We start from the raw sequence: 126,307 nt of genomic DNA, 5'->3' as shown, positions 1-126,307 counted from the left end.
CTCAGGACCAAATAAAGCCATTGTGCAATATACGGCTTGGTCAGTAGTAAAGACGCCACGGTGCTTACTTGAATGCTGACAACATTTGCATTATATTTATGTTGTTGTTTTTTTTTATATTGTCACAATGTATTTTCCATAACACAATCCCGATCCTTAAGAAATTGAATAAGTTGTACTAGTCGTTTCCGCCGGTCAGGATATTGTAGACAATAATAATAATAACATTATATCTAATGATACGCTACTATTGGCTTCTTATCCAGATGGTCGGAACAGGACAGTGAAGTAGTATCCCATGTAAAATAAAGCGGGCCGCCATTATTGGTATCAGCTAGGGTCACATATTTCTGGTGGCTTGTGCTGCTAAACCTGTTTGTTGTTATATTGCCCCAATGATGGGATCTGTTCTCTCCTTATCTGGGCCCTGAATGGTTATCTGAGAGAGTACACAGAAGCCTCTAAATGAGCAGATAATGTGAATTATTCTCTTATCGCCTTCCAGCTTGACCTGATCATTTACATATGTTTTGTACAGAAATGAAACGCAGACTGGAGACAGATGAATACTGGCCTGTGATACATTCCTTTTATCCTAAGAAGCTATTACAAGGGGCACAATGGCTCTTATTTATCTGCCTACTTGCAAAACATGGAAATGAACTGATATGCCCTATCCCTCTGTACAAAATGGATGAAGAGCGTTTACAGGCTCCATTGTTTTATAAAGCTGATGGACCTATACAATGAATGTCCCAGGGGTGTCAGCGGGGTAACACAATTGGTGCTGCCCCCTGGGCAAAGGTATCAGCGACTCGCGACACAGACGTGTAAAATAAAATTATTTCTGCCTGCAGTTATCACCACACGGGAACATTATACAGATTTATACAGTTGCTTTTAGGCTAAGGCTCCACATAGCGGGCCGGAGCAAAAAAGCGACGGCGATTCCATAGGTATAATTGACATGCTGCGACTTCCAAAACCACAACGGTTTTGGATATCGCAGCATGTCCACTGCACGTATTTTCCTGTAGTATGGAGATAAGATTTGCTAGAATCCCATCCACTATACAATGACTGTTAAATGCGTTTTTGTTCTTCATGTCGTTTCTGCCGCAGCCAAAACACAATTGCTGGGTTTTCATTTTTGGACAAAAAAAACAAACAAACCTGGGTCCAGATGCTACTTTATGGAAATCCCTACATCCCATTGATTTCTATGGGTGCCGGCATACGTGTGTATCACATTGAAAGCAATAGGTAAAAAAGCCTCCCATTGATTTCAATGGGGAGCGCACATATGCCGGCCCTTATAGAAATCAATGGGATCTGTTTTAACGCCGCTCACTCTGAACGAGTTTTACGTTCAGAATGAGTGGAGCAATTACTCCGTGTGAAGGCTCCCTTATAGTGTTATAGCAAAAGGTCCCACGTTGCAGAAACGCAGCTCCTTTTATTGCAGATTTTGCTGTGTTTTTTTATGCCAAAGCCGAGAATAGATACAAAAGGAATGGGAGATACACATGAAGTTCTCATACATCTCCCTTCTGCTCAGTCCACTCTTGACTTTGGCTCAAAAAACCGCAATAAAAAACGGCTGTGTTTCTGATACATGGGGCGTCAGCCATACAATGGAAATCCAGCTGCATTGCCCATGATCAGTGATCACAGAAAGCTTGCAATAAAGCCCTTGCAGTTTTACAAATCAGTGATCAAACCCCTGGGTTGATAACTGTTAAAAATATTTAAAAAAAAATAAAAAATTTAAATTCCCCCAGTTCCTTATTACACATAAAAAGAGAGAATATAAACCTAATTGAAAAACATACACATTAGATAAGATAAGACAATCCTTTAATAGTCCCACAGTGGGGAAATTTCAGTATGTTACAGCAGCATAGTAATACAGATACAGGATAATACACAGTAATATATTACAGATGTAGACACACATAAGCTGAGAAGAGAAGATATACTAGGAGTCCATAGCAGCTAAGGAACAGAAGAAGGAAGACTTCAGGGTCATAATCATTAGTTCTCTGTTCGGAGTGTCTTCGCTTGGTCTGATGTAGATTATACAGCCTGGTCACGGTTGGAAGGAAGGACTTGCGATAGCTCCTTCTCACACTTGGGGTGAAGCAGACGGTCACTTACAGTGCTGCCAAGTCCCATCAAGTCTCATACATATCCCTGTGTCTAAAAATATGCGGACTACAAACTTCTCAACACCAAGATGAAGAGCCAAACCGTTATTTTTTCGCTGTTGTACCCCCCCCCCCCCCCCAAAAAAAAAATATATAAAGTGATCAAAACAAATATGCATCATACATCCACAATATGGCAACTCTAAGAGTTTTTTTTCAAAGTTTTGGATTTATTTTAAGGGATAAAAATGTAAAAAAAATTATATAAATCGACCTAATGATACTGTCCCCCAAAATATAGGGTTTGGCTGCATAGTATATGCCGTAAAAACAAAGCCTGTAAGAAAGCCGCACAAACGCAGTTTTTCTCTAATTCCACCTCATATTGAATTTTTCTCCAGCTTTTCAGTACAACCTATGGGATAATAAATGGTACCATTACCAAGTACAACCCCCCCCCCCCCCGAACGGACTACTGAACGAATTTGCAAGCGCTGTGCAGTGAGAGCACATGAACCCCATAGACTTATAATGGGGTCCGTGTGATTGCCACCAGATCTCTGCATGAGTCATGCGGACAGAAAAGTAGATTGTGAAGTAATTTCCTGACCGCATGTTTTGTGTGGACACAGTGCGGAAAGCACATGGACCCCATTATAGTCTATGGGGTCCATGTGCTTTCATGCACACAGCTTGCAAATGCATTCGGTAGTCTGTTCAGGGGGTCCCCATGCAAACTCCCCTGAAGGGATTACCAACGCAGATGTGAACAAGGCCTGAAGAGTAAAGAAAGAAAAAAGCAAAAATGTCTGCAGTGGGAAGGGGTTAAATATGTGAGCTGTATAGGTCTGTGCTTAGTGCTCGTACACATTATATACTGTATGTACTAGTGACATTGTTCCATAGCTGCTCCGTTTACTGTGACAGACACACAATGGTGGATAATACAGGGCATGCTACACAGAGGTGGGTGGACGTCTTGTTATCTTGTTACAATGGCCTCGGGATACGACATTTCCAGCCTGCAATAGTTTTTCCAGGGACAACGACACTCAAAACCATTTTCAGTCTCCATTTCTATGGACACTGCTGATCTACTGCATATGAAGATCCCACCAATCAGCTCTGGCTGGTAGCGCCTCTCTGCAGTATAGTGCGGTATTACATATCCTGTACAGGTTTTTTTAGGCCCAGTGCACATCTGCATTCAAGTTTCCGTTCAAGAAGTCCGCTTTGGGAATCCCCGAACGGAAACCCGAACGAAGATGTGAACCGGGCCTTACCTGTTTCAGCTTGGGGGCCTTAGGAACAATAATAATACCGCCATATAGGATATGATGTAATAGAAGCCTATACTGTTCACGTTTGTACTGTCTGCCAAGAATGCAGAAGCCATTCTTACCAACATTTTGACGAACCAAATTTTGATGGAGGCCATGCCCCATTCCCAATGCCGTGTCCCCCTTCAGGACACCGGACGCCATCTTTGGGATGTGTCACACTCCTTTTGTGATGTACTTTTTGTGACATTGACAGCACATAATCTATGTTATCTACAATATAACAGACAGCCCAATGGATTTGGGGCTGGGAGTAGAGATGAGCGAACACTGTTCGGGACAGCCGTTCCGAACAGCACGCTCACAGCACGCTCCCATAGAAATGAATGGAAGCGGCCGGCACGCGGGGGGTAAAGCAGCCGGCCGCCGGCAAAGTCTGCGTGCCAGGTGCTTCCATTCATTTCTATGGGAGCGTGCTGTTTGGATCGGCTGATCCGAACAGTGTTCGCTCATCTCTAGCTGGGAGGTGTGCCCACTCTTCCAGGACTCTGGGATGTCATCACTTTGTTGGAAGCCACTTGTACATTCCAGGACAATAGAAATGTATGGTAAAAAAAACGTAGCATAAAAGGAGTTATACACAATAAAAGGATTTTTTTTTTAGCAGAAGTAGCGCCACACATGTCTACAGGCTGAATCAGGTATTGCAGTTCTGCACCATTAGTGAGCCTATGGACAGACATGGCTGTTTCGGGGGAAAAGAATTTATTTTTTTCATTTTTTTAAAAATCATAATTTTCATGGAGATGGAAGTTGCAGAATATGAAAGGCATCTTTGGAAAGTGTAAAGCCACCCTAGAAGGTACTGTCCACAGAGTCCCTTCAGGGTTAGTTCACACGTAAATAATGTGTGTCTTATTTTGGCACCGGAAAAAAAAAAACAACTTCAAGAGAAAGCCAGGCTGTTTTCCCCTCCTGTAAAGTGAATGGGCTGAAAAAAATCGAGTCGCTTACTTTTGCAAAAAAAAACCGTGCGGAAAAAAATGCGCGGTTTTCACCTCCCATTCACTTCTATTGCTTTCTTCAGGTGGAAAACGCCCGAAGAAAGGTCATGTTGCTTCTTTTTCTCTGCTAGCAGAAAAATCTGCTATCAGAAAAAAAAAAAAACCTAGCAGTCTACATAGACTATCATTGTATGGAGGAGGATTATGATGTAGATTCCGCTGTCAAAATCCTCCTCCATGTCCCCGTGTGAACTAGCCCATATAAAGTATCACAATGAAGGTGAAGCTAGCCGTGTCCTTAGTAGAACAGAGCTGTCCTTATAAAACCCTCTGCAATAGGTATAGGACAATAAAACCCTCTGCAATAGGAATATATTACAATGTTTTTATCGTGTGTGTCTATAGCGCTATGTAAAGGAAGGCTACTCCATGGTAAGGGGAAAGCCTTGTGGAGTCGGAGTCAGTAATTGGATCCTATGGTCAAATGTTAAGGCCCCAACCACACGATTGAGTGTTCTGCAAGCAGCACTTTTCTCTCCACGTGTTTTGTGTGGAAACTGAACGGAAACAACACGGACCCCATTATAGACTATGGTCTAGGTAACCGCTTTTCTATGCGTATAGGTTTCCGCAGGCGGACTCCCCAAACGCATACCTCCCAACCGTCCCGATTTCCGCGGGACATTCACGATTTCGGTGACGTGTCCCGCGGTCCCGGTTGGAGGGAGGTATGTCCCGATTTCTGGAGGACGCAGATCTGAGTTGAATACATACGCAACTAAAGCAAGGAGCTGTCACAGCTCAGCTCCTTGCTTTGCCGCTGCACTCCGGCTAGTGGCTGTGTAGACGCGATGTGATGGTATGCCAAACAGAATACTGAATGCAAATGTGAACCAGGCCTTACCAAAAACAAGGCTGTACACTATATAGTGGCCGGACTTGGTATTGCAACTGAGCCCCATTGGCTTGAATGGAACTGAGCTGCTAACAGGTCATGTGACCAATAAACATGACGACACTGACCTGTGAAGCGTAAGCATCTGCTGGTCGGCAGGGGTGCCAGGTGTCGGACCTCCCGCCAAACTGATCTTGGGTTTTAGGATAACCTATCCTAAAACCCCCCATTTAATTCCTCTATGTAAATGTAGTTTACTCTCCCGCAGTTTCAGTTACACTTTGCCCTGTATGGTTATCAGGTTATGTGGTGCCATCTAGTGGCTAAATGATGATACTGTATATGAAATGCGAATGAGACAATAGTAGGTGAAGATGCTGAAACTTTGTAACATAATAGGAGACAATTGTCATTGTGGGATTAGAAATGTCATGGGGCCAGCCTGAGACTTACCTGCATCTTCTTAGTAAGGTGCAGGATCTTGTTTTGCCATCATGGGTACGATTTAGAAAATAAGGCTACCCCTGCTTTATTCTATGTAATACCCATCCCTGCTGCTGGAGGGGGCAGTCAGAGCCAGGGCAGAGCTTAAAGGGGTTGTCCAAGAATTAGACAAATTGTGGAGGGGCCCAGGGCAGGAAAAAAAACTATTACTCACTTATCACTGGGGCTCCATTGTGCCCGCAGCAGTCACAGCAGAGGGAGCCATGATGTATGTCAGTGATGTCACTGGTCCATCTAAAGGGACTGCCGAGACTGCTGATTGGTCTCAGTAATCAGGAGGGGCGCAGGGTTTCCAGCACTGAGGCATGGTGCATTACCAAATGGACTGCTGCAGCAGACAACAGAGCACCTCTTCTAGTATTAAAGGGTTTTTCGTTTTTTTTTTTAATTGTAGATTAGAGTCCGGTATGGGGGTCACAATGTACATTTTTTTTCCTATCAGTATGTCTTTGTAGAATGGGAGGAAATCCACGCAAACACGGGGAGAACATACAAACTCCTAGCAGATGTTGTTCCTAGTATTAAAGGGGTTATCTACATTTCTAATATTGATGGCCCATTCTTATACTAGAGGTGAACAATATTACATCTGTGGGAGACCGACAGCTAGGACCCCTGCAGATCAGCTATTCCAGGACAGCCGACCAATAACGTTAATATGCCAGGAGGAGCTGCACAGTGGGTAATTGTCAATTTAGGTGCTGCCGCAGTGCACATTGTATGATGGCTGAACAGCATGGCTTCTATCATGTTAACATTACTGTTAGCCACACTGTCTTGGAGCAGCTGATCTACAAGGGTCCTGGCTGTCAGACCCTAAGGTTAGACATCAATATTATAAAGTTGGAGAACCCATTTAATTTATGGAGCCATCATTTATTTTAGGGGTACAGTGAAAACTCTGGGTCACAGGGGACACTATAGGGAGCAGAACCCACAACAAAAAAATGTAATCCCTCCCCCGTCACTAACTCATTTGTCTCTGTAGCCCCATACATATGTCTGTATATTATCACATGGAGGCAGCCATGAGCGTCCTGGAACTCAGGAAAGGATCCATAGCTCTGTGTTTGGGGTTCTCCAAATGTACCCACAATATAATGGCCCTCTCAATCTGCCCCCACAGTTTAATGTCCTGATGATGATGTAATATAGTATAACATAGGATATAATATGGTATAGTACAATACAGTATGGTATAGTGTAATATATGATAGAAAATATGATATACTATAATACATATGATATTCTATATTGAATAATATAAAATCTATGTAGTATAATAAATACATCGGCTATAACACTACATTGTAACAATCAGATGACAGATCAGCTTCACCTTTCACCTGTAGTGTCAGTGCAGGGAGCGCCCTCTGGCGGCAGCCAGCAGAATACAGCAGTAAGGAGGAGGAGCCTGTGTGCTCTCCTGTAGGCTCCGCCCACCCTTGTATAACATTGCGGCGGTGACTGGTTCCGGGACACAGGGCAGACATGGCAGCAGTCACCAGGTTATTAGCCGGCTCTCGGTGCCTCCTGGCCAGGTGTAGGAGCGGGATACCTGCGGTCCAGAGGCCGCTGCGGGCGGCGGGAGGAGGAGGCGGCCTGAGCCCCGGAGCAGTGCGGCTCTACAGGTAATGTCAGGGTGACCCGGCACTGACAGCGGGCGGCCATGAGAACTACAACTCCCGGCATGCTTGTCACACACTTACACTACATAACAGCGAGCGTGTGCGGGGAAGGCATGCTGGGACTTGTAGTTCTGGAGCGGTTACAGGGTTTTTATGCTTTTATGTACTGGCAGAGCTCTTGTAACCTCCTGGTGCCTCAAGGTCCGGGGGGGGGGGAAGGGGGGGGGTCTGTGCTGTCCCGTCCCGTCCCTTTAATTTTTTGCTCTTCTATGGTCCTTGATAATAAGTATTATGGTGATAGGCAACACCTGGGCAGATACAGCAGGGCTCTGGGCATGGATATACTTGGTTCATGCTTGTCTCATACCTGCTGTATGCCTGTAGTGCAGGTATAGGGGGTGACTAGGAGGGAATTGCATTTTTGCAATTGTCTGATCTACAGTCAGTCCTATACCAACAAGCTATAGGTGAGAGGAAATGTGGGGGATCTTCTCTCCTTGCATGGCAGAGCTGCCTGGATTATTAAAGGGGTTGTCCATTACAGATCAAGATAACGAGGACCCTGAAGTCTGTTTGTGAGTCAAGTGCTAATACCCTATTTACTGCAAGGTATACTGGTACTGCATTCACAAGGGGGGCTTTTGGGGACATTGAGGTCCTGATTCTGTTAATGGCTGGGGGTCCCAGGGGTACGATGCCCTGCAAGCTGACACTTATTTGCTATCCCATGGATAAGGATACTTTTGTTTTTGTCTGAAGGTAACTTATAATGATAGGTCATCATTATCAGATTCCAATGGCCACATCAGCTGATCAGACTATCTTCAGGTTCTGCACAAGCTCTCTAAGGATCTATCTAAAAGCTTATTCAAACAACAAGGTTTCATGCCAGTGTCCTATGTTCTAATTTTCCACTATTGGGTTGTATACAGGAAGATATGGGACCCATTGTGTGATACTAAGTTTTTATTGCATTATTGGAGGTTATATATAGATTTATTACACTTGTAAACTGGGATAACTTGGTCATAAGTGAGTATAAATTTATGCACCCCCTCCCCTTCCAAAGCCATCGCTCTAGTCAAATGGGGGAGCTAAGGATCCCCATCTGATCAGTGGGGGTCTCAGACTCTTGTCCCTCATTTTGTGCAGGGCTGTGGATCCAAGTCAGGGCTAGATTGGTTGAAGTGGAAATGACCCTGGAATATAATAAGCGGGGGGGGGGGGGGGGGGGGGGGTGAGCAAACATATATAAAACCTCATCGTTACTCACCTCCACTGAACATCGGCATGACACCCTAACCTATCCCAGCCTCTCAAATGACATCAGGGGTTGCAATTGTCACAATGCAATGTGACCACTGAGGCCCTGATATCGTTTGGGTGGTCCGAAGAGTCACATGGAGCAGAGGCAAGGTGAGGAATACTGATTTATTTTTTTGAGTTCAGACTACTGTTGGTGTCCACTCAAAAGGTGTCAATAAAAAAAACAAAAAAAAAAACCCTGATCATAGTGGACACAAACGGACAGTAAGTGATGGCTATCGCCATAATCTGCCCCACCCCCCCCCTGTGCCCATGTGAACGAGCCCTTACTGTGTCTGTCTGTCTGATAATGGCTGATGGCTGTCAGCCATTTATAAAGGACTATAATAGGAGTCTGAGTTGGTTTGGCCTACTGACTCCACAGCCTTGACTCTGTGGTTTAAAGGATTATTCTAGTAATGTTATCACTTGCTATAGGATCATTTGCTGATTGGTGGGGGGGGGGGGGGTGTCCAACGTGGCCACTCCATTCTCTTTGAGATTGCCCAAACATATATTTCGACTGCCCTATTGAATATTAGTCGGACATCTCTTTAAAATAACCTGCAGTCCCTTAGTTACAGCTGAGGCTTCAGTGCACTTGTATCACCTAGGCCAAGGATCAGCGACCTTTGGCACTTGAGTTGCTGTGAACCTTCACTTTCCAGTATTCACACTTGCTCAGCAGTTCTGAGAACTCCCACAGAAGTGACTGAAGCATGCTGGGAGTTGTAGTGTCATCAGCTGGAATGCCGCAGGTTGTTCATCCCTTATAAAGGCCATTATCTATCTCAGGAGTAGGGAACCTTCCGCTCCTTATGCGGTGACACCAACTCCCAACATGCTCCATTCACTTGCATGGGAGTTCCAAGAACAGTAGAGGAAGTATGCATGCTGGGAGTTGTAGTTTTACAACAGATGGCGAGCTGAAGGTTCCCTACCCCAGATCTATCTGTTTATATACTGTGGGCTCTCACTATCTGCAATTGTTGCATACACTCAGCTGTGAGCAGCAAGAACCTACGTAAAGCTAATATCTGCTGCATCATAAGTGTCATTCCATTAACAGAAGTTATGGGGTTGCTGTATGTGCTTTTCCATGGTGTGCAAATATTCTCTAAAGAACCATGCACATGACTGAATGTGTATCTGATGTGAGGCTGAGTTTGCAGTTGGATGACATTTGGGGTGACATCTGATTGCATTCAGTGGTGCGTGCACATCTATGAGGGCTTCTGTTCCAATGACACAGTGCAGAATAGGACCCGCTGTGTAATAATCTGTATCATTGGAGGGGATCAGAAGCCCCCATAGACATGAATGCATCAAAGATTGCACTCAAATGACACTTCGAGCTCATTCCAGGTGCATTCCGCTGCAAACTCTGCCCCAGTTGTCGTGCATGGGATCTAAGGTCAGCCTCCCATGTACATGAGGTTTATGGGCTCCTTGCAGCAGGCCCTGTCCTCTACGTCACTCCCGGGGCTGGGCAGATAAGATAACTGTACAGAGCCTCTCGTAGGCGCACATTGTCACGGTCTTCTCCAGCTGTTCTGAACTACCACTTCATGAGCCTGGCAGGCTGGCATTGTAGCCTTTATAACAGGTCGAGATGACTGTGGTTGAACATCGCCTGTTCCTTTAAATTAGCATTTGCATGGTACAGTACAATAACTGAAGATCGACATGGACGGATATTCCAGCTATCACCACTTGTCCTTACATTTCCCCGTACATGTAACCTTCCCTACTTTATTGAAAACAATCTGTAAATAAAGGGGTTGATATCCCTGTTGCTAGGGCATAAGTATCAGCACTGGGGGTCCGACCGCTGGGTCCCTCAGCGAGGAGGAGATCGGGGCCTGAAAGTCTCCCTATGGATGAAGCACCAGTGAACTTGCATGACTGGAGCTCCTTTCACCTCTATGGGACTTCAGGGGCAGTGTCAATCTTATAGAAGTCAATGGAGTAATGGCTGAGCATGCCCACTACTGTTTTATTCACATGGGGCCAATAGACAATCTGTCCTACAAAAAAAGACATGATTTGTCAATGATAGAATAAAAGTTAGATCTCTTTGGAACACTAAGATGAATAAATCAATTGAACCTAAAGGTCAAAACCAAAATAGGCTGGTCCTTAAGGGGTTAAAAAAAGATCCTAACCTGGAATATCCTTTATTTAGCGCATGTTGTTTACTCTGTGAGGGCCAAAGTCTCTGTACAACATGTTGGTGTCAATATCTGTATGATACGGAGAATCTACGTTGTAAAGAGTTTATTTGTACCTGCAGTTTTTTGGCAAGCGGAGAACCTCACTCCTGGGTTACGTTTATGGGCCTTACTATTGTCCCTGTGTTTATGACGGTGCTCACAGGCTGGGTATTACAGAAAGGGCTACATATGACACCCACAAGTTCGGGTAATGTTTGCAGCGTCTCCAACATCAGGGCTCCCTAAGGCCAAAAAATAAAATAAAGCAAGCATGTGGCTTCAGCCCGAAGCTACATTCACATGATTGAGTTGATCGCGTGTGTGGTGTTTGGGATCCGTGTAAAAGTTCTTCACGCAATTCTACTGTAGTCACAGGTCAGACTGTCTGGTCCAATTTTATATACCCAATTCACTCACGGAAGGCTGCGGGCCTGTGGGGGGGAAAAAAATATACCGATCCCACATGAAATGCAAACGTGGCCGAGATGAGGTGCTGGTTTTGTGAATCTTTCTCTGTTTCCAATGTGGTCCAGACACTGGGACTCCCTGTATCGCTGTGATCGGAGTCCCTGCTACCATGTGGTGCCCTGTCCTGGGACATTAAAGCTACAGAGATCTCCCCTGGTGTCCTAGATCGCCGAGATGCCACAGGTTCCAGTCTCTGGCCCACATTCTTGGCAGTAGACAGCCTGGACTTTTTTGTGGGGTCTAAATGGTGTATTTTGTGCAGTTGCTTCATGTTTTATATCAACTTTTGTTTTTTATTCTTCCTACAGCTCAGAAGACAAAGTTAAAGTAACGTTTATAACCCGGGATGGTGATGCCATTGTAGCGGAAGGAAAAGTTGGAGAATCCCTTCTGGACCTTGTTGTAGAAAAAAATTTAGACATAGATGGTTTTGGTAAGTAAATGGAAACGACTCTAAAAACCAAACAATATCCTTCTTACGGTATAGCTCTTTATAAGAGTCAGGAGTGCCCAGGGAGATGGGGCCATTTATGGAGCAATTTGGAAAGTCTTCCTCCTCAGATTCCCCTCCAAATTCTGACTATGGAACCTGTGGTGGAAAGCAAAACTTCCATTATACTTTGGGGTCTGATCAGGCAGAAAATCGACTGTTGCTCCCCTCTCCTGGGCTTTGGTGCATCTTTGGTTCTTCTCCCTGAGCTCAGGGATCATTGAGCCTAATCAGAAACTGACAAGGACTTGGGCGGGAGCCCAGGACAGGTGAGTAACATGACTTTTTTTGCTTGGTTTTAATGTCTGATCACTTCCCATGGGCCTCTGCTTATTATACTCAGGAAGGAAGGGGGGGGGGGGGGAGATTACGGAGTCTGTTGGGTCCAGCTGCTAAGGTGCCACCAAATACATGTGGAACAGTCCAGGGTGACCGAATATGAGAAGTGTTGCTACTATCTGTATAATGAGCGGTGGGGCCTTCAATCTCCTCTGGAATGCTGCAGGACAAGTCCATGACAATGTGTAAAGCTATACGGGGCTGTTCTCTATTCACTGTAATCACAATGTAGATTTGATATCATTATGTTCCTGATTTGCAGGTTCTTTGAAGTTTGTTTTCCATGCTGGTTCCTGATCTGCAGGTTCTTTGAAGCTTTTGTCCATGCTGGTTGATCATCTCCAGCTCTTCTAGTCTAATTTATTGGCTTATACTTCTGAATTATGTCATGTCAATAATCCTTGGAAGCGATTGCCAATATGAGATCAATAAAAGACCCTAAAGTGTGTATGACACTAGGATCACAATGGAATCCCCCAACAGAAACCAAGTGCTCGTGTGAATCCAGCCAGAGCTACAAAGTATCTAGTGTGGGGGGGGGGGGGGGGGGTTAGGGAGGGAAAGTGAAGGAGGTTTATTGCCTCATCCTAGCCTACTAATATTATAAATGTGAAAGTTTGGATGTTTGTTACTCAATCATGCAAAAAATGGCCGAACCGATTTGGATGAAATTTGGCACATAGATAGTTTGTAACCTCAATTAACACACAGGCTACTTTTTATCCTTGTAATAGACATGACATATACTATATTACACTACTGTTGCCTGCAGCAGTATCTCAGCTAACTGGAGACTGCTGATAAACCTGCTCTGTTATCTCTGTATGTAAACACACAGACAACACTGAGTCCATTGTGAACAAGTATTTGCATTTTATCTGATCTGCTCCAGGCAGCCCTTTTAATCCAAATTGGCATGTTACCAATTTTAAACATGCGGGGGGGGGGGGGGGGGGAGAAAATCTAATTTGTTGCAAAATTCTAAAACCACAAGAGCTATGAAGGTAGCCAGAAGTCAGACTTCTCCTCAAGTGGAGCTCAGGAGGTTTGAGCAATCTAGGCGGGTTTTCAACGCCAACAACATGCTCATTATATGGCGTCTGCTGAGATGCCGGAACAATCACAGGCACGGCGTGAAGAACAAGTTCAGCAGCGGGACAGCTTGAGAACTGCTGAAACACCAGAGCAGGCAAACCATCAACAGTAGCAATTTGCTGAATATAGGCAGATCATCAATGCCAACAACACGCAGACAGAGGCTAGTGCTGCAATGAACCTCCCTTACTTTTTTCACCTTATGCTGTTTGGTGTGCCGCCCGTTTTTTTTGCAGTAATACTAGAACATAGGGATAAGTCCTTGAATACCAAGGCAGGTTTACCTTTCAGGAGTCTGGGAAAGTCTTGTGACGACCTCTGTAGGACAGGTAACAGCTGTTGTGTTGGTTGTCAATTGTCTTATAAAAATTACGTAAATCATATAAATATGTTAAAATATAGCTAATAATTTGTCAGCCTGTCATCACAGAGGCTTCTATTTACTGGTGGTACTGAACTTAGTGCGGTTGTTCCTTGTATGGTCACTAGCTGGCGCGTTACATTTTACGTGTGTGGGTTCTCTATAGGCGCAGGTATATCCCTACAACTGAGGCTCTCTTCACATCTGCGTTCGGGGATTCCATCTCCCTTCCCGCATGAAAAATGTGGAAAGAAAAGTGCTGCTTGCAGTGCTTTTCTCTCCACATTTTCCGCACGGACCCACTATAGGGGGTCTGTGGGTTTCCTAAGGTAACCACTTTTTTTTTTTTTTTTTTTTTTTTTGTGGATTAGGTTTCCACTTGGGAGGGGGGAGTCCCCAAGTGGCCCCCCATCCTGTACAGAAACCCAAATGCAGATATGAACCTAGCCTAACTCTCATACTGAAATGAATTAAGTACTTTGGCTCCATAGACTTCTATAGATATGTCTATTGTAAATCATGTGACCTGCAGGCCATTTTGAAATGGGTCTAGCAGGGATTTTCAGCCTGCTTAGCAGAGGGGAGGGAAACCAAGAGAAAGAAGCACTTTTCTCTGATAAGATATATTGCAACGTTTCTTATTGTCTGTGCTATTATAGTTTATGTAAGCTTTATTGAAAAGTTACTGACCAATGGTGCCAAGTACATAGTATTGGACGCTGTCACTGCCTATATACTGTATAGATCCTTCCCTGTAGACGTGATCAGACACTTGTGCAGAGCACGGTACGTATAGCATGGCTGTCATACCCCAGGGGAGGTAGATGCTGCTGTTGTAGGGGTGGCTTCAGCTGTGGACCACCAATGTGATCAGATGGGTTGTTCTATTTCTTCCATGCAACCCTGAAAGGGAATAAAGCGGGGGATGGTGAATTTCCTCTTTCTGAATGGATTTATCTTGGAACTAGAGTTTACAGTAATAATATTTGCGTTACCTGAACTTTGGACTTCACTTGGCTTCACAAGTCTATCTACTCCCTTTTTTTTTTTTTTTTTTTTTTTTTGGGGTTACATGAATATTTCGCCATGGATTTCACACTTGGTATGTTGCAATATCTGCACAGGTTTTGTTTTTTTTTTCTATAATTCTGTCAGCTTTCCCGATCTGTGCCCGGTGTAAAGAGCTTACGGTGCTGGTACCGTAGTGCTCTATGGTCAGAAGGGCGTTTCTGACCATTAGCCAGAGACGTCCTTCTGCCTCGCGGCGCCTATCGCGCTGTACTGTGGAGCGGGGAGGAACACCCCCTCCCTCTCCTGATAATACTCGTCTATGGACGAGCTGTGTGAGCAGAGGGAGGGGGCGTTCCTCCCCGCTCCACAGCACAGCGCGATTGGCGCCGCGAGGCAGAAGGACGTCTCTGGCTAATGGTCAGAAACGCCCTTCTGACCATAGAAGAGCTACGGTACCGGGCCGTAAGCTCTTCACACCGGGCACAGATCGGGAAAGCCGACAGTGCGCTGAATTCAGCGCACTGTCAGCTTTCTGGCAGTATATAACACTGCTTGTGCCCAGATATGGTGAAAGGTCCTCTTTAATTGTCCCACAATGGGAATATTTCAGCATGTTACAGCAGCATAGTAATACAGATACAGGATAATACACAGTAATATATTACAGACGTAGACACACATAAGCTGAGAAGATATACTAGGAGTCCATAGCAGCTAAGGAACAGAGATAGAAAGAAGGAAGACTTCATAGTCATAATCATTAGTTCTCTGTGCGGAGTGTCTTCGCTTGGTCTGATGTAGATTATACAGCCTGGTCGCGGTTGGAAGGAAGGACCTGCGATAGCTCCTTCTCACACTTGGGGTGAAGCAGACGGTCACTTACAGTGCTGCCAAGTCCCATCAAGGTCCCATACATGGGGTGGGATTTGTTCTCCCGCATGGAGGTCACCACGGACAGTATCCTTCTGTCACCCACCACCTGTACTGGGTCCATATGTTGGCAATTATTGGATGTGATAGGCTTTGGTCACGTCTGCACTAATACTAACAGTGTGTTCATGTCTCCATCCAGGTGCTTGTGAAGGGACCTTGGCCTGTTCTACTTGTCATCTCATATTCGAGGATCATATATTTCAGAAGCTGGAGCCGGTGACTGATGAGGAGATGGATATGCTGGATCTCGCCTATGGTCTCACAGAAACGTAATGTCCTTTCATCTTCACAATCCCATGCGTTCATTACAGTATATACATATAGCCTAGTATACAGCTTTGGTTTAGCTCTGACCTCCATCCACCCCCAGTCACTAGATGTGCGAGGGCTTTGGGTTAATTGAATGTTATCTGTTCAGGCTCCACAACAGCCTAACTGGGAGATGCCCATTGTCTCCAACCAAATGGAGACTGCTCAAGTCAGCTGGGGGAGGACAACTATCTCCAAAGACAATAGATTACAAGATGCCAGGAGGGACGTATCATTTTAGTCTCAACCTGGGACAAAAAGGCATTGTGGTTACAGTCCCATTTCGGGCTCACAATCTATATTCCCTATCAGTACGGTGGGTCAGGAAGGGTAATATCTTTCATTAGGGAGAGACTAGTGCAGACTTACATTAGGGAGAGACTGGGACTTACTAGGCCATGAATGGGTAAGACGGTACCTCTTTATAACCCGGCAGATCCCCTTGATTTCTTATAGGGTTTCTCTTACTTGTGGCGGCGTAGGCTCTGAACGGAGCGTTATCTATGTGACCATAGCCTTGTGTGTTGCGTATTTAATACTTCATGTCTTATTTCCCTGTAGGTCACGACTGGGCTGTCAGATCTGCCTGCGACCCTTTATGGATGGAATGACTGTGAAGGTTCCCGAGAATGTGGCCGATGTCCGGCAGGCAATGGATATGGGCAAGAGCTCTTAAAATACGCCAAATAGGAAGCAACTTTACCTTCTGACTTTTTTATATTCTAGTTCTTAATCCTATGTAATGAGATCTTTTATGCTATAGGACACCATTTAACAAAATGTATTTTTGAAATTTTACCTTTTAAAGTATATTTTTGTTACCTGCATGTTTAAGGGATTTTTTTTTTTTGTTTTTGTCTGGCCAAGGGTGCCAATTCCATGTACATAAACTACTCTCTCTATATGAGTTGCTATGCACACTTGTAGAAACCCTTTATGTACCACCTGGAGGCCGGTGACCATGCTGCCGAAAAATTTTGTGCATAGTATGCCGGACTGTGCTGTTACCTATATGGATCTATAGGGACAGCCTTCATCTATGTCCAGTATCGAAAAACCTGACCCCCCTAAAAGGGGTTATGCAATATTACAATAATTGGCAAAAGCACAGAAATCCTTCACTTTGCTGGGGCTGAGCTGCAATACTAGATGTGGCCAGTGAACTCGAGGTGGCACTGTTTCTAGGAAAATATGTGGAATCTAATGATGAAAGATTTTAATTTAAATGGTGTGCTGGATCCTGAACAACCCCTTTAAGAGGATTACTGAATAGCTACTTAGACCTATACTAGTTCTATTATTCACACTGGATGTCAGTCATATATTTTTTTTTTTTTTTTTTTTAAAGAGATTACAGATTCTTGGTTGCAGATGAGGTATTTGGAGAAGGGCAATTTTGATACTTCTCCTTATTTTAAACTGTTATGTCCCTTTTTTAATTTTAGCGTGACTTATATGTTTTTGTTGCACTACATTTTTGTACTTTTACATAACTTAGTCTGGTGGCATGTCTAAGATACAGTTAGTTGCACCTTAATTCACTTCCAAGAGAAAGAAAAATAACCTGATCACAGGGTGTTCTGCTGTTTGAATTCCCTGCAGCGCCCCTAGAGGAGTATTGAAGCATTACAATGAATCAATGGGAACTTCATTTTAATACACAGATGCTGTAGGTCCTTGAGTGTTTTCTGAGCAAGATATCCCCTACACCTCTTTAGGCATCCCCTGCCTTATGCCCCCTACAGCTTAGCCCACTTATACCCACAAGGTAAAAATGAACTTGGGCCTTTGAGTGAGACCAGTGTTCATGAAAGTAAAAATACATGTTTGGTGAGCATGAAGTAATTCAGACCTAATACTAAATTTGGCTTTAGAATTGTAAATCTGTTATGAAATTTTGAATAAAAGGTTTTTGTTTTCAGATATTGGCTATTGTGTTTTGTTTGTTTTTTAGCACCAACATAATTCACAATAGGTACTTTGGTTTCTGCATTTGGGCTGAGGCTCCACATTGTGCAATTACAGCTATTTTTGTTGCAGATTTTGCTGAGTTTTTTTTTTTTTTTTTTTTTTTTTTTTTTTTTGAGCCAAAGTCAAGAATGGCTACAAAAGGCATAGGAGGTTCTTATACGTCCCCCCTTCTGCTCAATCCACTCCTGACTTTGGCTCAAAAAACTGCAGCAAAATCTGCAACAAAAAACCTGCTGCGTTTCTGCAACGTGAGGCCTCAGCCTTAAGGAGATAGAGGTGAGATTTAGCAATCGGGTCACAATTCTCATTCAAACATTCTACGTTCTTCTTTGACAAGATTTTGTACCCGTGAATACCCACATTTGATGGTTGAGGGAACTCTTCATTCGACTTCTTATTTTCAGTGGTGGCTTAGAGGGCAAGGCAGAGATCCCTACTCTTACCCCCTCCCCTTGCACTCGCCTATCTAGTCCGATGGGTCCTCTTCCTCCCCTATTATCATATTGTTCATGTTATGAAAAGCTAATTTGCAAGAAAACCAAGACCTTATAAATCAGCTGGAATCTGGTTGCTATAAGTAATGGCTCCACTTTTCTTAGGCATCTATTAGCATATAACTAGAACCTCCAAAATCCAGGGTCTGCAAATAATGGAGAAATCAGAAGCCGCAGAAACTGACCTTATTCTTACATGGGCGCAGACAAATATGACACGGTATGACACAAGTCGAGTAAGAAGGGAGGATTATTTGGGTAGATGTTGTATGAGCAGTCTGGCATGTTAATGTGCTTTCCTGGGACCCTGAAAAGCATATCTTTTTATTGAACGATTGGAATTAGAGGATTTACTGTATTTTTTTGAACTATAACACACTGTAAGGCCCCGGGGAGGTGAGGGACAATAAAAAAAAAAAAAAAAAAAACCCACACATACTCGACAACAACCCCCTGACATGTGATGTCACTTTCATTGGAAAGTCTTGCACCTCACATGTAGTGTCACTTGCCTGTAGGTTGTCATATGGCCTCGCCCTCCATTGCTCTTCATGTCCTTGCATTGTGAATGACTTGATCTCTATTAGTGTTGAGCGAATAGTATTCGAATACCTCCGCTCCCATAGGCATGAATGGGAGCGGCTGATCGTGAAGGAGTTAAGCGCCGGCCGCTCCCATTCAATCCTATGGAGCGAGGTATTCAAAACTAGAGTTTCGAATGCTATTCGCTTTATTTATTCACTTTATTTCAGCCTTTTTATTAGCACATGGACAGAGCGGCCGCCTCCACAGGCATTAGAGGTAAGTAGCGGAGCGTTATACCCAACACTTATCATTCCTATTTTCATTTATAAATGATTTTTGTGGTCGTTTTTTATTTTATACCTTATTTTAGATTGTCTTAATAACTAGACATGGCAGTTTGGCAGATTATCTACAATGTCATTCCATACGATCTATAAGGGGATGTGAGAACCCAGAAGAATAGGGGTGGGGGTGCTACATTATCAGGGTCCTATTATATCAGTAAGTCCAGATGTAATTCTCTAGTATTCCTGCAGAGGCACTGCAGGGAAAAATAACAGCCTTTATTTCAGTGAACCTCAGTAAAGTAAAATTATAGATCCAGGGGAGGGCTAGGACAGATGAGAGAAAATTGATTGCAAAAGTTCTTTACACAGTCTTCTCAAGAAGGAAATCATCTCCACAACAAGTCAGCCATGAAGTCAATCTCCAGTCAGTAGACATCTGGAGACTGACTTTATTGGCAGGAATCCTCTACTTAGGTTAGGTCTAATGATGAACAGGATGGCCCCTATCGCTCATGTCGGGGCTCCATGTTGGCTTTGGCTGCGGCATACGTCACGTGGTTGGAGATTGTAGGGTAGCTGCACTACGTGGCAGTCTTTGGCTGTGTGTTGTGGGTGACGTTGCTGTGAAGACCCCACCCTAGAGATAAGCGGCCATCATGGTTTTCATTTATTATGTATAATCATGGAGAGGATTCCTTATTATAGTCTGTAAGCTCTCCGGAGCAGGATATAACCCCTCATCCTTAGAGGCGATGAGATACACGCTGTATCTACATCTATTCACATTCTAAGCCTTCGAACGTTCCTATTAGTCTGTAAGTTCTCTGGAGCAGGTTACCCCCTATTATTATAGGGGATGATATTATGTTATCCTATTAATATTATAAATGTGAAAGTTTGTGAGTTTGGATGTTTGTGGGTTTGTGTGTTTGGATGTTTGTTCCTCAATCACGCAAAACCCGCTCGACCGATTTGGCTGAAAGTTTCCACAAACATAGTTAATACACCCGATTGCGCAATAGGCTACTTTTTGTCACAACAGCGCACATACGTTTGTGCCAGGACCCCCACAAAACCCAAACTCACACCACCATCTCTGCAATCTCACACACTTTGGACCATAGCAAGCCACAAAATTCATATTGCCCTCTACAGCCTCACCCCTAACCCCACACAATCTCATATACATATACGTTACCACTTTGCCCCTCCCCTTACCGATACTCCAGGAGGCTCTCTTTAACGCTCCGGAGCAGCCATGTTTGCCGACCCCCACCGCTCTGACAATCCGCGACACCGCCCACCCATGTCAATACCCCTAGGAAGTCTAATAAATGCAAAAAAAAAAGTAAAAAACATAGAAAAACAAATAAAAAGGATTAAAAATTCAAATCACCCCCCTTTCCCTAGAACACATATAAAAGTAGTTAAAAACTGTGAAACCCATACATGTTAGGTATCCCCGCGTCCGAAATCGCCCGCTCTACAAAGCTATACAAATATTTTTCCTGTTCGGTAAACGCCGTAGCGGGAAAAATGGTCAAAAGTGCCAAACCACTGTTTTTTCACTCTTGATTCTGATAAAAATTTGAATAAAAAGTGATCAAAGCAATAACATTTCCTGAAAATGGTAGAACTAAAAAGTACACCCAACCCCGCAAAAAAGACACCCTATACATCCCCGTACACGCATGTATAAAAAAGTTACGGCTGTCGGAATATGACGACTTTTCAAAAAAAAAATGTTTTAACACAGTTTTGGATTTTTTTTAAGAGGTCAAAATGTAAATAAAACCATATAAATTTGGTATCCCCGGAATCGTAACGAAACACAGAATACAGGGGACTTGTCATTTTGGTTGCACAGTGAACGCCGTAAAACCAAAGCCCCTAAGAAAGTCGCAGAAATGCATTTTTTTGACAAATCCACCCCATTCAGAATTTTTTCCCTACTTCCCAGTACATTATATAGAATAAATAATGGTGGCATCAGGAAGAAAAATTTGTCCCAAGAAAAATTAAGACCTCATATGGCTCTGGGAGCGGAGAAATAAAAAAGTTATGGGGTTTAGAAAGAGTCAAAAATGAAAAACCAAAATCAAAAAATGCCATCTCCGGGAAAGGGTTAACTTCAAATACTTCTGTCCCAAAGTCACTATGTAAAGTTTCTCACAACACCGTATAGCAGCTCAAACACAAATTACATCCAACACAAAAGTCTCACGTATTCTCTGAATTAGAGATACAAGAGAGAACAAGATACAAAGTTACATTTCATATCCCATACCTTATACACAGTACGAAAACCTTACCCACGCCTGTATATACCCACTGCTACAATCACCGCAGACAAAGTCGCGGGTACCAGCTAGTAGTATATAACTGTACACACATCTATGTACATCGGGAGCCTTCTGGCAGTATTTTCTAGGCTGTCAGCTCTTCAGGCCAGGTTTCTGGTATGGGGCAGTAGTAGGCAGATGGATAAACCTAATCCCAGGGTTATATTGGCAAATTTGGGGTTAGGGAGGAATTATTTTGGGGGGCTCTTACTTCAGTCTTATTTATGGATGGTCAGATGGGCCAGGAGATCAGACTTCATGTACCTGATATAAGAGCCACAACCCCCATCATTTAGTAGGATATAATACAAGCCCTTAATATTAATGGCTCCTCTGCTTCTTGCTAGTAAAAGGTATTATAATATAAAATCAGCCATTCCCTGTGTATTTTTTTTTTTCTCTCCGATTAGTTTATTACTCAGTTACCATAATTTACAGAGACACAAACTGTTACATAGTCGTCCATGTACAGATTGAGCAGGCGGTCATTGAACCGCCAAATAGTCGTTCATGTAGAGACGGAGCAGGCGGTCTGTGAACTGCCACATAGTCGTCCATGTACAGATTGAAAGCCTAATGGGCTTGGGTCGGCACTGTGGTGGGTAGTAGGAGGGGAACATTAACCTATGAGTCAGGTATTTCTAAGTGGTGGTTATGAAGGGGGTCACATATGAAACTTTGCACAGGGCCCACCAATGTGTTAATACAGCCCTCGTTTGGGTCCAAGCTCGGACCTCACACTGTTCATCGGTTTCCGACTGACAGAAAACGTATACAAGGTATACAGCTGGAACCTCTGCTCCTACTAAGGTGACTGTGAGCTAAGCTGTAGCTCTCCCGCGCCTCTGCTACTGTGTACTGAGTTGGATATGGTATACAGTGTACAGAGCTGTAAACTGTAGTGGTTACACCAAGAAACTGCAGGTCTGCTGCCATTCACTTAAACAGAAGTAGAGCTGCTTCCCTCTATATATCTTGTATACAGCTTCCTGCACCCAAATCAGCTGACCTACAGCTTGACTGATCTGATACTGATGATTCATCCTGTGGATTGGTCATCTGTATCCATTTTACCTAGGTCTTGGACAATCCCCTGAAATATTTGGGGCAGGAGGACTACTAGATCTCCTAAGGGAGTTATTGATTTGCAGGCCACCGTGTGTCTGTCCGTGAGTCTTACCCCTCGTTCACATCTGCGTTGGTATTCTATCTGGGGGTGTCCGAATGGGGAACCCCTCTAAATGGAATACCAAACGCAATTGTAAGCGGTGTGAAGTAAAACTACCGCACAGCCACTGCAACATGTTAGCTGCCAGCAATTCTGCCAGGGGCTGACCTGCTGTCATATGTGGTCCCGACCCAAAATCTATACACATAGGGATCATGTTGCAGTGGTAGTTGTAGCAAAACATGGCAACATAACGGCTATGTCCTAAACGTCTTTTGGGTGACTTGGCTCAAGTGCATGATTTAGGCACCCCAGAAGCAGCTCCTAGGACACTAAGGCTCTACATATTCGTATGCATTTGTTTACTATCCCCACTAGAGAGCGCTATTGGTTTAATGTTTCTTTTACACTGTAGACTGTAGGCTTCTAGCTGAGGGTAGTCAGTGTATTATACTAATAGAATAACGTGCATGGTTCTGTTCATGGTGTGCTATCTTCCATGTAGACATATGCCTAGATATTGGATCATCTACATTTGGCCATATATCTTAAATGCATGCAGAAAATAGAAAAAAAAATTCTGCTGCGTTTTTTTTTTTTTTTTTTTTTTTTATATATTCGTTTGTTCTACTTACTATGATGCAATTCAGATGACCACACAATTGTTATTGATCACAGACCACAGACCTACATGTAAGACATATGTGCTCTGCAATATTCTGCAATACTGGCGCAGGGATGGGTGTCCAGTACATGGTGTGTACTGTGACATATTATTTTTACATGACCCTTTTGTTCACAACCACTATTAACCCCTTCCTATGCTTGTTTCACTGTCTGCCTTACTGTTTTCAGACAGCTATAACATTTTGTCATGATTTTTCAGAAGCTTATTCACTTCTAGCTTTTCCTTTTTTGGTGGAGGCGCGGTGCAGATGATATAAAGTGTTAAAAGGGTTTTCCTGCATAAAACTAACATTTACCTATTTTAAAGGGGTTGTCTGGCTGTACTTCATAGTCCAATATGGGTGGGCGGAGCTACACACTAAATTGGGGGTGGAGCTAAGCGGCAGGTTGCATGTGAAACCCCACCCACCAAATGATGCAAGACACCAGGAAGAAAGAAAATTTTACAGCAGTGAAGCCTGGTGAGTATGTGACGTGGGAATACCCCTTTAATCATCATTAATATCAGACCAGTGGCTGAAATGAGTAACTGCAGCTTAGTTCCAATCCATGTGAATGGGAGCTGATCTGCAGTACCTGGTCTGACCACTATACAGAGAACAGCGCTGTCTGCTTCCTTCTCTATTCTCTGTGTATGTGTTACCGAGAACAGCTGATCAGTGGGGGGACCAGGTGTCGGACGCCCACCAATCTGATATAGATCACTTATTTGAAGGATATCATCAATATATTTAGCCTGGAAAATCCCTTTAACTTTAGTATATGAGTTGTTAGTTTTGCAGCAATGCAAAACTCTAGTTGCCATGGCAACTAGAGATTTGTGATTCTACTGAAATTTGTTTCCGTTCACTTTTGCTCGAATCAGTTAGCAGATTATATTTGGACCAAATTTATTCAATGTGAATCAAAAGTTCCCCAATTGCAGTGGAAAGATGTTTATTGGTCTTTTTGGACATATGACATAACTACTGGATGTCCCGGATTCAGTGGGACAGTCACAGATTTCGGGTGCTGTCCTGGACTGCGTGAGGCTTTAGTTTGTACATTTGGGAGTTTTTTTTGTTTTTTTTGTGGGGCCTACAGGGGCCTACATTATATTGTTTGGGGACCACAAGGGGGTATGATACTGTGTCAGGGTGACTAATGGGGCATTAAACTGTACAGGGATCCAAAGAGACAAGACTTCGTCTGCGGGTTGTTTGCGTCAAAGATCTGCTTATATTCCGCAAATTGTTGCCGTCGATGGTTTGCCTGCTCCAGTGTTTCTGCAGCTTTCAAGCTGTCCTGCTGCTGAATTCGTTCCTCACGCTGTGCCTGTGATTGTTCCGGTATCTCAGCAGCTCGCGGGGATGCCATATAATGAGCATGTTGTTGGTGTTGATGATCTGCATGCTCCGGTGTTTTGGCAGGTCTTAAGCTGGCCTGCTGCTGAATTGATTCCTCGAGCTGTGCCTGTGATTGTTCCGGCATCTCAGCACCATGCTGGAACATCGTATAATGAGCGTGTTGTTGGCGTTGATGATCCACCTGCTCCAGCCTTTCGGCAGCTGTGAAGCAGGCCTGCCGCTGAATTCATTCCTCAAGCTGTGCCCGTGATTGTTCCGGTATCTCAGCAGCTCGCTGGGACACCATATAATGAGCGTAGTGTTGGCGTTGATGATCCCCCTCAGCTGCACTTGAGGAGAACTCTGACTTCTGGCTACCTTCATAGCTCTCATTGCTTGCAAGAATTTAGATGTTCTTTTTCCAGGCATGTTGAAAATTGGCAAACTACCAATTTGGATTAAAAGGGCTCTATCAGCAAAATTATGCTGTAAGAGCCCCACATATGCATGAATAGCCTTTAAAAAGGCTATTCAGGCACAGCAAATGTTATTTTAAATCTCCCCCCATTTTAAAATAAAACCATAAAAACATATTTGTAAATCATTCCTATCGTGCACAGTGGGCAGTCCTACACGGTCCGACGTTATCTTGCTGTCATGCCTTCCTCTTCTTTCTTCTTCCAGCGATGTCCTCCTGTCCTGGCTCTTCCCCGCCTTCATCTTCTGTTCTTCCGGCAGGTTGTGTTCAAATCCCACGTGTGCGCGCAGTATCGCTCCCTCCGGAGCGATTTTTGTTTGTAGTTCTAAGTACCCCTTAGAACTACGCTCGCGAACTTCTTCATTCCGGAAGAAAAGAAGATGAAAACAGGGAAGAGCGAGGACAGGAGGGCGTCGCTGGAAGAAGAAAGAAGAGGAAGGCGTGACAGCAAGATGATGTCGGACTGTGGAGGACCGCCCAGCGTGCACGATAGGTATGATTTACAAATATGTTTTTATGGTTTTATATAACAACGGGGTGAGGTTTAAAATAACATTTGCGGTGGTGCCTGAATAGGCTTTTTAAAGGCTATTCACGCATATGTGGGGCTCATACAGCATAATTTTGCTCATAGAGCCCCTTTAAAGGTATTTGCCCATGTCAGTGTGTCAGCACTACCTGGAGCAGATCAGATAATATGCAAATGCATGAACACAAACCAGGGTTAGCTTGTGTTTACACAGAGAGATAGCAGACCTGACTGAGATAAGCTGCTGCAGGAGCAGTGTAATATAGTATATGAACATAAATTCATAACAGTTGTGAAGCCATGTCATTTACCGGGATAAAAAGTAGCCTATATATTAATTGAGGTTACAAACTATCTATGTGCCAAATTTCATTGAAATCTGTTCAGCCGTTTTTGCATGATAGACGAACAAACACACAAACTTTCACATTTATAATATTAGCAGGATTCACTGTGGAGCGCTTCAGACCCCTGAAAGTTGGGAGACATGCATGTGGTATTATGTGGCTTTTAACCACATTTCCAAAAAAGTCCAACTAGTAACTCTTGGCCATTGACCTTCTGCAATGGTTTCAGTGACTGAATGACTTCCCAGCCCATGTAATGAAAACCAACCACTGATAGTCTAGATTCTCAAAATGTCTGCATTACTATCGTTTGCTGAACACCGGTCAATCCTCTGCTTTCAAAGGCCAAGAGTAATGCCACCATTTTGAGCATTTCATCCAAAACAAATTCAAAAAGTTTGAAATTACCCTAAATCCTAAAGCTTGGGGGGAAATTCCAAACAAATTTGATTTATGGTGAATCGATATGTTGCACTTGGTAGGCAACACGTTGGCACCTCCACCCCATAGCTATTGGCTGTGCTATACAAGAGGATACATGGCAAGGTTCTGATTTATCTCAGCGATGTCAACTATACATGATCCTGACATGGACTATTACTACGTCAGCGTTTACAGACTTGGTCAAAGGATGGTCAACACAAGATCAACGGAAGAGACGTGGCCACCATCCTCCAATGGGGCTTCTATTATATTCACGACCCCTAATGTACTTTGCTGCATGATGTGAATTATTATATAATTTTTGTGTTATATCATGTCTTCCGTCCTCCACATCCTCTAAGCCATAGTCACATAACCCTGCACTGACAGCCCGGCCTCTACTCCCATTATACCAATGACTGGCTCCTAAATGGTGGAACTAACCAGCATTCACATGGTGCTAGTCACAAGGACGCCTTGACTTATTCAGAAGATCACAGACAATTTCTGTCACATGAGAAAACATTTTGTGCCCGTTTTATCAGTATTTATATCACATTATCTCCATTGTATGTGAGGCATGGACCGAATAGACCTCAAACATGAAAAAGTTATTTCGGGCTACATCAAAGGACTGCGACTATGGCCTGAGGTCAGAATTACTGCTGCTAAAAACCAAAAAGGATTCACATGTAATAGAATTTCCTACTCGATATGTAGATTGGACGTTATGTAACATTAGACCTGATCTATATTTGGGGGCGTTCACACTTGCGCCCAGTGTCCGCCCTGGACTATTCCTCCGGGTTTTCGTCCTCAGCCCTGAGAAACTGGACAGGGGATGGGCTACCCATCCGTCAGCTTTAAATCCTATTCATTTGAATGGGTTTGTAATGGTGACCGCCGGTAGCCTCTCCGCGGGGAAACCATTTTTTTTGGCTGGACACAAAGTCCTGCATGTCCAACCAAAAAAAACGGATTACCTGTGTATAAGCCGCAGGTGGACACCGGTTGTCACCTTTAAAAACCCATTCAAATTAATGGGATTTAAAGCTGGCCAATGGGTAGCCATCCCTTGTCCAGTTTCTCGGGGCTGAGGGCAGAAACCCAGAAGAATGGACCAGGGTAGACACCAGACGCAAGGAGTTGTCGAACATTGATTCACGGCAGCCACCGCTACCAGAACCTCCCATTTTGGGGATCATGGATGTCCCAGTGGTCAGACCCGTAAAGAATAGATATCCAATGGCAGGAGGATAAATACTTTTCATGGCATAACCCCTTTAAGAGGACTTGTCCGTAGATCATGACCAGCTCCTTCATTGTAATCCCCTCCGTTTTACTGTGAAACATTGTGGCACCTTACAGAAGACGTAGGGGGGAGATTTATTAGGTTCAGCGAGATTTCTGGCATTAAAAAGTCACAAACCACTTAAAAACTTCTTTATTGTGACTTCAGTGATGCAACGTCTCATCATTTATGTAAGTGATGCCTGAAGTCGGTGCCAGCCATGAACTGGTGTGGATTTCGGTTTAGGTGCATGGCCTGCCAGGGTTGCGCCTGATTTATGAGGAGGGATTATCAAGACCAAGCTAGAAAAAGCAATTGTCATAGAATTTATTACAAACAGCGAAAAGTTCTAAAGTAGGTCAAATTGTAGCATGTAGATTATCACAATGGTCTTTACAACAATAGAATTATTGTGGCCTACATCAGATCTATAAAGAAGGCTCCATTGGTGCCAAAAGAGTCCGATCATCAAACATTGGGCCAACAGCGAGGAATAGCATAGTAGACTGGTCCACTCATGTACCTGAAAAGACCTTATACTGGGACATAGGCCGTGTCTACGCAGTAGCGTGTCATGGAAGAGGTATACGTAGGGAAATACTGTGTACCTCTAATAGAAGGTACAGAGAACCTTATGGATATGTAATTCATAGGTGAACATTCATCTGATGGTCTGATGATTGAGTCTTTGTTACATCAGTCCCATCAAAAGTAAAGCACGCTTAGGGTATGATCACACAGCAGAATGCATTGGCCTAATTGGGAGGGAGCCTCGCGTCACAGATGCCGCGGCTGATTCAGCCATGGAATCCGTGGCAAGAAAAGTCAACGGGAGCTGGTTTTGGCAACGGATTTTTGATGCGGATTCCATGTCAAAATCAGCTGCCAAAACCGACTCCCATTGACTTCAAAGAAACAAGAAGCAAGGTGACCTATCTTGCTGCGGATTCCACGGCTAACTCAGCCACGGCGTCCGCGGTGCGAGACTCGCTGCAAACTAGGCCCATTCATTTGAGCCTAATCCTGTTGCGGCTAGCTACGCATAATGTTCACACATGGAATGCATATTCCGCCGTGTGAACCTACCCTTAGGTGTGATGAGGACTTCTGCCAGAACAAGCCCCGGGGCATTGCAGGTAGGGTTGAGTGATCGGGATCAGGAAAGATCGGATCCCGATCGGCGATTGAGAAAAATTTCACGATCACGATCGCCTGGAAAATGATCGGAAATCGGATTTTGAAATCTCAAGATCAGCTCAACCCCACTGTATATGCAATATATGATTAGGGTTGAGCGATCGGGAAAGATCGGATGCTGATCGGTAATTGAGCAAATTTCACAATCGCGATCAGGTTCGGCTGGAAAATGATTGGAAATCGGAATTTAAAATTGATCCTGAAATCTCAAGACCGGGTATTGAAGATAAACAGGGACTGTAGAGTATGTTGTTTTTTTTTGTTTTTTTTTATCTTCCACTTTCCCCAGCCTCCTTGCATATAAACCTGTAATTCCACGCCAAGTGCTTTAAGTAGATCTGTGGCTACTGTAAGTTTTCTGTTAAGGTTTACATTATAACCGCACGATTCTCCAGCGGCGAGAACATGTCCGGTAGACCCTCCATGGTCTTTGATCTCATGCACATTGACAAGTTGGATTTTTCTCTATGACAGGCGCTTCAGCCATTCTGGAATTCCATGTTGTTGTCTTTTGCAAACAGGTGGTGCACACATGGCCGCACTGGACTAGATAAAGGGCTTATGGGAGGCAGAATAGACCGTCCCTCAGATGAGGCAGATAATATACCGCAGAGGAGACACAATGAAACAGAATCCAGCAGTCCATGGACTTGTTACGCAGGTCTGATAGGTAGCACAGAATATAATGAGGGCTTGGTGCTGTACAGGGATGGATCCAATCATTGTCATCTCTATAGGAGGCCGCAGTATTTACTGGAAGTCAAAGCAGACGGGGTCGTGTTATGGGAAGCAGGTGATGTTTGTGACTGAACAAAAATATTTATCCATAGTAAGAAATAATCATTGACATAAGAAGAAGCCACAACACAAGAAACCTCCATGTTATCTGTAATGGCATCTCAGGGGGAGTTGAGTGAAGACAGACAAGTTGGATTTTTTTGGGAGAATTATGTCTTAGGTGAGGAGTATCAAAAGTATCAGAAGACTTTTGCACACCACACTTTTCAGATTTTTATTTTATTTTTTTTTATGTAGATTGAGCCCCATATAGGGATCACAATGTACTTTTTTTTTCTCCTATCAGTATGTCTTTGTAGAATGGGAGGAAATCCATGCAAACATGGGGAGAACGTACAAACTCCTTGCAGATGTTGTTCCTGGTGGGATTCAAGCCCAGGACTCCAGCGCTGCAGGTTGCAGTGCTAACCACTGAGCCAATGTGTTGCCCCAGAAAGTACATTTAAAAGTTTGTGATTGTAAGGTGACAAAATGTGAAGAAGTCCTAGGGGTGTGAATACTTTTGCAAGGAACTGTATGTCATAACATTACAAGATTAAATATTTTAGCTATAATAAGGTAAAGCAGTTTTATCTGTCTCCCTCCCCCCCTGGCAGCCTCATAATTCAGCTAATTGACAATCTGCTGAGGTAAATGACTTCATTATAACATCCATTTTATTTCAATTCAATTAGAATTCATTATATAGCGTGTGATAGAACATCGCAGTCACTTGTCAAAACATTGCTGCAAGGATTTCATCTAAAGCGTCAATCACACTCTTCCTATTTCATGTACATAAAGCTGCGTACTTAAAAACAAACATGGCATTTCATTATGTAGATGGCAGCGTGCGGCGCGCTCACATGCTAAGATCTTTTCCAAAAAACCCAATTAGTTTTGCTCTGCTTATCACAGCGCTGCAATGACAAAGCCGCCCGTCCCCGCTCCCCAGAGACCTCATTATAGTAGAAGCCGCTCAATAATAAAGATTGGTTTTCTGGACTCTGCCAAGAAGAAATGTACCAACAGCAGCCCAACAAGGGCACGCAGGGCAGAGGAGTAACACAGACTCCACTTACAGGACTCCATTGCCTGGTCGCTCTATGAGTCAAGGGGCCTTACTGGATGCACCTACTGATCAGATCACCTATCCTATCGTGAATATGTAAATGGTGGGGCCACTGCCGACCAGCTGGTTCAAAAAGCTGCATCATTTGGATACCAAGTACAGCGCCATACATTGCATAGGGTTTGTGCTTGGTATTGCACCTCAGCCTTATTCTCTTAAATGGTCACTAACTTTTCAGACAACTTAGTCTCCTCTCATAGAACGTGAAAAAAATGTAATTCCCTTTAATTAAAAATGTGGCTGCTTTCTGCTTGAAAATCCTGTCTAAACTTCCTGCCACTAGGTGTCTCCCTTCTAGCTAATTTGTAGTTCACTTTTTGTTACTAAGGAAGTCTGTCCATCAAGACCAGCTGGAAAGTGTAGGGGTCGTCCTTTTCTATGTACTTGTATGTACTTATGGCTGCTTGTGATGTTACAGATGGGATATTATTCACAGACAGCAAGCAGCTTTACTGACTCTGCTTATAGATGTTTTGTTTTTTTTTATGTAGATTGTGAGCCCCATATAGGGATCACAATGTACATTTTTCCCTATCAGTATGTCTTTGTAGAATGGGAGGAAATCCACGCAAACATGGGGAGAACATACAAACTCCTTGCAGATATTGTTCCTGGCAGGATTCAAGCCCAGGACTCCAGCACTGCAAGGCTGCAGTGCTAACCACTGAGCCACCGTATTTCCCCTTTATAGATGTTTTTTCTTGTGTTTTAGCTGCATGTATTTGCTTTGTATTTACAGTCCACTTTCCCTGCATCTCCTATACACTGTATACCAATAAGTATTCGGACACCTGTGGTCTTAGCGGCACAAGCGGAATTTACAGCCTCAACCCTCCGGGGCTTTCCACAAGTCCTTGTATGACGGCTCGTGGTATTTTATTCCATTCGGCAGGTAAGTTCGTTCACCGATTTTGGTCGGCTGCTGCACCCTTTAGTTCGGCGATCCAACTCGTCCCAGAGATGCTTGATAGGGTTCAAGTCTGGGCTCTGGGCAGGCCACTCCAGTCTGTTAACCTGATAGTCACTGTACCAAGCCATGGTAGACCTCGCTAAATGACAGCTGGTGATGTCATCCTGAAAGTAACTTTGGTCCGTCCTATAGAACCGCCATAATGTAGGAAGCACATTGTTATCTAAAATAGTGCAATAGGCGTCGACATTGAGTCTACCATGCACTGGGACCAAGGGTCCAAGTCCATATCAGTAGAGAAACACCCCCAGACCATAACTCCACCTCTGCAGAACTTTATTGGGTGTCCAAATACTTACTGGTAGACAGTGTGTTATGGGCACTTGGAGGCAGAGCAGTGAGAGGGGCAGACTGCTTCTTATTGTACACACATGGCCTGAGAGACCAGCAATACCCTTCCCTTTTCAACTTTATGAAAGCTTGGGTACCCTTTAAATTTGTCTGAGCTGTTTCTGGACCATGTGACCAATGAACATGACGTCATCAGCACAGAACATAAAATAGCCCATAATAAGGTACATGATATACATTGCAGTAAAGGTGATAATATTACTGGATTCTGTATTTGTGAGCTATCATTACCCTTCTAGTCCTCAGCTTTGCCACGTGACTGATCTTCTGCTTCTTCCACTGACACGCCGTCTTATGTAAGGGCATGAGGTCAGTTTCTCTATTCATTCCTAAGACTCACATCAAAGCTCTCATAGGAATAAATGTAGAAACCCACTTTGTGTCCACACATCAAATGAGACGGAGAGTCTGAGTTCTGGTCACATGATACAGCGGAGGACTAGAAAAGAGTGGACCACTCACAAATACATTCAGCCATATGGGAGTTTTATGAACTTCTTTAGCACAGGGAATCCCAGACCAGCTAGGGCTGCAAATAAGCACCAAATTCAGGTAACAAGTCACTTAGCCAAGAGGCATTAGATAGTGTTGGGACAATTTAGGAGACATTATACCATGGGCGGACAATTAGGGTACATTATACTGTGTAATGCCAATTAGGAGACATTATACTGTGTGAGTCCAATTAAGGTACATTATATTGCTGGGGCCAATTAGGGTACATTATACTGTGTGAGTCCAATTAGAAGACATTATAATGCTGGGGCCACTTAGGAGACATTCAGTGGCGTAACTAGGAATGGCGGGGCCCCGTGGCGAACTTTTGACATGGCCCCCCCCCCCCCCAACCGATGACCTTGACTGACCCCCCTCCTCTGCACTCTATTATGTCCCTTAGTAAGCCCCGCACACAGTATTATGTCCATTAGTAGCCCCTGCACACAGAATTATGTCCATTAGTGGCCCCTGCACACAGAATTATTCCCCATAGTGGCCCCTGCACACAGTATTATCCCCCATAGTGGCCCCTGCACACAGTATTATCCCCCATAGTGGCCCCTGCACACAGAATTATGACCATTAGTGGCCCCTGCACACAGTATTATCCCCCATAGTGGCCCCTGCACACAGTATTATCCCCCATAGTGGCTCCTGCACACAGTATTATCCCCCATAGTGGCCCCTGCACACAGTATTATGTCCATTAGTGGCCCATGCACACAGTATTATGTCCCAGTGTGGACACCCATAAACAATTATTATACTCTGGGGTCAGCATACTCTGGGGGGTTATACTCTTTTCAGACCCCAGAGTATAATAATCGGAGACCCGGGGAAATAAAAACATTAAAATAAAAAAAAAACAGTTACTTACCTGTCCCCCGGCTCCTATGCTGTCAGCCGCCACTCTCGTCCTTCTTTGATGATGTCGGACGTCACATGACCCGGGAAGCAGGCCGGGTTCATGTGACGTCAGACAAGTATGACGGAGGGCTGGCAGGATCATGGAGAGGTAAGTAACAGTATTTTTTACGTTCTCTTACCTCTCCCGGTCCGCCGATCATTATACTCGGGGGTCTGCAAAGACCCCTGAGTATAATGATAGTATTTGTGGGGCCCGCTGTGTCACTTGCCAATCCCGGCCCTGCCAGGATCGGAAAGTAAATAGGGCCCGATTTAAAAAAAAAAAAAAAATTTTTTTTGAAATCTTTGCACTGGGCCCACTAATGTGTTAAAATGACCCTGGTCACATGTTTCTCCTCCACCAATCAGGTCTGCAATGCTGAAAAGTTGCAATGACCAGCAGATAATAAGTATTACAAGGGAAGAATTTGGGTTTCCTTTGGTATTGTACATGGTACTTCTTGTGCATCTGCAAACCATATTACATGATGGGATGCTATCCCTGATATTTATGCATCCCTATTTCTATTGTCCCTGGTATTTCGGAGCAAGTTAATGGAGGATGACATCACCACATAAGGATGTGACCCACTTCTGCAATATTTCAGTTTACTGTATTGACACTCAGGTTTGTATTGTAGTTTGGGGGAAATGAATATGTTAGTCATTTGGGAAACATTATAAGTAACCTAAGGTCAGCAACCTGAAATTGGAAATCTGGAAGTCTCCTTTACTCTGAGTGAGTGTTAAAGAAGTTATCCAGGATTAGAACACAAGTGTCTGCTTGTGCTCCTTAGGAATAATGCACTCATGTCCTTGGCCTGTTAGTATTGCTGGACTGCAATACCAGACTCAGTCTATGCACAGATATGACACTATTTAGGGAGCCTTCACACGGAGTTTACGCTCCACTCATTATGAACGTAAACTTGATCAGAGTGAGCAGCGTAAAAAAACCCAGATCCCATTGACTTCAATGTGTGCCGGCATACGCGCTCTACCCATTGAAATCAATGGGAGGCTTTTTTTACCTATTGCTTTCAATGTGATACACGCATATGCCAGCACCCATTCAAGTCAATGGGATCTGTTTTTTACTCCGCTCACTCTGATTGAGTTTACGTTCAGAATGAGCGAGCGTAAACTCCGTGTGAAGGCTCCCTTAGGGTTTAGTATCTGCATTATATTGTGTGAGGCCATGCAATGGCATGATAGCTGTTAAGGCCCAATGCACACGGGGCAATCCAGACTGGAGAATTTGCTGGGTATACTTCCCAGTCTGAACCTTGTCAGAAGATGGAACTCCTTGCATCTTAGTAAGATATGGTGTTGGCAGCCCCTGACTACTTCCGGCTCTACTGCCTGCACCCTATATGTGGTATCTCCTGACTGGATTCAGTCCAGTACATCGGACAGACGGATGTTCTGGTCCAGATCGTCCTGTGCACAGGAGTTCTCCAGTTTTCCAATATACTTTCTGTATCAATTCCTTATGGTTTTCTAGATCTCCACTTACCGTCATCCATTGTCCATGGCCTGAGTGTCCATCTCATGACCATGGACTGTATATCTCATGACCATGGATGACAGCAAGCAGAGATCTAAAAAACTGTGGGGAATTCTAGAAGGTATATAGGAAAGTTGTAGAATTTTCATTATACAAACAATAACATTAATTTACAGAGACTGGACAACTCCTTTAAGGTGTATGGCCAGCATTGCTCATGGTTGAGTTACAGATTGGAAGAGGTAAGGCTTCCCAAAGGCTAAAGGTAATGATAAGAGGTACTGAAGACAGTCTGTATAACACCGTACATCTGTTTTATGTTTCCAGTAAATGCCACATGCCTTCATTTCCTTCAGGCCTCCTCGTTCCTCTGGGCAGACCTCATGACTCATTGGAGATAATGTATTTTGCACAGTTGAATAGGAGGAATGAATGGGACACTTAGAATCAGGAGATATTACTTAGATTAATTCTTGTGTGTGTCTTCAGTAGAAACATGTGCAGTCTATTATTCTCCTGCTCGCTACAGAAGAGGCCCTTTCACCATCTACATGCCAAACAGACGCTATTTCATCCTATTACTACATTATATAATTTCACTACAAGTAGCAGGCATTATTCACCTGACCTTTAGCAATTACCTACAAGCCGTCCGTAACAAGTACTGCATGGCTCATTGAGTGGCACCGCTTCATGTGCCCGGGCAGAGAAGGCCACTTGGCAGGGGTCTCCAGGGAGAGAGCTATTACCTAGTACTACCATACAAACATTGCCATAGGCTAAAGTAGTGATATGGCAGGTGCATGAAATAAAGTTATTACGTGGCTTCATAAATTAGATCCACTTTTTTCTTCCTTGTGCCAACTACACACTTGCCAAAACACGTAGCCCTATCATGTCTCTACACACATAGTCATACACTTCGTTTTGGTGCAAACCCAGGAAAAGAAGTGACCCCTTGAATACCAGAATCGGTCACATCTGGATGACAAGGTCTTCCACCTTTGCTGTTAATGTACCCTGGGTAGGATTGGTCAGTGGGCACATGAAGCCCATGCCTAGGGGCAATACTTCCCAGGGTGACTACCATATTGTACATAATGCAGTAGTAGCTGCAAATTCATTTACACTCTTATAAATGAGGAGACATCCCAGTTACGTCCCTCCGTCTGTCCGTCTCTCTGTTCTATCACCCTATAGACATAATTTATTGATAGCTCGGTGTCTATCTGTACCCACATTTATCCGCCTGTCTATAATCTATGTATCCATTTACTTCATATCTTTCTATTTATCTGTTCATCACCATCCTAGCATTCTATCCATCTATTTATACATTCATCTTCCATCACAAATCATATCTATCATCTTTCTTTCTATCCATCTTCCATCACGATCATATTTTTTTCTATCTTTACATTTATCCATCAGCTTCCATCACTATCATATCTATCATCTTTCATTCTGTCTTTCCATGTATCCATCCATCTTCCATCATCATTACATCTTTCTAGCCATCTTTCTATTAATCCATCTTCCATCACCATTATAGCCATCATCATTCTGGCATGAGCCTCATGGGGGGTTTTTTGCCTTCCCCTGGATCAACACTGTAGGGATTGTAGGGTTATAGGTTGGACTTGATGGACTAATGTCTTTATCCAACCTCATCTACTATGTAACTTTCTATCTTCCATTAATATCATATTTATCCATCACTATCATATTCTCGCTCTTTTCTTTCTTCCCTTCTTTCCATCTACTCAATTATCTTCCATCGCCAGCATATCTTTCTATCCATCCATCGCCATATCTTTCTATTCCTCCTTTTATTTATCCATCTTCCATCACCATTATATCATCTTTCATTCTTATTTCTTTTTATTTAATCGATCCACCTTTCATCACCATCATATCTTTCTATCCATCTTTTTTTATCCATCCGTCTTCCATCACCTTTCTTTATCCTATCTATCTATCTAATCTTTTTTATTAACAGTAGTCCCAGTCTGCTATAGTGATACAATACATGTATATTGTCTATTAATACACCACTTTCTTTTCCTCTCCCATGTACAGATTGACTGTTCACCCACAAGAAGATCTTCCCAGTCCTTTCCTAGAGTCTAATGTTATGTAACAATGGTTTTATTACTCCATACAATAGAATACATACTGTAGTTTTATATTATTATCAGTGCCATAACAAACCGATGAACAAAACCATATAAAGTTAGCAGCATCTTCCGCAAGTACAAAAATACACATCTTTTAATAATAGCATAATAATGGAAATGACATCAGGACGATCTGTACAAACTCATGAAGCAGATGAGATTCTTACCTTAAATATAAGAGGACATGGAACATAAATTACTTAGGACACAAGCTTCAATATTGCACGGCTGAAATATAACACTAAGGTGTACTAGCACAAACAGGTTAAATTCTATGTCATATATACTGTAAGTTACATCTAGGCTTTCATTAAAAATCAGGTACACCCATCAGAGGGTCACTACGTATTATTTGGTTTGTATACATAGATAAATAAGGGGTACACGGGGAGAGAGCAGTTTGTTGGTCATATTGGGGTCTTGCAGTCATGGCACTGCCTCTGCTAACAAGTAGTTGTGCCCCATAAATCTTATAATAGGGTTCTGCTATACTGATTCCGGCCCAGTTAACATTTTCCCTCTAGCTCCCACTGTTCATAGTTATCAGAGTAATTAGTTCCGCCACCCAATATGCTTATTATACTCTCTACTGTCAGGTGGGTGATCCCAGATCATCTCCAGCCCAGGACCGCCCACTTGACAGTAGATAGCCTAATTAGCATATTGGGTGTTGAAAATAACAGCACTGATTACTTAGAACCAGAAAAAAAATTCAACTTCGCTGAAGTCAGTGGAGCAGCAGCTATTGAAGGATGCAAAGAGTTGGTGGAGATGGAAAAATAGTGGTGGGTAGGACAGGAGAGGATACCGGTGGCATCTCCAATGACTTCTATAATGGGTTTGTGCTGGATGAGACCAGATGTTCACCTGTTCTTTGCTGGACAGCAGTGAAATCCAAAATAGGGACGTGCGGGACAGGACTGGAAGTTGTAAGCTGTCCTCTGCTGGCTTTGTTGCGCATGCGCAGAGCAAGGAGTTAGCAGTGGCGACGACGGAGACTTGGACAGAGGACAGTGGAATGAATAGTCTAGGGTTGGGGAACTGCAAGCCTGATCAGAGACCATGAAAAAGGGGATGTACAAATGAGGATAACGTGGTCAAGAAATAAAAAGAAGGGATATTGTGATGGCACAGATATCCAAATAGCCCACCTCAAAAAAGAAGTTTATTTGGGGCCTAGAAAACCCCTTTAATACTAGGGTGATATCGCACTGCAACCACAACTAATAGTGACTCGAAGCCCTGGCCTTAAAGCAGTTAGTCCAAGTCTTCCAGGCCTCAGCTGCTCTTATTTGTATGTTCAGCCCTTGGCCCCTGTTTCCCAAAATATCTCTGCAAAATGGGGTAATCCATGCACACCATCTACTGGTCTACTTTACCGACTCCCTTGAGGGACCATGGGAATCATTGTGTTTTTTGGCAATGGAAGTAAAAAGTCTTAAGAGCACCCCGGTATGGCAGCAGAAATGGTAACCTGCAAGAGCAATAGACATGAATGTCCATCCCATAAATCCAGTTTGGTTAATGTTACCCAAGAATGTGATGAATAACTTAGTAATATCCCATTATAGTGGGCACAACTCATTGTTCGTCTTATACAGAGCTCCAACATTGATTTAAAGCGATTTTCCAGGCTGCCTCTTACTAAGACTCATTGTCTGTATGGACAGAAATTTCCGGATTTTCTTTCTAAGCTCACTTTATTCCATTGACTTCCTGGTGATTCTCTGACAGACTTGTGTTTATACAGAGCAGCCAATCAGTGAAGGCAGAGCTTCAGGGAGAGGGAGAGAGCAGCCGCCTGAACCAATGATGAGACAGGAGGCGTGTCTCAGACTACCTCAGACTCCCTGTAGGCCCACAATATATTTTCCCATCCTCCATACATGCAGTAAGGATGTCTGCAAGTGGTTAAACTATATAGAGTCACCATAGCTATGTCTAGGACCTCTGCATTGGAAAAACAAAGTTCTGACCACTATCGAGATACAGTAAAAAGTTATTCAACATAGAATTTCGGACCTCGAAATCACATGATGATAAATGGTAGCAATTCACCTTAAGACACAGAACCCTCTCGTTGCAAAATGGGATCCCCTTAGTTTTTCTTTTGTATATTAGAGAATTCACATGCAACAGATTTATTGCAAAAATTTCTGTGGCCGTCACGTTTATGGAATGGAGCTTGGAAAAGTTCACGCGGCCTGCCGTCAAAAATCCCCATTCTAATTTATGGAATTGTGGAAATTTTTGAAACAAATTTGCCCTATGGGAATCACCTCGTGAGGCTGTATACAAACCTAATAATATACTGTAAAATGTAAAACCTGTTAACAAGAAAACTTAAATTTCATCTCCATTCAGACAACACAAAACATACCGATCCCATATGTACATTGGAATGAGTAGCAATGGTTTTTTTGTTAAATGAAATAAAAAGGAAACCCTTGTATTAACACAATGTTTTCTAAGAAAGTCAAATACTGTAAATTTCTGGTAAAAAAAACCCCACACTACACTCGTTCACATAAATTACACGTAGATGAGACTCTTCCATAACCAAAATGGATTCATAATATATGAATAGAACCATTAGTCTGTATACCCAATGGGTGGTAGGACCATTGTAGAAGCCTGGTTGGATTCTTCTAACCCAACACAACCCTATACATAGGATTCTTCTGCAAAAAATCTTTGGTCAAGGTCTTCAAATTTCGGGTCACTACAACATTTTGTGTGCCAATCTCGTCCACCCTTAAGGATGGGATTGTCACATTCTTGTGGCTTTTTGATTTGTTTATGTATGTCGGACTGGAAGAATAAATCTTCAGTATTGGTGGTAATTTTGGGAGAGACGCAAAAGTTTTTCTCCAAGTCACAATTTGCAATCCTAATTCCAGTGTCCACGTTGGAAGGTAGAATTTTATTCTTCTTAAAACTGGCCACACGTACGCTGAGTGAGGATTTGGAGGAGTCATCCTTTGTGCGAGACAGGTCCTCCTCTGGCCGGTGGATTGAATGTTCACTAGAAGACTTCAGGCTTGAGTTGAGAAGCACAGGCTCTTCTATGGTGCAGGAATTGGTAGACTTTCTACGGTTTCTCTGACTAAACAATGAAATATTATGACCGAGAAAAAGGGTTTGTGGCAACTCTGAGCTGTCTTGGCTGTGAGAAGATATTTCAATGTTAATAGAGACAGGAGATGGGAATATAAATGAGCTACAAGCCACCCCATTGTCACCATTCCCATTTCTGTCAAGAACAACTTTGTCTCCGGCATATGGTAAGGACATCCGAGTTGTAGCTTCTTCACCATATTTCCAGTTGGACCTTCGTGGATCTTCTTCCCTATACTCTTTAGGTCTAAGTCCAGTAGGGTTGTGTTTGGCGTCACACGTTGAGTTTGGCACAGTTACATGTTCCCTAAACAGGGAACCTTCTGAAATTTCCTGTATACTTGGTGATGTAACTTTTGTGGCATGATCAGTATGAATTTTGCTCCTGTCCTCATGCTTGTCCGTCTTTTTGGAGGACCAGAGTTTTGCAGCAGATCGGCTATTTTTTAACCATGTAATGGGTGGAGCACTAACCGAAATTTTATTATTATTTGGAGACTCAGCTCCAGCTTTTCCAGTAATACATGTGGTGGTGTTATAAGGCTGCTTGCCCTCTTCATCCACCACAAATCCTGAAAAGGAATTTTCTCCAAGAAAATCTGGACTGAGTTCTACTTGTTTTTTGTGTTGCCGCAACGTGCAGTCCAAGGGTGAAGGCACTTCATTTGAGTTTAACACTGAATAGTCTGAAAATTGAGAAAAAGCGCTGTCCAAGGAACTCAATGAAGATCCTGAAGGAGATGTCCCAGGAGAAGACAAGCTAGAACAACTAGTTCCTGAGCATATATTAAGCCTCAAAGCATTGGGTGGCATGAGTCTATTGGGAGTGCTTTTCTTTTCACCTGTCTGCTTTTTATTGCCATTTTTACTAACGTCAATACCCAAAGTCAAACTGCGATTTATAAGTTTTTGGCCTTCAACTTGAAGATAGCGATGCTGCTTAAGATAGTCGTCAGCTGACTGGGAGAGAAGAGCATCACAGCTTGAGTTATTCTCATGTGGCGACTCATTAAGTTGACTAAACCTCGAGGCCAAGATTCCAATAGCTGGTTCCGAACAACGTCTGTGTCGTCTCACGTCAGTAGTAGAGGAGTAACCAGAAGTATTGGAACATAAAGAGTCCTCCTCAGACTGCTCATGTAATACTGATCGATGATTAGAAATTGCTGAGGACTTCACAGGTCGCGTATGAGAAGAGTTATAGGTGGCGTTCTCTTCGTTGTAAACGTGATCCAGATCACAATCACTTAACGTCAAAACGGAATCTCTGCTTCGGTTTTCATGACTCCTCTTTGTGGGCAGACCACTGTATGGGGAGTCTCCATCATCATTAAGTTCATTCTCCAGGCTATCGTACGAAGAGTCAATATGCTTAAAGGAACAAATATCTAAGGAAAACAACAAAAAAATGGTGTTAGACCCGACTATAGTCACCTATATTTTTAGTAATATTACAATATGGTGTTTTTAGTGGATAGTACGGCCTTGTATTTTCTAATAACCTCTTTCTGAGGGTATCAGTGGATAGGTGTGGGGATCGGTGAGTGAATATCTGCCGTTACTTGTTGGGATAATCCAGTAGGTAGCGGCGTGATGCCTCTCAGTCTGAAGACTAATAAAAAGGGCAACGTACTGTATGAGAACCATTAAAAGGGCAATATTCTGTGTTGGGGACCAATACAGGAAAAGTGTTGTGTGTGGGTGCCGATAATAGGCGCAGCATGTTTTGTCGGGGCCAATAAAAGCAGTATAGTATAACTGGGACCAGTAGAGGGGTAGTGTACTGTTTGGGGGCCAATAAAGGGAGCACTATACTGTATTGGGGCCACTAAAGGGAGCATTATACTGTATTGGGGCCACTAAAGGGGCATTATACTGTATTGGGGCCACTAAAGGGGCATTATACTGTGTTGGGCACAGTAAAGGGGGCATTATACTGTGTGTAGGAGTAAAGGTGGCATTAAACTGTGTGGGGCCAGCAAAGGGGGTGTTATACTGTGTTGGGGCCAGTAAAGGGGATATACTGCATGAGGGTCTATAAATGGGGCGAATGTCTTATAGTATCTGCAATTTCTGATTTTGTGAGGGTTCTGGGGAGAGTAAATGGTGGTGTGTAGGTTTTGATTGTCGAGGGGCTCTTGCCGAGGGGCTATGTGGCCCAATATTATGTAGTTATGCCCCTAATCATTTGCCAGTATTTACAGGCATGTTCCTTACCTGAGCTATCTTCTCTGTTATCGTCCTTAGCGGATAAGTTGGTATATAACAATGAAATGTCATCTCCAAAAACCAAGCAGTAATTTTCTATTAGGAACTGCACAAGCACCGAAACCTGAAAAGAAAGATGAAATATGCTCAGAGCGGATTGGATCCAACCATCAAATCTACTTGTAGGCCGTAACTACGAGAGGTGCACAGTGTTCAATTGCACCCAGGCCTAGGAGCCTGATGGTACCCAAAAGATCTCTGACAAATAAAGATGTATCTTTCCTGACCTAACCTTTTGGCTGTGTACATTGAGATATTTGTGTTACAAGAAGACCAGCTTTTCAAAACAACACAAATTTGTGATATTGTGTCACAAGATGCTCCCATGAGGGTGGGCACACGTATGAGAAAGTCAGTTTTAAATGCAGCATTATAATCTCAGCCTCAATCATAGATTTTGCATCAGGGGTGTTTGAGTTAGGTTTTAAAAAGTTTTTTCATCTATATCTGGGAAAGCTGGGTACCACTCAGCTTTTGTAGACTCTCAAATGACAAATCTTCTTTATGCAAATACATGCCAATAGTTGTGACTATATGTCAGGACAATCCAGGGACCTGGACCATAAAAGGGGTAAGATTTTTGCAACTCACACTCAAGAGTGGGCATTCCTAGATTCTTTGTGGGCCCAATTTTTCCTACTCAAATGACTAATATGACCTAGCAAAATGGCAGCATGAGTTGGTTGAGAAATAAAGGTATAACTTCAGGGGGTGCAGGTCGTGTGTTGCACCCAGGCCCAGAAGCCATAGGGGGCCCATAAATAGTTTCTTTCCAATAGGAGAAGACCAGTACTATAAACAATACAATATAGTTGGGGGTCCTGATAAAAATTTTGCATTGGGGCCCAAGAGCTTCATGTTACATAGCTGGTGATAAACCCTGTCAGAAGTTATGGCAGCCATAGTTGATACTACAACTTTCTCAGACATAAATGGAACTAAAAAAAAGCTGAACATGAATTTTAGCTTCATAGTAGAAGGAACCCAAGGACTTACCTTTCTTGTGAATTCGCCCTCGGCCTCTGGGCTGGAAGGGTTGGGCAGCCACAGAAGACTAGGGGAGATGCACACAGCCAGATTGAAGGCCGTCATTTGGTTGTTTTCGGAACGTTGCTCAATGCAATGTAAGACCCCAAACAAGTAGCGCAGCAGGGTGGTGTTGACCGGTGGAACCTTCTCCAATAGTCTGATTTCAAAAAGGAAGAACAATACCAAATTGTTATAGGCCTTCAAAGTGTATGTGGACAGATTTGCCTTCATGAGACAACCCCTTTTACAGGGTCAAAAGGTAAAAACAGGGGTGGCCAAACATGCACATCCATGGGAGTTATGGAAATTTACGAGCGTCATAACTTTCCATAAATATCAATCATTTTAAAGGAAAATATCTGTGATCCCTTTAGGGATTGCTGGAGATCCTTCCCGGCAGCCAGACTTCACCAATCTCACTGTTTTGACTTGCCGGACTGACAAATTTGTTCTGGGAAAAGCCGTTTTGTCATTGGCCTGACTAAGTATGACGGATATCTCCATATCAACATTTAGGATGGCTAAATCTATGCTGAAGAATCTGATGTGAGCGGGAAGAGGAATCTGACATCTCGCTGAAGGAGCTCTTTATAGCCTGTGAAATATGCAAAAGCAGTGAAATAGGTAAATACTCACTTCTTTACAGATTTTATTTTCTCCGCTTGACTTCCTTGATCCAGCACAGAAACCCATTTGTCACAGAGTCTAGATGAAAAGACACTGCCGGGAATATTACGAAGGAAATCCTAAGAGGAGGGAGAGGAGAATTTATAATAAAACAGCGGATGCCAAAAAGTGTCAACACGTAGACTGTGAACATGTCTTATGGACTCGAAGGAATCTACCTAGCTGTCTAAACATATCTAGTTTATATCTAGAAATATATTATATATATATATATATATATATATATATATATATATATATATATATATATATATATATATATACCTGAATCTATCCATCTAGACATTCATCTGCGTGATATGTAGTCTGAATATCTATCTATTTGTTATCCATTTATCTTTCTATCTAGATAACTATTTTTATATCCTATCTACTTATCTAATATACCTATTTAGAGATTTGTCTATTGTCTCCAATATCTGCATGTCTATCTTACTCATACTTATTACTTCCATCCATCCAATTATATTTGTCTATTTAGCAATCTAATATCTTTCTATTTTTTATATCTAAGTATCTGCCTTTCCATAAAAGTATCTATCCATCCACATATCTTTCCATCCATCCACATATCTTTCCATCCATCCACATATTTTTCTATCCATCCACATATCTTTCCATCCATCCACATATCTTTCCATCCATCCACATATCTTTCCATCCATCCACATATCTTTCCATCCATCCACCCATCCACATATCTATCTATCCATACATCCACCCACATATCTATTTATCCATCCACCCATCCACATATCTATCTATCCATCCACATATCTATCTATCCATCCATCCACCCATCCTCCATCCACATATCCATCCATCCACATATCTATCCATCCATCCACATATCCATCCATCCACATATCCATCCATCCATCCATCCATCCACCCACATATCTACCCATCCATCCACCCATCCATCCATCCACAGAATTGTAACCCCTTGTGAACTTCTTAAAGTCACACATACCTTAAACACAGATGCCGTCACGAAAATAGATTCACATGCAAAATCAACATCAAATCCCAAGTTGAGCCTTTCTTTCATCTCTTTGCAGGATTTTACATTAGCCGAACGTCTAAAGATGCCCCTTGTGAATGGTCCATCTTGGCAGAGGACAGATAACATATCCTAAAATGGCAAAAAAACTGATTGACATACAGAATGTAAATGTAACAATGGTCATACAGATAAGAGTTGGCCAAGTCTGCAGATTTCACCAATATTGGAAAACTATCTAATGAATATTGGGATGTGTTCACTCTACCCAGGTGATAATGTTGGGGAAAAGTTGGATCGGGCATGGTAAATTCCAAAAACGATGCTCAGCATGTCTAAGTCACCTCTGGGGCCCATGTTGTTACCATGCGAGTAGACCCAAGAGACAAGAGGTCATCTCCCCTGGGCCTCAACTGGTATACTTGGGGTCTGAAGTTTTAATCTGTCTGAGATTAATAAAAACTGACAAAGCAATTCCCCCATCTCTAGCTGTTCCCATGCGTTTTCCTAAATAGTCAAGCTTGAAGCTGCTGTACCTAAAATATAACATCTTAGAAGAAGAGAATTGAAGAGTATTGTGGATTTTAGGGGCAAGTTCTCCTTTAATAGGGTCTTCACATGTACTGGATCTGTGGTTGTATCTTGAATTACAGTGATGTTTGGACCTGCATTAGGCTCTACGTGCTCGGCACTCGCATATATAGTGCTATACGCTGGCGTGGTTATAGTTATATTTTGAGTTATGCTTACATTGTCACGTACAGCTATACATCATATGACATTACCGTTCACAACACGCAATGTATAACCAAAGAATTTTCTGTCTGCGCTGTGCCAGTGCCTTAAAGCCACGTAACACTTAGCAGCTACGTTTTTCCAGACACGTACATTGCTGCAGAAAGTGACTGTAAATGAAGATAAATTTCTTATTTTAAAGACGCTTTGTCTATCTTACATACTGTGTGTTACCGCCAGATCTGTTCTCAGTGTATAAGATTATCATTTGTCTTCAGTGGTTAGGGCTGATGTTGAGAAGTTAGCAAGGAATAAACATGTTTCATGTAGACCATAATCTATTATAGACCATAGGCATTTGTTAAGTCTTTGTTACCTACTTGTGCCTAGTAATCTGTGTATTAAGACTATACTGTAGGGTAGAAAAAAAAATTTGAAATATCATGTGTAAAACCAAAGACTTGAAGTACTCGAGAATTTTTAAATTTTTATTTATGGCCGCAGCAGGGTTAAGTCTATGCAAAAAAAATTTCATCTACAAACAAATAAATGGATAACAAATGGGGGTAAAACATAAATGCACTTGGATGTACATCCATTTTTAGACATGTATTCTCCAGATAATTTGATCCTTGTGAAGGCTGCATTGCCTGGTCTAAGCTGAGCCAAATTCACGCCATCATGCTGAGAGTTCTAGCCCAACCAGGAATCTACGGTCCGATACTCAAAAAATACCATGAGTAGAGATGAGCGAACACTAAAATGTTCGAGGTTCGAAATTCGATTCGAACAGCCGCTCACTGTTCGAGTGTTCGAATGGGTTTCGAACCCCATTATAGTCTATGGGGAACATAAACTCGTTAAGGGGGAAACCCAAATTCGTGTCTGGAGGGTCACCAAGTCCACTATGACACCCCAGAAAATGATACCAACACCCTGGAATGACACTGGGACAGCAGGGGAAGCATGTCTGGGGGCATAAAAGTCACTTTATTTCATGGAAATCCCTGTCAGTTTGCGATTTTCGCAAGCTAACTTTTCCCCATAGAAATGCATTGGCCAGTGCCGATTGGTCGAGTTCCGTACTCTGGCCAATCAGCGCTGGCTCTGCTGGAGGAGGCGGAGTCTAAGATCGCTCCACACCAATCTCCATTCAGATCCGACCTTAGACTCCGCCTCCTCCAGCAGAGCCAGCGCTGATTGGCCGAAGGCTGGCCAATGCATTCCTATGCGAATGCAGAGACTTAGCAGTGCTGAGTCAGTTTTGCTCAACTACACATCTGATGCACACTCGGCACTGCTACATCAGATGTAGCAATCTGATGTAGCAGAGCCGAGGGTGCACTAGAACCCCTGTGCAAACTCAGTTCACGCTAATAGAATGCATTGGCCAGCGCTGATTGGCCAATGCATTCTATTAGCCCGATGAAGTAGAGCTGAATGTGTGTGCTAAGCACACACATTCAGCACTGCTTCATCACGCCAATACAATGCATTAGCCAGTGCTGATTGGCCAGAGTACGGAATTCGGCCAATCAGCGCTGGCTCTGCTGGAGGAGGCGGAGTCTAAGGTCGGACCTGAATGGAGACTGGTGTGGAGCGATCTTAGACTCCGCCTCCTCCAGCAGAGCCAGCGCCGATTGGCCGAATTCCGTACTCTGGCCAATGCATTCTATTAGCCCGATAAAGTAGAGCTGAATGTGTGTGCTAAGCACACACATTCAGCTCTACTTCATCGGGCTAATAGAATGCATTGGCCAATCAGCGCTGGCCAATGCATTCTATTAGCTTGATGAAGCAGAGTGTGCACAAGGGTTCAAGCGCACCCTCGGCTCTGATGTAGCAGAGCCGAGGGTGCACAAGGTGTAGTTGAGCTAAACACACACATTCAGCACCGCTTCATCATGCCAACAGAATGCATTGGCCAGCACTGATTGGCCAGAGTACGGAATTCGGCCAATCAGCGCTGGCCAATGCATCCCTATGGGAAAAAGTTTATCTCACAAAAATCACAATTACACACCGATAGAGCCCCAAAAAGTTATTTTTAATAACATTCCCCCCTAAATAAAGGTTATCCCTAGCTATCCCCGCCTGTACAGCTATCCCTGTCTCATAGTCACAAAGTTCACATTCTCATATGACCCGGATTTGAAATCCACTATTCGTCTAAAATGGAGGTCACCTGATTTCGGCAGCCAATGACTTTTTCCAATTTTTTTCAATGCCCCCGGTGTCGTAGTTCCTGTCCCACCTCCCCTGCGCTGTTATTGGTGCAAAAAAGGCGCCAGGGAAGGTGGGAGGGGAATCGAATTTTGGCGCACTTTACCACGCGGTGTTCGATTCGAACATGGCGAACACCCTGATATCCGATCGAACATGTGTTCGATAGAACACTGTTCGCTCATCTCTAACCATGAGTCTTTGTATATGGAATCTGCTTTGTGTTTTCATGAGATGTAGCTTAACACTATTCTTCCCTGCCTCCTGCTTGCAAGAGCTGACAGGGAGAAACTCATCACAAGCAGGAGGCAGGAGTGACAAGCAGAAGCTGTATCTCATAAGATTCGCTGAGACTCTATTGGGTGACTTAAGAGACAAAAGTTCTATGAAGATCTTTTTGTAGAGCCAATACAGTGTGATGAAACGTCAGAGGAGAGTGTAGGCTGTGATAGGGGAACCATGTCAGAAAGGTGGAAGGAACCACAATGGCTGATAACCCATAACACATCAATTTATACCATACGTGTCAACCCTACTGGAACATCTGTGAATATTCAGAGGTCTGACCTCCTGGGGTCCTGGAAGAGTGGGCAAATCTCCCAAGTGAAGCAAAATGCTCCCACAACCACTGGGCTTTCTGTTACTGTACATGTGATGTGGGCACATTCCCATAAAAGAGGCCTAGCCAGCACATTGTGTTTCCATGTCACAAAAAGGAGTATAACATGCACAAAAATGGGGTTTGTGCAATATGGCTTCATGAAGCAAGTTATTCTAATGAAGGTCTCCAAATTTTGGTAAGTATAACTTATACAGGAATACACAAGGTATATACAAGAGTTTCTGCATTGTTCTTTAACAGCCGCCTATGCTGAATTATCTAGGAAACAATTTCTGGATGGGTGCTTCCTTAAATGACAAAATATTGGCTTCCTGTAGTCACCACTAGGTGGAGCTGCAACATCTCCCAATAAATTTATTAAAAGGGATTTTCTGGGCAAATCATCATCAGATCTGCAGGGCTTGGGCTCCTGCCGATCCTGATCACTGGTATAGGGCAGAGTTGCAGTATATCAGAACGGCAACTACATGAACAACTGAGTTTTCTGCTTCTGAATCTGTTCTACATATAGTGGCTGCTGAAAGCAGCTGATCGGCGGGGGCCCCCCCGAGTGTCATAAGTATAGGTATTCAATATCATTTGCCCAGCAAACCCATTTATCTGTATAAATCTAGGAGCCTCTAGTAAAGGATGCAGGTAGAATTTTTTTTTATTTATGGGGTAGCACAGTGGGTCCCTCATTTGGCTACGGCCCTGAGCTGCCCCCTAGTGGCCCTGCCTATGGTCCTCACTGTTGTATTAGGTAAAATGAGGCCACCTACATCAATATAACCGCACAGAGATTTATATGGCAGCCACATGTATAGTGAAGCAAAATGTTTAGTTATTTGTATAGCTGATGCGTTTCCAGCTTATGTTAAATTGATTCGGAAATTGCGCTCACCATGACAGCTTTGGGCAGATTGTCATTCTCACATATGGCTGGCAAGGAAAGTCCAAAGAGCTTTCCAGGAGTTGAAGAGGTTGGAGAAAGAGGGACATTATCCAGCTGAGAGTTTGAGCCGCGCCAAAAGGTCCAGTTTATGATCGAGCGTTTCCTCTTAAATGGTTTCTGGCTCGGATCTGGAGGAAAAAGTGAAAAGATTTAATGGGCGAGCAATACTGCGGCCATTATTTTTGTTTTGCTCCTGGGCAATGACCACATGTGTGTGTGTAAAGCAACAATTCTTCCCTTTGTTTGTTGTATCCAGGAATCCCCTGAACCAGTTATGATGACATGAAACATCCCAGAGACTATACACTGATCCTGACCACAACTGTATACAACCTCATGGGGGGTTGTATCATAACAGATCAGGCTCCAAAAGTCATGACTGTAAGGATAGGGAAGGACGCACTGGGATCAGAAGATACAGGATAGAACTAGCTCACGCGTTTCACCTCCTGAATATCCCCAGCACAATAGCAATGTATAGTACAGTATTCTGTTTTTATTCCCTCTCAGCAAGTAGAGATAAGAATAGGACTGGCAGTGCTCCAATGCCTAGAAAAACTTCTGTTATTGTAGAGACATTAAATATCTGACGCGTTTCAGGCCAGAACGGTGTCATTTTAATGCTCTTTTTTGATGCATTGTTTACCTTTATGTTTTTTTCCTGGAGATGATCCAGTAATGAGAAGTCTTTGCTTTATGCTTTTTCTATAATACAGTATTTTAATGTGTTTACAAGACAACGGCTTCCCAAATGTCCTACTATGGTATATGGATGTCATAAAGGAAGCTCCGAAGATAAAAACCGAAGATAAATAAGATATCCCTCATGGACAGACGCTGCATTTTCTGAACAATCCTGGCACAAACAGTTTTGAAGGGAATCCGCAGAGAAGACGGGGTTAATTGTATGAAGATCGTCTTCTTCAACTGGAGACAGACGGGGGTGAGGCTTAACCAAAGGGCAGGACTTAATGGGCAACCAACAAGCCAATATATAGCCTATACCTACCTGTTCCCTGCACTCCATTGTGTGATCCTTGTTCCCTTTCCCTCTCGTGCTGGGGCTCGTTGGGCCGGAAATGGGCAGGCTCACATGTAGAGACCAGGGCCTCAATGGCTGTTAGAGAGGGACAGACATCACTCAAACACATCACCAGTTCCGTACCAAGGACTGCTGGCTTGCAACGGGCCCCATTTCCAGCCCAATAAGCCCCATGAGGGGACTGGAAATACACAATAGAGCACTGGGAACAGGTAAGTATGTTTTTGGTTTTTTTTAATCCAACCCAGCCGCTGATATAATTCACAGACAAACCTTTTAACAATCACTTTGTCCTGCTGCAGAGGGGAGAGGATCCTGCTGCAGGCAGTCCCTCAGTTTTTTGTATATTCCACTACTAGGCATTGCTAAGTAATCTTGGTCTTGAACTAGTTAACAAGTTAGGTCTGGGGCAAAGAGTAATGGCTAATAACCACCCTCTAGATATAAAGGGGCATGCATACCACATTTATAGTCCAATACAGCTCATACAACCCTTGCGGATGCTGTAAAAGTGGCCGACCATATTAGTGGTCATGCTGTTCCGCCACCTTTCCTTGAGTCGTGTCTGGTATTGCAGTAAATGGAGCTGACATGCAATGCAATACCACACAGAACCTATATGTGGCACTGTTTTTCATAGGAAGCGTCCGAATTTTTCATCCCTAATATTTTGGGGGAAATACCCTTTAACCACATGACTGCACGTCTTCATCTTCCAGTCAGTAATATTTGTCTAGTTGTCCAAAAAATTAACAATAAAACCAGCGCTGCTGACATGTGAGGGCTTTGTCCTGCGAGAGCACTTAGCCAACATATGTGTAAAATAATCATCACTCTTCAGAATCTAGGAATACGGCCCCACCAAAGAAATGCTGGCTCTGACCGGCCCCGTCTATTGTTACAGCCAGGCCTTAGGCTGGGAGGAAAAATACTACCGGATTTCTTTAACCCCTATCACGGCCAAAGGCTTTAAAGCAACTTTATTTTCACTAACACGTCGGTCTCAGGTTGCACATTCCCATTTTCAATGACAGCGCTGAAGCCATATGTAACTGATAAAGAATTCAGGGCTCTGGGTGTGACAGCTCCGATATGACTTATAACAATCGCTGCCTGTTTCTTCTTACTTTTATTATTCTATATATTTCAGGCTTGGATCTGCACGCTTTCCCCTGGGACTGGGTGGAAAGACTTCGCTGAAGACTTTCACTTATAAAAATATTTCTCTGCATAACCCTTCAGTAACCCTCTGACTTCTCAACAAAGCAGTGCAAGATGCAAGCACCATTGTGAATTTGGAGGAGATATATATATGTACGAAAAATTGCAAGTGCACTGTGCTAGCCCTGAGAGTATTACTGCAATGCATTGTAGACAAACACACAAAAATATGCGTTCAGAACCTCATGTTTATCTCGTCTATGGCTGTCTATGGTCTGGTAAAGGGGACTCCATAGGATGGCCACCCAGTTGGTAAACCACCAGTTATTTACATTACGAGGATACCCCAAGAAAGACATAAGGGCTAGTTCACATGGGCACTAATAGGGCGGATTATGGCGCGTAATCCACATCATAATCTGCCCCCTCACAATGGTGGTCTATGGAGACCGCCGGGATGCCCTTTCTTCAGTTGGGTTCCGCGTCCACCTGGCGGCAGCAACCTCCGGAGTCGGCCCATTCATTTGAGCCTGCTCCAGAAGGAGAAGCCGCGACTGTCGGAAGCCGCAACTGTCGGAAGGCTCCCCGCGTTACTCTTGGTGCCAAAATCTGCCTTACCGCTCCCCGTGTGAACTAAGCCTAAGAATTCCTCCAGATACTCCTTAGATAGTGAGGTGGCATAAAACAATTATGTGCCCAAGAACAAGACTTGGAAGGAGCCCTGCACAAACCATATAAAACCCATATCTTTTACTTTTATTTGTTGCAGATTCCATGTTGCATTAGAAGGGGTAACGTCTCTTATTAGGGAGAGACCGGTACAGGGACTTATTAGACCATGCATGCCCTGCTAAGAATTCTGGGTAAGGATTGCATACAGTCCATGGTGAAAATCTACCATATAGATTTTCTACAGATTCTACGGTGTCTGAAACGACTTGTGCTGCCCCCTCCCCATTACTTAACAACCACTTTGTACAGAATCTGTACTTAGTCGATTATGTTGGATCTATTTCTGGGTGAAAAGCGCACGTAGACATGTTTTGTGTCCAGGTTATATATGTAGGAATGACCTGTGTGTGACAATGGCTTTACAGATCAAGCTCCGCGGACTGGGCTATTATTAGCTGACTCGTGAAAGCCGCTTACCTGCTACTATAAGACCACTGCTGGGTCCTGGCTCTTTAACCGTTCCACCCACACACTATATTGTAGGGAAGTATTCTGACACAGGAGGGATTTACAGCTGACTGTAGTATGTATAGTGCACGACCCTCACTTATATCAAATGTGCACAGTTTGGCATTTTCTTTTAAAAAGGTAAGAAAAGTTTCCAATGAATATCAGTCCTTAAATAAGGGGTCTCCATTCTGATGCTGGGAGATGTAGTTTGCAAAAGCTAAAGGGCTGGAGACCCCCCCCCCCCCCCCCCCCCGACTTCAATCTAGGAATACAAGGTCTCAATAGTCTGTGCTCTAATACAAGTCCTACACTCAAGGCTGGCCATAGGAGTATACAACCTGCCCCAACTAGTGTCACACTGAAGTTTCTTGGACCCACCAGACAAAATGATTCTGGGAGCCCACCCTACAACTACCCCTTAGAAATAGACCATAGTACCCTCCAAATTTGGACGTTTTGTACAGGACCATTATTGTGAGCCCACCGGAGGATCCTTTGGTACCCTGCTGGGCCAGTCCAACACTGATCCCAACTCTTCTTGTATCCTAATGTTATCAGCAGAGACTGCCCAAACCATTGAAGAGACAATGGAAACAGCCACTTCGAGGTGGGATTGAATTTTGACATAATATAACAATATATATGTCAATATATATGTCAATATGGTTCATTGGTTGTCACCAACCTATCAGGAGGACCCAGGAGCAGGCGTATTATTGGTGCAACCTGTATAGCCACACAGGGGCCCAGTAGGTCAGGGGCCCCATCACCTCTACAGCAGCACTCTACTGTCTATTAGATTGCGGGTAAATACCTAAGCTAATGAACTTCATGGCTAACAAACACTGGGACCATCATCCATCTCTGTCTGACCCCGATAGGACACAGCAGGGGTGAAACTCTTGGAAGTGAAGATATGGCTACCATGGAGACCTGATCTCAACATCATCCAGTCTGTCTTGGATAACATAAAGAGTCAGACAGATTGGAGAAAGGCTACAGCCACAGAAGATCTGTGCTTAGTTCTCCAAGATGGCAGGAACAACCTCTCTGCCGAGCTCCTTCAAAAACCGTGTGCAAGAATTGATGAAGGGCAAAGGCTACAACAAATATCGATGGGATTAGATTTCTCTTTTCTTCATTAACTTGATTTTGATAATTGACAAAAATATACTACTAACCCTTCTACTTCTGAAAGCATTTTTTCCCACATCTGACTTTTGCACAGTACATCCAGGAGGGGGTTATAGATTAGAAAGGTATTTTTTTTTAATCTTTGCTTGTGAGATATAGATATAGATATATATATATATATATATATATATATATATATATATATATATATATATATATATATATATATATATTTTTTATTTTTTATTTTCCCCTCGAACCATCCCTTATGTATATACATATTTCAACATCGCTCTAAATTGCATTCGTAATTTTAAAAAAAAAAAAAAAATTCTCTGTTGTAGTAATTGAAAACTGCCCAAGAGGACGGATTCCTGAAAATGTTACTTTGCTCAATATGTGTAAACATGCAGTAAATTCTAGGAAAATACCTCAGGCCAGTGGAATGTGTGTGTCTACCCTCTTATTATGTCAGCTCGCAGGAATAACAGACTGGTGAGACTGAATGAGCCCTCTGTAACATGGAGGACTCACCGGCTAGTTGCTGACATACAGCCAGGCGGCTGGGCTTCAGTATAAACTGACACTGCATCTCCCTGGGCAGCTGCTCCATGAGGAATGGCTCTTCCAGGTTTACGGAGTCTTTTGTCCCCTGTATTTGAGGCAATGCATCGCGAATATGGCTCATTTTAATCCCAAATGGATATTCGTGTCCTGAGGACAAAAAAAAAAAATAATTTTAAAATCAATCAAGTTATTCAGAATGTAGAAAATTGCTTAAATCTGATATTAACGGGACCTAACAGGAGTCAAGACAATCACCTTTAAAGGGATCCTATCTTTCAAACCCTTTTTTTCTCTCTAACAATTTGGAATAGCCTTAAGAAAGGCTATTCTTCTCCTACGTTTCGTTGTCTTCTCCGTGCCGCCGTTCGGTTGAAATTTAGTTTTTTCTTGGTATGTAAATGAGTTCTCTCACAGCACTGAGGGCGGTCCTCAGTGCTCAAACAGCACTGGGGGCGTCCCTAATGCTGCAAGAGAACTCTCCAGCGCTGCCTCCATCTTCGTCTGGAACGAGGTCTTCACCGCGTCTTCTTCCGGTGGAGTCTTCTAACTTCTAGGGCAAGCCGACTGCGCATGCTCGCGGCCACAAGAAAAATGACCGCTTACACAGTATTGTACGGGGCAATTTTCTTGTGGCCAACGTTCCTGAAGAAGATGGAGGCGGCACTGGAGAGTTCTCCTGCAGCCCCCAGTGCTGAGGTCCGCCCCCAGTGCCGCAAGAGAACTCATTTGCATACCGGTGAAAACCGGGATGTCTATGGAACAGTGGCGCGGAGAACACATCTAAAGGTAGGAGACGAATAGCCTTTCTTAAGGCTATTCCTACGTGATGGGCAGAAAAAATTCAGTTTAAATGATAGGATCCCTTTAAGATTTGGTATTTATTTATTTTGATTACTTATATAGCGCCATCATATTCTGCAGCGCTTTACAGATATTGTCAGCTACTGTCCCATATACGGCTCACAATCTACATTCCCCATCAGTAGGTTTTTGGAGTGTGGGAGGAAACTGGAGTACCCGGAGGAAACCTACGCAAACATGGGGAGATCATACAAGCCCCTTGCAGAGGTTGTCCTTGTATTATATCAATATATGTATTAGAAATTCTCCCAAGTGTTCTTTTCAATAGCGCGACTTTTCAAGAAGTCTTGATTAAGAAATGACCGTCTGTGGCTAAAGCTTCTATGCAGAACTATGTGTCTCAATGGTAACAGACTACAAATAAACTCTGTGTAGTCTGTGCTATAATACTCACATCCATCTATACTTTCCAAGGCTTTTCAGGCCTAGTGACAGGGCCTCTGTAACGAATAGGTCTTTGTGATCCCTGTAGCGGCCTCTTTCTGAAGCGGGCCGTCTCTTATGAGATAATCCCTTTAATAAATTTATGAAAGCCATTAGCTTCTCTACCTTTGTGAAAGTTTTACAGGCTCAGAATATTTGATCGATGACTTCAGACACCTTAAAGGCTAAGCTCAAAGGATCCGAACCAATAGATCAATGGCTTCTAACAATGGCAGACCCCGGCCCATAAGATTTGCAGAGACCTTCTACCAATGCATTCCTGTCCTATCACTACTAGGTTGATTTTCTGATTGTCTCCTTGCAAGAGCTTAAGCTAAAAGAGTCGTTGACATTCTCTGAACATACCAATAAGAGGATAAGGTGCATCATCTTTGCCTGAGGTGACCCACAACTGGTAATCTGTTTCTGAGCCCTGCAGAGAGAACACAACATAGGATGAGCGCGTTACGTTCATTGTCCCCAGGCCGTATTACAACACGTGGACGGTGAAGAACCCATCATGAGCTTGTGACATCACAGGAGGCCGTAATCCTGTCAGGGTTATGAAAATAAACCCAGAGAGATGAAATTTATCATCTGTAACAGGGTTTTACTGAGTGATCCCCGCTGCACGTTACATCATGCTGGGAGGATTAGATTAGATTATGTAAAATGCTATTGTGATTGGAATCAGAGCCGATCGGTGATTACCAGATATACGACAGGCTGCTGGCAGTCGGGAAATTGATAGGACTCTAATGTGAGAGAAGACTGACAGCACGGAAAATATTTATCCTACGTGTTTACTGACACGAGGCCCAGGCAAGGATCCCAGACTAAGGAAAGCATTGCAGAACTGGTGGGACAGGGGCTTAAATGAAATGTATGACCGCAAAATATTATTCTAATAGAAAGACTAAAGTTGGAATAATTCCATTTCACGCCCATAACATGCTCTTGTAAAACCGGACTAACCCTACAACTTACACATGATAGAAAACTTATCCGACTCGATGACATCAATGGGGTCAACTGACTATAAAAGTGAGACCTCCCAAAAATGTGATGGGAAAATACAAGGATAGGGCATGTTCAAATTTTATTCCAAACTGCAGCCAAAGGGAGCATTCACACGTAGGAAGTTGGCGCAGATTCTGCAACGATAACTTGCGGCAGAATCTGCGCTGAAAAAAAGACTGCCTTTGACTTCAATGGGTTCCGTGTTCCATGCAGAATCCATTGAAATCAATGGGAGGCTTTTTTGTCCCATTGATTTCAATGAACGGAACCCATTGAAGTCAATGGGTTCAAGAGAGAACCCATTGAAGTCAACTTCCTCCATATGAATGCCCCCAAAAGGTGTCTGGCAGCAGCTTGCTCCCCTCTCCTCATTTAGAACACACATATGCTCGGCCTCGCAATCGTCTGACAGCTATTGAAGGTATATCAGTACTAGAGATGGGCGAACCGTTACCTCATAAGTCGGGTTCGACCCGAATATCCCAAATTGTTTGGTCTTTAATGAAACAAACAATTGGGGATTTGTCTTCGACAAACTAAAATGTCTGCTACAGCATGCATTTTGGTAAATTGTTATACTCTGGGTCTCTTCAGACCACAGAGGCCCAGGGGAGGTGAAAAAAAAAATAAAAATGAAACTTTTCTATTCACCTTCCCTCCCCTCTTTTGGGCCTCCTCGCAGCATCTGGTTATCTCCTGGTGACGTCTTGTGCCCAGAGTCATTGCTGAGGTCTGTGAAAGGGCCACAGCAGACACATGAGCACACAGAGCGCCATGACGTCATGAATCTCAGCATGTCCATGTGACCGTGGGTTGCATAACATCACTGAGGAGACCAAGAGAGAGCGCCGGACCCTGCGAGGCCCAAAAGGTGAGGGAGCCTTCACCTATTATATTCTGGGTCTGGAAAGACCCAAGAGTATAATAGTTTCACTTCTAGTTCTATGTGAACTTTTTTCGGCTTAAAACAAATCAGGTACCCAAACCACCTGAACCCAAAATGAATTGAACCTTGGGAGGTCCACCCATCTCTAAGCAATACCTTTATATACATGGACTATACTGCCCCCATCTTGACCAGTCTCATGGCATCAACTCTAGGATCCCAGCAATCCTGAAAATGATGGATTGATGGTATTCCAGAGTTTTTCCTTGCACTGTGGCACTTTCAACCACACAATAGCTACGGCTCCGACCTTAATAACTCAAAAAGTGAGGCCCCTTCATTCCCAGAATTCATGGGGCTCCCAAAGGTTGGGTGTCCTAACCCCTTTAAAGACACTAGCTGGACTCTTACCTCTACACCAAATTGCTGTAAGGCCATTTTAATGACATCAGCCACGGTGTCTTCATTGGTCACGGTCAAAGTTTTTGACTACAAAAAGAAACTGAATATTAGTACAACATAAATCTATAAGGTCAGTTATAAACATAAGAAGAACTACACAAAACCTTACGGGACTGTGTCACCTATAGGTAAAATCTGGTTTCATTTTATGAAATGATTTTATAATAATCCGATGCCTTCAATGTAGCAAGAATTCTTATTCTCCCCATACCCCACAACCTTGAAGACTGTGCAGCACATATAGCAGAAGTTCCAAATTTTTGTAATTTGTCGTTTTAATCTCGGAAAAATGAAACTCTGCAAAGTTTATTGAAGTTTCCTTCCAGCAGCAGAGCGTTCAGCTTAAGGAGAACTGCACAGAAGATAAATGACCATGTCAGCCCGGAGTAAATCTCTCGGGAAGATTATAGAGTAGAACGTGTGCCGCAGAAACGCATTCTTTCCCCCAAGGTCCGACATAGGATTGGGTCTGTACCAGGTCACTGCTTTCAAATTTGGCACCAAGAAAAGACAAGTTTCATGCCACATTTTTTATTTTTTTTTGCTGATCCCAAAAAAGCCTGTGGTCAGTGCAGCGGATCAGAAAATAAAGCTGACATACCCAAGATTAGCCCTCACTAATAGATAGCTGTCAGCGGGCACTTACCACTTCACCTCTGAGAACCCAATATACAAACGCAGCTGTCACTTTATTGAGAAATCTCAACAAGAGGTCAGAGATTACAAATCCACAGATTTTTTAAATTTTTTTTGCAAGCACTGACATAGTGTGTGCCTAATATGTGAGGTTACCCACTGGTATTTTTGGTTCATATCACTAATACATAACTTGTTTTGTCATTTATGAATTCATGAAAACTAAACGGACTATGTAGGAGTAGTCTTTGTGGTTCTCTGCTTCTTCTCTAGAGCACTCCCTGACAGTACAGGCAAGAAAATAGTGCAAAATTGTTCTACTTGGTTCTCTTTCTTGTTTAGTTTCTAACAGGACAGACAAGGAAATAATACAAAATTGTTTTCTTGGCTTCCTCTCTAGAGCACTCTCTGACAGTACAGACAAAGAAACATGGCAAAAATTGTTCCACTCCTATGCCCCTTCTCTGAAAGTACAGATGAGAAAATAATGCAATATTGTTCTGCTTGACTCGCTCTCTAGTCACTATAAAGAAATAGTACAGTATTGTTCTGCTCATATTCTTCTCTAGTGCACACCTTAGCAGTACAGACAAGAATGTACTGCAAAATTACCCTGCTCAGCTTCCTCTCTAGTGTAGTCCCTAACAGTACATGCAAGAAGATGTTGTACAGTACATGCAAAGTTGTTTTGATCAGCTTCCTCTCTAGTGTACTCTGTCACTGCACACACGGAAACATTGCAAGATTCTTCTGCTCAGCTTTCTCTCTAGTGCACTCCTTAAAAAGTACAGACAAGAACATAATGAAACATTGTGCTGCTCAGCTTCTTTTTTTAGTTTAGTCTGTGGTAGTAAGGTAAAGGAAATAATACAGGATTTTTCTGCTCATCTTCTTCTCTAGTGCTCACCCTGGCAGTACAGATGAGGAAAGAATAAAGACTGTCGTATTTAGATATATCTCTCTAATACAGTCCCAGGTTATTCATTCATGAAAATAAAATCAGATAGGCAGGATTTTCCAAGACTCTGTATGCCCTAGAACATCTATATACTGGCATTCCTATATTTTTGCACTACAAGTAGGGTTGAGCGATCAGGATTGAAAAAGATCGGATCAATATCGGTGATCGAGCAAATTTCACGATCAGTTGGAAAATGATTGGAAATTGGATTTTGAAATATCAACCCTAAAAGTGACTTTTCCCATATAGAAGCATTGACTAGGGTTGAGTGATCGTGATAGATCGGATCCTGATCGGCGATTGAGCAAATTTCATGATCGGCTACAAAATGATCGGAAATCGGATTTTAAAATCGAACCTGAAATCTCAAGATCAGCTCAACCCTAACTACAAGTCCCAGCATGATTCACACAGCTACAGTTTTACATAAGAGTCACTTCTGATGGCCTATTTTTATATGAGTGGACTGTGAGCGAAGTCAAGAAGATTAACTGTAACATAAACTGTCTGTGAACTGTCATGTAATGTGGGATAATTATCAGCAAAGGTCCTGACCCCGGAGCTAAATATAGATAAGTATCTGTGAAGTAGACAGAAAACGTTAATGCTAATTCCATAAGGAGAAAGTAAATCTCAGCGCATGTACCGCAGCCTGTACACCCACAGCAAACATATGGCTGCACATCTGTGGATCTGGCCAGACACCAGGGGACTGCACGGCTTAGTCTTCAGCGTTTATCGACAGCTCTGGATATTCAGTAGTGGTGTACATAGAAGAGAGGGGGCTGAATAGGATCTCCCAACATGGTGCCAGATTTTGGTTCCTACTCCCTAATGCTTGGGTGAATTTTCTACATCCATACTATACAACTATAAGGCTGTGGCCCATACAAGACAAATTGTGAAGGACCCTATACTATAAACCACTAGTAATACCAGAACCCAAGGTCAGAGCCATGATAATCTGTATGGACGTGGCGAGTTATAGATTTAGGAATCCAGTACGGGTCAGGCCAATAATATACAATGAATAATGTGCAGAACATTCCTGAGCACACTCACGAGGAGTCACAGCTGTATTATTATATGCTATTATATGCTACCTGAGCACGGAATTCAAGGAATGGAAGGAACATCACCTGCTCAATTTACTCTTAAGATTGTTACTTACAAGGGTGTCATTAAATTGTGTTATCAACCAATATAAGGAGACGCCATATTGTCCACTAATAACCTTTTATCATTATACTTATACAAGTACCAATGGGCCTGAGGCTCAATTCACATCTGCGTTCGGGTTTCTGTTCAGACCCCTCGAACGGAAACCTATACGCATAAAAAAAGCGGTTACCTAAGGAAACCCGTGGACCCCATAGACTATAATGGGGTCCGTGTGGTTTCTGCACAAAACATGCGGAAACCAAATGTAAGCACGAAACATGCAATCCGAATTCAGATATGAACCAGGCTTAACACTGTACTTTATCTATCTTAGATCTGTTTCTCAGTCTCACATATATTTCTCTCTTTCAGTCTAGTATCCACTTTATCCATTAACTATCTTTTATCTATCTCCGTCTAGCTTGATATCAATCTATTGGTCTAGTATCTCTCTTTCTATATATTCTATTTCTCTGCCATGTTATCCATCTAGTAAATATTTCCCTTTCTATCTATATAGCTTATGTCTATATCTATCTCCTATCTATCTATCTATCTATCTATCTATCTATCTATCTATCTATCTATCTATCTCTCTGCCTAGTGGCTCTCTCTCTAGTATAGTGGCTCTTAACCAGGGTTCGATCGAACCCTAGGCCCTATGCACAATTTATTTTGTGTACCAGTAAAAAAAAAACAAAAAAAAACATATACCTATGTCTTGAATTTGGAAAAAAAAAGAAAATCATATTTGATTTATCACTAAAGAAGGATTCGGTGAATGTGCTTATGAAACTGGTGGGTTCGGGACCTCAAACAAGGTTAAGAACCACTGCTGTAGTATCTATTTCCCTCTCTAACACTCTATTTTTTATCCATCTATCTAGTATCTAGTTAAGTCTACATCTCTTTTGTCAATTTCTCTACCTAGTATCTATCCATCTACCTACCTATCTCTCCAGGGCCGGCTCCAGGTTTTTATGGGCCCTTAGGCAACAGAGCCTCAGTGGGCCCCCTTGTAAAGGAGGCAGGGGAGTCGAGAGACTGTGCGTTGCAGATGAAGCAAGTGACGTCACGCAGGAGTGTGGCGTCACCAACGCCATACCTCCCAATTTTTAAAGAGTAGAAAGAGGGGCAAAATGTGCGGCGTACTCTGCGCGCCGTGGCAAATTTGGCTCCACCTACTTTTATGTTGACTCCACCCATTCTCATTCATTTATCATGTGCTCCCACACAGTATAATCCTCCTTCAGTCACCCTTAAATTATATGCCCCCCCATCTCTCCCCCAGTTTCATATACACCCTTCCTCTGCCCCCAGTTTCATGTCCCCCCCCTCCATCTCTGTCCCCAGTTTCATCACGTTCTCCCCCTTCATCTGCCCACAGTTTCATGTCCCCAGTCTCTGCCCCAGTGTCATGCTGTTCCCCCCCCCCCCCCCATCTTCCCCAGTGTCATGCCGTTCCCCCCTCCCCTTCACTTGCCCCCCAGTTTCATGGGCCCCCTTCATTATGTTCCACCTTAACATTTAATAAAAAACAAACACTTACACTCACCTTCCATCGTTCCCCCGACGCTCCTCTCTCCGCTCTCTCACTCCATTCACATAGGCGATTAAAGCAGGAGCTGTGAGCTCAGCTCCTGCTTTAAAGCTGCAGCCCGGCTTGCGTGTGTAGGCGCGATGTGATGACGTCATTGCGCCTACACACGCAAGCCGGGCCGCAGCTTTAAAGCAGGAGCTGAGCTCACAGCTCCTTCTTTAATCGCCTATGTATTCAGCTCATCGGTGTCCGTCGGACGCCGATGAGCTGAAATCGGGACAGGCAAGTGCTGGGGCGGGCAAGTGCCGGGGGGCCCCCAGAGGCTCTGTGGGCCCCGGCACTTGCCCGACTATGCCGTGCGCTGACGCCGGCCCTGTATCTATCTATCTATGAATCTATTTACCTACAGTATACATTATCTATTTATTCAGCAACTCATAACCCACAAACTTTGATAACTTTAGTAGTGTATACTCCGCTCCAGCTCTTCCCATAAGATATTATCTTTAGTAGTGTCCATTTTTGTACATATTGTGAAATGAAACAAAGAGAGATATCAAACATCCATCACTCCTCTATAAAGAAACACAGAAAGGAACACATCACGTCCTGAGAAAACGCCTGCAGTGTGCTGCGATCCTGAGAAATATTATCCTAACCAAGGTTACACATGTCAGAATAACGAAGTGCCATATAATGTGCTCGCCAAAACGCTTACATAGGCGCAGCTCCCAATATCCTTGGTAATGATCTTCAGAGGGATTACTTTCGGGTGGTCACTTTCCTTTTCTTCTTTGATGTATCTGAAAGTAAAATATATAAGAGTGCTAGTTAAGGAATATGTTCAAAAATGTAGAGACGTTTTTGTAAAGGAAGATCGCAAAAGTTCTATCCATTCATTTCAATACCATAGAAGGATCATATATAAACTTGTAGAGTTCACATATTGTAGCTAATAACTCCTAGAAGAAGCACCCCAAAAAAGTGGGACAAGATTCATCATAAGGGGAACTTTTGCTGAAGCTGGTGTTGATGCAATTTGAGCCAAATTGTTATACAATGTCTTACAAGGAGTCTTACACTTCTGTTCTGAGGCCTTACCCACTCCCTGGAGCAAAATTGTGACAAGTGGTGTCAAAGTGCTAAATATTGGAAACCTTTGCACAGATTAACCGAAAAATTTGTGAAATGCTCAGCTGTCTTCTAAATATTGTTTCCCGGCTGGACAACCCCTTTAACCTTTAGGCCACATTCACCCGACCATGGATAAAAACAACCATTACAAATGATCGAAATAGGCCCCAAGACCCTTTTTCAACTATTTTGAGGGACCCGTGAAAACGGTCAAAAAATAGACCACCACCTATTTTTTGACAGTCTTGAAAATGGGATCCAAAATTCAGACATATGAATAGACACCCTGAAATCAATGAGGCAGAATTATTATGCCTTGTAGATCAGTGTGTTGACATAAATTTGCAAAGTTTTTTGCACAAAAAAATGTGACTTTTTGTTTGTGTCTTTCTTGCCTCTTCTATATAAATCAGGTGTCATTGGGGGGATGGGAGCACTGGCCCCTTCAATGATGCATATCTTTTTATACAATATCAAATTTTTGAATTTTTTTTGGTCACATTTTTGGAAAATTATTTTCCAATTTCCAATGTTTGTTTAGAAATTAAACAAGAAATTACACGTTTCCTATACACATTACAAAAATAGAAAAAAAAAATCTAAAAGTGCAACATAGAAAAAAAAAAAAATCTAAAAATGCCTATTTTGCAATTTTAATTTTGATTTGTAAGGAAAAAGCGAATCTGATACTTCTCGTTTTGACACAACAATAAAAATGTGGACTTCAGTTTTTCAACCCAAACACCACAAATTCCCCAGACTGTAAATGTAGCCAAGAAGACCACAGGAATCTCACACCAGCTGACTGTCCAACAAGGATCTCCACATCACAATAAAACCATCCATCATCTGCCTGACAGGAAACATTTGTTCTCTAAATATGATTTGTCCCAAGCACGGAGAAGCGGAACGGTTATTATTATAAGCTGCAACATGGGCTACGTTGCTATTTGTCTAGTTAAATGCTGCCAGGGCGGGGGCTTATTTAAGACATGAGTGGGGCCAGAAGGAAGGTGACCCCCAATTCCCAGTGCAAAACATGACCAAAATCCGTGAATTCAGAGCAAAAATTTTACAATTGAGAAATGGGATCGGAATTTTAAGACGACGTCAGGGTAAGGTCTTATTGACATGACCATGTTCTGTGGACATTTGATAGCCAAGAAAATCGTGCAAACCCATTAATTGGGCATGTAGACGCCCGATCGTTTTCCACGAACCTACAGTCCATGAACGAAGAGAAAAGTAGAGATGGGCGGATCGATTTGTAACAAACCCTAATATTCCAGTTTTTAATGAAACAAAACTATTTAGGATTTGTCTCACGTCCACTAAAATGGAGGCCAAGATGTGCATTGCGACAAATTATTAAAATCTTGGGTCTCTTCTATAATAATCCTCCAGAAATATTTACATTTCTAGAAGAAAGTGATATCCAGAACTCTCTTTAGAAGCCAGAGATCTTGGGTTTAGATGTCTATAAATGTAATAAATAGAATATATACCCCAACCCCCCAACCCCCCAACCCCCCCCCATATAGCGGTCACCAACTAAGAAGAAGATGAGACTCCACGGACTGTTATACCCCAAATCAACCACCCTAACCCCCCATAACCACCACTCACCCCCCCGACTCCAACTCCTCCAACCCAACACACTTTACTAGCTGTGTCAATGCCAAATATCTATTCGGACGTGCCAAAAAAGCTTGTTTGATTTGATTTGAATATTTAGGGATCCACCTACCTTTCAAAAAGCAAGAACCACTTGTCCTTCTCATCTGGGGTGCTTTAAGAAAAAAGAAAGCAATATGTGAGATAGAATAGTAGACAATTACCACATACCATGAAGCCACGTAGACATGACGGTGGTGGCCAGTCCTCTTCTGGGGCCTACTGTGCTCCACAGATGAAGGCCTAGTAATACGTCCATTAGAGTTACCAGAAATCTTGTATGTTTTACAATATGTGAATTCTAAAACAACCGTCTATTTAGAGGTTTAGAAACAATATGGAAGTGAGAACCTATAAGGGATACTTGCCAGCTATTTATATCCTCAGGTATTGCCTTTTGTCTTCTTTTTTTAGTCCTGTTGGGGCAGAGCTGTGAACTGTGACTAGAGGTTAACTATAGTAACTACAAGGAGTCTGAGGTAGTCTTAGACACGCCCCCTCTGAAGTCATTGGTTCAGGGTGTTGCACTCTCCCTCCCTCTGCAGCACTGCCTCATCTGATTGGCTACTGTGTAAGACACCCTAAGCCCTCACTACGTTCACATCTGTGAGGTCTATATTCTTCTGGACCAGATTAACGGAAAAACAGACCACAACGTGTCCTGGAAATGACAGACACCTTTGGTTCTGAAGGAAGTCCATGACTATTATGGAATTTGTTGGGTGTCCAATATTTTTGCTGAAGCCACTGGACCAATAAGTTGGGCTTTTCCAATCAGATTCCTGATGGACACTGCAACTCCAAACAGAGACTTTGACCCCTTAATGCATATTATAAAATCAGCTTTTAGGAAATTATAGACTATATTTTTTTTACTCCGTTGTCCTCATCCAAAGAGTCTTGCAGTACAGTCCAGCCGGAGCAGGAGGCTGCACATTTTACCACCGCACTATGGCTGGAAGGAGATCAGTGCTCTTTACTGTGTTATTTAAGGAAACAATCTTCTCCTGCCAGTTTTCCAGCTACAAGTGCGGACTCTTGATAAACATTTGGATTTTGTCACATATGTTCCTTAGCAGGTGTTCTTGGCAATCCATCTTTTCCTGAAATCTCTCTCTGGGTATTTAGTAGATTTCTGCCGCTGTGCATTTAATTGTTCTTTATATGGGAGTACATTGAAAAAAGAGAATGCACCAGAGAATACTACCATGTACCGCTATATGGCTGAAGTATATGGCATTATTTATAGCAAGTCAAGTCCTTGCATTACCTCTATATTACTATGTACCGCCATATGGCTGAAATATACTGTATTATTTATAGCAATAGTCAAGTCCTTACATTACCTCTATGTTACTATGTACCGCTATATGGCTGAAATATACTGCATGATTTATAACAATAGTCAAGTCCTTGCATTACCTCTATATTACTATGTACCGCCATATGGCTGAAATATACTGTATTATTTATAGCAATAGTCAAGTCCTTACATTACCTCTATGTTACTATGTACCGCTATATGGCTGAAATATACTGCATGATTTATAACAATAGTCAAGTCCTTGCATTACCTCTATATTACTATGTACCGCCATATGGCTGAAATATACTGTATTATTTATAGCAATAGTCAAGTCCTTACATTACCTCTATGCTACTATGTACCGCTATATGGATGAATTATGCCGTATTCTTTATAGCAATAGTCAAGTCCTTACATTACCTCTTTGTTATTATGTATTGCCTTATGACTGAATTATACCGTATTATTTACAGCTATAGTCGAGTCCTTGCATTACCTCTTTGTTACCATGTATTGTTATATGGCTGAATTATACTGTATTTACTTCAATAGGCGGGTCCTTGCATTACCTCTATATTCCTATCTGCAGCTACATCACAGCGGAACTGATATAGAGATCTTCACTGAGGTCTGAATTTATTTTGGGGTCTAGTTTGGCAGGGACATAACTAAAAGCGGAATGACTGGTGCCCCGACACAGCTTAGGCTCCCCTGAACATTTTAGCATCATTTACATTTTCCTTTTTGTTGTTCATGGCCCCTTTTGTGCCTCACACTCCCCCATAGAATCCCCTCTGACTTTATGCAGCAAACCAATTGCTATTTTTTGCTATTAAATCATTCATTTTCTCTTTTCTGACAGTGGAAGTCTGTGTATCACAATTTTTCTTTCCCTGTCAGTGCACCAGAGGGCAGAAGTAATAAATTTACGATGCATAGATGGCTGAGATGCTTAATCCGCCTTAGTGTGGTAACGTTGACCTGTGATCCTCTTGTCTTTTGGGCCTGGTCCAGCTGCAACCCTCTATAGTTCGGTTAGTGGGTCTGGGGTTTGCAGCTCTCATATCTCTATCCTACACTTTTCGAAATTTTTATTTTTATTTTCCCCACTGTGACCTAGCCCGGCAAGTGTCCCCTCACCCTAACCTCACTTTGACCTGGTATATGCTGGGTCCAAGAGGCCCTCTTGAAACTTTTCTAGTTACAGTATACCTCCAATACTTGGAAATTTCGCTTTTTGTCTGGAAAACACAATTTGGTAGCATTCCTGGAACTCTGCTCCTGGATCAATCCTTGAAACCTAAGGCAACATCGGGATCCAGTTGTGCTAAAATAAGATGATGTCATATAGAAGACTTCTACTGATGGAAACATCTCATGAGTAGGTGCTATAAACTACTTGGAATGGGACACCCAGAATCCATGGAATTCATACAGACCCAAAATCTAAGAACATCATGGAAGGTCTTTGTCTTGTGCCTGAACTTTGGGACCACGATGCACCCTTTCCTACTTAGGAGGCTATAAGATTGTCGTTCTGCTCTTAAAGGCAATAACAACCATTTTGGACTTGAAATAACATCTAACAGTGATTGTCACTTTACTTTTAGTCCCTGAGGCTATTGAGGTTATTCCCCTTAGGATCCTACTTATGTCTTTTTTAACGTTGACCTTTATTGGGAGCCAGTTGGCAGTTTTGACATCTGAAACTGCTGACAGTCCTAGACAAGCAATGTCTAGGTGCATGACCTAGAAAAAAAAAAAAAAAAATATCCCCCACCCCCCACTGTGTTTAACATGTATCTAAACTTTATAATATTACAAAATGTATTAAAGACATAAAATTGCCAGAAAATCATAAAAATGAAGTGTCCTGGGACTCCTAGAGCTGTCACTCAAGGGCAGAGGGGAGGGGGTTGTGCAGAGAGTCCAGGACTCTTCACAGATAGGGAATGCCCAAAGGACACCTTGGATTACAAATGGTTTTGCAATTAGTAAGACCACTCTATACAAGGTTTTAACTACTTACTGTACAGGTTACCTATTAAACATTATCGTCAGTTTTAAATGGGTTGTCTAGGGAGTATTTATTCACTTACTTGGTCTGGCAGAATGCTTTTGATGGGCCTGGAGGTTTACAGCGATGCCATGACCTCTGATTGAAGGCAATGTTGGGCTTCTGGGGTTACTCTGCCCCCTCCTTCCACTATGGAGACTGGATTTACTGGGAGGAGTGGAGAATCCAAGGGGCATAGTGACCTGGGGAGTTTAACACTGCCTCCAATCACATAACCTGGGGGTCATGACATCACTAGACTCCTCCAGATCTACCAAAAGTACTCCACCAACCCAGGTAAGTGAATAAATACTCCCTGGACAACCCCTTTAAAGAGGTTGTCCCATCACAAGGATCCTATCTATACTGCTTGTTAATGTGGATGTAAGACTTTTCCTAAATACACTGCTTCAGCAAAACTGCTTTGTTTGTCCACTATCTTACTTTATTCAATTTATTGTTGACACAGCCCTTTACTTATCTGCTCAAAAGTCAAGTGATGTATCTGCTGCTCTCGGGGGGGGGGGGGGGGGGGAGGGGCTAAGTGCAGGGAGCCAGCCTGTGTTTCTAGCTATTCCTGTGTCTACAATATGTGACCTAGCTCCCTGCTCTCAGATAGGGGAGAGGAGCTGCTTTCATTTCTTATGTTCTCCCAGTTATCAGGCTAGCTAATTCAATTGTGTTCAGTTTGTGTTCAATTGTGCAGTCTCTGTATGTAACACAGAATGGAGTTGCTCCTGCTTGTACTTCATAGAACAATATAGTGCATATAGTGTTTTTTGAGGACCTTTGATGACATCACAGGCTCTTCAGCCGCCCCACAGGATCACACTACGTGATGGGCGGAGCTACACACCAATTTGGGGGCAGAGCTAAACTGCAGGTTGCATGTGAAACCACGCCCACCAAATGACGCAAGAAACCAGGAAGAAAGAAGATTTTACAGCAGTGAAGACTGGTGAGTATGCGACGTGGGAATACCCCTTTAAGGCTTTACAAAGATTCTGTCAACCAAAACATGAACCCAGAGATTGATAGGTTGGGTCACCTGAATCAAAGCGTTTTCCCCTTGTGATTCGGAGCCTCCATTGCCAGACTATCATTACTTTTTGTCAATATGCAAATAAGCTATTGGAGCAATGAGGGTGTGGCCATTGTGCCATTTTTGTATATGGACAAAAACAGCCATATCTTAGCCACGGGGGATTCAGATGACCCCAACCTATCGACGTGTGATTGAGTTGGAATGGTGGCTTGTGGTGACAGACTCCCTTTAAAACGGATATACTGGACAATTTTCATAAATTCAATCCTGACCCAACATATGGGGTCTTATTAAAGGGTTTCCATTTCTGAATTTTTTTTTACTTTTTTGCTTTATATTATATTACCATTCCATTTTTTTGTGCTCCGATATTACATCTCATTGTGCACCAGTTCTAGGTAATGAGAAGTCCGTTCTGTTGAAATTGTAATTCTTTTTAATGTCGTATAATTTTTTTTCCACCCTCCAAATCCAATGTTTTCTAAGATTCCTGGATGCTTTCTCCTCATTACTGACCACGATTTGGACTTTATTCACACACAGCACTTTGGATGAACTTTCACCCAGTCATAAAGCCGTGATCGAAAAACCATATGAGGGATTATTTCACTTTTACTAGAGGGTGTTTTTAGGATAGCCCATGCAAAATCGTTTTATCATATACAATATTCATAGTTATGGAAATATTTGAAGATATTGAGAAATTTGACACAAATTTGTAGACCACATGACAGTTTTGATGCATTTGGTCACCATCTATCATTCAGTATATGAAGCAATTACTTAAAGGGAGTCAGCCACCACAAACCAGCAGCATGACCGTCTGTGTCTGGGGTTTAGGGCCCCCAACATGGTGAACCCAGTATACTCCGTCAGAAACTTTAAAAGTTTTGTATTATTAAAGCCAAGTGCTTTACTTTAATGCGCATGTGCAATGACACAGGATGTACCGTATTTTCCGGCATATAAGACAACCCACAACTTTTCCAGTTAAAATATAGAGTTTGGGATATACTCGCCGTATAAGACTACCTCTTCTGTGGGGTACCTCTTCTTAATGCACATTTACCCCTTGACATACTCTATAATGTTTTTTTATTTGCTTTCCAGTCCTGAACCATCTTTTCTGTAAAGGAGGGTTCACACTACCGCCGCTGTCCGCCCTGGGGTTTCAGTCCTAAACCCCGGAGAAACTGATTAGGCGGCGGCTTGCCTTTTTTTTTTTTTTTGCACTGGGCCACAGTTACCATAGATATACCATTTTGGAGAAATGTCTATTGCTTAGATCACTTTTTTTTTTTTTTTTTTTTTTTTTTTTAAATCAGAGGTGAAACTGTGAAAAAAAAAATGGCGGTTTGCCACTTTTCATTTTGATGTTCACCGTACAGGAAAAATATTTTATAAGTAGACTGGGCATTTTTGGACATAGGGGTAACTAATATGTGTATGTATCACAGTAGTTTTCTACTTTTATATGTATTCCAGGGAAAGGATGTGATTTAGAACGTTTTTTTTATTTTATAAATAAAAATAAAAATTAAAAATAAAAAAATAAAAATTATATATAAAATATAATATATTTTTAACTATTTTTAGGCTTGAACCTGCAATCATTTCAATCAAGCGTATTGCCGTCTATGAGAGATTTTGTACATTACTATTGCAGCTGGTCATAGACTAGCCGCGATAGTAATATCGCTATGACAGGCCTGGGAGCCTTCAGTAGGCTCCCGACTGTCACCGGAACAGGTCGGCTCTTGCGAACTCGCCACGCAGGAGCAGACCTGCAACTTTAAAGGTATGGGGCCACTTTGTGGACGGAAGTGGGGTTAAGTTTTAATGCCTGGAATCGGAGTACATTCTGATTGCAGGCATTAGCATCGGGCCTCCACGTATGGCAGAGACCCGGTTGCTATGGTAGCTTTGCATGCTGTGGAGGCCGGGGCTGCAGCATCGCTCCACTCTTGCCGCTGCAGGAAGCCAGTGGCAGCAGGAAGGTTGCGATTCCGCTCCTCCACCCCTGCATACCTGGCATATACGACGACCCCCAACTTTTCAGAAAAATTTTGGGGGTTAAAAAGTCGTCATATACGCCAGAAAATACGGTACTCTCCGCAGATCCAGATAGCACATTGACGCCTTCATTTCTATGGGCCCATACACATGACCATGTATTACACAGTCATATGTGTGGGCTGACAGTCCGGGCTGCAAAATACAGAACAAGTCCTATTCCTGCTCTATTTTGTGGCCCTTGCTTCCATGGCTCCTATTCATTTAATGAAAGGGGCCACGGAAGCACGGCCAGTACAAGGGCGGCACATGGATGACATCTGCGTTAATTCACAGCCAGCAGCACACGGTCATGTGCTACGAGCCGTCCTCTAGGATCACACTTGTGCCATGCTCTGTCGTTCATATCTGTCATGAGACCCAAATAAGAGCCCTCCCATTAAAACAGCAATCACCCGCAGACCCTATAGGCCATAATGGCGTCCACTGGGTGTCCAATGGGTTTCCACCAGTTTTCTACTGAAACCAGTGGAGAGAAAAGTCCTCTGTGCAGGACTTTTCACTCCTCTGCTTTTTGACAATGAACCCTCTGATGGAGCCTTAAAGAGCAAGTTTATTATAAAATGTTATGTTAGGAGTTGGGATATCACCCATCTGTATATTACCCAGGATTATGTGCTGCAGACCACATACGATCCCCTGATAACCCCTCTAGGATCTTCTGCTGACTGCCAGAGGGCACACTACTGAGTGATTGCCGAAGGATATCCTACAGTCTCTCTACCAGCCCGTCTTCACACTTATGGGTACTAGAAAATGGCGCCCATATTAGTTGCCCCTTTTTTAGCCACTCAGACTGTTACTAGGTAGGAAGGAAAGGCATAAGAAAACCTCAGGGTATGGATTGTGCAGATGTGTGAATTCCTAGCATGGGTGGGATCGCTCTTTGAACGAAATGGAAAGACTAGGATTAACAATGTTCAGATTTAGTGAAGTATAAACACTTCAGATCTGTCCGAGATCTCGTGTAGGCAGCCAATACACAGCCTGTGATATATTGATAAGTTGTCTATATGCCACGCAAATCTAACTGTAGTATTAAATACAAGTCATGTTTAATACACTAATAATAATACACCGAAAAACTGCTGTAAGGGTTAACCACGGCCGCCCGCGTGATTCACTTAACAAGTCCTCATTACCACTCGCGCAACTCCAATATGGAGCTCCGGCCAAAATATTGTTTGTCAGGAGAGTGTTCACATATGCATGTCTGCTACACTTATACAAATGGATTCTTCAAATACCAGATTGTTAACATTTCATTAAACAGTCATATATTCTGCGGAGGGAAAGAGCGGTCCAGTATTTTATCTGGCGCTATCGGATTTTGTACATCACATTCCTGAGCATCTTTGGAGCTTAGTCTTCCAATTTATAGAAGGGTGATACTATACAAAGGGAAGACTAAGGTCAGATATGGATATCTGGAGCGATTGGTAGATCCCAAAATCATGAATTCTATAAAGTGAAACCCGTTTAATAATAATCCACCTCACCCCCTGATCTTCATTGGCTGCTCCCCTCTGCCAGTCCCTCCACTGGCTACCAATAGCCCAGCGAATTGAGTTCAAGCTACTAACACTAACATACAAAGCCATCCACAACCTGTCCCCTCCATATATCTCTGACCTAATCTCCTGCTACCTGCCCACACGTAACCTCAGATCCTCCAATGACCTCCTACTCCGCTCTGCTCTCATCCGCTCCTCACACAACTGTCTCCAAGATTTCTCTCGTGCATCCCCCATACTCTGGAACTCCTTACCAAGACACATAAGACTGACCCCCACAATCACAGGATTCAAGAAGGCCCTGAAGACTCCCCTATTCAGGAAGGCCTACAACCTCCAATAACACTATCACCGCACCGCCATCTGTACAGTCTCCCCCTCTCCTTCTGTCTCTACCCCCCTTCCCCCATAGATTGTAAGCCCTCGCGGGCAGGGCCCTCTACCCCACTGTGCCAGTCATTGTTAGTATTATATCTACCTGTATATTCTGTGTATTGTATGTAACCCCCAAATGTAAAGCACCATGGAATTAATGGTGCTATATAAATAAATAATAATAAATTTTATTTATAGAGCGCCAACGTATTCCGCAGCACTGTACACCCAAAATTCTATGGAAAATTGGCCTTCTTGGGGTGGTCTTCTAAAAGGAGGTGGATAGTATGCGCAATTGATGGTGGACCTAAAAATCTGTCATGGTACATCTGGTCTGGATAGAGGGTGGTCTTATCAACAATGTGGTCTTAGGGTACGTTCATATGGCGGAATCTGCATTCCGCGTGTGAACATTCCGCGTGGCAGTGCATCGGCATCCCACTCCGGATTAGGCCCAAATGAATGGGCCTAATCTGGAGGGAGCCTCGCGTCTCAGACGTCACGGCTGATTCAGGTTCAGGGTCATCTCTCTTCTTTTTTCCACTACTAGCCAGTGGAAAAAAGTGAGTGGCTCCCATTGAAGGCAATGAGAGGCCAGTTTTGGCAGTGGATTTTGAGGCCAATTCCGTGTCAAAATCTGCTGCCATAAAACTCTGCGTGAACTGACCCTTATTGGGGGGTCTCGTTAGGTTTCTGAAATGTAAATGAAATGAAAAACCTACTATGACTTCTAAATCAACATGAAAGGGAACAGCTGAGACCCTTATAAGGTTCAGGATAATGGACCCACAAATCCACATAAAGTACAATGCCCCCTTTAGCTACATGATGGGATCTTAATGGGACTACAAGAATTTTGAAGGGAATGATTCAGCCATTTTTGTTTATTGAACATCTATACTGAAACACATTCTATTAGGTTGTGAGTTCCCGATACAGTTTATTATTCTATTTTCTATATGTAGGCAGCCATCTTCCCTGTGCTCATACATAAATGCAGAGATGGGATTTTACAATAGGCACCAGTACAGAAGAAAGCGGAGATAGAAAAGACTTCTACAGTATAAGAAGTGCTATAGAGATAGGGAGGGACGAGGAAGAGCCAACACCTATTGTCACTTGTGTGATCCTGTGTTATCCGACTCCAGATGTATAATATGGGTTTAACTTTTTATTACACTTCTAGCTATTGGTGCTCAGAGGCCAGAGCGAAAACTGCAAGATTAGAAGATTTAAAAAAAAAAAAAAAAAAAAAAAAAAGTCAGTGATATGAAAAATGTAAAAATAAAAATGTAAAAAAAAGGATATAGAATAAAACAAACAAACCCCCCCCCCAAATCTCCACATAGCAAGCACATATAACAACGCACCTGAAAGTGGCGACACAGTTGGTGATTGGCCAGCCGATGACAAACGACCTCTCGGGGTAAGTGCTGCCCTCACAGACTTCCTCCATGCAAGACGCTGTCCACATCTCGCTCACCCGCACATGGTGCTTCAGTTTATAGTGAGATGGAGACCTGCGCATATAAAGAGAACGGCATAGGATGAAATGGTGAGACTTACTGAAAAACGTTTCCATCTTTGACTCAATGCAAGGTTCCCTGTACTGACACAGTTTTATGAACATGAACAGAGGACACAAAACGTTATTGTCCGTTCTAATGCTCGAAATGATGACAAAGGCAATCGGTTACAAATATGTTACATCAATGCTTTAAGGGAATGGAGTCTATATGGGTTAGCCTGTTACCTAGAGGGGAGGCAAATGACGTAAAGACTCCATTTTGTTATACGCAATGGTAAAAGGTTTCTAATGATGCCATGTACTTACCTGTGAGGGGCCAAGTGGGCGCTCGTGGTCTCCAAAGGAGTCAGATAGTTCCACACCCCTCCCGGCCTCCCTGACATCCTATAGGCTGGGAGAAGCCAGCTATGATGGAATCTGACCAACGTGCACAGACACTAGGTGTGCTACTAGGTGTACAGGCCTCAGCTTCATCTGTACCCTACACCAAGATGGCTTATCCCAGCCTATAGAACATCAGTCAAATCAGGGTTGGTACTAACATCAATAAGGATATATTCACACTACCATTATTGCGGTCATCCACTGATAAGGCACATTAATGGTAGCAGAATAACAGAGCCCCCTTCTGTGTCCACTACCATAGACTATAATATAAAAAAAAAAAGTAATGGACACTTTTCTTGTTTATTGTCCTACATGCTTCTTTATCCATCAGAAAAGTAAAAAGCTTGTAACGGATAAGAGCAATGGACATAAAATAAAAGTATTTTGAACACATCCTTATGGCGTGTTTACATGTTCAGGATTTTGAATGCAGTTTTTAGAGTCCAAACCAGAATTGGACTGAAAAAGAGTAGCAGCAGCACCCGTCTTTGAAAAGGTTTCTTCCTTTGTGAGTTTATAGGCGCCGCCCCCTTGAGTGGCTGGCTGCCTGATACAGAGCTCCAAGCTGGGAGCAACCTCTATCTTTCCTTTTTCACTCTTTTCCTCTGTATCTTCAAGAATCCTGTAACCAAGCAAACTAGCACTATGAATTAGCAACTATAAATCGAATGGAAGACCCTGTGGAGTATTTTGTTTCTATTGTAAAACATGGACAATGACTCAAGACCTGGTTCAGTTGGTTTCCTGTGTGTACACATGTGCCTGCTACCATCCCCCCAGGAGCCAAGGACAGCATATCTCACCATGCGGCATGGAGGAGAAACCTGCATGGATGTGTGGATTTCTTTTTTCAAGGAGATGATTTTTGGAGTCTATTGCTGATGTGTGAAGATGCCTACAGCTGACTGGTATTTCTTTTTTATTTTTATTTTATTTTTTTTATGGTAGAGTTGGAAGGGACCTCAAGGGCCATCGGGTCCAACCCCCTGCGAGTGCAGGTTCCAGCTATATTGTTATATACTACTGTACCATCTATGAAACTATCACTGAAATTTCCCCATTGTGGGACTATTAACCCCTTAGCGACCCTTGACGTAACTGTACGTCATGGATCGCATGGGGATGTATAGAGCGAGCTCACACGCTGAGCTCGCTCCATACACGGCAGATGCCGGCTGTATAATACAGCCAGGACCTGCCAATAACAGCAGCGGTCGGTGCCCGAGCCGATCGCTGCTGTTAACCCTTTACACACTGCGGTCAAACGTGACCGCAGTGTGTAAACGGCGCCGGCGGCATGGGCGCCGCCATGTTTTGCCGATCGCCGCCCTCCTGAACGTCACATGAGGGCGGTGATCGGTTGCTATGACAGCCGGAAGCCTATTGAAGGCTTCCAGGCTTGTCTCTGCCCAAGATCTATTAGACGATGCCAGAGGCCAGAGGCAGCGTCTAATAGAAGTGCTGGGATTCTGCTATTCACTGCAGTACTGTAGTATTGCAGTGAATAGTATGAGCGATCAGACTCCCTAGGTTTCAAGGTACCTAAGGGGTCTGATCATAAATGTAACAGAAGAAAAAAAAAAGTTTTTAAAAGTATTAAAAAAATAAAAAAAATATAAAAGTTCAAATCACCCCCCTTTCCCTAGATTAGCTATAAAAGTAATTAAAGAACATTAAACATAAACATATTAGGTATCCCTGCGCTCCAAAATGCCCGAACTATTAGAATATTAAAACATTTATCCCGTACTGCGAACGGCGTAGCGGCAAAAAAAATAAAAACCGCCAAAAAGCGTTTTTTTCAACACTTTGCCTCCTATAAAAAATTGAATAAAAAGTGATCAAACCATCAGATCTTTCCCCAAATGGTATCAATAGAAACGTCATCTTGTCCCGCATAAAAAGACACCACAACCAGCTCCATACATGGAAATATGAAAAAGTTACAGGTGTTAGAACATGATGACACAAAAATTTTTTTCTATTTTGCAAAGTTTATCATTTTTTTTAAAGTATCAAAACATTTCAAATACTATATAAATTTGGTATCACCGCGTTTGTACTGACACGTAGAACACAGGTAACATGTCATTTGTACCAAACAGTGAACGCTGTAAAAATTAAACCCATAAGAAAATGGCGCAAATGCATTTTTTCTCCAATTGCACCTCATTCTGATTTTTTTTCCAGCTTCCCAGTACATTGCACAGCATATTGAATGATGCCATTACAAAGTACAATTTTTCCCGCAAACAATAAGCCATCATGTGACTCTGTGAACTGAAAAATGAAAAAGTTATGGCTCTTGAAATGTGAGGAGGGAAAAACGAAAATGCGAAACCAAAAAATGGCCGGGTCCTTAAGGGGTTAAAGGATTATCTTATCTTATCTGCAACTGGTTTTGGGATCACAAACTGCTTGCAAAAACTCAGAAGGTGTAAACACAGGCTAATAAGCCCTATGCTACTTCTAGTGGTGATTGCAAATAACCAGAAATGAATAATTCATCTCTATATAGATCAGACAGAGCTCTGTATCAGAGAAACAAAACAAGTATGAAACAAATATAAATCATACAGATATATAGTATGCATAATTACACTTGCTTAAAGTGCATCTACAATTATAAACCAACTTTTCATAAGTGAATAGTGCAGCTGACTATAAGAATCTTTGTAATATGCCTTATGAAGGCTTTTAGATAAATGTCTATGGAGAGGGGAGGGGGCAAAAGAGGTGGCTGGAATACAAATATCTGCTGGTGATATACTCTGCTATACTGTGTGTCAGTGACACTACTGTAACTTCAAGACAAGAATCTACCACGGCACAGAAAGAGACAATAAATCATATAAGGCCTCCTCCTCCCCCTCCCCTCTCCATAGATTCCTGTGTGATAAGTAGAATATGCTACATAAATAAACAGCCTGAGTGAAAAGGAGAAGGAGACCAGCCCAGTAAGTGGGGAAGGAAGTTTAATTCTGTATTAAGACGTATTACAAAGCTTCTTATAGTCACCTGTACTATTGGTTTATGACGTAGTCTTATAATTGGAGATTCTTAATTTAAGCAAATTATGAAAATTTTCAATTCCGTAGCCTATTACTATATAACATGTATAAATATAGGTTACATTGCAATATACAAAACTGGCTAGAAAGGTGTAAAAATAGCATCTAGCAATAAAAAAAATGCAAAAAATAAAAATAGAAATTTCATGTTCTCTGAAATGATTGAATCTCCAAAACGAGAATCTCTCTGTAATGACTTCAGCTCCATCACGGCACAAAGACAGAACATTTATGTATAACTTTGCAACAAAACGGTCCAATACGAGAACAGCTTGTACCGAAGTGTTGCCTTTCCATTAGTGAAACCTGACAAAACAGGCCGGGAGAACACGTGCAGAAGTCATTAGAAGTCATCTCCTCAGCCCATGTCTTCTCAGCACAGCCTCTCCTCTACTGGGGAAGGGAGTATCATGTTCATGGCGAGAACAGCCAGTTACTTCCTTCACCCACCAAGGTCAGGTTTATTATTAGGTTTATAAATAGTGACCAAGTCAAACAGGAACATCATATCCTAGACCCAGAAATATTCCGCATTCTTCAATAATGACCATCGGGCCAATAACCGGTATCCTGCTCATCGGCATATCACAAGTCATCGTCTATGGAGCCCGTCTCATTGTTTATTTTGCAGTCATTCTAGCAAAGACCAAGGCTGGAAAGATTTTACCCAGAGCCCATTGTTTCATTTTCCTGAGGATTCCCATTAGAAAAAAAAAGTCTCCTACAGAAAACAACATATCGACTTCCTGAAAAACAAATGGTGCTGGCACGGTACACTTACATAATAAGAAGGAAAGTCAACCTGGCAGCGGTGGAGGATGCCCTTCCCCTACGTCATCTTGTTGATGACCAACCGAGGACAACAATGGTTTTCAAGGACAGATTTTATTACACCACTGTAGGACAGATTGCCAAGTGCAGTGACATATTTATCTCTAGAAGCGTAATATTCATAGATCACAATCGTTCCGTACAATTGTAGTCTCAATAGAATTGTATTAACCCATTTATGCCTAGAGTTCCATCATTTGAATGGCAGACTCATAGCACACAACTCAAAAATTTCAACCTCCGGCATAAATGGGTTAATAATGGTAATATCATCATCATTATAACTATCAATTCACAAAGTTGATATATTGCTTCCTGTGACAAGGGGCATCCTCTACGTCCAGAGGGAAAAGTTTGTACTATAGGTGGGGCTTCCTTACAGAAAGAGCGTTGAGATTATGAAACTCAATGCCATAAGATGTGGGGATATCGGATTGATAACTTGTACAATTTCAAAACAGGGCCCCTATCCCATTGTATCAGTTGGCCGCTATGGAAGGTATTGTCCTTGTTTTATGCAAAGCCTGAAATGTATGCAATATAATCATTTACAGCACCATGGAATAAATATTATAATGTCCAGCACCATAGAATTAATATAATAACGTACAGAACCATGGAATATAATAATGTACAGCACCATGGAATATAATAACGTACAGAACCATGTAATTAAAATTATATCCAGCATCATGGAATATAATGTCCAGCACCATGGAATATAATAATGTATAACACCATGGGTTTAATATAATAATGTACAGCAGTAGAGATGAGCGAGTACTGTTCGGATCAGCCGATCCGAACAGCACGCTCCATAGAAATGAATGGATGCACCTGGTACTTCCGCTTTGACGGCAGCCGGCCGCTTAACCCCCCACGTGCCGGCTACGTCCTTTCATTTCTATGCGAGCGTGCTGTTCGGATCGGCTGATCCGAACAGTACTCGCTCATCTCTATACAGCAGTATTGAATGAATAGTGCTCTATAAGTAATAAGTCCACTGAACAATGTCATAACTTTACTTAAGCAAATAGGAGTGATTGTATACAGATTACCCACTAGGACTATTAAGGCCCCTTCACACGGAGTTTACGCTCCGCTCGTTCAGACACGTATACATGAGCACTTCAAAACACATCCCATTCAGTTCAATGGGAGCGTGTGTAAAGCCAGCTTTACGCGCGCTCCCATTGAAGTGAATGGGATGGGATGTGTTTTGAAGCGCTTGTGTATACGTGTCTGAACGAGCGGAGCGTAAACTCCGTGTGAAGGGGCCCTTAACCTTTTCCCTGCCGAGGACATAGCTCTACATCCTCCCAGGGTGAAGGCGGAACAGTGGGCAAAACGTGTGAATATAACTAGGTACAGGTCATGCTGTTCATACACATGATCCCTTTACTGTATCTTTTCAGATAACAATATCAACCAATAATCTCAAAAAGAGCCAACCAATATACTGTGAGTGTCCTTGCTTACCTTTCCTCTTGGCTGGACATGTCCAGGTGTGTGTGTGTGTGTGTGTGTGTGTGTGTGTGTGTGTGTGTGTGTGTGTGTTGAGATGATCAGCTTTTCAAAACAATAGGTTTTGCAATATTCTGTCTCACAATGTCTTTCCTCGCTGTGTCTCTCTGTCATCAGACTGTAAAAGGTTTTCTATATACTATAGTGTTGAATTTGTTTTCACAAGAATACCAAATTTTAGACTATGTAGAGGTGAAGACATTCTCACAGGTCATGGACTGTTTCTTCAAAAGCTTCCACGGTTCACATCATAATCCCGATTTGGCAAGAATGTTACGTCACTTACCTCCACAATACATTCTTTTACCTCCATATACGACTTAATAGACAATATAAACCACAAACCCAATAGCAACATATTCAAGATGCCAATATGGAATTTGTTTACTTTGGCTCAGGTCTCAGTCACACTTGACTTGCCTTTGAGCAAACATTTCAATGAAGATCATAGGGTTTACTTACTTAGACTTGGCAATGATAAGGATGTCGGTGAAGAGGAAGAGATGTCGTTCCTGGGTCTGCAGACCAGTCTTCAGCTGAACATGGCCATGCATTATAAATGATCGACTGGGACAGACGAAGGCTTGGACAAGTGGACAGGATTCAGGACTTACAGGTGAGAAACAACCATCCCTATGAGAAGAAGAGAGAACAGAATTAATTTAGGCTATTCAGTCTAATACACCAGGTTTTGTCCAAAGGCCCGGAAAATGGGAACCACAAATGGCGACTCTTGACACTGCAGTTAATAGGCAAAATTGGAAATTTTTCTCTAGCCCCCAGTGTTCCTGAGCTTTCAGTACAATTCTGCTCTCTACTGTCAGGTGGGCGGTCCTTGTCTGTCTCCTCCCACCTGACAATAACAGCACTGACTGCTCTGGAATGGTAGGTGCTAGATAAAGAAAAAATCCAAGTACCTCAAGAATCTGAAGTGACCACTATAGACGGATACACCGAACTTAAGTTAGTGGAGGTGGTGTTAGGTCTTAGAACAGTTGGATATTGATTTAGGAGATTGGCACCTGTAGGCGGCGCTAGAGACACAGCTGCTTTACTACTGGAACTGAGCTGGTACTGTTCTCAGAAGGCATTGCCTTAAAGGTATATGACCATTTAAGAAGTTATCCCCCCTATCCAAATGCTGAGACCATCACCAATCAGGAAAATGGGTTGTTTTGTACCGTATACTTCATGGTGGTCAGGCAACTATGTGCTCCCACTGAAATGAATGAAGCGGTGTATGTCCGCCCTGATCTCAATTCTCGATGGGTGACAAAACTTCTCCATCTTAAGATGAGAATACCCCTTTAAAGACTAATTTCCAGTTGGTTCTCTTCCAAAAAACGAGTATAGGAGAGTTCTATTTAAACAGATACAGTTGAGGTGCAATACCAGATAAAACCTCTCATCGAGAGTGGCGGTGTTCCCACCCTTTATTAATTCCAGACAGCCCCTTCAATCCAACTACACCTCTGTGTGTATGAAGCCATCTCTTTTACTGACTTGAAGAATCTATCAGTTTAACATTTAGTAAAAATCCAGCTTCCAGTATAACGAACATAATCCAGTTTTGTATCTTTCCTGTATAAACAAGCACCATGTCAGGAACTGCCTGGATATTTCCAGTTCCTCTGCTTCTAGGTGCGATATAACAAGTCCTGAGCGCGGAGATAGAAAACGACAGGGTGAGAATCACTACCAATACCATCTCCAGGAAAATACGACTTCTAGATCTTTCTAGAAGTCTAGAAGAATTCTCTGGTTTAACTTATGATTTCTAAAAGCAAACGGAGAGAAGGGCCAAATCTATAAAATTACGTCATCTTATAACTATAACTAACTGTGGGGAGAAACCACCACTCTGCTATCAAAAGATCACACAATAGCCGAAAAAAAATAATTATGTAACCAGGCCCAAGCACCCTAGGGTGCCCATATGGTTCCCTAGTATGAGGAAACAAATCTTTGGGCTGGAATGAAGGAATCTTCAGAGGTTCCACTGATCTTACATGAGATAACTGTACTGAGCCTGAAGTAGAGACTTCCAGACCCTGAACAAGCAGGTACTACAGCTAATACAGGCCTCACCAGCACAACTATTGCAGTCCCCGAACAAGCAGGTACTGCCACTAATACAGGCCTCACCAGCACAGCCATTGCAGACCCTGAACAAGCAGGTACTGCCACTAATACAGGCCTCACCAGCACAGCCATTGCAGACCCTGAACAAGCAGGTACTGCCACTAATACAGGCCTCACCAGCACAGCCATTGCAGACCCTGAACAAGCAGGTACTACAGCGAATACAGACCTCACCAGCACAGCCATTGCAGACCCTGAACAAGCAGGTACTACAGCGAATACAGACCTCACCAGCACAGCCATTGCAGACACTGAACAAGCAGGTACTACAGCTAATACAGACCTCACCAGCACAGCCATTGCAGACCCTGAACAAGCAGGTACTACAGCTAATACAGGCCTCACCAGCACAGCCATTGCAGACCCTGAACAAGCAGGTACTACAGCTAATACAGGCCTCACCAGCACAGCCATTGCAGACCCTGAACAAGCAGGTACTGCCACTAATACAGACCTCACCAGCACAGCCATTGCAGACCCTGAACAAGCAGGTACTACAGCTAATACAGACCTCACCAGCACAGCCATTGCAGACCCTGAACAAGCAGGTACTACAGCGAATACAGGCCTCACCAGCACAGCCATTGCAGACCCTGAACAAGCAGGTACTACAGCTAATACAGGCCTCACCAGCACAGCCATTGCAGACACTGAACAAGCAGGTACTACAGCTAATACAGGCCTCACCAGCACAGCCATTGCAGACACTGAACAAGCAGGTACTACAGCTAATACAGGCCTCACCAGCACCACCATTGCAGACACTGAACAAGCAGGTACTGCAGCGAATACAGACCTCACCAGCACAGCCATTGCAGACACTGAACAAGCAGGTACTACAGCTAATACAGGCCTCACCAGCACCACCATTGCAGACACTGAACAAGCAGGTACTACAGCTAATACAGGCCTCACCAGCACAGCCATTGCAGACCCTGAACAAGCAGGTACTACAGCTAATACAGACCTCACCAGCACAGCCATTGCAGACACTGAACAAGCAGGTACTACAGCTAATACAGACCTCACCAGCACAGCCATTGCAGACCCTGAACAAGCAGGTACTACAGCTAATACAGACCTCACCAGCACAGCCATTGCAGACACTGAACAAGCAGGTACTACAGCTAATACAGGCCTCACCAGCACAGCCATTGCAGACACTGAACAAGCAGGTACTACAGCTAATACAGACCTCACCAGCACAGCCATTGCAGACACTGAACAAGCAGGTACTACAGCTAATACAGGCCTCACCAGCACCACCATTGCAGACACTGAACAAGCAGGTACTACAGCTAATACAGGCCTCACCAGCACAGCCATCGCAGACCCTGAACAAGCAGGTTCTAGACCCAATTCAGGTTGTAACATAAGAATTGTACAAAATAAGTAATGTGTTTACAAAGTGGTTTAATATTTTACGTGGAATTATTCTGTACGTAAACGGTAAAATGGTGTTCAAAGGAGAACATTCCTGCCTAAAAGCAGACCGCCGCTGCAATAACCGGCTACACATGGTGCAATTAGCGATACTCGCCTGCAAAATCTTTGTTTTTTTTAAAGTTCTTTCATCTCTCTGTGTTTTTTGTATATGTAACCATGCTGCCTGGCAACCACCTGACTTCACATCTTGGTGACTACCATTTGTAGTTATAAGCAATGGAGAGCAATCCGCAATGTGAAAGACTAAAGGGAAGACTGAGGAACACTCATAGTTATCGCTGGTTCTAACAGAATTACAACTAGTTCCCCATTTCTTAGGAACCCCCTGAAGACCGGATCCTCAAGATCAGTAGAGTGGAAGGGCCAAGTATTATATGATGGTACAATATGGACTGTATATGGAAATATTACTTTGTGTATTTTGGATATCAGCAATTTTTGGCAGCATAGGGCAGTATTACTGTATTTGACTATTATGTGGATACTACATTTCCGTATTTTTGACAGCATATGGCAGTATTTGGATGTATTATTATGTGGATACTGTATATAAGCATTTTGTCAACATATGGCAGTGTTATGTGGATGTATTATTATATAGGTACTGTGTGTCGGAATTTTTGCCACCATATGGCAGTATTATTTGGATTCAATATTTGGATACTCTACTTTGGCAGAACATGGCAATATTATATTATATAGCTCCTGTATTTTTTCACAGCATATAGCAGCATTATGTGGCTGCGATATGATCTGAATACTATAGGTCAGCATTTTTTGGATGCACAGAGCATGATTTTTTTTTTTTTTTGGTAGAGTTGGAAGGGACCTCAAGGGCCATCGGGTCCAACCCCCTGCGAGTGCAGGTTTTCCTAAATCATCCCAGCTATATGTTTATCCAGATTCCGCTTGAAGATTTCCATTGATGGAGCGCCCACCACCTCCCGTGGCAGCCTATTCCACTCTCTCACTGCCCTCACTGTCAGAAATTTTTTCCTAATGTCTAATCTGTATCTCTTTCCCTTTAGTTTCATCCCATTGCTTCTTGTACTTCCTTGTGCTAATGAGAATAGGGTCGATCCCTCTGCACTGTGACTACCTTTCAGATATTTGTAGACTGCTATTAAATCTCCCCTCAGCCTTCTCTTCTGCAAACTAAACAATCCCAGTTCTTTTAGCCGCTCCTCATAGCGAGTATGTAGGTCAGCATTTTTAGAAACACATGGTAGGTTATATGGATGTATTATTATTTGGATACTGTATGTCAGTTTTTTTCTAAGACTATGGTGGTATTATTTAGGTACATAATGATGTGGCTACTGTAGGTCAGCATTTTTTGGAGCATGTGGAAATATTTGGGTGATGATAGTAAAAATAGTCAGCAGAGGAGAGGGCACTACCTTGCTTGTTTTTTTTTTTTTTGTAAAAAAGGCCTGACATTTAGTCGTATCATGCTGCTTTGTAACATCATGCACTCACTAGATATGGGTATATGCGAAGAATATGCAAATCTGCCTTCCATGATGTAATTAGGAAGACAGTTGCTGCCTCAGTATTGCAAACCAATAGAGGGCGCTCACTGGAATGTGCAAGCCTGTCTTAAGACAGGATTCCAGTGAAATAACCCAATAATGGCTGCTCCCTTTAGCCTCATGCCTGATCTTCAAGGTCTTCCCATAGTTCCTTGCAAAGTGGAGTGCTAAAGGCTTAACAAGTCTCCACACACCTATATGGTGGTCTCTCCCTAAGGAGTGACAATTTCCCGAACCCTAGATATGGGTATGAAATACTGTAACTACATGTATCACTAATGTAGTCTCCTTATCAATATGTGGTGGTAACACAACCTGTTAGTCTATCAGTATATGTCTGGCACAGGAAGTCCCTGTCACCTAGAGCTCATTGCATTGATATGTCGAAATATATAAGGAAAAACAGAGAGACAGATGGCAGTAAGAGTCTTCAGGCCCACGTCTTATCAGAACATGTACGACTGACTGCAGGCTTCTGACTCATATTGTACTTGGTAAACGCTTACTCACTGGTTTTTATACTTTGACCTTCCTTAAACTTAGCACCATCTCAGATCACTGTCACATAGGAGTATTCCTCTACAGAAATATCTATACGTTGGGATCTATAGGGAGTAGTACTATGGTACTATAATAAAAGGCTGAAAGAAATAGATATTCCGCTTAATGCACCAGGCAATGACTAAACAGCAGGGGTGTAACTACCTGGGTAGCAGAGGTAGTGGCTGCCAAAGGTCCTGGGAAATTAGAGGGCCCGGCGGCAAATGCTACTGCGTTTTTTTGGGTTTTTTATTAGGCCATTACCTGCTGGAGTAAAAGGGTCCCAGTTACTTACCAATCTTGGCCGGGCCCACAAACACTATTATACTCAGGGGGTCTTTTCAGACCCCAGAATATAATAATTGGAGGGCCAGGGGAGGTTAACATAAACAACACTGTTACTTACCTCTCCTGGCTCTGGAAGGCTTCAGGCCTACAGACGTCACGTGGGCCGGGCTTGCTTCCTTATGATTTGGACATGCCACTAATTTTTGAATAAGACAAAACCTTCCACTTTACTCCTATACAGAGTCGATCTTGCAGTCTTTAATAGGCTTATGTTTCCATTGCCTTATCATGATAGGCATCAATGGAATCCAAGCTATTGTTAAACTGGACAACCAAAGTAGTCTATGGAGTTTCCATACTCTCACACAATAATGGTCCCACCCAAATGGCCAAATTTAATTTGTACTATGGTCTAGTTCCTAGAAAGGGATATTTCCATTAGAGGGTGGGTCTACAGAATAATTTTATCTAACTTTCCAAGGAACCTCAGTATACATTTGTAGCAATGTTTGTTGTCAATTTTGTTTGTGGCCATTTTATGTTCCATATTAAACTGGTCATACTAGATACATTTTCAAGAGGTTGAACAATGAAAAAGATCTGTCAACTATGGGGAAGATGGCGGAGGGTCCAACCACTGGGACTTCCACTAATCATAAGAACAAGGGACTTATGTCTCCCATTTAAATTTGGCAATGGTCGCACGTGTGAGCGGCTGCTCAATTCAAAGTCTATAGGACTGACAAAACTAGTCAAGCTCTGTCTCCATTGCTCCCATAGGCAATGAATAGCAAATATGCATTACCATTGCTCTAAATGGGGAGCACAGGACCCTCATTTTTAAAATTGGCAGGGGACCCAGTGGTTGCACCCTTCGCGAGCATACATTTTTTCACCTACTTGTGGACAGGTGCTAAATGTTGCTCTTGGACCAATTTTTTTTCCATCTCCTGTTGTATGGTGGGAGGATCTTAAGACAGGTCTGTGTATTATGGAGAAGCAGACTCATGTATAACTATGGAGTCTGTAAGGAATTAAGAAGTTATTGGATTAGTTATCGCCCCATCTGGAATAACTGTAAACCAACAAACCTACATGACTGCCTTGAAGTCCATACAACCAAAGTGAATGTTCCACCGATCTGTAATATTTTTCTATTATATACATGAAACTTTTAATTCGTATTATTCAGATAATATAAACAGCATAAGTGCCGAGTCCAGGAAAGCTACATGAACATGATACAGAACAGCGGATATGTCCAATTAGAACCCGAGTCAAGAGACACGATATCTGACCACTGACATGGAATTCGGAGAATATCTTTAAGGGAATTCATTTAGTTGCGGTTTTCAATGTTTTGTTGGAATTCAGTCATCGAATAGTTATTTACTTTTCATTAAGTCTGAATGTTTAGATTTTAGTCCGTCAGGCCATAATGAAGACCATCACTAAAGCAAAGACTGTAATATACTGTATACTGACGAGGAGGAAGACAAGGATAACTTATGGCTGGTTAGTTTCCAATTCCAAAACTCCACCGTTCAGTCATACTCACCTCCCCGATCCCCGCTGCTGGTGCTTCCTGGTTCCCTGCTAGTCTCTACCTCCTGCTGCAGTGATGTCATCCAGAAATAGAAGAATTCCTATAGGTTTTCCCATCCACTTTTGTAGCCATTCTTGGCTTTGGCTCAAAAAAAAAGCCGTGTTTCTACAACATGCGGCCACAACCTAAAAAGGCTTTTCCCTGAATACATCACTAGGACATGATGTACCCTACTATGAACACTGGAATAAAGTATCATTTGACCTGGTGCAGTCCAGATACTAGAACCCCATTCAATAAAAGGTATTGTTTGAAACTGACCAAGAGCAAATCTATGGACAGAAAACATAAAAAGGTTGTGGCCCCTTGTTTAGGATGTCGTCCCCCAAGAATTAGTAAGCTTCTGTATGTGTCATATTCATAGGAAATATTTCCCCATCTTGTTAAATTATCTGGAATAAATCTGTATAATAATATGACAAGGCCGCTGATTCACCAATGTGTCCACTCAGGGGACTGAACCACTGCTTTAATGGGAACTCTTCACCACCTCCGCCTTTGCACCCTTCAATAGGCAATTCTAGCACAGATTTTTTTTTTCTCAAAGCCCCCACCATTCCTGAGCAATCAGTTCTGTTAATTTTAAAACCCAATATGCTAATTAGGCCTTCTACTGTCAGGTGGGAGGTTCCTGTCTGCTGCAACCTGCGATTGCCCACCTGACTGTACAGAATCTAATAATCATATTGGGTGCTAAAACTTACAGCGCCAATTGCTTGGGAACGGCAGGGGTTACAGAAAACATTTAAACTCTTCCAGAATCAGTGAAGTGGCTTCTATTGAAGGGCGTGAAGAGTTGGTGGAGGTGGTGAAAGGTCCTCTTTAAGTCTCATGAAGACAATGCCTGTCTAGATGCCCTATTAGGGCAAATCGATATCATATGTGGCTCAAGTTCTTTTGTACTTTAACCTATTCAGACTATACAGTTATTACATGGATGGCCATTCATCCTGTGGGCTGCCATGAAATGCTACCATTATTTTTTGCAGGGTAAATGCTTGGTTGGCCACAGCCCCATTGCCAAATTCAGGAATGCCAAGACCCTGCCCAAGCCGATCACAGTGACGGAACTTTTCTCATCAGAGAAGTCTATAAACCATTCCTTCAGTTCACTTATCATAAGATGTCTTCTGCGTGCAATATTTAGCTATAGGCCAGCTGCTCAGATAACACTCCAACTCTCACGAGCAGACGGCACGTCAAGTCTATTCCATGAAAACATCATTAGCTGGAGAAATGATATTTCACGTCTTGTGCCCTGTTAATAAATGCACTTGAAGTAGTCAGAAGAGCCGTCCAAACAACTGGCCAAAGTCTTCGAACCATTGCCTGGACCCAGAGCTCTGCATGCAACGAAACGTAAACTTTAGAGGTAAGAAGATGTATTTTGGATAACAGGTCAGTACATTTCCACTGAAGATGATGGTAACTGACAAGGTTAGGCTTGGAGTGAGGCCAGGGTCTACTTCCTCTTTAAATGAGTCACGAATGTTACACATGTATCCTCATTGTACGAACCTGCCGGCTAGCTGCTGACCTTTCATCAGCAAGAATAGATCTATTCAATGTGCTAGTAACACAGCCGATACATTATCACATCATTCCCGTCCTTGAGGTCAAGTAACTGAGCAGATACATGGAGAAGATTCAGCAAGAATGTACCGAGAGACGATCTGACCCAGGAGCTTGTATCTATTCCCGGGCATTGTTCTTGCAAAAGCAACAAGACTAGAGGTTATGTGAGTGTACAATTCAATGGACACAATGGGGGACTTTTACAATACTGGTGCCAGTCTGTGACCATATTATAGAAGGTGCCATATTCTTCTCTGCACTTCTACTTCTTGGAGTGGTCCCGTTCTAGGTGGCAGCTGACCAGGAACCGGACAGATTCTCGTGAGGTACAGCCCAAGAAGTAGGTAACAGGTATCAGACAATCAGAGAAGAATCCACGGTCACTCCCTGTTCTCTGGAGAAGACCTATATGGACATAGTTAGGCTCGATCACACTACCGAGGTGCAAAACGGCCATGAAAAATTCATTTTTCACAGCCATCTTGCACCTGTGGGGGACCCATTTTCGCAGATTCCCCATACATTTTAGTGTATGGATGGGTCCGTGAAAATGGATAAAACTAGAATATGTCCTATATTTGATGGTCTGTGACCGTGGACAGTCAAAATAATGGGAATGTGAATAGCCCCCATTCACAGACACTGAAATGAATGCTGCCATGTGACATCCATTAAAAAAATGGACGTAACACAGGCAGCATTTACTGTCGCGTAAATGTAGCCTTCGTCTATGGACAATTCTCTGTCTACTAACTCCCATAAAGCACACATATAGACAATGTAGGAAGTAGGGGTGTAGCACCAATGTGGTCGCCCCCAAAAGGATAAAATAAGCTACACAATTCTAAAAGGTATAATATAATGTCTTAAGATTTCCGTCTATGGGGTAGACACAGGATATAAAATCTCTTGTAGGAACTGGATTCTTTGCAGCTTCTCTATTTTATCACCTGAACGCTCCTGATGGTAACCAAGATAAATGATAATATAAGTAAACCATGGGATTGAAAACAGAAGAAAACATTGCCCTGAACTAGGAATGTTTCTATAGTCCAACCATTGTGAACCAATTCATGGACCTCCAAACACTCAATGTTTGTAGCAGTTCAGACTGTGCCAAGTTGGTTCACGAGCCTCTCGCTCTTCGAGGCCTCATTATAACTCAGGGGTTGATGTTTGTGCCAGGCTTTTCTTTATGCCACAGAATTTTCCAAGCATGGCTCCTCTGCCCTCATTTACAAAACAGCTCCGTCCAGCTTGCAAAGAGCTGAAAGTTCTCATCCAGGCCTGACCATTACTTGTGTGAGTTACCTGTTATTTCACCATTATGTCATTTATTAGCCTCAGATCTAGGTGCAATATGCAGATAGGGATAGAGGAGCAGAACGGATCTGCAATAATGTCTATGAGTGCTACTAGTCTAACTAGAAGATCCCGGGCCCCAAAAATACATATGCAAAGGGGCCCCTATTTATCATGTCCTAGCTAGAATTCTGCTATCTTCTTATGTTGTGGGAAGGCCTTTGGACCCCTGAGACCCCAGGGCTAGTAGTGATTGTGACCTCTGTACCCACAATAGTTATACCTAGGTGGTATGCACCTGTCAGTATACAACACAATCCCAAAATTAGAGTTTTTAGGGGTCGTTTACTGTGTCCACTATTGACTAGCAATGGCTGATACATCATACAAGTATACTCAAGGAGCTTGCATCTATTCCCGGGCATTGTTCTTGTAAAGAGGTTATGTTACTGAACAATTCGCCTGCACACAATGGAGGACTTTTACCAATACTGGTGCCAGTCTGTGACCATAATATAGAACAGGGATAGGGAACCTTCGGCTCTCCAGCTGCTGTGAAACTACAACTCCCAACATGCTCCATTCACTTCCATGGGAGTTCCAAGAACAGCAGAGCAAGTATGCATGCTGGGAGTTGTAGTTTTGCAACAGCTGGAGAGCCGTACGTTCCCTACCCCTGATATAGAAGGTGCCATGTTCTTCTCCGCACACCTGAGGGAGATCTTAGAGTCATAACTTTGAAGGGAGTCTGTCACCAGACCCAGGTATATCAATCCATGCTTGGATGGGGCTGGGTTGCTATACTGGGATCCGAGGACTCCTTTTAAGCATTATAAATAATCAGAAACGTAGACACCGCTCATAACCAAGAATGGCATTGTTCTAGAAAAGAAGCAGAAACCTGTCTTCTAATCTCATAAAATTCCTCAAAGGCATGCAAACTTTTTCAGAAAGGAGCTATTACAGGGATCTGCTGAGCACCGCGGGACTGTCAACTATAGCGGAGTTATTCTCCATAAAGGGCTGTCTATGGGACCCCCTCTGTCATGTCCAGGTGCCCTAACAGAATTGACTTTAGGATACAACCTTTAAATGATGACATCTGATACTCACCTTAGTTTTAAAGGGGAAGCTGTTTTGAGTTTTAGGGTCCTTAAACCAGCAGTATGTACTTATACTGCTAGAATTCAGGGCGCCAAACTAAGTGACTCCAGCCCAGTCTGCCACTATTACCCGTTTGCTGGAGAAGAGTCATGGCTCTTCACGAATGCACCTTACACAGTTGAAGCCGGTGAATGACACCTTACTTAATTTCCATTTGCAGAACTTTCAGGCTGCCTGAGAAGAATCACAGCTTTGGATACATACGCTGTGCACAGTTGAAGCTAGTTAGTATACATGTCACTGCATTGCACAGGCTCAACTACTGTATACATGGTGAATGTGGGGGATCAAGACTCTTCTCCCACAGACTTAAAGGGCTTACCCGGCTTCCAAAAATTATCAGCAAAGACATCCACAGCAGTGCCAGATACTCACAGTTCCCTTGAACACCCTTTACTTGGCTTTATTTTACTTGCTGCTTCTTGTATAACTGTTGTTTGCATGCAGTGACTATTTGGATAACTTACATTTCCCATGATTCAATTCCCTGCCTTCACTCTATGTGTACCCCTTCCTTCTCTACTCTACACTGCAATTTAATCACAGGTAATAAATCACTCCCACATCTGACGTCACATACTGCTGTGATGTTTCGCTGCCTGAATTGCTCACAGGGAGGGGTAGTGAGCTTGCAAATGAACCACCACTCTGAGGTCATTGGCCTAAAAAAAATAAATAAATAAATCAAATACACCATGCTAAAATTAAATAGGATATATATTAGGAAGAGGTCTTCATTGATGTTTCCTTCTTTCGGCCCCCTTTTTTTTTTTTTTTTTTTTTTTTTTTTTTTTTTTTTTAAATTATTAAACCAGATGACCCCTTTAAAAATTTGAAAACGGATGAATGGAGTGGCAGATGGGACTGGGATCTCCAGCGTTCTGGCCCTAAACCCCAGCATCATAAGGTTTAAGGGCCCCAAACTTAGTCGATGCTTCCTTTCAAAGATTAGCTGATTGAGCTGCAGTACCAGACACAGCCTATAGACCACAGTGGTGCTATTTATGGGTTAAAGCAAAAAATTTGATTCTAATCTCATACAAACCATATAAAAGTCCAGCTTGGAAAAACTGGTATCCATTTAACTAATAGAGTCTATCGCGCCTTGAAATCTGATATGGTAGTAGATAAGAGCCGGGCAAGGCTCTCAGCACTGGCTCTACTCATAAACATATAGATAATTGTGCTGTAAATATATATATAAGGTCAGCCATACTTGATTTCCGCAGTAGGAATAAGTGGCATAAACATTGCGGTTTAGCTCCAGAAATAGGTAACAGATGCCATTCTTGGCAAGTGCCATGAATCCTGAGACGTTGTATATGAAATGAGGTTCTCCATAAGTAGACACCTTAAATCGACGAGCCCAGTGACCTTACCCACTGATGTAGAGAAACGTGTACATATTACTGCATGTATAAAACACGTATATCCATGTGCAGACCTGAGTTTGCTGCTAAACCAAGCTACGGCGGATAATGCAATGACCTGTGCACAATCTCATCAAGACCTGAATAGGATTTATCACTTACTTGGTTATGGTCCTTGACTTATTGAGGGCTTTACTTAACACAAGTGATGGAGCAGATTGACGTCTTTGTGCCAAGCTCTTCATTTTCTACAAGAAAAATTAAAGAAATGTTGTTAGGGTAGAGAAGATATAATTCTCAAATCACCTACATGTAGTGTATACACAAGCCTATTCACTGTACAAATCAACATTAATGTGATGTTAAAGTAGTCCTTTCCTCACCTCAACCTATTAGACTTGTTAACATCAATTAATACGCGCCACTCCACTGATTTTCCGCACAGTTGGAATTTTCTCTCTAGCCCACAACATTCCTGAGCAACAAGTACAGTTAGTTTTGGTGCCTTATGCGCTATTTAAGCTCTGTCATGTGGGTGGTGTCAGGCAGAGGGCGTGATTCAGAGCTCCAATCAGAGGCAGCTTGTCAGCGCTCAGGAACACCGCCCTCCTGACAGTACAGAGATTAAATAGTATATCAGACTCCAAACCTAACAGCATTGACTGTACAGGAATGATGGGGGCTAGAGAAATAGATTCTATCTATGCCACAATCAACAGAGCAACAACTATTAATTTGATGTAAATACTTGGACTTGTTGGAGTTGGTCAAAGGTCCTCCTTAAGGTGCCCATACATCTTCAACAGCTGTTCACCTAATGCTCATTAATGGAACACTACTCCTCCTCCCAACCTCCCCATACATGTGCACACCTGGAATAGATAAGTGTGAATGTGCTGTCAATGGGCAAAGGGGAGTAAGTTTTGGCCAGATACCTCTGGTAGTGACTTATCTCCTAAGGAAAGAAAGGTTCAAGCACAATAAAATTTTATATGACCAATCCCTTTTTTCCCCGGACAGTGGAGTCGTGAGGTGACTGTTCTCTTATGTGTATAGAATTGTGAAATAATACACACAGTAATGTAACAGTACAGGGATAATACACACAGTAATGTCACAGTACAGGGATAATACGCACAGTGATGTCACAGTACAGGGATAATACACACAGTGATGTCACAGTACAGGGATAATACACACAGTGATGTCCCAGTACAGGGATAATACACACAGTGATGTCACAGTACAGGGATAATACACACAGTGATGTCACAGTACAGGGATAATACACACAGTGATGTCACAGTACAGAGATAATACACACAGTGATGTCACAGTACAGAGATAATACACACAGTGATGTCACAGTGCAGAGATAATACACACAGTGATGTCACAGTGCAGGGATAATACACACAGTGATGTCACAGTGCAGGGATAATACACACAGTGATGTCACAGTACAGAAATAATACACAGTGATGTCACAGTACAGGGATAATACACAGTGATGTCACAGTACAGAAATAATACACAGTGATGTCACAGTACAGAGATAATACACACAGTGATGTCACAGTACAGGGATAATACACAGTGATGTCACAGTACAGAGATAATACACACAGTGATGTCACAGTACAGAGATAATACACACAGTGATGTCACAGTACAGGGATAACATTGACATCACATGGCAAGGATAGTAAACACTGTGATTTCACAATACTGGGATAATGCACAGTAAGATCACAGGACATGGATATTGCACCAGCGTTATGCCTGGTTCACACTTGAGGACCCCCCTTAATGGAATATCAAATACATTAAAAAGCGGTGGACAATGAAAGCAGTTGGATCCCATAGATTATAATAGGGTCCATGTATTTCCCACATGGTGTCTGCACAAATCATGCAGAGAGAAATGTAGTGCTTGAAGTACTTCTCTCTCCGCATGACTCATGCGGACAGTGCGCGGAATACACACGGACCCCCCCCCATTATAGTCTGTCCGGTTTCATTCGGTATTCCATTGGGGGGAGCGAGCGGACTCCTCGAATGGAATACCGAATGCATATGTGAACCAGGCCTTACAAACAGACAAATGGGGTAATGTAGGTGCCGGTTACTGTAGCTGCAACACAATTACAAAAACAAAATGCAAGTCTGCTAGTACCAAGAGCATTACAGCAATACCTACTATATATAAGGATACATGAATAGGAGCTACTTGGTGTTTACATTTTGATCAAATCATGACTGTAAGCCCACCTGCCCCAAGAAGGTGACCTCTATTAGGGGGGTGCCTACACTAAATAACTGACCTCTCTTAGGACCTTGGTCTCCCATGTTTTTCATGTCCTGCATATATCACAAGCAGCCTCCTCTCTCTAGACCTATGGTCTCTGAATGAATAGTTCAGCCCTATTAGGCTCTAATTTAAATCAGCCTTGGACAGATGGGTGGCGTCGTGCATGAACCATAATAGAGGTCAGCCACACACCCCAAAAGTACAATGCAACAAGCAGACAAGTTGGTCAGCACTGCCAAACAATATGCACACAGTGATGTCACAGTACATGAATAATATACACACAGTGATGTCACAGTACAGGGATAATACACACAGTGATGTCACAGTACAGGGATAATACACACAGTGATGTCACAGTACAGGGATAATATACACAGTGATGTCATAGAAAAATGTTAATGCACACCATGATGTCACAGTACATGGATAGCGTACACTGTATTACATCACAGTATATTAAGAAAGTATTTATAATGATGACACCTGAAGACATTGTCATGTCCTAGTAAAGTAATGGAGACGCAGTCAGTTTTCCACATCCCCTTCCATCTTCCATAGTTATTACTAAATTGCACCTTAGATATTGGACCCCACAGCAGCCGCCATCTTGGTAGTTCCAAGCATGGGTCCAATGCAGATGTCTATAGACTTTGCTGCGGCATATGGATTGAATTTTCTTCATGACAAAACCCTTTAACCTCACTAACTATATAGCAATGGGGAATCACATACCACAATATTCAGGTCGATCTTCATATCTACAGCTCATTCTCTTCCCTAGACATAACTATGTTGACTTTCCTGATGAGAATCCAATCTTCTGCCTCCTTAATGTATACGTCTAGAAACAAGTCCTCACTCCGCTAATATTTTGTCTATAGGGTTAAGAAAACTCTTTAACGTAAATGTGCTGTCCAACCCAAGAGAAGAATGTAAAAGGAAAACAAATGTGTGTATGGGAGCCAAATGGACCTTCATGTCTGTTACATGGCAGACTTCATGATCCGATGTGCGTAAAGCCTCCTTAGATATGCAATATCAAACTACTGGTATATGCAAATTGATGTCACAGTACAGGGATAATACACACAGTGATGTCACAGTACAGGATAATACACACAGTGATGTCACAGTACAGGGATAATACACACAGTGATGTCACAGTACAGAGATAATACACACAGTGATGTCACAGTACAGGGATAATACACACAGTGATGTCACAGTACAGGGATAATACACACAGTGATGTCACAGTACAGAGATAATACACACAGTCATGTCACAGTACAGGGATAATACTCACAGTGATGTCACAGTACAGAGATAATACACACAGTGATGTCACAGTACAGAGATAATACACACAGTGATGTCACAGTACAGAGATAATACACACAGTGATGTCACAGTACAGAGATAATACACACAGTCATGTCACAGTACAGGGATAATACACACAGTGATGTCACAGTACAGGGATAATACACACAGTGATGTCACAGTACAGGGATAATACACACAGTGATGTCACAGTACAGGGATAATACACACAGTGATGTCACAGTACAGGATAATACACACAGTGATGTCACAGTACAGGGATAATACACACAGTGATGTCACAGTACAGGGATAATACGCACAGTGATGTCACAGTACAGAGATAATACACACAGTGATGTCACAGTACAGAGATAATACACACAGTGATATCACAGTACAGGATAATACACACAGTGATGTCGCAGTACAGGGATAATACACACAGTGATGTCACAGTACAGAGATAATACACACAGTGATGTCACAGTACAGGGATAATACACACAGTGATGTCGCAGTACAGGGATAATACACACAGTGATGTCACAGTACAGGATAATACACACAGTGATGTCACAGTACAGAGATAATACACACAGTGATATCACAGTACAGGATAATACACACAGTGATGTCACAGTACAGGGATAATACACACAGTGATGTCACAGTACAGGGATAATATACAGTGATGTCACAGTACAGAGATAATACACAGTGATGTCACAGTGCAGAGATAATACACACAGTGATGTCACAGTACAGAGATAATACACACAGTGATGTCACAGTACAGGGATAATACACACAGTGATGTCACAGTACAGAGATAATACACACAGTGATGTCACGGTACAGAGATAATACACACAGTGATGTCACGGTACAGAGATAATACACACAGTGATGTCACAGTACAGAGATAATACACACAGTGATGTCACAGTACAGAGATAATACACACAGTGATGTCACAGTACAGGGATAATACAAACCAGTAATAATACTATAGATAATGCAGCGCCCCTTAGGGTAGCGCCATAATTGTTACACTTAATTCTTGGCTCCCATAGCGTGTCTAATATCATGGTGGTTATGTCCCTAGAGATGAGACCTACTACAGTATATGCTGTATCTCTTAAACTGCTTATTTTTTGGAGATTTCCTTTCCTTAGGCTACAATAGCGAGGGAATCTAGAATGTCAGACTAAATGTGATAGATTTCTGCTGCCAATCTTCTATGTTTCTATTTACAGAACAGTATCATCATTGTAGACCTCAGGACAGACCCCATAGATATCAGATTTGTTCCTGTTATATTATTAAAGTGTCCTTTCTCCAAGCCATTGAACCACACTCGTCTCATTCTTAAGATTCTCACTGTTTAGGACCCTATAACCCCTTGTAGAGGAGACATGGGTTTTTTCAGGAGCGCAGAAATACCTCCTGTCTGACACTTCAGTAGGATAAGCCAATTCATTATGATTATGAGGCTGGAGAGCTAATGAGACGTGACTGCTATATCCAGCTATTGTGCATTAATAACACTGCTTGGACCCCATTGTATCCTTAATGAGCCGTGGCTATTCTGGAGCTTTTGGGATGCATGGCTATTTACATCTGCCATTGCTAAAAATGGATCTAGTGCCATTTATATTAGAGAGTTTTGTGTCTTCAAAATTTTTTTAAAAAAAGTTTTATAAAAAATTTGCAAAATTAGCAATTTTGCTTACATTTTTCATGTGCTCTTATGGAAAAAGAATATTTCAATAAGGCTGATAGTCAGCTGTGTACATGGGGGCAGGCTAAGCACCTATACATCTATTACAAACACATGATCCACTATTGACAAAAGATGATGGGGGCAGTTAAAAGGGTCTTTACCTCACTTACTATCTGCCCCTCCACTGATTCTGGCTCAGTTGGAATTTTTTTCTCTAGCCCCCACCGTTCCTGAGCAGTCAAGGCAGTTAGTTTTGGTGCCTGAGATGCTATTTAGTCTCTGTACTGTCAGGAGGGCGGAGTCAGGCAGGGGGTGTGATTCTGAGCACTAACACTGGCTGCCTCTGATTAGAGCTCTGATTCACGCCCCCTGCCTGACACCACCTATCTGACATTACAGAGGTTGTACAGCACATGATCTCTACCTGGAGGACCAGACAGTTTATTGATTCAGTGAGCAAGGTGCAGTACTTCAGTTCACCTGCGGTGGTGCTGAAGATAAATGAAACACTTTCTTCACCATAGACTACAGAAGTGAGACACCGTGTGATTGGCTTATAGTTGGGGGAACCTTCTAACATAAAGAGACTGTCTACAGTGGACAACCCCTTTAAGAATATTTATTAAACTGGCTCAGGATTTTTAGGTTGTTTTCCCTCAAAGTCATGCAATTCAAGCAAAATTGTTAGCTTTTCTCTTCTCCACCCATCCCCATTACCGTGCACGGAGCACCTGAGGTTGAAAAGCATTTAATGCATACCATAATACTATGATACATTTTTCTTCAATATAGCTGACTTGGAAGAAATCACAGACGTATTTTATTTCCCCTGAGAACTAGTATTTGGCAGTAAAGTAGAATCAGCAAAAACAAGCATCCAGAACATACATCAGAGCAGACATCTGTACCGAAACTGACCAATCTACGGCTCACTCCAAATTATGGTTAAGTCTATGCTATTATGTTATTCACTGTGACCTGTGGTGACCTATTCCCTATGACCAGGGTTCAGCCTAACATTACGTGACCCAATATGATAGCTCCCTAAAGATACTCAATTCTTAGGCTTTGCAGGTACCATAGGGAAATTATTAGCAAACTGTGTTATACTGATGTGAACTGATCCCTGCGGCTAGGAGTAATGCAAACATACAGTAGAGGATAGTTCACATTACCTATGGCTGCCTTGTAGTCTGTCATCAGCCTATTGAGTTTTATGACAGTATATGGCCTGGGCCCAATAGGCAGAGTACAGAATATACTTCATGACAATATATACTCTAAGTATAACCCGATCTAAAACATGCAGAATATGTTGGCTCTATTTAATATAATGTAATATAATATACTTATTATTACGGGGTGAGGCACATTTTTCAAGAAAAATGATCATCAATGATAATTCTACATAAAAAAAATTGTGTAAATCCATTGTATTATTTAATGTTTTTTCATAATTATTGTTTTTTATTGTTACTTATTTATAGAGCACCATTAATTCCATGGTGCTGTACATTATTATATTAATTGCATGGTGCTGTACATTATTATATTAATTCCATGGTGCTGTACATTATTATATTAATTCCATGGTGCTGTACACTATTATATTAATTCCATGGTGCCGTACACTATTATATTAATTCCATGGTGCTGTACATTATTATATTAATTCCATGGTGCTGTACATTATTATATTAATTCCATGGTGCTGTACACTATTATATAAATTCCATGGTGCTGTACATTATTATATTAATTCCATGGTGCTGTATATTATTATATTAATCCCATGGTGCTATACATTATTATATTAATTCCATGGTGCTGTACATTATTATATTAATTCCATGGTGCTGTACATTATTATATTAATTCCATGGTGCTGTACATTATTATATTAATTCCATGGTGCTGTACACTATTATATTAATTCCATGGTGCTGTACACTATTATATTAATTCCATGGTGCTGTACATTATTATATTAATTCCATGGTGCTGTATATTATTATATTAATCCCATGGTGCTATACATTATTATATTAATTCCATGGTGCTGTACATTATTATATTAATTCCATGGTACTGTACATTATTATATTAATTCATGTTCCCGTCCTACAATATTATCTTTCATGCATAAGCTCTGTCAGTCCCCTATAGACTTATCCTACTAATATAATATTAGTTTGGATGTTTGTTCCTCGATCACGCAAAAATGGTTGAACAGATTTGAATGAAATTTGGCACACAGATAGTTTGTGACCTCGATTTATACATAGGCTGCTTTTTATCCTGGTAAATGACATGGCTTCACAACTGTTATGAATTTATGTTCACCTACTGTATTACACTGCTCCTGCAGCAGCTTATCTCAGGTTCTGATAACGCCAGGGCTGTTATCTCTCTAGGTATACACTCAGCTAACCCTCAGTCCATTCTGTACACGCATTTGCATATTATCTGATCTGCTCCAGGCAGTGCTGACACACTGGATAGGAAAACACCTTTAATCCAAATGGTCAGTTTGCTACTTTTAGAATTTTGCGACAAATTAGATTTTCTTTTTCCCCGCATTTTTAAAACAACGAGAGCTATGAATGTAGCCAACGAGAGCTATGGTAAACAACGAGAGCTATGAAGGTAGCCAATGAGAGCTATGGTGAACAACGAGAGCTATGAAGGTAGCCAATGAGAGCTATGGTAAACAACGAGAGCTATGAAGGTAGCCAATGAGAGCTATGGTAAACAACGAGAGCTATGAAGGTAGCCAACGAGAGCTATGGTAAACAATGAGAGCTATGAAGGTAGCCAATGAGAGCTATGGTAAACAATGAGAGCTATGAAGGTAGCCAATGAGAGCTATGGTAAACAACGAGAGCTATGAAGGTAGCCAACGAGAGCTATGGTAAACAATGAGAGCTATGAAGGTAGCCAGAAGTCAACAGGGTTCTCCTCAAGCGGAGCTCAGGGGGATCATCGGCACCAACAACATGCTCATTATACGGAACAATCACGGGCACAGCGTGAGGAATGAGTTTAACAGCTGCCGAAACGCCAGAGCAGGCGGATTATCAACACCAACAACACGCTCATTAGATGGCTTCGGAGTGAGCTGCTGAGATGCCGGAACAATCACTGGTACGGCATGAGGAACAAGTTCAGCAGCAGGACAGCTTAAGAGCTGCCGAAATGCTGGAGCAGGCAAACCATCGATTTGCTGAATATAGGCGGATCATCGACGCCAACAACATGCAGATGAAGTCGCAGGCAGAGGCTAGTCATATATGTGTGTCTTGAAACAAAGTGTCCATGAGTATTAATATTTATACTGAATGGACAAGGAACAGGGAAAAAACGTAGTTTCAATGGAGAACAGTTGGAGGAGACCCATGTGTCCAGAAATGCGGTTTAGCGTTTGCTGCCTTGGATTTCTTTGGACCGCAGCCTGCTCTATTTCTATCCATTTCATACACACTCTCCGCCCTATACTAGGGTGGGGATCTACTACTTTTTTTTTTATTTTCAAGGCACAAAAAGCAAAGGGAATAAAAAACTAAATGAAATTGAAAAATATTCAGAACACATTGGATCAGATTTACTAATAATGTGTTCGGGTTAGATCCAGACTGGATGCGCTAAACGTATGATAATAATTAATAATCTTACGGCTAAAGCCACGCGTAGAGAAATGCAAGAAAACACAACTAAAATGCAATACAAAAAAAAGCTGATTTCTGATGAATTTTGCATTTTTGCCTCTCCCAATATAAGTCTAGGGGGAAAATGCCTAGTTTTTGTGACCTCGGCCATATGTTACCTCTTTGCCTATTGACTGGCTTATACCGTATTAGATCAAGTTTTTTGCATCAAAATTTTGGAACCATGTGTCACATCTTAAGCCACGCCCATTCCATTAACCCCTTCCCGCCGATGGCATTTTTTGATTTTCGCTTTTCGTTTTTGACTCCCCTCCTTCTAAACCCCATAACTTTTTTATTTCTCCGCTCCCAGAGTCATATGAGGTCTTAATTTTTGCGGGACAATTTTTTCTTCATGATGCCACCATTAATTATTCTATATAATGTACTGGGAAGTAGGAAAAAAATTCAGAATGGGGTGGATTTGAAGAAAAAATGCATTTCTGCGACTTTCTTACGGGCTTTGGTTTTACGGCGTTCACTGTGCAGCCAAAATGACATGTCCCCTATATTCTGTGTTTCGGTACGGTTCCAGGGATACCAAATGTATATGGTTTTATTTACATTTTGACCCCTAAAAAAAATTCCAAAACGGTGTTAAAAAATTTTTTTTCTAAAAGTCGCCATATTCCGACGGCCGTAACTTTTTTATACATAGGTGTACGGGGATGCATAGGGCGTCTTTTTTTGCGGGGCCGGGTGTACTTTTTATTTCTACCATTTTCTGGAAATGTTATTGCTTTGATCACTTTTTATTCAAATTTTTATCAGAATTAAAACAGTGAAAAAACGGCGGTTTGGCACTTTTGACTATTTTTCCTGCTACGGCGTTTACCGAACAGGAAAAATATTTTTATAGATTTGTAGAGCGGGCGATTTCGGACGCGGGGATACCTAACATGTATATGTTTCACAGTTTTTAACTACTTTTATATTTGTTCTAGGGAAAGGGGGGTGATTTGAACTTTTAATACTTTTTATATTTTTTAATATTTTTTTTTTAACTTTTTTTTTTATTTTTTTTTTGCATTTATTAGACCCCCTAGGGGTGTTGAACCCCAGGGGGTCTGATCACTAATGCAATGCATTACAATGCTAATGCATTGCAATGCATTGCAAAAAAGCATCATCTCTTTTGCAGGCTGTATACACCAGCCTGCAAAAGAGAGAATTTGCAGACCGGCTGGGAGCCTTTAACAAGGCTCCTGGCTGTCACTGCAACATGACGTCGGCCCTGGAGCATGCTCCAGGAGCCGGCGATCCTTGCCAAAATGGCGGCGCCCATGCGCCGCCGGGAAAATGGCGCCTCCGGCGCCTTTGACAGCAGCGCCGGAGGGGTTAATGCCTCCGATCGGTCCGGGGACCGATCGGAGGCATGAGAGCCGGTTGTCTACTGCTTAAAGCAGTAGACACCCGGCGGCTATGACGACCGCCCGGCTCCCGAGCGGTCGCCATAGTTACAGACCCGACACGCGCCGTACTATTACGGCGCGTGTCGGGAAGGGGTTAAACCAAACTCATTCCCAAAATAAACAGAATCCCATCCACTTTGCAGGTACTGTAAAATGCAGCGTTTTTTTTTGCCGCAGCATTTCCGCTGCAGCCAAAATACTGAGATTTTGCAATATGTGATCCCGATCTAAAGGTTACGTTGACCTTTGCAACAAGTTATTTTTACTTTCCCAGTGCATCAAAAATGAGAATTGAACCTCCTTAGCAATAGGTCATACTTGAAAATTCCTACCATGTATTCAGCTGTTATAGAAATCTATGGGTTTCCAAAGTAACAGACAACAACCAAACCCTGCACACTCATACTCACTTCTATCTGTCCTTTAGCCTTTACTTCTTAAGAAGCTATCAAAAATTTGCAAATGGTAGGGGACACATAGAAGATAACATAACTGTAGAATTAGACTGTACAGGGTTTACCATGGAAACATATAGGTCAGCATAGGCTACATACATAAAACACAACTCCAGCCCCTTCCCATATGAGCGACTGCGTCCAAACTATGCGTAACAGCATGCACAGCCATTACAAATCATATGGAATGGTGCCTAGTAGAGATGAGTGAACGCTATTTGAAACAGCCGTTTCGAATAGCACACTCCCATAGAAATGAATGGACATAGCCGGCACACGGGGGGTTAAGCGGCTGGCCGCCGGCAAAGTCGGCGTGCCGGCTGCTTCCATTCATTTCTATGGGAGCATGCTATTCGAAACGGCTGTATCGAATAGTGTTCGCTCATCTCTAGTGCCTAGTAATAAAGATAGACCCTTCAAACATCTGATCAGCCGGGGTGCTAAAAATCTGATAATTCCCTTGATTCTCATTTCCTATCCTTAAGGTAGGTGAATATTAAAGGGATTAATTAGAGACTGTTTGAAAATTTGGGTTCTATTTGGGTACTTAACTTAACTGTACTATGTTACAATGGGGCTGGCTTTACTATTACTCTAGATAACTAGTAGTTACAGGAGAGAAGGATCAGCTCAGATTCTGGTTCCGAAGAATTGGAACCAAAAACCCAAGGTACAATCCAAATAGAACTCAGGGAATGTAAACTCCTAAACCGTTCTTGAGTTGTTTTATTTTCGGGTACCTGGTACACGCAGCCCATACTATAGCACATGCCGCAGCCACCGTCCCATGCTCGGGTATACAAAGTTAGATCACAGATGGTCCTCAGTTATATGAGCCAAAGAGAAAAAAAATTTACAATCCCTTTAAAAAAAGATACAACAACAAAATCAAACTTCTGCATTAGGGGATGTCAATCGTATAGAAAAAGCACAATCCTCTGTAAATTCTCAAGGATGCCAGAAGTTTAAAGAAGGTATTGAGAACAAATCCCAGGTTTAAGAACTCAAATCCTGTCCTTCCAGTAAGGATCTGGCTCTAGGATAAAGCTTCAAAGAATTTCTATCTCTGGATATGTTATTATGTTTTATGGTACCTGTCTATAAAAAGCCCAAATCGGAGCATAACCTGCGCCCTACCAATGTTTGTCCTCTACTAAACTCTGTTACCTCCAGACAGAGGGGTGCAAAGTGTGAGAGGTTCTGCTCAAGGTGTGAAGATGGAGGCAAGTCTCACGACAATGTTTTTCTCCCATGGTGCTCTGCCTGTAATATTGGTCATTGTATGGATGAAAATCAGGGGCCACCCTCCAAGCTGCACCAAGGGCAACTCAACCAGATCACCAGCCCTGTGTTCTGATGATGGTCAAGATTCAAGAACCCCAAAATAAGTGTCTACAGATGGTTCTCTCCTCCTTATGGAGTTATCTCTGGTTTGACTGGCATGATCTCATTTGCATTCTCTTTTCCCATGATGCATTTCCTATAAATATGTCTCTTCAATGAGAACCAGTACCACCCACCAAGAGACCCATTGTAAACAGAATAGATTTAACTGCATGTGCGAGATGTCACAAATAGAAGGCGAATATGCAAATATCACAAGGAGAGTGGAAATTCGCTCAAAAACCGAAATATATTGACAAAAAAATAAATAGGAATTTGGCAGCAGTATCGTACAGTATGTGCTTCATCCTCCAGAAAATATCAGTGGGTTTGTCCATTGGAAAATTATAACACATTTTTGTTTATATCCGAAACTGCAAAATCTACAGCTTTCTGACAGTGGAAAGTTTGTTAAATGATATCTAAATCATATCTAAATTATATTACGATTACGGGTCTACTGTCCAATACTCACATGATGACGTCTGTTCCTACAACCAGAGGTAAAAAACAAGGTTTATGGCCCTATGCAAAAGATCAGCTTGGGCCCCCTGCACAACGTCTCCTCATGGCTTATAACATATCTGTGCATATAAGCTTCCCATCATTCCCAATCTACTGTCAGTTCCCCCACATAGTGACCCTTTTTTGCCACAGCCTCTCCTACAGAATCCCTCCTCTATTAAATGCTACTGGTCAGCTGCTTCTTTTGGTATTAATAGGATCATAGCTTTCCTTTCTGACAGTGGAAGGCTGTGTATCATAGCTCTTCTTCTCCTTTATCACTTCACCATAGGGCAGGCTTGATAAATTTATGATGCACAGGCTAACAGCCGTCAATGGGAATCAGAAAGGAGATCGGTCATAGTGTGGTGCGGATGACCTAGGAGCTTCCCTAGCTTATGGGCTGTCAGAGCTGCAACCACTAGGACCCTATAGTTACTCTAGTTCTTAGGAGTCCCCTAAGGCTCCTTGGCCTGAGTGTAACTGCACCCTCTGCACTCCTCAAGTTACACCCCTGACCCCATCTGTATGTGTTTCCAGAATGTGGGGGTGAAAGGGAACCTGTCACAGACTTTTGGAACATTTAGTCACCCACAGGTCCTTATGGGTGGATGGCTTAGTATCCCAAACAGCCATATTCTAATGCTGCTGATGGCAGCGCTGTCTACATTTACAAGGCTCCTACTACTCTCAGTGCAACTCTTTACTGAAGCTGAAATAGTACACCCTGGCACCGGATATCAGGCGCATGCACAGTGAAACCAAGGTATACGTCCCTCATCGGACAGCATTAGGATATGGCAATATGGAACACTAAGCCACGGTTCATAAGGACCTGTGGGTGGTTTAGTGTCCTAAAAGTGTGTGGCAGCTTCCCTTTGAGAAGACTCTTTGCTTTGCATCAAACAGAGCTCTTGAACATGTTGACACATAGAATTACAAATGCATTTGTAAGTATAACAATACAATTGCACATAAAACCATTTAAAGGGCCATGTTTACCTTGTAACTACACTAAGCTGTGACACCATCGGCCCACAAGTACATTAGAGGGTGAAGTAAACAGATCTCGTCTTCTAGAGTCATGCAGAACTCATTTACTTCAGAGCTGGGATATGGAGACTGTATCCCATGTGTTCTCTTTTGTATATAAACACTGACCCTGTCCCGTCTGTTTACTGTCTTCCTCCGAGAACATTTTACTTTTTTGTGTAAACTTTATAAGTTTTCCATATTTATTTAATACCTTCAAACTCAAACCATATTCCTTAGACCTGTCACACGGCGTCAACTAATGTCTATCATGGAGGCTGCGTTTCCATGGATGTTAAAATTTGTTGACTATGTTGAATCAACGTTGTAAGAATCTTGATTTGCAAATGAAAAAATAAAATAGAGCCCCTTTTATACACCCTATTAGGGCATATGAACATTATATGGCGTGCCAACATGGGCTATCCTGATTGGAAAGTGGCTAACACATAGGTTCTGGAAGACCTGACCGCTCCATGTATTACATTATTCAGTATAGCCAGCATGTAGTACCATATTCCCCCTGTAGTGGTCACTGCTAGGAAAACGTTAAGTCGCAGCCAAAATCCACCCGCTGCGACTTCCGACAGTTGCGGCACTCCAGTACGGCGTAGGCCCAAATGAATGGGCCTAGTGCGTAGTGTGCACAGCTGAATCGGACACGGCGTCCGCCTGAAGAAAGGGCAGCTCGCTACTTTTTTCCGTGAGCGGCAACATGCTCATGGAAAAAAGAGCGCTAGCGGTCTACATAGACCGCCATTGTGAGGGGGCGGATTATGACATGGATTCCGCGCCAAAATCCGCCCCCTCTTGCCTCGTGTGAACAGGGCCTAAGGCAGCTACTGGTTTACTAGATATAGCGGCTGCCTACTAGGGCTCCATCAAGCCTGCTGACCATTAGACCAACGAAACTATAGAATGAGGGTTATCTGGTGTCCCTATTACGCAAAAAAATTGGGAATTCTTCTTATCCCTCTTATTGTCATGTTGGGCTAAGGTCACACATACGTTGTCATTTCCAGTTTTATATTCCGTCAAAGAAGCAAAAAAAACAAAAATGAGGGAAAGCTAGAACCTTCACATGCTAGACATCAATGGTTCCCGAAGGACTACGCGGAGTTATTATGGGGTTCCTTCGGATTCCCTGTCTATCATGTTATTGGAATAAATAGTGCTGCATGCTGAGCTATTTTTTCCTCTACGGACTTTCTGCTTCCATTATACCTATAGGGAAACCGCTGGAATTTCCATAGACATAATTGACATGCTGCGATTTCCAAAACCTTGATCGGTTTAGAAATCGCAGCGTGTGTGCTGTGCATTTTTTCCTGCAATATGTGAATGGGATTCGCTAGATACCCATCCAATTTGCAGGGACTGTAAAATACCGCGCTTTTACTGTGGCCAAACTGTGACGTTTATGTCGCATAAAGCGGTCCAATACCATTTATGAACAGGGCTACACAGCCACATGATGTTATTCAATATATCAGCCCGGGTAAGGAACACAAAAATCTATGGTTGACATTAGAAAATAATGTAGTAAATCAAGTAGTTAAAAAGTCATTTAGTCACCTGTTATGCTATAGAATATATATGAATGAATGATTCAGATTCCACCTATGATGTATTCATTCTGGCTGTACGTCACTGGCCACAACATGCCTGATTTTTGAGTAAGGATCATAAACCCTTGAATTTAGTCAGACTGGTTATAATGTAGTTCTGGGTGTAATGGACCATGGACTCGAGCAATGATCAGATCTTAGAGGCTGCCACTTGGAGAAGATATATTGTCACCTTTAATCGGGGTCTATGCAATTGGAAAAGATAATGGGTAAGTCATAGAACCTAAAATATATTCATGGTTCTTCCACCGTATTATCTGACTGTCTCTTCATAAACACTAATGTGCCTAATGATCTGCTGGACCGCTCTAGAAATCTAATCTGAGGACTAAGCTCGTATTCACATGACAGCCATGACATGGCCATTTTAAAAACAATAGGAGTGATTGGGGGATATTTATGAAGACTGATTATTATATACCACAGTTCATATCCCCGGCACCAGCAGAAATGCTTCACATCTCTTCATAAATGTGGCGGTTCCTCTGCCAGGCTGTTCACATGCTCTTATAGAGGACCTGTCACCACCTTCACCAATTTGAGTTCTTAGAATCTTTGAATTGCTGCTGCTCCACTGATTCTGTCAAAGTTGGAATTTTATCTCTAGCCCCCACCGTTCCTGAGCAACAAGCACAGATAGTTTTGGTGCCTGATTTGCTATATAAGCTCTGTAATGTCAGAAGGGGCGGTGTCAGGCAGGGGGTGTGATTCAGAGCTCCAATCAGAGGCATCCAGTGTCAGAGCTCAGAATCAGGAGAATGACCGATGGATATGAAGAAAACCGCGCTACTCTCTTGGGATAAACCAATACACGCACTTTAAAGTGGAATAAAGTGCGTGTATTGGTTTATCCCAAGAGAGTAGCGCGGTTTTCTTCATATCCATCGGTCATTCTCCTGCATCTTCTGTTCCCTAAGGGGTTCTGGATTGAATTACTGCTGCTGCCAATCTTCCTTGTATTGTATTAACAATCTATTCCTGTGGTTGCTCGGTATTATCATTTGTTCCTCAGAGCTCAGAATCACACCCCTTGTCTTCTCCTGCCTGACACCGCCCTCCTGATACTAAAGTACCTAAATAGTATATCAGGTACCAAAACTGCTCAGGAATGGTGGGGGCTAGAGAAAAAAGTTCAACCGTGCCAGAATCAGTAGAGCAGCAGCTATTAAATAGATGTAAAGAACTGGACTTGTTGGAGGTCCTCTTTAAGTAGATTTCAGGGGGTTTTTTTATAAATTTTGTAATTTTTTTTAAAAAAATTAATTTTACACTGACACTTTAAACTTTAACAAGTTTAACCCTTGTATACTCTAAACAAGCCATAACCTTTCTTAGAGTGTGTTGACCCATTAGCTAGCTGGAGAGCAGATTGTGTGGGTGGAGGACATAGATCTCAGTAGGTGGTGGCAGCTTTTTGATTTTGTCGGGTCTATGGACTGTGTTGGGGTGTGATTTATGCTCAGTTGGCATCATTTGTAGAAGATGTGTGTAAGACTGAGTGAGGGAAAAGAGATCACCCTTACAGTCACACCTACGTCACATAGCCTGAGACTTTCCTCCTTAATACTTGTCCTAGAAACACCTTGGACCAACTAAAAGGAGTAAGTCATTAATCATCTAGTGGTATGACTGCACAGCTACATCTCCAGACATGGCGTGTATAACTCTTCAAAACCAGAGTACCCCCTGGAAGATGAGGAATTTACACTATGTGCATGCCTTGCACTGTATATATGCCTTGCACTATATACATACCCTACACTATCTACATACCCTGCACTATATACATACCCTGCACTATATGCATACCCTGCACTATATACACTCACCGGCCACTTTATTAGGTACACCATGCTAGTAACGGGTTGGACCCCCTTTTGCCTTCAGAACTGCCTCAATTCTTCGTGGCATAGATTCAACAAGGTGCTGGAAGCATTCCTCAGAGATTTTGGTCCATACTGACATGATGGCATCACACAGTTGCCGCAGATTTGTCGGCTGCACATCCATGATGCGAATCTCCCGTTCCACCACATCCCAAAGATGCTCTATTGGATTGAGATCTGGTGACTGTGGAGGCCATTGGAGTACAGTGAACTCATTGTCATGTTCAAGAAACCAGTCTGAGATGATTCCAGCTTTATGACATGGCGCATTATCCTGCTGAAAGTAGCCATCAGATGTTGGGTACATTGTGGTCATAAAGGGATGGACATGGTCAGCCACAATACTCAGGTAGGCTTTGACATTGCAACGATGCTCAATTGGTACCAAGGGGCCCAAAGAGTGCCAAGAAAATATTCCCCACACCATGACACCACCACCACCAGCCTGAACCGTTGATACAAGGCAGGATGGATCCATGCTTTCATGTTGTTGACGCCAAATTCTGACCCTACCATCCGAATGTCGCAGCAGAAATCGAGACTCATCAGACCAGGCAACGTTTTTACAATCTTCAATTGTCCAATTTCGATGAGCTTGTGCAAATTGTAGCCTCAGTTTCCTGTTCTTAGCTGAAAGGAGTGGCACCCGGTGTGGTCTTCTGCTGCTGTAGCCCATCTGCCTCAAAGTTCGACGTACTGTGCGTTCAGAGATGCTCTTCTGGCTACCTTGGTTGTAACGGGTGGCTATTTGAGTCACTGTTGCCTTTCTATCAGCTCGAACCAGTCTGGCCATTCTCCTCTGACCTCTGGCATCAACAACGTATTTCCGCCCACAGAACTGCTGCTCACTGGATGTTTTTTCTTTTTCGGACCATTCTCTGTAAACCCTAGAGATGGTTGTGCGTGAAAATCCCAGTAGATCAGCAGTTTCTGAAATACTCAGACCAGCCCTTCTGGCACCAACAACCATGCCACGTTCAAAGGCACTCAAATCACCTTTCTTCCCCATACTGATGCTCGGTTTGAACTGCAGGAGATTGTCTTGACCATGTCTACATGCCTAAATGCACTGAGTTGCCGCCATGTGATTGGCTGATTAGAAATTAAGTGTTAACGAGCAGTTGGACAGGTGTACCTAATAAAGTGGCTGGTGAGTGTACATGCCTTGCACTATATACATACCCTGCACTATATGCCCTGCACTATATACATACCCTGCACTATATACATACCCTGCACTATATACATGCCTTGCACCCTTGCACTATATACATACCCTGCACTATATACATACCCTGCACTACGTACATCACCTCTTTCTAATTATATAGCTTATTGAGTTCTCCGAAAGGCTTTACCAATTTTCTTCTTTTCGAGAGAAGGCAGTTGGCATGGGTTTGGTTTCGGAAGCATTACCAGGAATTGCAGCCTCCGTGTTCCTGGCCCCAATTATATAGGGTCATGTGGAATTACCTGATCAATGTTTGATCAATATTGGATGGCAGTGACGTTGACAGGAAGAAGATAAAAATAGACAAACATATTGTCCATGACGAAAAAAAAAGTGATTTTCTCAATTGAACTCTACAGATTAAGACGTCACGTAGCACCGAGTCATCCAATCCGTCCCATACATAGTAACATCATATACTGTATGTAGGGCGACCGATGAACTGATTCTTCGTTATTTCATTTTTCTCCATTTGCGGTAGTGGAAGATACAAAACTATTTTATAGCTGGAAATGTATCTGATGTAAAGCAATTTGTGAAGGACCTGATATGCCTATACATGATATGGACAGAATATTGATTTCAAAGGGGCCTGTGTAATACTTCATTTTTACTGTGGAGGCACTGTAGGGAAATTGGTCACGTGTTGCCCCTTCCATTTTAGCTGGTCAATGTGGGAGCCAGGTAAATGACACCATGTTGGCTTATTGTGTGAGGCAAATCCAACGAAAATGGAGGTATACCTACACACAACCGATCCTTGAAGTATATCAAATGTAGACAAAAGAACATACACTAGTGGGTGGTTTCACAGTTTATTACCACCCCGTTGCTGACAATGGACAGATACCGCTCTCCTGAATGATGATGGTGATCATTATTGTGAGATCAAAGGATCATTGATCACTGGAAATAACGATGGAAACACTTACAGGCAGGACCTAGGAAGTGAGCAGTGAGTACGGTTCTCATTACTCACCTCTCTCAGGCCTCCATATTCCTTCTCTGAGATGGGTGCTGCCATCGTTCTGAGTTTCTATGAGAAGTGATGGTGATTCCTAAGATTGGTGACTATTGAGAAGCATAGTCACCGCTCACTCCATAGGCCCAGTAGTAGTGGGAACTTGGGACATTACACTGTACAGGAGTTGAATCATTTTTGTGTGGGGATGACCGAGCTGAGGCATTAGACTGGGAATGGCTGAACTGGAGCATGGTACTGTATGGGGTTGAGCTGGGGCATTTTTCTATGTAAGACTGAATAGGGGCATTAAACTGTGAAAGGCAGAGTTGGGACATGATATTGTGTGGGACAGAGCTGGAGCATTATACTGTATGGGGCAGTGGGCATGATATAGTGCCCCGGGCATAAGAGGGCATTATATTGTATGTGGGGGGCATAATGCTGTGTATGGGGTATAAGAGGGTATTAGACTGTTTGGGGCTACAAGGGGTAATCATACTGTGCACAAGAGTACTAAAGGGGACATTATACTATGTGGGGGGCATGATACTGTGTATGGAGATATCCCACACCTATAGCGATCCCTCCCTGTGGAAAATCCGACGTATGTCACAGCTAAATAAAAAATTTAAACCTACTACATCTGTATATCGTGTTTCCCTTGAAATGATGTCATTCCATCTTGAGGATGACCTCATAATAGGGGATATACATATCATAGAGCGGGAGTGAAGAGCTGCTTTGTGTGAATAGGTCTTATTCTTCAGTCCTTGTATTATATGGATGGTCATTCATCTTAAGGACTGTCATGTAATACTAGGCCTCAGCTACTTTCTAGTGGTTCTGGCAGCGGGGCCTGGAGCGAGTCTCTGCTGAATCAGCACAATCTTACATCTAGATTTACATTGAGGAAATTGATATTTAGGCATCTACTTATAGGAGTGTGTGCCAAATTGTGACTACTAGGGGAACGGTATAGCAGGACGGCGGCCACGCTGCTTTACTTCCCTCTGCCAAGTCAGCTTTATCAGCAGAATTATGTCTGACAGGCTGGTTAATAAGGACACCCTGCCTAACAACCACAGTCACTTCAAAAGGTTTGTTAGGCTGCCTACCCCTAGCGACCAGTCTGTATGACATCACTCTAACCTGTATGACATCACTCTAGCCTGTATGACATCACTCTAGCCTGTATGACATCACTCTAGTCCGTATGAGATCACTCTAACCTGTATGACATCACTCTAATTTGTATGGCATCACTCTAGTCCGTATGACATCACTCTAATCTGTATGACATCACTCTAGCCTGTATGACATCACTCTAGTCCGTATGACATCACTCTAACCTGTATGACATCACTCTAATTTGTATGGCATCACTCTAGTCCGTATGGCATCACTCTAGCCTGTATGACATCACTCTAGTCCGTATGACATCACTCTAACCTGTATGACATCACTCTAACCTGTATGACATCACTCTAGCCTGTATGACATCACTCTAATCTGTATGACATCACTCTAACCTGTATGACATCACTCTAGTCCGTATGACATCACTCTAATCTGTATGACATCACTCTAACCTGTATGACATCACTCTAGTCCGTATGACATCACTCTAACCTGTATGACATCACTCTAGTCCGTATGACATCACTCTAACCTGTATGACATCACTCTAATTTGTATGGCATCACTCTAGTCCGTATGACATCACTCTAGCCTGTATGACATCACTCTAGTCCGTATGACATCACTCTAATTTGTATGACATCACTCTAACCTGTATGACATCACTCTAGCCTGTATGACATCACTCTAACCTGTATGACATCACTCTAGCCTGTATGACATCACTCTAGCCTGTATGACATCACTCTAGTCCGTATGACATCACTCTAACCTGTATGACATCACTCTAACCTGTATGACATCACTCTAGTCCGTATGACATCACTCTAATTTGTATGACATCACTCTAACCTGTATGACATCACTCTAGTCCATATGACATCACTCTAACTTGTATGACATCACTCTAATTTGTATGACATCACTCTAGTCCATATGACATCACTCTAGCCTGTATGACATCACTCTAATTTGTATGGCATCACTCTAACCTGTATGACATCACTCTAGTCCATATGACATCACTCTAGTCCGTATGACATCACTCTAGTGTGCAGAAAGGGTAACTACAGTCCCAAAGGTTAGCCTAAAATGAAGATCTCTATAGTTTGACTTCTGCTTTTTCTTTCTCTCCCGTACCAGTCCAGCTTTGGCCGACATAGCTAAGGGCACGTTCACATCTGCGCCCGTACTCCGTTCTGCAGGTTTCCGTTTCCTGCACAAAACAGGGGCAGGAGACGGAAACCTGCCGGCATCTTTCAATCCCATTGATTTGAATGGGCTTGAAAAGTCTCCGGCCTTGTGCGCCGGTGAGCGTTTTATGCGCTCCGTGGCAAAATCGTTTTTTTAACCGGACACAGAGTCGGACATGCAGTACTCTGTATCCGGTTTAAAAAAACGTTTTTGCCGTGGAGCGTATAAGGTAGACACTGCCTAACAATCGTTGTCTTTTCTGTAGGTGTAATTTGGCCAGACATCCTTAGCGACCAGTCTGCTTCAGATCACTACAGAACATGAGCTGTGTCGCTGGGCTCCTAAGATTTGTCTAAGGCTGGATTCACCTACGAGACTTCATCGCAGATTCTGCCTAAAATCAGTGGAGAGAAAAATTTTGCAAGGAGGACAGAAACACGGCAGACCCCATTACAGTCTATGTTTCTGTGTTTCCCACGGAAACATAGACTGTAATGGGGTCTGCCATGTTTCTGTCCTTGCAAAATTTTTCTCTCCACTGATTTTAGGCAGAATCTGCGGTACTTTTTAAGCAGTCAGGGTCCCAATGCGGGCCGGAACGACAGAGGCCTGAACAGTAGTGTGAACCTAGTATAAGAGGAACGGTATAGGGGGAGATTTTTTAAAATGGTCTATAAGCGCAACTGTCTTAGTTACCCATAACAACCAATCACAACGCACTTTTTATTTTTCAGCAGCAGAATACACAATGAAAGCTGCGCTGTGATTGGCTGCTATGGTTTGGACCATTTTAATAAATCTGACCCTATATCTTGACTTCTGCCAATGCTGGTCAGGCTTTGAGCAGAATAGTCGAGTTATGCCTGACCAGCTGGTTGATACGGATACACTGCCTAACAACCACAGTCGTGCATCCCTCTTAACCACTCCATCTTTTGTCATTTAATAATGTTTTATAGGTACTTGGGGTCCCACGATGTGCTCTGGAGGACTGTAGTAGATATATTACATAGCAGTATAGTGCTTATTCCAATGACATGCATGCACACACCTCCCAACCGTCCCGATTTCCACGGGACATTCATGATTTCGGTGACGTGTCCCGCAGTCCCAGTTGGAGGGAGGTATGTCCCGATTTCAACTCAGATCTGCATCTGGAAGACGCATGACACTGGGGGCAGAGATGGGGGGGACATGATTCTGGGGGCAGAGATGTGGGGACATGAATCTGGGGGCAGAGATGGGGGGACATGAAACTGGGGGCAGAGATATAGGGGGGACATGAATCTGGAGGCAGAGATATAGGGGGGACATGAATCTGGGGGCAGAGATGGGAGGACATGAATCTGGGGGCAGAGATGGGGGACATGAATCTGGGGGCAGAGATGGGGGGACATGAATCTGGGGGAAGAGATGGGAGAGACATGAATCTGGGGGCAGAGATGGGGGACATGAATCTGGGGGCAGAGATATGGGGGGCATGAATCTGGGGGCAGAGATGAGGGGACATGAATCTGGGGGCAGAGATGGGGGGACATGGATCTGGGGGCAGAGATATAGGGGGGACATGAATCTGTGGGCAGAGATATAGGGGGGACATGAATCTGGGGGCAGAGATATAGGGGGGCATAATTCTGTGGGCAGAGATGGGGGGACATGAATCTGGGGGCAGAGATGTGGGGACATGAATCTGGGGGCAGAGATGGGGGGACATGAAACTGGGGGCAGAGAGATATAGGGGGGACATGAATCTGGAGGCAGAGATATAGGGGGACATGAATCTGGGGGAAGAGATGGGGGGACATGAATCTGGGGGCAGAGATGGGGGACATGAATCTGGGGGCAGAGATGGGGACATGAATCTGGGGCAGAGATGGGAGAGACATAAATCTGGGGGCAGAGATGGGGGACATGAATCTGGGGGCAGAGATGAGGGGACATGAATCTGTGGGCAGAGATGGGGGGACACGGATCTGGGGGGCAGAGATATAGGGGGGACATGAATCTGTGGGCAGAGATATAGGGGGGACATGAATCTGGGGGCAGAGATATAGGGGGGCATGAATCTGTGGGCAGAGATGGGGGGACATGAATCTGGGGGCAGAGATGGGGGGACATGAATCTGGGGGCAGAGATGGGGACATGAATCTGGGGGCAGAGATGTGGGGCCATGAATCTGGGGGCAGAGATGGGGGGACATGAAACTGGGGGCAGAGATATAGGGGGGACATGAATCTGGAGGCAGAGATATAGGGGGGACATGAATCTGGGGGCAGAGATGGGGGGACATGAATCTGGGGGCAGAGATGGGGGACATGAATCTGGGGGCAGAGATGGGGGGACATGAATCTGGGGGAAGAGATGGGAGAGACATGAATCTGGGGGCAGAGATGGGGGACATGAATCTGGGGGCAGAGATATGGGGGGCATGAATCTGGGGGCAGAGATGAGGGGACATGAATCTGGGGGCAGAGATGGGGGGACATGGATCTGGGGGCAGAGATATAGGGGGACATGAATCTGTGGGCAGAGATATAGGGGGGACATGAATCTGGGGGCAGAGATATAGGGGGGCATAATTCTGTGGGCAGAGATGGGGGGACATGAATCTGGGGGCAGAGATGTGGGGACATGAATCTGGGGGCAGAGATGGGGGGACATGAAACTGGGGGCAGAGATATAGGGGGGACATGAATCTGGAGGCAGAGATATAGGGGGACATGAATCTGGGGGCAGAGATGGGGGGACATGAATCTGGGGGCAGAGATGGGGGGACATGAATCTGGGGCAGAGATGGGAGAGACATAAATCTGGGGGCAGAGATGGGGGACATGAATCTGGGGGCAGAGATATGGGGGGCATGAATCTGGGGGCAGAGATGAGGGGACATGAATCTGGGGGCAGAGATGGGGGGACACGGATCTGGGGGGCAGAGATATAGGGGGGACATGAATCTGTGGGCAGAGATATAGGGGGGACATGAATCTGGGGGCAGAGATATAGGGGGGCATGAATATGTGGGCAGAGATGGGGGGACATGAATCTGGGGGCAGAGATGGGGGGACATGAATCTGGGGGAAGAGATGGGGACATGAATCTGGGGGCAGAGATGTGGGGACATGAAACTGGGGGCAGAGATATAGGGGGGACATGAATCTGGAGGCAGAGATATAGGGGGGACATGAATCTGGGGGCAGAGATGGGGGGACATGAATCTGGGGGCAGAGATGGGGGACATGAATCTGGGGGCAGAGATGGGGGGACATGAATCTGGGGGAAGAGATGGGAGAGACATGAATCTGGGGGCAGAGATGGGGACATGAATCTGGGGGCAGAGATATGGGGGGCATGAATCTGGGGGCAGAGATGAGGGGACATGAATCTGGGGGCAGAGATGGGGGGACATGGATCTGGGGGCAGAGATATAGGGGGGACATGAATCTGTGGGCAGAGATATAGGGGGACATGAATCTGGGGGCAGAGATATAGGGGGGCATAATTCTGTGGGCAGAGATGGGGGGACATGAATCTGGGGGCAGAGATGTGGGGACATGAATCTGGGGGCAGAGATGGGGGGACATGAAACTGGGGGCAGAGATATAGGGGGGGCATGAATCTGGAGGCAGAGATATAGGGGGACATGAATCTGGGGGCAGAGATGGGGGGACATGAATCTGGGGGCAGAGATGGGGGACATGAATCTGGGGGCAGAGATGGGGGGACATGAATATGGGGCAGAGATGGGAGAGACATAAATCTGGGGGCAGAGATGGGGGACATGAATCTGGGGGCAGAGATATGGGGGGCATGAATCTGGGGGCAGAGATGAGGGGACATGAATCTGAGGGCAGAGATGGGGGGACACGGATCTGGGGGGCAGAGATATAGGGGGGACATGAATCTGTGGGCAGAGATATAGGGGGGACATGAATCTGGGGGCAGAGATATAGGGGGGCATGAATCTGTGGGCAGAGATGGGGGGACATGAATCTGGGGGCAGAGATGGGGGGACATGAATCTGGGGGCAGAGATGGGGACATGAATCTGGGGGCAGAGATGTGGGGCCATGAATCTGGGGGCAGAGATGGGGGGGACATAAATCTGGGGGCAGAGATGGGGGGACATGAATCTGGGGGCAGAGATGGGGGTGCATGAAACTGGAGCAGAGATGGGGGGCATGAATCTGGGGGCAGAGATGAGGGGACATGAATCTGGGGGCAGAGATGGGGGGACATGGATCTGGGGGCAGAGATATAGGGGGGACTTGAATCTGTGGGCAGAGATATAGGGGGGACATGAATCTGGGGGCAGAGATATAGGGGGGCATGAATCTGTGGGCAGAGATGGGGGGACATGAATCTGGGGGCAGAGATGGGGGACATGAATCTGGGGGCAGAGATGGGGACATGAATCTGGGGGCAGAGATGTGGGGCCATGAATCTGGGGGCAGAGATGGGGGGGACATAAATCTGGGGGCAGAGATGGGGGGACATGAATCTGGGGGCAGAGATGGGGGGCATGAATCTGGGGGCAGGCATGGAGGGGACATGAAACTGTGGGCAGAGATGGAGGGGACATGAAACTGGGGGCAGAGATGGAGGGGGGACATGAAACTGGGGGCAGATGAAGGGTGTATATGAAACTGAGGGAGAGATAGAGGGGGGACATATACCGTATTTTTCGGACTATAAGACGCACCCTGGTTTTAGAGGAGAAAAGCTAAGACACTCCCCGGCATCTGCTGTAATAGACCGGCGGATGCCGGGGAGTGTCTTAGCTGCCGGGGCCTGCAGTATTGTCACACTCCTGCCGCTGAAGAAAACCAGCGGTGGCAGTAGCGCGGCAATCTGCAGGCCCCGGCAGCTAAGACACTCCCTGGCATCCGCCGGTCTATTACAGCAGATGCCGGGGACTGTCTTAGCTGCCGGGACCTGCAGATTGCCGCGCTACTGCCGCTGAAGAAAACCAGCGGTGGCAGTAGCGCGGCCATGCTGCAAATCCACTCCTCCACCCACATTCAGACTATAAGACGCACCCTCATTTTCCTCCGAAATTTGGGGGGGAAAAAGTGCGTCTTATAGTCCGAAAAATACGGTAATTTACGGGCGACTGTAGGAGGATTATACTGTGTGGGGGCACATTTTGTCTCTCAGTTTTTCAAAAGTTGGGAAGTATGCATGCATACAATACATGTCCTCTGCAGATGATAATGACAATGTGGCGCGGCCCTCTAGGTAAACACAGGCTTACTACTACATTTAATTAAACTTCACGGGAGAAACATGGAGATCATAGAGGAGATTGGCAGCACAGAAGTGCAGGTATAACAGGTTCCCTCCCAGGCAGGTGACATAAATGAGGAAGTGTCTGACAACCACCTTTTATCTACGGCAAACAATATATGAAAGTGTTCTTAAAAGCGTGGGCTGGGATGTCCCAAAGTCACAGGACGCTGAGGGCCACAGGCTAAGTGTCTATAAAGCTGCAAAACACCCATCAAAGATCTCTCCGTCACTAATTAGCACTTCAATAATCCGCTAATCCCAGCACATCATATACTTATTCTGGGAGTCAATGACTGGTCTGCCCACCACGTCTGACGTCACCATCCATAGGCTGCAATTTCAATCAGTGATTCCAACGACGGGACATTTTGTATCGTCTTAGAACCTTTGATGTCATGAGTATTGCAGGATTGTCAAGGGTCCGTGGATGAATCATTTATAATAGGTTCTAATATTTAATGCTATGACGAAGGCGAATAACTATAGTATTAACTATGTCACAGGATAATAACATACAAGGGTGTACAAACCATTGACGTAGACTCTCAGCTGCTATGGGGCCCTGGAGAAAGGGGGGCCAGCCCTGACTGGTTTGTCCACTTTACTATTGGACACCCCACTCCATAGGAACTACATTGTAAGCAAGATGGAGGGTGAAGAATTGGAAAGAGGGTAGGGGGAAACAATACATTTAGATTTCAGATGTCCCATTCTTGATGGGATTGTTTATAAAATCAAACAACTAAAATGCCCTAAGAGGGGGTAGTTTTGAGAGCAATGAGTGTGTGCAAGCTGGCAGACAGGCATCCAAAAATATCCAGCGTAGCTGATCTAAAATCCGTCATTGGCCACATCTCTGTGTCAGATAGCTGGCCGATGAAAATCTGATGTGTATGGCTGGCTTTAGACCCCCTGCCCTGGGTGGTAAATCCTAGCAGGGTGACATCTTTTCTATGGGGCTCCCCCTCTTTTATGTATGCCCTTCACACATGCCTAAAGCTGGAGCTCCAGGATGGAACTAGATGTTCTAAAAAAAAAAAAAAATTGCTGATAATTCCCTAATATAATGGTATTGTATTGTTGGAATCAGTCCATGCACAATTCCAAGGCCCGTACAAGCAGACAGGTGCTGTGAGCGGTGACACGAGTATTGCCGTGCAGAGTTATTACATGAAAAGTAGAGGCCACTAAATAATATAGTAGAAATTCTTGTATCAATATCAGAAAGTGGCTACAAAACAGAGAACATAAAATATACTAAACAGAACTAACCAGCTGGATTTTGCAGTGGGATCTATAATCTCAACCTGTACAATATATGCTATGTTCGTTCCTCTAAAGGCGTCATAATCCAGAAAATATGATAATCTGGAATTAATGCTGGATTATAGGAATTTTATATATTAAAATATACATCTGCTATTCCTTTAATAGGAATCACAATGTGAGAACCATCGTATTGATGCATAGATATTACACAGTGTAGAGAAAGGCTATGTACCGTGTGAAAATATTGTGTACTGTGTGATATTTTCTATTGTGTTATAGTAGTGTGTATCGTGTGATAGTATTCTTCTACAGTATTGTGCGTTGTGTAATAACATTCCCTTATAGTGCACCCTGTGTGATAATATCATGTGTTGTCTGAATATATTGTGTATTATTTCATCATATTGTCTGTTATGTATATAATATTGTGCTATAATATCGTGTACTATGTGATAATATTCTGTTACGGTATTGTGTATTGTATAATAATATTGCCTTATAGTGTGTACAGTATTGTGCATTGTGTATTAACATTGCCTTATGGTATGTACTATGTGATAATATTCTGTTACAGTATTGTGTATTGTATAATAATATTGCCTTATAGTGTGTACAGTATTGTGCATTGTGTATTAATATTGCCTTATGATATGTACTGTGTGATAATATTCTGTTACAGTATTGTGTATTGTGTAATAATATTGCCTTATAGTGTGTACAGTATTGTGCATTGTGTATTAACATTGCCTTATGGTATGTACTATGTGATAATATTCTGTTACAGTATTGTGTATTGTATAATAATATTGCTTTATTGTGCGTACTGTGTAATAATATTCTGTTACAGTATTGTGCATTATGATATAATACAATATAATATTGTGTACTGTATGATCATATTGTGCAATAATAGTGTGTATTAAATACTATCTGGTCACTTGTGAGTTAACACTGTCACCCAGCATGCCATCGCTCCGTATCATCCTCTGTATACAAACAATTTCCCTTTTTCAATTGCATAAGGCAGAGGACAGAGGAAATACATCTGCTAACCAAGCACTAATACAAAAAAAGCATCATATGTAGGATGTAGCAGAGCTGAGTTTGTTATTGGAATGTGTTCGTTTTCCATAGAACGGCAGGTAAACCTACTACTAAGATATTGTCATTGTTAAAATAGCACACTCAGCACTGCTACATCTGTCTGTGTATTTATATGGCTTTGCAGATCAAGCAGCTGTGATCTAACATAAGATTTATCGCACGGTGCATGAGGAAGGACTAAAGAGTTAATGGACAAACTGAACTCTGCTACATCTCCGTGACTATGCTGCCTGTCAGTGAACTTGCTCATTGTAGACATCTGTCAATATACAAGTCACTGTAGGACTCATTTATTGAGTATGTGACATGTAACATCACCGCCTGCCAGACTGATCCCAATATAGCAACCTCCGTCCGGTGACATGACATCAAGCTTCGTTGTCTATCATCTCCCTAGCTGGAATGGAACTACAAGTCCCAGGATATAGCAGCTGACTGATCCATCACATTCTATAAGATACAATTCTTCCCATCCAACCAATCCAATTACCTTTCGGTTCTCGTTGCCCCCAGATATTTTGGGCTCCCCGGTCAAGGATGAAGATCGAGGCTGTTGTCCTACATTGTCCTGTTGAGGTGACATAGCTTCCATTAAGATATTTCCAAATAATCCCACAATTGGTCACTCATGCCCGGGATCTTGGCAGTAGAGCCGGGATGAGGGGAGCGCACGGCTTCATTGACACTCTGGAAACGATAGCGTTAAAAAAGGCTTAGCGTTACGGCCTCATGAGAAGGTCCCTTTAACTCTTTCCTTTCCAGATTGTGCAGTATAGAGGGAACGCTACGGGGCTGGCGGAGAATAGGGCACATAGGCATTGCTGGCTGGTCTGAGCTGCTGCTAGAGCGAGCTCACATTCTAGTAGTGCCTGAGCCGCCCCTTCCCTCCCCTCCTGACGCAGGGCTCAGAGCTGTGTGTGCTCCACTAATCCATCCCTGACAGTAGAGACACCAGCGCTAGATATTACTCCAGCCCGCGCCGCTCATCACAGCTCTGCCAGACAGTCACACTCCATTTTATGGTACAATTACCCACAACTTCATATGCAGTTAAACAAATGACGTTGTCAATGGATCATCTGCGCTGCGGGCTGCATGCTGTGTTAATGTCGCCTTGTATCCCAATCCTGCCTGTGGTGTGATGGATTCAGCTACGCGGCTTATAAATCAATTCCTCTGCTCTAGCTATAGAATAATAAGAATAGTAATGAAGACGGAGAAATAATCGCATGCTCTGGGCAATATTCTGCTCTTTGTCCCGGTTTCTTCATGCCTTGACACGTCTGTTTTAGTAAATACTTGCCTTCTCCATGAAATAATAACATTTTTTTTTTGTTGTTGTTCCTCTGTTATTCCTCCTGCCAATGTATTAATATATTGACAATTCGGTGTTACTATTCTCCTTGACAGTAGGAAGTGTAGCTATGCTATTTAGACTGGACTACGGCACTCCTTACACCCTTATCGATTTATTTATATGGTGATTATTTTTGGATGGCGTCCGTCCAATAGGAAGTGTCCCCATACACGTGGACCAATCAGTGTTGATCCTGTCAGACGGTATAAAGACACATTCTGTTGAGAAAGAGAACCGTAACAGCAAGTTGTAAATTTAGTTATACATTTTCAGGAGGAATAACAGAGGAATGGTAAGAGGCAGAATTCTAAGATGCATCAGAATTCTTGTTTTGTCAGGGATTGCAGATTCTTACTAAAACCAAAATGTACAGAGAGGCGGCTGATTCTATTTGAGGGTTGGTTCACACTAGCGATTGTATTTCGTCCGCAAGGAGTCCGCATGGAGACACACACACCCCCCCCCCCCGAACAGAATACGCTAATGCAAGCGTTGTGCAGTTACGCACACGGAGCTCATAGACTATAATGGGCTCCGTGTGCTTGCCTCGCACTGCCCGCACAATTCATTCGTGCGGGCAGTGCGCGGCAAGCACACGGAGCCCATTATAGTGTATGGGCTCCATATGTTTGCAAGTACATCGCTTGCAATTGCAACTGCAATTGCATTCTGTCTGGGGAGGGGGGTCTCCATTCGGACTCCTTGAGGACGGAATACAAGCGCTAGTGTGAACCAACCCTAAAGAGGACCTCTAAAGAGGATCTGTCTATTTAGTAAAAAAAGAGGACTGTTCACCAAATCTACCAAGTCCAGTTTTTAGCATCCTTTAATAGGCGCCGCTCCACTGATTCTGTCACACTTGGAATTTTTCTCTAGTCCCCGCCATTCCTGAGCAATC

At 43.0% G+C, this 126,307-nt stretch overlaps 2 protein-coding genes across 2 annotated transcripts; one reads left to right on the top strand and one right to left on the bottom strand.

Annotated features, from left to right (window-relative positions):
• Window positions 1-7,274: 7,274 nt before the first annotated feature.
• Window positions 7,275-17,884, top strand: FDX1 (ferredoxin 1). Its single transcript, XM_075266078.1, has 4 exons — window positions 7,275-7,461; window positions 11,753-11,877; window positions 15,813-15,942; window positions 16,544-17,884. Exons 1-4 carry the CDS (start codon window positions 7,322-7,324, stop codon window positions 16,656-16,658), a joined length of 510 nt encoding a protein of 169 aa, XP_075122179.1. The 5' UTR covers window positions 7,275-7,321; the 3' UTR covers window positions 16,659-17,884.
• Window positions 17,885-37,324: 19,440 nt separating this feature from the next.
• ARHGAP20 (Rho GTPase activating protein 20) lies at window positions 37,325-124,933 on the bottom strand. The gene is made up of 15 exons (XM_075266058.1): window positions 124,543-124,933; window positions 94,664-94,749; window positions 81,999-82,169; window positions 75,566-75,715; window positions 65,900-65,941; window positions 63,737-63,821; window positions 58,670-58,747; window positions 56,719-56,785; window positions 55,036-55,215; window positions 49,932-50,110; window positions 45,439-45,600; window positions 44,415-44,524; window positions 43,746-43,935; window positions 42,699-42,813; window positions 37,325-41,869 (listed from the first exon to the last, which is right to left on the bottom strand). Exons 1-15 carry the CDS (start codon window positions 124,642-124,644, stop codon window positions 40,029-40,031), a joined length of 3,558 nt encoding a protein of 1,185 aa, XP_075122159.1. The 5' UTR covers window positions 124,645-124,933; the 3' UTR covers window positions 37,325-40,028.
• Window positions 124,934-126,307: the final 1,374 nt, after the last annotated feature.

Source organism: Leptodactylus fuscus, chromosome 2 (genome assembly GCF_031893055.1).
Source record: "Leptodactylus fuscus isolate aLepFus1 chromosome 2, aLepFus1.hap2, whole genome shotgun sequence".
NCBI classification, from domain to species: Eukaryota; Metazoa; Chordata; class Amphibia; order Anura; family Leptodactylidae; genus Leptodactylus; species Leptodactylus fuscus.
Note: the sequence above shows the minus strand (reverse complement) of the source record. Positions and strands in the feature narration are given on the sequence as shown.

What these genes read in the sequence shown, in the direction of transcription:
- ARHGAP20 (XM_075266058.1), bottom strand. Translation starts at nt 124,644, where the DNA reads ATGGAAGCTATGTCACCTCAACAGGACAATGTAGGACAACAGCCTCGA. An exon ending in AACTGTGTCGCCACTTTCAG is followed by an intron (nt 65,942 to 75,565) that starts GTGCGTTGTTAT and finishes TTTTTCTTAAAG; the next exon opens with CACCCCAGATGAGAAGGACA. An exon ending in ATCTGCCCAAAGCTGTCATG is followed by an intron (nt 45,601 to 49,931) that starts GTGAGCGCAATT and finishes TTGCCATTTTAG; the next exon opens with GATATGTTATCTGTCCTCTG.
- FDX1 (XM_075266078.1), top strand. Translation starts at nt 7,322, where the DNA reads ATGGCAGCAGTCACCAGGTTATTAGCCGGCTCTCGGTGCCTCCTGGCC. An exon ending in TTTAGACATAGATGGTTTTG is followed by an intron (nt 11,878 to 15,812) that starts GTAAGTAAATGG and finishes GTCTCCATCCAG; the next exon opens with GTGCTTGTGAAGGGACCTTG. An exon ending in GCCTATGGTCTCACAGAAAC is followed by an intron (nt 15,943 to 16,543) that starts GTAATGTCCTTT and finishes ATTTCCCTGTAG; the next exon opens with GTCACGACTGGGCTGTCAGA.